General features: G+C 47.2%; 27 protein-coding genes across 27 annotated transcripts; 13 read left to right on the top strand and 14 right to left on the bottom strand.

Annotated features, from left to right (window-relative positions):
- Window positions 1–1,524: 1,524 nt before the first annotated feature.
- VFPPC_09665 (carbohydrate esterase family 1 protein) lies at window positions 1,525–2,652 on the bottom strand (the record flags this gene model as incomplete). Its single annotated transcript, XM_018288164.1, has 3 exons — window positions 1,525–1,649; window positions 1,722–1,861; window positions 1,925–2,652. The coding sequence occupies 3 exons, from the start codon at window positions 2,650–2,652 to the stop codon at window positions 1,525–1,527; spliced, it is 993 nt and encodes a 330-aa protein (XP_018141263.1).
- An 839-nt stretch (window positions 2,653–3,491) lies between these two features.
- Window positions 3,492–4,336, bottom strand: VFPPC_16505 (glycoside hydrolase, superfamily; the record flags this gene model as incomplete). The annotated part of the gene is made up of 2 exons (XM_018294258.1): window positions 3,492–3,695; window positions 3,752–4,336. 2 exons carry the CDS (start codon window positions 4,334–4,336, stop codon window positions 3,492–3,494), a joined length of 789 nt encoding a protein of 262 aa, XP_018141264.1.
- Window positions 4,337–5,030: 694 nt separating this feature from the next.
- Window positions 5,031–7,549, bottom strand: VFPPC_16506 (sugar transporter; the record flags this gene model as incomplete). The annotated part of the gene is made up of 16 exons (XM_018294259.1): window positions 5,031–5,208; window positions 5,274–5,342; window positions 5,392–5,438; window positions 5,518–5,606; window positions 5,664–5,766; window positions 5,825–5,970; window positions 6,019–6,100; window positions 6,173–6,394; window positions 6,458–6,573; window positions 6,637–6,701; window positions 6,753–6,824; window positions 6,884–6,954; window positions 7,017–7,092; window positions 7,167–7,176; window positions 7,231–7,340; window positions 7,416–7,549. 16 exons carry the CDS (start codon window positions 7,547–7,549, stop codon window positions 5,031–5,033), a joined length of 1,590 nt encoding a protein of 529 aa, XP_018141265.1.
- Window positions 7,550–8,108: 559 nt separating this feature from the next.
- On the top strand, window positions 8,109–9,400 carry VFPPC_09663 (dichlorophenoxyacetate alpha-ketoglutarate dioxygenase protein; the record flags this gene model as incomplete). Its single annotated transcript, XM_018288163.1, has 5 exons — window positions 8,109–8,318; window positions 8,385–8,597; window positions 8,654–8,761; window positions 8,830–9,024; window positions 9,101–9,400. 5 exons carry the CDS (start codon window positions 8,109–8,111, stop codon window positions 9,398–9,400), a joined length of 1,026 nt encoding a protein of 341 aa, XP_018141266.1.
- Window positions 9,401–10,537: 1,137 nt separating this feature from the next.
- VFPPC_09662 (hypothetical protein) lies at window positions 10,538–12,616 on the top strand (the record flags this gene model as incomplete). Its single annotated transcript, XM_018288162.1, has 4 exons — window positions 10,538–10,640; window positions 10,702–11,225; window positions 11,638–11,916; window positions 11,975–12,616. 4 exons carry the CDS (start codon window positions 10,538–10,540, stop codon window positions 12,614–12,616), a joined length of 1,548 nt encoding a protein of 515 aa, XP_018141267.1.
- A 75-nt stretch (window positions 12,617–12,691) lies between these two features.
- On the bottom strand, window positions 12,692–14,156 carry VFPPC_09661 (dihydrodipicolinate synthetase; the record flags this gene model as incomplete). The annotated part of the gene is made up of 8 exons (XM_018288161.1): window positions 12,692–12,844; window positions 12,908–12,971; window positions 13,026–13,103; window positions 13,166–13,336; window positions 13,420–13,437; window positions 13,507–13,562; window positions 13,628–13,742; window positions 13,816–14,156. The coding sequence occupies 8 exons, from the start codon at window positions 14,154–14,156 to the stop codon at window positions 12,692–12,694; spliced, it is 996 nt and encodes a 331-aa protein (XP_018141268.1).
- A 436-nt stretch (window positions 14,157–14,592) lies between these two features.
- On the top strand, window positions 14,593–16,146 carry VFPPC_09660 (L-galactonate dehydratase; the record flags this gene model as incomplete). The annotated part of the gene is made up of 4 exons (XM_018288160.1): window positions 14,593–14,780; window positions 14,837–15,257; window positions 15,334–15,542; window positions 15,597–16,146. The coding sequence occupies 4 exons, from the start codon at window positions 14,593–14,595 to the stop codon at window positions 16,144–16,146; spliced, it is 1,368 nt and encodes a 455-aa protein (XP_018141269.1).
- A 940-nt stretch (window positions 16,147–17,086) lies between these two features.
- Window positions 17,087–18,624, top strand: VFPPC_09659 (amino acid transporter; the record flags this gene model as incomplete). Its single annotated transcript, XM_018288159.1, has 3 exons — window positions 17,087–17,802; window positions 17,875–18,309; window positions 18,423–18,624. 3 exons carry the CDS (start codon window positions 17,087–17,089, stop codon window positions 18,622–18,624), a joined length of 1,353 nt encoding a protein of 450 aa, XP_018141270.1.
- Window positions 18,625–21,231: 2,607 nt separating this feature from the next.
- VFPPC_09658 (hypothetical protein) lies at window positions 21,232–22,905 on the bottom strand (the record flags this gene model as incomplete). Its single annotated transcript, XM_018288158.1, has 3 exons — window positions 21,232–21,995; window positions 22,060–22,169; window positions 22,229–22,905. The coding sequence occupies 3 exons, from the start codon at window positions 22,903–22,905 to the stop codon at window positions 21,232–21,234; spliced, it is 1,551 nt and encodes a 516-aa protein (XP_018141271.1).
- A 3,584-nt stretch (window positions 22,906–26,489) lies between these two features.
- Window positions 26,490–27,878, top strand: VFPPC_09656 (MFS transporter; the record flags this gene model as incomplete). The annotated part of the gene is made up of 1 exon (XM_018288156.1): window positions 26,490–27,878. The coding sequence occupies one exon, from the start codon at window positions 26,490–26,492 to the stop codon at window positions 27,876–27,878; it is 1,389 nt and encodes a 462-aa protein (XP_018141273.1).
- A 215-nt stretch (window positions 27,879–28,093) lies between these two features.
- VFPPC_09655 (fungal specific transcription factor domain-containing protein) lies at window positions 28,094–29,965 on the bottom strand (the record flags this gene model as incomplete). The annotated part of the gene is made up of 3 exons (XM_018288155.1): window positions 28,094–28,385; window positions 28,475–29,223; window positions 29,312–29,965. 3 exons carry the CDS (start codon window positions 29,963–29,965, stop codon window positions 28,094–28,096), a joined length of 1,695 nt encoding a protein of 564 aa, XP_018141274.1.
- Window positions 29,966–32,002: 2,037 nt separating this feature from the next.
- On the top strand, window positions 32,003–36,359 carry VFPPC_09654 (ABC transporter; the record flags this gene model as incomplete). The annotated part of the gene is made up of 3 exons (XM_018288154.1): window positions 32,003–32,784; window positions 32,844–33,741; window positions 33,795–36,359. The coding sequence occupies 3 exons, from the start codon at window positions 32,003–32,005 to the stop codon at window positions 36,357–36,359; spliced, it is 4,245 nt and encodes a 1,414-aa protein (XP_018141275.1).
- Window positions 36,360–37,111: 752 nt separating this feature from the next.
- On the bottom strand, window positions 37,112–38,227 carry VFPPC_09653 (protein kinase-like domain; the record flags this gene model as incomplete). The annotated part of the gene is made up of 1 exon (XM_018288153.1): window positions 37,112–38,227. One exon carries the CDS (start codon window positions 38,225–38,227, stop codon window positions 37,112–37,114), a length of 1,116 nt encoding a protein of 371 aa, XP_018141276.1.
- A 1,186-nt stretch (window positions 38,228–39,413) lies between these two features.
- VFPPC_09652 (aryl-alcohol dehydrogenase) lies at window positions 39,414–40,562 on the top strand (the record flags this gene model as incomplete). The annotated part of the gene is made up of 1 exon (XM_018288152.1): window positions 39,414–40,562. The coding sequence occupies one exon, from the start codon at window positions 39,414–39,416 to the stop codon at window positions 40,560–40,562; it is 1,149 nt and encodes a 382-aa protein (XP_018141277.1).
- An 835-nt stretch (window positions 40,563–41,397) lies between these two features.
- VFPPC_09651 (catalase domain-containing protein) lies at window positions 41,398–42,453 on the top strand (the record flags this gene model as incomplete). The annotated part of the gene is made up of 3 exons (XM_018288151.1): window positions 41,398–41,494; window positions 41,555–41,800; window positions 41,855–42,453. The coding sequence occupies 3 exons, from the start codon at window positions 41,398–41,400 to the stop codon at window positions 42,451–42,453; spliced, it is 942 nt and encodes a 313-aa protein (XP_018141278.1).
- A 446-nt stretch (window positions 42,454–42,899) lies between these two features.
- Window positions 42,900–45,448, bottom strand: VFPPC_09650 (Zn(II)2Cys6 transcription factor; the record flags this gene model as incomplete). Its single annotated transcript, XM_018288150.1, has 4 exons — window positions 42,900–44,474; window positions 44,532–45,082; window positions 45,137–45,209; window positions 45,311–45,448. The coding sequence occupies 4 exons, from the start codon at window positions 45,446–45,448 to the stop codon at window positions 42,900–42,902; spliced, it is 2,337 nt and encodes a 778-aa protein (XP_018141279.1).
- Window positions 45,449–47,170: 1,722 nt separating this feature from the next.
- On the top strand, window positions 47,171–48,331 carry VFPPC_09648 (oxidoreductase family, NAD-binding rossmann fold domain-containing protein; the record flags this gene model as incomplete). Its single annotated transcript, XM_018288149.1, has 1 exon — window positions 47,171–48,331. The coding sequence occupies one exon, from the start codon at window positions 47,171–47,173 to the stop codon at window positions 48,329–48,331; it is 1,161 nt and encodes a 386-aa protein (XP_018141280.1).
- A 325-nt stretch (window positions 48,332–48,656) lies between these two features.
- Window positions 48,657–49,602, bottom strand: VFPPC_09647 (NAD P-binding protein; the record flags this gene model as incomplete). Its single annotated transcript, XM_018288148.1, has 3 exons — window positions 48,657–48,834; window positions 48,913–49,160; window positions 49,228–49,602. The coding sequence occupies 3 exons, from the start codon at window positions 49,600–49,602 to the stop codon at window positions 48,657–48,659; spliced, it is 801 nt and encodes a 266-aa protein (XP_018141281.1).
- A 706-nt stretch (window positions 49,603–50,308) lies between these two features.
- On the top strand, window positions 50,309–51,874 carry VFPPC_09646 (MFS transporter; the record flags this gene model as incomplete). The annotated part of the gene is made up of 3 exons (XM_018288147.1): window positions 50,309–50,473; window positions 50,527–51,198; window positions 51,248–51,874. 3 exons carry the CDS (start codon window positions 50,309–50,311, stop codon window positions 51,872–51,874), a joined length of 1,464 nt encoding a protein of 487 aa, XP_018141282.1.
- Window positions 51,875–52,494: 620 nt separating this feature from the next.
- VFPPC_09645 (glycoside hydrolase family 76) lies at window positions 52,495–54,142 on the bottom strand (the record flags this gene model as incomplete). Its single annotated transcript, XM_018288146.1, has 4 exons — window positions 52,495–53,073; window positions 53,156–53,400; window positions 53,475–53,960; window positions 54,043–54,142. 4 exons carry the CDS (start codon window positions 54,140–54,142, stop codon window positions 52,495–52,497), a joined length of 1,410 nt encoding a protein of 469 aa, XP_018141283.1.
- Window positions 54,143–55,202: 1,060 nt separating this feature from the next.
- On the top strand, window positions 55,203–57,158 carry VFPPC_09644 (hypothetical protein; the record flags this gene model as incomplete). Its single annotated transcript, XM_018288145.1, has 1 exon — window positions 55,203–57,158. One exon carries the CDS (start codon window positions 55,203–55,205, stop codon window positions 57,156–57,158), a length of 1,956 nt encoding a protein of 651 aa, XP_018141284.1.
- A 4,811-nt stretch (window positions 57,159–61,969) lies between these two features.
- Window positions 61,970–63,085, bottom strand: VFPPC_09641 (trypsin; the record flags this gene model as incomplete). Its single annotated transcript, XM_018288144.1, has 1 exon — window positions 61,970–63,085. One exon carries the CDS (start codon window positions 63,083–63,085, stop codon window positions 61,970–61,972), a length of 1,116 nt encoding a protein of 371 aa, XP_018141285.1.
- Window positions 63,086–66,650: 3,565 nt separating this feature from the next.
- Window positions 66,651–74,554, bottom strand: VFPPC_17995 (hybrid NRPS/PKS enzyme; the record flags this gene model as incomplete). The annotated part of the gene is made up of 5 exons (XM_022429660.1): window positions 66,651–67,048; window positions 67,111–67,811; window positions 67,877–70,342; window positions 70,428–73,770; window positions 73,831–74,554. The coding sequence occupies 5 exons, from the start codon at window positions 74,552–74,554 to the stop codon at window positions 66,651–66,653; spliced, it is 7,632 nt and encodes a 2,543-aa protein (XP_022285220.1).
- A 1,207-nt stretch (window positions 74,555–75,761) lies between these two features.
- Window positions 75,762–79,019, bottom strand: VFPPC_17994 (exo-beta-1,3-glucanase; the record flags this gene model as incomplete). Its single annotated transcript, XM_022429659.1, has 8 exons — window positions 75,762–75,777; window positions 75,830–75,977; window positions 76,061–76,525; window positions 76,581–76,771; window positions 76,827–76,919; window positions 76,975–78,187; window positions 78,242–78,694; window positions 78,746–79,019. The coding sequence occupies 8 exons, from the start codon at window positions 79,017–79,019 to the stop codon at window positions 75,762–75,764; spliced, it is 2,853 nt and encodes a 950-aa protein (XP_022285219.1).
- A 1,369-nt stretch (window positions 79,020–80,388) lies between these two features.
- VFPPC_09637 (glycosyl hydrolase catalytic core domain-containing protein) lies at window positions 80,389–81,719 on the top strand (the record flags this gene model as incomplete). The annotated part of the gene is made up of 3 exons (XM_018288142.2): window positions 80,389–80,653; window positions 80,707–81,013; window positions 81,110–81,719. 3 exons carry the CDS (start codon window positions 80,389–80,391, stop codon window positions 81,717–81,719), a joined length of 1,182 nt encoding a protein of 393 aa, XP_018141287.2.
- Window positions 81,720–84,975: 3,256 nt separating this feature from the next.
- On the bottom strand, window positions 84,976–86,076 carry VFPPC_09636 (hypothetical protein; the record flags this gene model as incomplete). Its single annotated transcript, XM_018288141.1, has 1 exon — window positions 84,976–86,076. The coding sequence occupies one exon, from the start codon at window positions 86,074–86,076 to the stop codon at window positions 84,976–84,978; it is 1,101 nt and encodes a 366-aa protein (XP_018141288.1).
- Window positions 86,077–94,239: 8,163 nt separating this feature from the next.
- VFPPC_09633 (hypothetical protein) lies at window positions 94,240–95,753 on the top strand (the record flags this gene model as incomplete). The annotated part of the gene is made up of 2 exons (XM_018288138.1): window positions 94,240–95,154; window positions 95,292–95,753. The coding sequence occupies 2 exons, from the start codon at window positions 94,240–94,242 to the stop codon at window positions 95,751–95,753; spliced, it is 1,377 nt and encodes a 458-aa protein (XP_018141291.1).
- Window positions 95,754–102,094: the final 6,341 nt, after the last annotated feature.

The following is a 102,094-nucleotide window of genomic DNA, read 5'->3' as shown; positions in this document are numbered from 1 at the left end:
CATCCTGTATATTCTAGTGTTCAGCGCTATAGAACTTTGCCTTGTTCTCGATGGCGTGTCGCAATTCATGAAAGCGGATGGTTATGACCAGACTTATACGAACATGCAGAAGGCCGCAGGGGCATTTGGCTTCGTTGCCAGTTTGCTCGGGTACTACTGCACAGCCCATTATCTTTGTGAAGATGCATTGGGATTTGAGCTACCAGTCGGCGACTTGTCAGCAAAATCACTGTGGAAGAAGTCGAACTCTCTCAAAGACTGCGAAGCATAACAAGATGACAGCGGCAAGATGTGTTGCTACCGCAAGATCTTCAACAGAACGTGGTCGCACGGGAGCAGCCTAGTGTTAAAAGCAATTGCAAATGACATACTGGAGTTTATTTCCATAATACATAGACGAAAAAATAGAAGTGTGGCTAATTTATATCTTATCCTTCAAGGCATCTGAAGCCTCATTTATTTGCCCCGTGTGATTGCGTCATGTTACTTGAGACACCTCGACGTGGTGGTCATTGTCTATCGTTTCGCTGCAAGACTACCTGCAACAGTTTTACCCGGTTGTACCGAACCTATACTCTGCTACAGGCTTTTTTCATAAGTTGCTTTGCTTTATGCCTCTCAAGATAGTAATACAAATTTCGGCTCAACCCTGACCATACACGAACCCAACACCCCAAATACGTGCTCCATCCCCGTTTTGTCACCGTGCTGGCATGTGTGAATCATTCACTAGAAAACGAAGAAACCAAGCGACCCAGCCACAAGCAGGTTTAGGGTTGATAGCACGAGTCGACTTGGTTTATTTTACGTTAAAACTACTCCGCTGCTACGATATCGGGATGCCATCGGATTCTGACCCGATCCCTGTAAACTGATGACCCACACGGCCCTCGCCGAAAAGACACATGAGCACGTAAGGGAATCCGGGTGAGAGGCGTTCAGACTTCGATTGCCAAGAACAACTGCCGGAGTAATGTAACATTGTGTTGCTGGTTGGTAGTTTATGCAGTGTTACCTGTTGTAACAGTGGCTTGCCTTTGGGAATATTGCCATCTTCTGGCCGCAGGAGGCTCGTTGGACGAAACAAAGCAAGAGTGTATCGGGCATATTTCTTGGAAATAGTCGAAGTGAATATGCTTGCAAGAATGAAGGAAGAGCATCAACAAAATAAATTGGGCTCCAGGAACTGAGTAATGATGAACGCTGACATGTTTTGGCAAGCAGAGATCCCCGACAGCTTCAGTCACTTGACTCTTGCAGGACAGCAGAGGCGGGAGTTGGGTCCTGAAGCAAGAAGACTTGATCCGTTCTTGATTCGTGAGGCAAGTGGCTGTGGTATTATGTATTTCTTGTTTTACTATTGAGGCTGAGAAATAGTTCTGTTACTGCTGGGCTAACTACGCGAAAATCCTGTGATATCCCCCCCTCTTCAAGACCACATCATGCATGTTAGATGCAATGAGCCCGCCACTTAATATTTAAGATGTTAATTGCATATGAGCGCCTTACTTTCGACCTCATTTTTCAGCTTCCAGGGCGCGTGAATCGCATAAAAAAGTCCTGAATAATCGCGCTGGCGTCAATGTGCGTGGGTTTATCGCCAGCAGCCAACTGTGAGAAGTTGGGCTCGGTTGACGGCCAGTCGTGCTCTGAAATTGCCGATTGTTAGCATTGTAGTTGTATCATAAGCTTATATCTCTGAATAAAATACTGTGACATACTTTGATCATCAGTTTTGTAATGTTGAACTACTCCGTCCTGCCCTTGGCATGTCCAGCTAAGATGGTGCACATCACCGCCAAACAAATCCTCTTGGTTGTTTGGCGTGTCGCAAGAGTTCCGTGTCGCCCACCTACTAAGCCTACACGGGTTTCTTTGTCAGTGTTAATTTTCACGGAAATGTGAAGGCATTGGTGAAACGTACCAGTTCACGATGGATGGCTCACCACCACCCTCGCCTTGGCCACCCTCGTATTTAACATCCGTGTCCGCTCCACCATGAAACTCCAGTATAGGTGTTGGAACCCGCGCAGGTTTGCAGAGATCATGGTTGGCGTCGTTATTGGTGTAAAAGGATCCAGATGCTGGCGCAAACGCGGCAAACTCGCCTCCCACAGTGCTGTTACATGCTATTGTGTCCACGAACCCGCCGCCAATGGACAAACCCGTGGCGTATATTCGTGCACTATCAACACAGAAATTCCGTCGCAAGTCGGTGAGGAGATCCCAAACGAATTGCAAGTCCTGGCTCACGGTGGCCTTGGAGTAGTTGGCACCGGCCCAAGCACCTCCCAAGCCATTGGGGTACACCATGATTTTGTCTCCTGTGAACCGTGCCTCATCGAGCTTGGTATCCGCCTGAAAGAAAAGCCCAACGCTGCTAGAGCCATGAAAGCCGAGAATAGTGGGATATTGATGGTTTTTGTCGTAATTGGAGGGTAGATGCACACTGTAACTGCGATCGATATTGCTAGACTTAACCCCACGATAGATTGGGAGGCCAATGCCTTGGAAGATATGAGTCTTTCCGCATCCTGATGTGTCCCCGCCCGTGTATGGGCTCAAGCTTCTTGTTACCCCTGGAGCAGCGGCAACAGTGGAGAAAATGGCGGAGAGGACAGCCAGGGAGCGAACCGCCAATACATACGCCATGGTGGTGCGGACGAGGATGAGGTTGACAGAACGTAGATGGTGCCGTTGAGGCTTCTGGCAACCTGCGATCCGGGTGTTGAGGAAGAGGAGTTTACAGTTTTGGTCTGCAGGAAGATCGCATGGGTTGTGTTATTAGTATTCATGCAACCAGACTCGAATAATATCAATCCCTCACGCTACTCGCAAATGAAAGTACACAGAGCATCCCATGTCCCTCCATCTACACCATTCCTGGCTAGTGTCACCCGACCGATCAAAAGTCTCGCATGCCCCTGAGCATCTGACGCTGTCATTTGTTACCCCACGACGCCAACAGCTACAAAGGCTTTAGCAGAGCCAGTCACCATCAAGTACTAAATCGTCACAGCAAGATCCCTGCCTAGAGAAGGCACGCACTCTTCTTCGACGCATGGGTTTATATTACATATTGCCCGTCTGCTGGTAGGTGATAACGCCCTGCGACAACTGCCAAAGAGATGGTCTACCACAACACACGGACAGTAAGCTAGCATGGCCGCTTCGCTTGCGAAGGCACACCCATGGCGGAACGGAGCCCTACAGCACAAAATTTCATGCATATATTTAGAGGACCTCAAGGCGCCCTGAGCTCTGGGGACAACTTGGGCGCTATCAGGCTTGACTTTCAAGATTTCTTCCCAAAATGATGCATCTTCCAGTGAATGAAACGAAAACTTTCCTCTAACATTTTATGACGTACAGGATACCGCATCCTTGCCTGCAAGGATTATACACATCAAGCAAAAGAACTCTATCATGCAACTTCTTCTTCTTTTGTGGCCCAAAGGTGATGGTCCATACGGTTCAAGTGAAGGCGACATCTAAACGCTTCCCGATCCAAATGGGCTGAAAGCAAACTGAGTGCCCAGCGCAGAAAGATTTGGTCCGCCATTTTGAAGGAGAACTTTGCTGGGGTTGGCAGTACCAAAGTAGGCATATCGGTCTACACAGCCGTTCTTGTCAAGGAAGGGCATCGCCTTCTTGAGGAACGCACTCTGATCAGCGGGGGAACCAAAGCCTTGAAACTGCGATGCTGTTAGACTCATTTGTATGAACTTTGTTACCAATATATCCCACTCACCTCGGTAATCCACACTTTGCGACCTTTGACCAATTTGCAAACTTTGTTAACCCAGTTTTCCAAATCCTTTTCCAAGCTATGGTCATTGTACCAGTGGACCGGGACAAAGTCAATATGGCAGCCTTTGCACTGGTCAAGGAATTTGCTGAGCCAGTCAAAACCACCGTTAGAGACCGCAGGTGCACCAAGTTTCACCTGACCAGCAAAAGGCTCCATGTACTTTTTCCATGCAGCCACAGCAGCAGCAGGAGACATGTTAGCCTGATCTGGGCGGTCGGGCTCGTTGAATCCGAGAATATGCTTGGTTCCCTTCTTCGTCCAGCTTACGACGTTGTTATGCCACTGGTTGGTGTGGTAGCTCTGAGTGCCCCAGAGCATGGGGACGAACTCAGTAAAACCCATCTTATTCTTGGTGGTGCTGTCCCAGTTATACTGCCAGTTAACTTGGGACTTTTTGCCCTTGAAAGAGCCGCCGAAGTTTGTGATGGGAATACCGTCATTGGCAGCCAGGCCACGTTTTGGGTTGTTACCAGCAACAGCCGTTGTTGCCAACACTGCCAAAGCCAAAGAGCTGATGTTAACCATGTTGATTGGCGTGTTGGTCTAATTAATACTTGATTGAAAAGGAGTGAAGAGCGAAGCGATGTATCCTGTCTTGCGTCTGAATTGAAGAGTGTAGTACGAAATTCGAAATTTCTTCTACTGATAATTCACGTTCCCTATGCTGATATTTATACAAGAGTATTGCCAACATTTTCTTGTCGCCTTTACAGGCGTTACACATAGGATCACAAGGCATGCAGGTACAGTACGCTGAATCTGGTAGGTGGCACATATTGTTATCTAATTTACCGAGTACTGTGGTCCAATAAAACGCCTGTTCTTCTTAAAAGTCGTTTTAGGATTGGATAACAATGGAACCATAATCATGTGTCAGAGGAGTTAACCTAGTGTCGGGAACAAAGGATTCAGGAACAGGATCTAATGGCGCCGATGACTCAGCGTTAGTTTACCAGGAGGATCGATCCTATCCAGCATTTTTGGTGTTATTCACCGACTTCATTTAATCCTACAATACGCTAGCAACGTTCAATTTCTGTCGCGATTAGAGCTTGCGGCCAGTTTCAGTGCACTTTCCGTTCGGCTGGATTTGATGCCTTTGTACCAGGAACCCAATGTAACTTTGTTATGCCAACATCCAGCCAGTAGCGGAGTACCCGTGCCGTTAACATTTCAACTATGTGGAGTATACTAGATCTAGGTACTTGCGCCGGCGTGATTAGATTCTCTTGTGCTCGACATGGTCCCGGGTTACCTCGATAGGCTGGCGCTGACTGTTCTTATCTTCCATGTCCATCACAACCTTGGATCCACCACTGAGCTCTGCTGTCACAGCAGCAGAATCACCCAGCCGACCAGTGTCAAAAATCAAGGACACTTCTTCGATGGTAAGTTTCCTAAAGTTAGGTGTTAGTATGATTCAAGGTCGCTTGACTATGGTGTGCTGGGGGTAGCAACGTACCGGGTTTCGGGAAAGAAGAAGTAAATAATAACTAGATAAACACAGAGAAGACAAATATAGACAATGTAACTGCTTGCATGTAAGTAAAGTACCTTGAAGACTTCTATTCCTTACTTACTATTTCCACGAAATGGAAGACAGGGCAACAGGGTTGACCCATTGGTTCTGTGGCATTGTAATCACAGGAGTCAGTTTTTGAATCCAGAGCTAACAACTTGACAGTAATTGCAGGAACTTGTCTTACAAATGCTTGCGCTACACTCTGCACTGAGAGCATTATACTGAGACCTTTCAGGCGCATGTGATATGGTAGAATCTCTGCACCATACGCGACTGTGCGACGTAAAGTTAGCACATCGAGTTGAACATTCAGAGACCTGGTAAACTCACAAGGCAGAGGCGTCCATCCAATATCGTAGAATCCGTAATAGATGAAAAGCATAGGCACAATGGCAATCCCCACAGATCGGTTATGATCCGATGCAAACGAGCCCTATCACCCGCCGTTAGACGCGTGCACTCACACCACTCCAATAACAAAGGCGACGTACTGATAGACCAGTCATAACAACATATGAAAGCAACATTCCAATTGTAGAGGCCATCCACAATTTTCGACGGCCAACTCGTTCGGCATTGAAAGCGCCGAAATACGAAAGAAACAAGTTCCACACTGCCAAACCACCATTTATTCCAGCTGAACATTGTTAGGAATGGGCAAGTATTCTGAGATACTGCAGCTTACAAATTTGTGTGCTATCCGTGATTCCAGCAATCTTCAAGACGGGGGCAAGATAGTAAGTTATTATGCCGTTTCCAACCCAGTTCTGTCCCAAAAAACGTTAGTGGAACACTACCGACAAAGCAGATTTGCAATTATGGCTCAGTGTCAAACTTACAGTACCGGTTGCCATAGTTAAAAGCACAAGAAGACGTCTCCTATTTCCAGGCGTTTTAACAAAATCCCGGAAGCTCGTTTTAGAGTTTTCCTCTTCAAGTTGAATTGCGTAGCAAATCTCGTTGTATTCATGCAGCACAAGCTCATCATTCGCGTCACCGTTGGCGTGATATTTGGCAAGAATACGAATGGCTTTATCCTTTTGCCCATGATGAACGAGCCACTGTGGGAAAATGTTAGTTGCATCCCGAGCATGTGGCCAGATCGACAAGGGTTGCGGTCTTACCCTAGGACTTTCTGGTATGAAGATGAGAAAAACTAAGACGACGAGAGGAGCCATAATTTGGAACAAGCATGGTGCACGCCAAGACCAGGACGTGTCTCCCCAACGAAGCGACCCAACTAAATACACCCATGAGCATGGGACCTCCTTGACAACTCTGACCGCATTGAGAGTCTACTTACAGCAAAACCACGCTGCAGCGATGGACCCAAAATAGTAATTCGGGTAGAACGATGTGGAAAGCAGGCTGATCATGAGTTAGGTCCCAGAAACAAGAAGGGGGAACAGAAGCACGAACGGTCGAAGTCGTGGGTGAGCAATTTCCTGCAGTAGTGCAACGGCAGTGATCTTCCCGAACGGGCCCGCCGCACTTTTCGGAAATCTATCAGTTTTCATCTCGTGGAGTTAGATGCGTCCTTATAAACGTACCCAACGAGAACCCTGCCGGCGATAAAAGTACCAATGTTCTTGGCGAAGGCGTTGATAAAGGCCCCGAGGATCTGAAAACGGGATGGTTAGGACATGCTTCAAGCTATCCAAACGCTAAGAGGGAGCGTCATACTAAAAGTAACGATCCGATTAAGATGGCAACTTTACGGCCCCATCTGGAATTGATGATGGAACTAATATATGGGGTTCTGTAGAAGAGTGTGCACAGCTTCCGTCAGCTTCGCTTCCTTTCCTCTAGCCGGTGCCCATAATGGTGACTTACATGATCGCAGCTATGAAATGCAGGTAAGAATGATTGCCATGTACTGTAGAGAGCTAGGACTTACGCAGAAACATGCTAGCAGATATAAGACCCAAGAGGTTGCTATCGGGATGATGAAAGTATGTCTGCCATTGGGGAATGGTCTGAAGACCATTTAGCAGCGAGGCATCATAGCTAAGCAGAGTTCTAGTTAGCAGGCTGTCCTTTGTTGCAGTTCAAGACATGAGGCATGAGAAATGAGTTTCGCACCCAAGATAGAAGACACAAAAGTACAAGCCAGCGCAATGCAGCACGTTGACTCTCAAGCCTGCATCTTTCCACCACCGTGGATTGGTGTTATTGCGATATCGTGTGAAAGCTGGTTCGGTCGTTGGACCTGCCATCGTCAAGGCAATGTATGATACAGATCCTTGCAAAGTGAAGCATTGATGGTGAAACCGAGGATTTACGATGCCCACTTAACTATGGATATACTGAATCCAGCGATGTTGATTCCGAATGCGGGACATGCATATTCGGAACTTGGGGCCAAAACCCATTTCAGAGGTGCAAGGATCCCATCCATGTTGGGGTTCGGCAACAGCTTCCCCGCGTTGTAGTGTAACTAGTGTGTGTGGCTTACAGGTGTAAAAACAATACGTTTCCGAGCTCGGCGATCATCCCTCGGAAGGGGATTGCTTCGTAGTGCTGCCCTGGTGGATTGGGCTTGAGCATCTCTTGAAGTGGCGCGCACAGGTAGTGTGATGTAGGCTAACAAAGAAGAAGCCATTTGCATTTACTTCCGAAGCGTGGAATAGAGCTGTTGTCACGGGTCTTGATATTCGCCAAATCTTCAACTATCATATTAACTAGTACTCTTGCTGTAGCTCAGAATAACTTACAAGCCACCACTGGCAACATCTCCACCTACAATACGCGTCTGAATTATCCAAAACTTGTACCATGTCTACAGAAACCATTACGGTTACGCCTACTGCCACTTGGGTGCCGTTGAAGATTGAGGGCGTGATCCCAGAACCATACTACAGCCCCAAATTCAACCTGAAAATCATTCCACTACATCCCACGTTTGCCTGTGAACTTCTGGGAGTCGATTGGAGCAAGGATATCTCTCCAGAACTATACCAAGAGATTCGAGATATTGTTGACAAGGTAAGATGTTCCCTCAACTGACACGGACCTCAGGACCAATTGGCACTAACAGCGTGAGATAATTAGTTCGGAGTTGTGGTATGTCGAGATACAGGGCTAACTGACGAAGGACACATCAAATTTTCTGCCAACTTTGGTGACTTGGATGATGTCAGGCCGTATCAGAAGGCCGGCCGCAAGCATCGTCTCGCCCACCCAGAGCTTTTTGATGCAGGCAATATTGACCCAAATACTGGCGATGTCGCACCGCTAACGGCCGCCCAAGTTATTGGGAACAAGGTGGGAAATGGGAGCCCTGTCAATCATTAATTGAATAACCTGCTGAGCTCGAATAGGCTAACGAGCTCTTTCATGTCGACTCATCTTTTAATGGACGCCGTGCGGGACATTCACTTCTCCTCGCTCATGTTTTGCCTCCTCCCGGTACGGGAGGTTCGACAGAGGTAGGGATGCATAGAATACCAAAGTGGACTTGGTCGTAACCGATACTAACTCAATGGCGTTCATACAGTATGCAGATTCGCGGACTGCTTACGACGATCTTACCGCTGCAAAGAAGGAGCAGATCAAAGAGTTGGTGGCGAACCACTCGCTTTTCCACTCACGCAAGACGGTCATGCCGGATTATTTCAAGGATACCGATCCTAGCAAGCTGCCATTGAGCAAGCATAAGTTATCCCAGGTTCACGAGTGGTCTGGTCGGAAGGTATTGTCTATTCCGAATTTGACTGCATCTTCACGGGTTTAACAAGCCAGCTAATGGGAGCCGGCCGAACTCATAGAACCTCTACATTGCATCCTACGTTTATAGCATAGATGGCTTAGATGTGGATGAAAGCAAGGCATTGATCGCGGAGCTGTTGGACCATGTTCAAAAGCCTCAGTATCGGGTCACCATCGACTGGCATCAGCCTGGAGATATGATCATTTGGGACAATACTTCGGTCATGCACAGGGCAACCGGGGGTTCATACGAGGGCAACTTCAGGCGAGATATGAGGCGCACGACAGTCAAGGACATGAGCAGGGACAAATACGGTCTCAATGGCTATGGGGCGGACTGGCGAGTTGGTCTCCCATGAGTGTGTGGTTCCAGCATGCTTCATGCACAGTTCCTGCATGTTACTACAAAGGATAAGACGCACCGGGGCAAGTAGTCACATCATAAATTTATTAGGAGTTTTTATGTACAGTTGGGGGTCAGAATTATTTGAACGAGGAAAAGTATCACATATCGCGGTGTGTGCTGGGGCATATTGAGCTGTGCTAGCATATACTTGGAAATGTTCAAATACCTTTGACCACAGACTGCACAGTGAGAATATGAAATGTAGTAAAAGTTCACTATCACGGCGATCATGGGTGTTAGTGTCAACTGAAGACTTACCACTGCAAGCTATGGCACTTCAAACACATTAGAGTGTCTTAATAGCGCAAACAGCCAGTATTGAAAACTCGTGCTATGAACACTCATGAATGGGCCATCACGAATTTGTGAAGCATTCCCAAGATCAGGTCTGGTCTGGTTAGCAGATCTCTGTAAGCCAAGTTCCCCACGGGGCTTGGGTTGATGACCCCCGACGATTTATACGAACTTGACCAGACACTGACGCCACCAGACTCAGGCGGAAAGAACCCCGCTGCCACTGTAATGCATGTTGGAACTGGCTTGGAGCCCGGTTTGCTCTGGTCAGGTTGATTCCATCGATATAGCTCTTCATTCAATACCTACGATACACACCTTCTCAGCCGGACGCAAACGTGCATAACAGCAACTCCATCATGACACCGCGAAATGATACCTCCAACGATGACCAAGCATCGACCACGCCAAGACGCAGTAAGAAAATGCGGGGAAAGTATTCGTCTAAAGCTTGGTAATAGCCTAGTTGACCTCTGTAGTTCTGCAGCAAATTCACTAACGTCGGTCGCCGTTCTCAGTGTGCAGTGTCGGTCACGAAAGTTAAAGGTTTGGGAACACCTTTTGCAACTTTTGCCTCTGAAGCACGACAACTTGGCTAACAGTTTCTCAGTGTTCAGGGAGCGAACCTTGCCAAAGGTGCTCTGGAAATGGGCAACCATGCGTGTACTCAGACGATCCAGCGGTCGCGGTGGAGTTTCTTCATCGTCACAATCTCTCCAGACAAGATCGGATCTCATGTTCTAGGTCAAAGGGACATTCCATTCCCTCATCTCAGTTGGAAGAGAGAATGAAGAGAATGGAGTCAACCCTCGAGATACTCGTCAGCCGCTTGCCGCCGGGCACCGAAAGCAGGAATAGTATGGAACCGCAGCCTCCAGATGAGAATGATGGGTTCCAAGGTCATTACCCTTAGAGGTCTACTCCGTACGTTTAGTTATATTGCTAACTGTAGGATTTTAGGAGACACGACCTTCCAGGCTCCCCTCAATGCCTTCAATGCTAACCTCGCATCCATTCGAGAGAAACTCGGCTACCAAGAATCTGAATCGCCTCCAACTCATGATGAAACGGCGCATGCGGCGTCTAATTCATCGCCAACAGAATCTAGCAGCTCCAAGCCTCTAGAGACCATCCGCTGCGGCGCACAACATCTTCCCTTCCCGAACAAATCCGACTATAGTCGATACCTCGACTTTATTTTCGACGACATCAACCCTTGCCACCCATGTGTGAATGAAGCTGACTTCCGGTCAAGGTGTCAGAGCCTCCTCACAAGTCGCACCATTGATCCATCCGATGTTTGCGTTCTTGCACTTAACTACATCCTGTTTGCATGTACAGATATTTTGACTCACTTCGGTCCCGCCCAAGAGAAGAGCCGACTTCCTGGGTGGCGGTGGTATCGTGTCGCAGATGACCTCATGCAGAAGCGAAAGATCAGTGGTCGTGGCGACCTGAGCTTGGCACAGTTTCTAGTTTACGAAGTAGGTCCTTACCGCGTATAGCCCTTCAAGACTCTCTCTCGCTCTAACCTAGTCTTTCTCTCATTCTCCAGGCCTTGTACCTTACGCACGCAGACAAGGCAAATGCGGCTTACAACGTAGCTGGCCTTGCTTGTCGGCTGTGCTTCCAGTTTGGCCTTCATCAGCAGAGGCTCTGGGGGGCGGATTGCACACAGTTTTCGAGACATATGCGCCAACGGCTTTTTTGGACAATCTACTTCATCGACAGACGCATATCATTGAGTTGTGGCAGGCCATATGGGATAAGGGACTCAGATATTGATGTGGATCTGCCAGCAATGGTCGATGACAAGGCATGTACACATCTTTTTAATTCGCAGGCTCATCAGAGCTGCCAGGCAATACACCTGAGATGATTAACGATGTAATACAGACTTTGGTCCCGAGTCAGCCCTTTCCCTCAACAGATTCTGAGACGACTTATAGTGTGTATCTGTCATGCATGGTTGCGTTTGCAAGGTTTGCAGGGGAGATCTGGGATCAAGTCTTTGCATTATTAGGCCCAGACAGGCCCAATGTAGGGGAGAAAATCACTGTTCTCGACGCTCGGATTCAGTACTGGCTGACCACTACGTTTCCCTCTATGCCGGGCACCTCCCGAGAAAGCGCCGCAACTACACGCCAACTCTGGCAGCAATCCCTGGCTCGCACGGTTCGTCTCAGTGGCATGATGGTGTACATGCAAATGTTTCCAAGCTGACAATTTTCAGAGAATGAACCATCTACGTCTCTTACTTCGTCGACGCAGAATGGTAAGCCTGAATTATGGCACCATGGATGGGTTTGTTTGTGGTGGTGTAGCCATGGACATTGTCCAAGACATACAAACCTACGCCATGGAAGCGGACAAACCCAGCTCATACAGGTTCCATATGGCTTTTTCGCTTGGCGGAGCGATTGTTGTTCTCGCAACTCTCCTTTGTCGAGACCTCAGTACTGTCGACCTCGATAGACATCGACCATCATACACAGAATCATACCATCTCGGGATGTCCATGTTGCGTGACCTTGCAGCCACTCTGCCTTCCGCTAGGCGCATTTTAGACGATCTCCGGAAAATAGTGGAAGTTGTGGATTTGGTTCTCCAAGACCGAACCTCTGGGTTGTTACATCACGAGGACTTCACAAATCTTGTACCTTCAAACATGGACGATCTCTTGCCGTATAGCTTGCTGGCCTCTGGTACCGACATGGATATTAATCAACCGGATCAAACATGCGTAACTGGAAATATGGGAATGCCCGAGGTGGAATTCATAAGTCATAGACATTCGACTCCGAAAGCATGGGATTCTTGGGACTCGTTTGAGTTCATGATGACCCCAGGCGGACAGGGCGTCCCATGGGTGTAGTTAAATTTGAAGGGACTAGGCTAGTAAACCTGCGCTATGAAAACACCACGTTTATGTCATCCAACAATACCACGATCATAGAGTATTCTCGTATTCGAAAATCTTTCGCAGTCCATCCTTCAGCTCCTCCTTTGCGGATGGGCCAAGACCCGTCAGCGGTTTGCGAAATGATTCACCTATCGCATCATCGACGTGAATGTGCATGGCAGTCTTGATGCCAAGAAATCCCTAGACGTTTCAATTAGCATTCCAGGGCGGGGGGATGTTTACGGATGAAGTCTGATGACTTACCACTTTGTTGATCACTGAATCCGCTTCGGTGACGAGATCCTGCAACGCCTGTGCCTGTCGAAGCCTGTCAAACAAGGTCAGAAGCCTACTCATAATTTATTTGCAGCGTCGGACAAACATCTCAAAATTTCCCGTCTCCAGTGCCTCAACCGCGGTTTGGTAAAGCTTCATACAGGTCTTTGGATATAAATTTGCTCTGTTTGCCGCTCGAAATTCGGTCAGCGGTCACCTTCTGTGATTTGAGTGGGCATTGCTTACGGTCCGCCAATACAACCATGTTGCCTCGCGACCAATGCAGGAAGAAGGTAATCCGTAGAGCCCGGTAGCACTAGAAAGGGAAGTCGATGTCGTGCCTGATACTCGGGCGCGTTGACATGTAGTGCTAAACGATGGCCCTTTGCAATGTTGCAGCACGTAAGCTTAACACCGCTATGGTTTTAATCAGCAAACTACGTTTCATAAGACACGCAGAATATTAATAAATCAACTAAACCTGAGCGGGCTATTCGTACGTTATGTTTTGGTGCTCTCTATGAACAAGACTAGTTAGCATGTCAAAGCTATACCAAGCAATGATTGTTCACTTCGTTACTACTTACGAGAGAACCATCAAGGCTTGCGCATCCAGATCAACTCCTCCAGCAGCGAATGGTATCTGAAAGATCAACGTGTTAGTCCAATACGACGCTGGGCAAACAAATCACAATGTCTGGCACTCACGTTGTATATGATCAAGGGCAAGGGGCTTTTGTCGGCAACGGAGGTGAAGAAGCCAGACACTGCAGCTCTATCGCTGCCATAAACAAAGGCAAAATATGCCGGAAGAGCAACAATGCTGATTGTCAATTTCTGATTAGCAAAGCTACAGCATGATCGAAGAATCCCCAAAGCTGCATCATGCCACTCACACTGCATCTGCTCCGGACGAGGCTGCCTCTTCGGCTTGCGAAATGCACTCGCGCACACTCGCTCCGACTATGCCTGTAATTACCGGAATTTCGTCACAGAGACCAGCGTGACGAAGTGCCTTTTTGGCAGACTTGATCAAAGTCGCACGCTCATCGCGGCTGAGCAAATGACCCTCGCCCAACGTGCCCCCGATCAAAACCCCGACGCCAGCTTTGGCAATGCGATAGACAGTAGACTCAAAGACTGTGATGTCAATTTCTTCAATTCCATCGCTTTTAAAAGGAGTTGGAACCGGCGCGTATACCCCAGGTTGGAGACGAAGAAATCGTGCGCCAGACATGATAAACAAGTCAATCAAGAAGGTCTACACTAGTTGGGGAAGAGCCTGAAAGCAATTTTGGGACCACACGATACTAGCATCATTCAGTCACTCAAATATTTACGAGATACGCGTCAAGAATTGAAATGGCTTCGGACCGCCGCCTGAATAGATCTCCCAATGTGCTTTTCCGTCGACTGGTAGTGTAAGTGAAGCCTCGTTCCACTTCACCAACTGCTAGGTTCCGAGCAAGAGTTCCGAGCTCGGAATGCCGACGCCTCATTTCAGACAGAACATTGCCGGAACAATAGGCAGATATGCCGGATTTAGTTGCGCAATGGCAACTCGGGCATGGTAAATACTCAGAAGTGTTCGTCATGGCCGCTCGGTTTCCATGCCTAGCGTTGTGCGATTAGCCTCTTCAGAAGGGTTGTGTCTTTGTAAACCAGTTCCCAACATGCCTGTCGAAGGTATCATGATTACGGGCTTCACAGTCCGCGACCTGCGATGGCCGACTTCTCTAGACAACATTGGAACCGATCCTATGAACTTGGCTGGAGAAAACTCATTTGGTTACCTGCAATATCAGACAAACACAGGTTTGGTCGGTACCGGTTGGTCTTTTGCCAACGGCCAAGGCAATGAGTACGTCCATTAAGTGTCTGCAAATGCCCATATACCATTGCTAACTGCCCTCGAAGCGTTCTCTGTACTGCAATTCGATCTCTTGCACCTCGCTTTGTTGGGCGATCTCTCCCATCCATCACGTCAAACATGGGAGAGACTCAACGGAAGATCTCGTCAGGTCAGATCCGATTCATGTCTCCAGAGCGCGGCGTCTTGCAACTAGCGACTAATGCAGTGCTTAACGCTATCTGGGATCTCTGGGCCAAAGCCGAAGGCAAGCCGCTCTGGAGACTCGTTGTAGACTTTACTCCTGAAGAATTTGTGAGAACAATGGACTTTCGCTACGTCACCGATGCCTTGACGCCCGAACAAGCGCTAGAAATGCTGAAGAAGATGGCTGCTACCAAGGCAGAACGAATGCAACTTGCTCTCCAGAACAAAGCCATCCCTGCATACAACACCTCAGCCGGGTGGTTGGGTCACTCCGACAGCAAGGTAAGTCTCCAAGGTCAACAAATTGTTGGTGGTCCGAGCATACCATTCAAGTATTCTTATGAGAACCAAAAATTAGGTGCGCGAGCTGCTGCAAAGTGCAATGGCGCAAGGATTCCGTCATTTCAAGCTCAAAGCGGGCCTAGGCATCGAGGCTGACAGGAAGCGACTGGGATTTGTTCGTGAAGTAGTCGGTGATGATGGCATACTTATGGTGGATGTCAATCAGCTCTGGGACGTCGACGAAGCAATTGAGTATATGAAGAAATTGGCTGATCTTAACTTGTGGTGTGTATCTCATTTCTTGATGCCATGTCGCAGGCACACTAAATGGAAATATAGGTTTATCGAAGAGCCCACATCTCCTGATGACATTCTTGGCCACGCCAAGATCCGGTCAGCTCTGAAGCCGTATGGCATTGGTGTAGCGACTGGCGAACACATCAACAATCGGGTCATGTTTAAACAACTCCTTCAAGCTGAGGCTCTCGACGCGGTGCAACTGGATGCGTGTCGGCTGGCTTCTGTCAATGAAATCTTGACTGTTCTTCTCATGAGTGCCAAGTTTGGCGTTGCTGTAGTTCCGCACTCTGGGGGTGCGGGAATGGTTGAGCTCTGCTCCCATATAAGCACAATTGACTTTATCGTGGTATCTGGTAAGGGGAGCATACTAGAATACACTGACCATCTACATGAGGCTTTTGAGGCACCGGCGACAATTACTCCTGGGGGTTATCATGTCACACCAACTGTTCCTGGGTACTCGTGCGATGTGAAGGAAGCCCAGTTCAAGGACTTTGAGTGTCCTAATGGTGCATTTTGGTCATCAAGTGTTGGACAAAAGATGCTTGGTGACCCATGGAGAGGAGTACCGGGAGAGCAGACGTCATGATCACAGTAGAGTATGGGCGTGTCCATGTTAGTTTAGGTGGCAGGAATTCTGTTTGGCAAGCTCTAGGCATGCTGGATTACTTGCACCGAAGAACTCGCCTGTATGTAGGGTAACTGGTACATTGCATCTTATTTGGACATTAAGAATTCGTCGACAAATGTGCCCGTACTCATTGTTTAACTATTACACTCCCGTATTTCATGGAAAGGCGTGCAGTTCAGCAAAAACCCATGAGAGGACGCGTATTCGAAGAATATTCGAAGCCAAAGTAAGCTCATCTTCTGGTCTTGGTGCTGGGAGCTCGTGGTTTCGTAAATGAATTAATGCTGTCCTTGCAGAAGCCGGGAGACTCCTGTCCGACATCTTTCCAGAGATCATGTCTCTGCCAAATGCCTGACTCTGCTGGAGGACTTTGTGGGGCACAATAAGAGGTTGTTACTCTCAGTTAGCCATTTAAGGAAGGTCCCGAACATACCGCCACCCACTCAAAAAGGCTCAGGGGAACCAGACCATACCAGACACGACACCAGTTGACCATCTATCATCGACCAGGGCACCAAATTGGGTTTACGTTTCCCCTGTAAAAGTTGTGGACACTGCTGAGCGGCTGATGGCTTAGTTCACGCCCGGACCTGGCCCAAGCAGGTAGAAGCCTCAAGGTATAATCCTAGCACACGGGAGAGGCGCCATGGTACAAACCAGTAAGCGTCTGGTGGCCTCATTCCCAAGCGAGCGCAGAGTTGTGGTAGCATTGTGAATGGGTCCTGCAAAGTGTTTGGTGACAAGGTTGTTCCAGTCTTACGCGCAACTTTTATTTTTCATTTCTGAGACCATAGAAGAGGATGTCTCGACACCTTTCATTTAGCCAATTCATCTTGAATAGTCCAGCGACACTCACTGCGGTTGCATGTTCATCGGAGTTGTCTCATTCCAAGTCAACATGACTGCCTCTAGGGTCGAAGAGAAACAAGCGCCTATCAGGGCCGATTGGGCTGACAGAACTCCGACAGATCACGACAAAGTCGACGTGTTTGGGCCAGAAGACCAGCATGACATCAAGTACAAAGTGCTGTCATGGCCATTGGTGGCAGTTCTCATGATCGCTGAGATTGTATCCAATGGCATGCTATCGCTACCGTCGTCTCTCGCACAGGTGGGCATGGTGCCTGGACTCATCATTATTGTGTTTCTTGGTGTCTTTGCGACATACACCTCATGGCTGCTGGTCAGGTTCAAGCTTCGACACCCCGAAGTTCATACCATGGGAGACGCGGGCTTCATCATGTTCGGGCCAATTGGGCGTGAAATCATGGCCTTTGGAACTCTCTGCTTCTCAATATTCGCCTGTGGTGGACAGCTACTCGCTGGTCAGATTGCGCTGGCCGCCTTGACCGACAATCGGCTTTGCCTCATGTTATACACGGGCATTTTTGCTATCCCAACGCTGCTGTGCTCGCTTCCAAGAACATTCCATGGTTTGAGCTGGATCTCTATTGCCAGTGTTCTCAGCATATTTGTTGCGGGAGTTGTGGGCATGGCAGCGGCTGGTATTGCGCCTGATCCGAACAGATCTGTCGAGGTGGCCGTGGCATCGGACTTCTACACAGCTTTCGTGTCCATCACCAATCCAGTCTTTTCGTTTGCTGGACATTTCATGTAAGACAAAGACAAATGGACGCCTCTTCTCATGTTGCGTCTCTTCCGGCTATTGACGTTTGCTCGCCACAGGTTTTTTGTGCTCGTTTCCGAGATGAAGGAACCGAGACATGCCATGCGCGCAGCGTATACATTGCAGTCTTTTGCCACAGTTTTCTACGCCATTTTTGCCGGTGTTACCTATGGATATATTGGGAGTACGGTCAAATCGCCATCATTTTCTTCGCTGCCCCCATACTGGCAGAAGGTCTCGTATGGAATAGCACTACCGAACCTTTTGCTGGCTGGAGCCTTGTATGCGCACACGGCGAGCAAGGTAATCTTTGTTAGAATATTTCGACATTCGAAGCATCTTCACAGTCACACAATCATAGGTTGGAGTGTATGGATTGGATTAGTCCTCCTCGCGAATGGTCTGTCCTTCCTTCTCGCTGTTGGTGTTCCAATTTTTAACTACTTGATTGGAATTGCCGCTTCACTCTTCGCGGCCTGGTTTACGTACGGAATGTAAGTTGCTTATCCTTCAGGCTTCACTGTTGTGTCTTACTCCCTATTTCACGAGCAGTTTATGTTTCGCAGCGAAATGCGGCAATATGTGCTGACAAGTTTATTTTCCACAGTGCTGGCATGTTTTGGCTTCACGATGCATATCATGACGGCCCGGGTTTCTATGCTTGGCGTCGACAATGGGCGCAAACAGCTCTAGCCATTGCGACAATCCTTTCTGGTGCCTTTATTTGCGTCGCTGGTCTTTATGTTACGATTCGAGGAATTATTGATGCTTATGCCAGTGGTCAACTTCCTCCCCCGTTTACTTGCTAGATGGAACACAAAGAGAAGATAGACATTTCAGCGCATGTACGACACGTATCAAATATATTGACCAGACCATCTGCTTGTTGCGTTGTGTGGGGGTATTATACATACTCCCGGTTATACTTTGCATCACACACCAACTTCGCCTATTTGACCGACTAGCAATGGGCATGTGCTCTACTTAGTTGACTGTATCGGATCTAATAGTTCGCCATCTCAAACACCGTAATGAAGAAGGCTATGCTAAACTACCCTAATCCGGCGCTACAATTATCCGCCATCTGTCTGGGCTGTGCCCCTGACTGATGCCCACAGATTCTGATGGCTGAGTTTGATGATGAGGATTCCATTTGGCGGTATGAAGTCTTAAGGCACATTATGAACCGACCATTGTACCAGGACACAGTGAAGACTTTGATCATCAACTTATGCAAGAAGACGAGTAGAGGGCGGGTCCGGCATCGGAATTGGTTTGTCTTAGCACTCACAGCTTACAGCGGAAGAGCAACTGCCATGTCTACTCATACCAAATATTTTGTCTTTCGTGAATCCATGGCTCTTAACTTTCCAAACTCCTAGCTTGGCAATTCATAGTCCAAAATATTGACGCTCCAACTATTGGAGCAGGGGGGCCAGTAGCACAAGCTCCCCATTTCAGAATTATGTAAGTTGAATCCATTCGTGTGACTCAACAATACATGGAATTCTACTCATCAATTCAGATGTGCACAAACATGGCTGTTATGAAGAATTCTAGTCCATTAGCAGAGACTAGTGTCGAATTCTGGGTGCCAGGAACTGTTGTCCTGGAAAATTGTAAGTGTACCGCCAGCACCACCATATTGTAGCGCCTCTGGAGATTAGAAAGACCAAGGCTGATCGTCAAAGTGAATCGCCTGTTGGCAAGACGGTCTGGAACCCAGCGCCAAGTCGTGATTCTAATGATCCCCTAAATTGGTCTAAATGGCGCAAGACCCTAAACTTCACCTTGGTCAACTTCTATGCCTTGATGACATTCGTCCAGCTTAACGGCGACTTTATTGGAAGCAATTTATTTTCAGCTCTGGGTGGCGCTATTTGCAAGACTATTGCGCAAATCACTATCGCCGACATATTTTGTGTGCATAGCCACGCCGCTATGAATGGATGGTTCATGTTTTCCCAAATGAAAGGCGGGACACTAGGGCCGGTGGCTTCTGCCTATGTTGATAGCCAAGGATGGAGATGGATGTGGTGGTCATGCGTTTTATTTTCGCGAACTTTGTGTTTGCGTTCCTTTCATTTGGAGCGTCCAAGCACGTCGCCCTTTCCGATGGCAAAATGGATCATGGCCACGTTGATCAGCCGTCTGTTCTGGGTCAAGAGGAATCAGACGACATAACGAGCCACATTGACGAGGAACATATATCCGCTGGGAAGGAAATGGGACACACTCCCACAGAGATCAAATTGGATAACACCATTCTAAAAAGAACAATCTACAACGGCCTACCTTCATAGGTCCATTATATGGTTGTCAAATCGCAATAATGGTGTTTTTGAGCGCGAGATGCGCCTTTGGATGTCGTCCCCCATGGCACCGGTCATGGCTGGAAGTGTCCTAATGGTCAGCCTGTCTCTTAGCTACGTTCGTGATCAATGGGCTACGCACATACTCCATGCCAACACACTGCTATTCTTCTTTAGGGTGCTCCTTGGCCATTAATCGCCGTGGGACTGGGAATCTTCGGCTTCGGCACCAATGCCATCAAATCAATCGCTCTCTCCTACGCCATGGATTGCTACCACGACGTAAGCACGTATTACCTCAAAACGACCTGAGTATCCTGTGCCATATCTGTTGTCAACGGAATATAACCTGTACTCTCTCTCTTCATCAGCGGAGCGTTCCCTCTTGCTATAATGCCATGGTGGGTCATTTTCTTTGATATCTGTTTTACCAAGGTTAGCTAACAAGGCTTGTGTAGTTTATTGGTGCTACCATGGTTAGTAATGGCTGTGGGCATCCTTTTCTCTCTCACACCTTGGATTAAGGCCATGATATTACGAAATATTGGTCTTTTGATTTGCTGCTACGTCGTTACAAATCTTGCTGATACCTCTTCTTCTTGTTATCTGGGGCAAGAGGGCCGGCATTGCTATACCGGAGTCGTATAAGTGAATGGCACTTCGACAACCTGCCCATCGCACAATCTGAGTGGTGTAGATATGATCATGGAAGAATTGCAATTTTCTTCCCCATCCACTGCACCGTACAATGGGTGGAGGGCGGTAAGTGCTTTGTCTTGTTTTCAGTTCCAGTTAGAACACGAACCCTCCGTGATGATGCTGTGATCATATTACGACTTGTCCTTATTTAGTACCTACATTTGAGCCTTCCATGCGCATTTTGGTCACGACAAAGGCGGGAATTTGAACCGCTGTTTGCAAAGAGTAGTGCACTTGAAAGCACCGACATGACCAAACCATCTGTTTTCGATCATGTAGATGATGGGGAAAGCTTACTTCATGCAGAATCAGATGCATTTCACAACGAATGGTGAGATGTCGCCCAGGCTGGTTGTGAGTTGGATCATCATTTCTAATACTCTAATAGAACTATCGGCTAGTCTGCTACTGCACAAAAACCATCACAGCTTCGCTATCGGGTATATCCACAGAAGCAACACCATTGGTAACCTTGACAGTGCTTTCTTCCACCTTGCCAGTTGTGTAATGACCTTTTCCTTGATCGAGAGAGTGACTCCATTGTTCACCAGCCCAAGACACGTTGCTGTTTGGTCCTCCAAAGTCGTATCCCATGGCTCCTACCCCCCTCTCGGCGTGGAGTCGTTGAACCTTGACACTCTGTATTCCTTTTCCAACCTGAACTTTGAAGGTTTCTTTGCCTCTTTTATCCGCCTTTGTTCCATTGTACAATCTCATGTTAACGAGAGCGACCCGTTGAAGCTTCTTTGACCCGCTGTCGTAAGCAGCATATGCGCTCAAAAGATCACGTTTTGTATCAATCTCTGTGACAGCGACGTTGCCTTTGCCAATGAAATCGGCAACAAAAATGGCTGCCGGATAGGGAGCGCGAACTTGAGGACCAGGACTGTTCGGTCCACCAGAGTTATCTGGGCACCAGAAAGCGCGATCTGCACTCGGTCTGGCCGCGAGATTTGATACGCGAGCCACTCCTCTGGACATGGCCACCAAGTTGAAGTCTACTGACCAAAGAGTGAAGCCAAAACCTCCAGCGAACGTAATTGGTGCGCCACCAAGAACAGCGGCATCCTCATCGATGGCGTATGGAATGTTCTTACTTTGAGATGCCTTCAAGTTGGGAGCATACACCTTGAATCTCTCAGTAATGGCCGAGTGGTTTGTCATAAGGCCTACAGCAATCAATTTGTTAGCACTCGTGTAGTAAATGGACCAATCGCGTACATTGGAACATACGTTGCATTGTGTCATCTGTCCATGGATGTGTCCCCGATACCTGATACCAATGCTCAGCTGTGACTGAGATGAGCCCGTTTTTATTAATTCCGGCCTTCAAAACGTCGTCGCTATCAATGGCGTAAGCACAATGTTGTCGACCAAGCCGTTCAAAAGATATTACACCTACATTTGGTAGCCTTTGTTGCCTGTGATACTTCCGCTTGCAATGTTTCCGGCTTCAAATATTTTTGACGACTCATGCGTTAAGCTCAGGTTCTTAATGATGCTGCCCTGAAGCTTCAGCGCAGCATCTACGTAGGACTTTGCACCATCCTTGTAGATAAATTCTACTTCGTTGCCGAGAGCAATTGCGGCGGCTCGTTTTCCATTGTCAAGCTTGCTCCACGCTCGGGAAACAAACTCGAGAGTGTTTGTTGTATTAATTGGGTTCTCGAGAGGTGCCTGAATCGCGATCTTGGCATCTTTGAAACGTCCGTATACGTTGAAAAAACTTGGGCCAAGGACAAAAGTACCTTTGCTGCTGTTGCAAGGCCCTTTCTTGCATGTTCGAGCTTCTTTCTGGTTGGGGTTAAATGTGAAATAGTCTCCACTGGTACCTCCAAAGCGAAGAATGGGCGCAGCTCCCATTCGATGGGCTAAAGCAGAAACGAGGTTCGACGAGAAATCATTGTCAAAGTTATTGACGAATGCTGACTCCATACCAAAGCCCACGAAGTCTTTGGGAACGCCCACCGCGGCATTGGGCTTTGTCTCCGGCGGAGATACTGTGACAGGGCTGCTGGTGTCAATCTTCTGCGCGAAGATTGCCTGACTCAGGCAAGCCAAAGAAAAAATAACCTTCATACTGGCAGCAGGTTGACTTGAGGGACAAGAAAGAAGTCAAAAGCTCTTTAGAGACATATCCTCAAACAAAATGTTAAATCTGAATGCGGTTTCTTATTTATCTTGGCTGTGGGTTTTGTATATTGGACTTGCATCATAGGATCTTAATGCCGTCTTGGCGTTGGTGGATGCCGATCTACATGGCAGTGCTGCCAATCCCTTCTTTATTCACACAACGCCTAACGACAATATACCAAAAAAAGATTCGGCTTATCTTACCAGCATGCTCATGTCAGCAGCAGTGGAGGAAGAGTCTTAGTTGAGTGCCTGGCACTTTTTGCGACTTCCGAGAGCCTGATCGGAAGTCGCAACACTCTTTGTGAACAAAACTAAGCCATCTTATTGATGCTCACGAGAAGTCGCTTAGCCGACACATGAATAGAAAAAAAAAGGGTATTAACCCACGTATGTGAAAACCACCCCTGAGCATTACATCACCGTTTGCCCGACTGGAGTCTTGATCATCAACCAACTCTTACCTCAGCTGAATGTCTGGCTCATCGTTCTCAGCCGTTTGACGTGTAATTGGCTGAATGTAAAATTTGTGCTCATGCAGGTGAATCGATCGAACTCGCCTGGGCTGGTAAATGGTGTGTACCTGTGGAAAGATGTTGTCGTGCACCACGGGATCCCGCCCGTGAGTTGTGTAATCGGCATCCAGATTTCGATCGGTGTCCAGTCCCAGGTGTAAAATTTCGCCAATGTCTGTTGAGTTTGCATTGTCTTTTCCTTCATCTTTGAGGCTTCGGGAGATCCCTGAACCAGTTTCCCAGGCAAGTTTGTTGCCTATTTCATCCATCTGCGAGGATTGATGAACATTGTGCAACGTCGACGAAGTCGAACTCAAACGACCACCAGGGAGAGGCTTCCTTTGCGGAACATTGCGTGAGGTTGAATCAGGAGTCGTGAAACAAGACGCAGATTGACCACTCGCCTCGGTCTTCTCTATATTGCTGGTAAGGTCTTGGGTGCACCGGTTGTCTAGTCGCTTCGCTCCTTGTTTGCCTCGAGAGCTCTGATCATGTCTGTTACTCGTCCCTGGCGAGCTGTGTCCAGTGAATATGGTTTTCGCGACATCATAGCGACTGTTGATGTTGCCATCATGGCCAATGGCTCGGGCAGTGCGGCTTTTATTGTTTCTGGCGGGTTCCTTGTATTTCCCGTCTCGTCCATTATTCGGCCATTCACTCCTCCGTTTATGACCGTCCAGCAAATGGCGCAAATACTGAAGCCGATCAACCAATCTGGTCCAAATTCTCATCTTGATGTAAATTCTGTAGTTTTCGAATGCATATTGGAGTACGGTTTATGGTCAAGTGAAGTTCGTACCCTGAATGAGTAAACGTTATCTGATATCTGTTTCCAGACACAAGACGAGTAGTCGTAGCTGTCGCCGCCCATTGTACGCAAGAGGAGCTGCATCATATCGCAATAGGTGCAAACAGAATGTCGTCATTTCATGCAGATCTTTAATTCAATTCTGATTCTTGAGATCCTGATGCCGCCGCTCCGGACAGTAGAAATCAGACTTTATTAGCTTACCTTGGAGACTCAGTGAGTATGTCTGTTGAAGCTAGGAGTCTCTACCGCTGGCGATCGATGACACCAAAGCTGGTGCCCTTCAGTTGCATCTTCTTGATATGGAAAGTCTTCTCCGATCGTTAACATTCCAGCCGTTCCGCTCATCAACCCGTTTCCTACTTAAGAATTGTGGCTGCGCTGGAGACGCGATGGCGTGAAGCTTATTTGGAATGTTAGCTGAAGTGGCCCAAGTCGATTAGTCGAAATCACGGAAGGCCCAAAAGAGTTCTCCAGCTCCGCATCCAGTAAAACAAAGTTCAAAATGACGTCCTTTTGCACTGAGACTTGATGTCACTTATCACACTGTGGGTGAGCAGAGCGTAGCATCAGGTCGAGATAGTTTCACCACTAGGACCACGGGTTCTTTTCGATTTTGGCAATGATGATACCTATGACATAGATTATTACATCAGTCGTTAATTTCTCCAGCAATTTAAACTTCCTCATTGATCGCCTCTGACGTTGGGGTTGAGAAGTTAGTGAGATGTTGGAAGTTGGCTCTCACTTGTAGGGGTCGTAGAGACATGAGTCTGATGTATTTAATCTTGGCGATCTCCCAGAAAAACAATGTAAAATTCGTCATCGACAAATCTATTCACTGTAGAAACCACAGAATTACGTTATATTGAATCATCCGAACAATGGAGAAAGCAAAGAAGGCCGTGTCCAATTTCCTTTCCCAGGATGGAAAGCACAACACCACCGTTGACGAAGACGTTCGAAAGGCTGTGACAGAGGAACATGTGTATCCTCAGCAGCATGAAGAGGTAGTCACGGCAGTCGATCGAGAGATTCATCAAGACCATCATCAAACCGTTGTGCAGCCTGTTAAAACCAAAGAAACATTGTTAGCACCCACTCCACCAATACCAACCTTAGATTGCATCCAAAATCTAACATTAGTCCTAATTTAGGCCAGAAAAGCATACATTCAATGCTGTTCCCGTGGAACACAAAACAGTTGAGCACGGAAATAGTCAGGATCTTGAGGCTGCTCTCCAGCGCGACGCGGCAGGCTACACGAACACATCCACTACACATGACACCAAGCACACAACCTCAACCGCCCCAGTGATTGAAGGAGAACATACGCATCACCATGTTCATCACCACATTCAACCAGTCATCCAGAAAGAGACTGTTGAGCCTGAGTACATACACACGACGGTTCCGGTTCATGAAACTCATCACGCCAACGCTATCCACCACGAAGCCACCGTCCTGCCCACCAAAACCCTTGATGAATACACCGCAAGCCGTGGTGACTTGCAGTCTCACTCGACCAAGAAGTTGAACGAATATTCTGGTTGCCCAACCATCAAAGATAAATCCCTGCGATCAGATTCCAGGGGCCAGCAGGCTATCCATGGACATTGAGTGCATTTCAACAATCGTGATACGACATATGAGAAGACTGACCATGTGGAACTGCTGGGCTTTGTAAATCATTCACTCTTTTGATAGGAAATCTATATCTGTACTCAATAAACCGCGCGCATCGTGCTTGGTGAGGTTGTGATGTGAGATGAGCGTGGTTGGCTCAATGAAGATTTTTAGTATTGATACCACACACACTCCTCCGGGCTATTTCCGTCCCATCCCAGGTTCGTTCCGCCATTCCTTCGGCCATGGCGTGCGGTGTGGCAACCCGTTCGGTAGCTCCAAGACCGTGATCGGCGCCAACCGCCACATCGCGAAAATAGCAGCCGCCTCCGCTCGGTCGTCCGAACTCTCACCGAAAATAAATCTATAGCCCAAGGCCGAGCCAGTCACGGTCGCAATATTTGCAACTCGGTATAGACTTTACCTTTGTTTCACTCAGCATGCGACCAGTCCGTGACTCTGTGCTGTGGCTTTATCATGAGTTTGGCTTGGCCTCCGTATACCAAACAGGATCCGACACATGGCTCCTCATTCTGGGGCGGACATGTCGGATGTTCGCATTCGGCGCTATTTCTCTCATTATGGCTCTGTTCATGTCGTCCTTGAATATCTCTGATTTCAGAATCGGCCTTTTCATGACGCTGACACTTGTAGGTGATGTCATCCTCTCCCTGCTTGTCGCGTTAGTAGCGGACAAAATTGGACGAAGGCTTGTTCTGTTTTCCGGCGGCTGTCTTATGATCTTTTCCGGGGTAATATTTTGGCTCTTTGAGAATTATTGGATTTTACTATTCGCGGCTGTCGTCGGCGTCGTGAGTGCCACAGGAGGAGATTTGGGTCCGTTTAGGTCGGTGGAGGAATCTACCTTGTCTCATTTAACTACTCCAAAGACAAGGTCGGATGTCATGTCGTGGTATGTCACAACATCAACTCTGGGTTCCGCTATTGGTACGGCGATGTCTGGCCAGATAGTGAAGATTCTACGGAGTAATGATGGAAAGTCGGCTACAAATGCATACCACACCATGTTTTGGTCGTATATCATAATGGGTAGCATGACCATGCTTTGCACCGGTTTGATGAGCCGAAAGTGCGAAGCAAATCCTGATACTAGTCAAGGAAGGGTTGGTGAATCAGCAGTCCCACTGTTAGACGAAGAAGCACCGCTCGACTTGCAACACGAAGCATCAGATTCACCAAGTAACTTAAGAGATGAGGTAGCCGCAGATCGCTGCAGCTCGACTAACAACAACGTATCCACCAATACAACGACACCGGCATATTCGCCTCCAACTCCAGGGTCCTTTTTACAAAAACTGTGGACATTCCGTCGCTTTGCTCAGATATCGCCGACGTCGCGATCCATCGTGTACCAGCTGTGGATTCTGCTCACAATTGATTCCCTGGCAGACGGTATGGTGTCCTATGCATTGACAAACTATTATCTCGCACGAAAATTCGACTTGACTGAAGCATACCTGGGCGGTATCATGTCGACAAGTTATCTCCTGATGGCCGCATCGACAATATTTGCAGGGCCACTGGCGAAACGCCTTGGTTTGGTGAAAACCATGGTCTTTACTCATATTCCGTCTTCAGCCGCCGTGTTGCTGTTTCCTATACCAAAAAGCATAGCATTGTCAATTATTTTGTTGTACATCAGAACCGGGCTGAATAACATGGATCAGGGGCCACGGGCGGCTCTCATCGCGGCGGTTGTCAAGCCCAACGAAAGGACTGCTATCATGGGCATCACTGGAACTCTAAGAACGTTAGGCTCTACCGTTGGTCCAAGTCTGACTGGCTTTCTTGCAGGCAGCGACAGGTTCTGGATCGCTTTTGTCATCGCGGGCGCGTTGAGGCTTGGATACGACTTGGGCTTGTTCTACCTCTTTGTTGGTCTGGATCTTGAAGCTCTAGAAGCAGCAAATGCCAAGGATTCTCAGCTTGAAAGCGAGCCAGAGACATAGAGGCTTGGGATGTTACGAGATTACATATGCGCTCGGATCATTTAAGATGGAAAATGTGCCGAAATGAGCACAGATCTATGACTAGTATACAAGCAGACTTCCAATCAAACAAACAAAATAAACCCAACGCTCCTCTATACTTAGTTTTTCAAGAACAACCTCGGCGCCATTTTCAATTCATATCATCGTCAAATAGGACCCGTAAGCATTTCGCATCACATCAAATCGTGCATCGAGGAGTTGTTATTGCTTTGGTACATTGACGCCATTGCTTGGTGCTTCTCAATTGCACACTTGCTGAGCCTACTCAGCTCGGCAACAAGCTTGTCCATTCTCATCAAGTATTCTGTTTCATGTGAAGTGACTCTGCGAATTGGCATGCTCCGAATGATCTGGGACGTCTTGCCAAGGAGCTCCATGTCGTGAACAGCAAGCCTGTGGCCAGGATTTTGGAGAATGTTGAAGAATAGGTTCATCAATGCCGACAATGGGTAAAATATAAAAAACCTGCACAATGTTAGAGCCCAGTTCGGTTTATGACGCTTGTCTCTGTCGTAAACTTCCCGACGTGGCAAGGGTGTTTGCTGCCAACCTACCAGAACGCTTCCCCCGCAAGTCTATTCGCTGAGACACTCAAGTAGACTATAGTTGATCTACTCGCCTCGACAGAAAGATCAAAGCTGGACTGCACACCAAACAAAAACTGCTGTGGACCACCGCTTTCTGCCGTAATGCATCGGCCACTCGCACAGTGGATTGTATTCAGTAAGAAGTGATAGTCCAGATGCAACTCGATTAAAAGCATGTTTTTCGAAAGGTTTGTTACTACGTCGAGCCTGGAGTCTTTTCTGACAGAGAGGTTGGGAGAAAAGCCTTCTGGGATGGACGTGCGCCACGTTTCCAGTTCCTCATCTAACTCCCGAATTGTTTTCAGCAGCTCGGCGTCTGAATTCCGCAGCGAGGCATTGGAATAGAGAGACTGCACGGCTTTTGACTTGAGAAGGCTTAACCTCAGGTCGCCGGGCAACCAAGGGGTCTGAAGTTGTCCGGGCTGTCGGGGTAGAAAGCGCGTGCGTTCATATCCCTCTGGGAGCGTCAGATCACAAAATTGATCAGCGATGACTGGTGGCTGCCCAGTCCGCAGTGAGATGTCTTTATCCAGGACGTAGCATAGCCAAAAGAGCATGCGGAGGTGGCGATCCTCGTGCTCCTCAACCGTGAGATCTCGGTCCTTCGGTGTCGGCTCGACGACTGTATGGCCCCCGAGTGCAAAGACAGTTCGACAGGCAAGCGCATGGTACATAGAAGACGCCTGTAAGCGACCGCATAGCGTCTCATACAATAACTGTTATTACGATTAGCAAAGTTCGCAATCTCCAAGCTCCAAGAAGGCAGTGTACTATCAGCCTGTAGTCCGAGTGAATGTCACCTACCAACATAAGAATAGTTTGCAATGTGGTTATGCTTGCGTCCTCTATAATATCACCTAGAAGTATTTGTGCATCCCTGGCACAGGCATCACTGTCAACCTGTGAGGCTCCGGTTGAAGTTGGGAAATGGCCGCACGCAAGAGACGCAAAGGCCAAGACACAAGCTTTCGCGGTTATCCGTTCAAGGGGGTGTTCCGCTTCATCTTGGCTGTAAGCTAATCGAACAGTTTCTTCAAAAAGAACTGGATTCATCAGTGGAAAGACAAGACTGAAGTCTGACTTGATAAAGTCGGTGGCAAGGCTGTTCAGAATCCATCGTTCGGGAAGCCCAGGCTGTTTCATTTGGGCTCTGGCAGAAACAAATGTCGGAATAATGTCAGACTCCGAGAAATGCGAACGGGGTGAGTCTCCAGAGTAAAGATCACGGAATCCGGGCTCCTGTCCTGTCCTTTCACGTATCCATTGCTCGCAGTGGGGTGTTAGATGAGGAATGCCATTTCGAGGGCACACGGCACCAAACTTTTGCCCGCCAAAATAAATCTGTCCAAGAGGTGCAATGCCAAGACGTCGTTGAGGGTTGCTTGTTGTAGATTCTGATCGGCAGACGGGGCAGGCCGGGTATGCTTTAAACTGAGCTGCCGGACCAGCAATAGTCATAAATTGTGACTCCGATGGAGAGGAGGATGACTGATGATGCTCTGAGGCCCGGGCATCGTCTGCCAAAGCTTGACGATGGGACTGGTCACGGCGGATCGGCAGGCTAGGCTGACGTTCCACGGCATCTCCATTCCTACAAAGAGGTCAATGAGCATTCAAGGCAGACAGCTACTAGTATATAGCGGAATGGGGAGTATCAAGTATGGGAGCTCACAGCTCCAACACTGCCAACACATGGAAACCGAGCAGGCTTACAATCTCTTTTTGCGTCCATGAACTCGATGGTATGTACAAGGAAGGTTGTGATGCAGACACCAGTCACACTGGCTGGCCGATTCCGACACGTCACACTGGATCTGTAGCCATTACAAGCATGCATGTTAGTTATGTTATGGTTTCCCATTTGAGTAGCTGGAATATGCCAATTGCGCCGAATCGGGACAGCCACTTGGCATTGAAGCCGACTGGAACAATTTGGTTCATGTTATCTTGCTGGTGCCATGACATGGATCAACCCACCTTTCTTTTGTGGCACGAATCACAAGCTCTTCTTCGTTTGTTTGCCATGCCGACTAGAAGGGCTGGCTTGTCTGTTGGAACGCTTGCAATGTAATAATTGGGTGGCCGCTTGTTGCCTCTTGGCTTTAGTCAATTGAATATCGAATTTTTAATCGGCAAACGTGCATGGCATCAGCGGGAACAATAAAGCAAATCAACCTGGAGCTACCACGCAATGCCGCTTACGTATCACCAGGGCTTTGACTTTTTGCAATCGGGCTCAAAAGGTATCCGAACGCCGCAGTACATACCCACGGTGACGACTCTTTTTCTCGAAAATAAGTACGTGATGACTCAGTCTCAAGATAATCTGACGCAAGGACAAGGTTGTCATGGTAGGTGACAAGAGCCGAATCTGCCGTGGGTTGAAGTTGGTTGAAATCTCACAGCCAAACCTGGCTGGTGGTGACCAAGCGATGGTGACATCTCATTGGTTGGGCGCAAACTGGTATCCCGCTTATTAAGCGGCATGGGTGGACCCTAGTCTGGAGCCCATTGGCCATAGGAACTGCCCAGCCTCCACCTCTCGCATGTCTCTGCAGCAGCTCCGCTTTTATCATCCCCAGATGTTGTCCATAACCTTGTTTATTTCGAACCAGACACAACTGTCAGTCACAGCATTATTTGTGCTACAAATCTTGATACAAAAATTACCTGAAAACCCAAATTTCCTCAGTGGAACTGCACGGTCAGCGGGACCGGATCCCTGCAAGGCGGGAGAAGTCGTGCCATGGTTGCACCGCGCCTATTGTCTTTCAGGCCAGGAGGTTCTCGGTTGACTGTTGACTCGTAATTGTCCGTTCTCTGGAACAATCACCGAGTTCCTGAAGGCTTGGGACCAAGCAACTTTCAATAGTTGGTATCATAGCGCATCACAGTGTGCAATTACTGTCAAATGGTTACACTTCTCTTCCGATGTTATCGCCATGATGGCTTTCCCCCAAACCACGCCGATCTTACAAACATATCCTGCTCTCGTGCCTTTGGAGAGCGTCTTTGCATGCATGAAAATGTGACTAAGCGGCAACATTCAGCCTCCCCCCGAGTTTTCCGAGTCCGACATCCAAACACTAGGAAAAGGGTCCACATGGTGGCCGTTAACGCCGCTGGTGCGCGGCATGTGAGACAAGGGAGAACGCCGATAAGGCAATGCCTGGTTCAAAACCAAGCCCAGACTACGGTTTTACGTTTATTTCGTACCCATTTGCCTTCGTTCTATACTGTTTCCATGTGGATATTTGCAGCATCTCCGTTCCATTGATTGCAAATCTCGGACGAACCCGATTTACCGAATCTAGGGTGCCGAGTCCGAGTCAATGATACCCACGACATATAAATACACAAATTCACCATGCATCCTCTCCATTGCTGTGCTCAGGCCACGGAGATCTTTGTCTCATATATCCCTTTGCGTCAGGGCTCCACGTGGTGTCTCGTTTGTCCATTCGTGGCTGAAAATTCGCATACAATATAGCAATCATGTTGTCCGACGAGACAGAGACACTTGGCAACGATGACTCTCCATCTAGGGACGAGTCCATTGAGACTTCAAACGAATGGACAATGAAGCCCGACGTGGTCAAATTCCACGAAAGGGACCAGGCATCTGGCTTTCCACGCCGGGAACTTGGTGTTACGTGGTCCGACTTGACTGTCAAAGCTAGAAGTGCGGAATCAGCTATTCACGAGAACGCCTTATCACAATTCAACATTCCCAAAATTATACGGGAGTCACGAAGCGAGACGCCTCTCAAAACCATCTTGGACAGCTCTCATGGCTGCGTAAAGCCAGGGGAAATGCTCCTTGTCCTTGGTCGCCCGGGATCCGGATGCACGACACTACTCAATCTCCTCACCAATAAAAGACGCGGCTACGAGCAAATATCTGGCGACGTGTTCTATGGCTCCATGAAGGCTGAAGAAGCAAAGAGATATCGTGGCCAAATTGTCATGAACACGGAAGAAGAAGTCTTCTTCCCCACGCTCACTGTTGGACAAACAATGGACTTTGCAACTCGGCTCAAAACACCCTTCCAGTTACCCAATGGGGTGAACAGCAAGGAAGAGTACCGTACGGAAACTAAAGACTTCTTGCTAAAGTCTATGGGTATTGAGCACACTTTTGACACCAAGGTCGGCGACGCCTTCGTCCGCGGTGTTTCCGGCGGTGAACGAAAGCGAGTCTCCATCATCGAGTGTTTGGCATCCCAAGGAAGCGTGTTTTGCTGGGACAATTCGACTAGGGGCCTTGATGCCAGCACGTAAGTCCTAGATACTACCAGCACTGTGTGCTTGAATGCTGACCGTGTCATCTCTTTAGTGCATTGGAGTATTCCAAAGCCATCCGTGCTTTGACTGATGTGCTCGGTTTAGCGTCGATTGTGACTCTCTATCAAGCTGGCAATGGCATTTACAACCTCTTTGACAAGGTGTTGGTGTTAGACGAAGGCAAACAAATTTACTACGGTCCAATGAAAGAGGCACGCCCATTCATGGAGAACTTGGGCTTCATCTGTGACGATGGCGCCAATGTTGCAGACTACTTGACGGGAGTTACCGTGCCCACAGAGCGCAAAATTCGACAAGAAATGCGTCACAAATTTCCTCGAACCGCAGCGGATATTCGCAGCCAATACGAACAGTCGCCCATTTACAACAGTATGAAGGCAGAGCACGATTTTCCAACCACCGAAGAGGCCAAAGAAAAGACGGCGCAATTCCAGCAGGCGGTTCAGCTAGCCAAGGAAAAGGGATTGCCGAAAAACAGCCCCTTGACTGTTAGCTTTATGCAGCAAGTAAAGGCTTGTGTGATCCGACAGTATCAAATTCTCTGGGGAGATAAAGCAACATTCTTCATCAAGCAAATCTCAACTATTGTGCAAGCTCTCATCGCCGGTTCCCTATTTTACAACGCTTCCCCAACGTCGGGAGGCTTATTCGTCAAATCGGGTGCTTGTTTCTTTGCCTTGCTCTTCAACAGTTTGCTTTCCATGTCAGAAGTGACGGATTCGTTCAGTGGTAGACCTGTGCTATTGAAGCACAAATCATTCGCATATTTTCACCCTGCCGCATTTTGCATTGCGCAGATTGCTGCAGATATACCAGTCATTTTGGTGCAAGTCTCCGTCTTCAGCCTCATTCTATACTTTATGGTTGGCTTGACAATGGACGCGGGCATTTTCTTTACCTTTTGGATAATCGTGGTCGCAACTACGTTTGTACGTGTATTTTTAAAGCATCCATGTCGAGTACCCTCACTAACTATTCACAGTGCATGACAGCGTTATTCAGATCAATCGGATCTTCATTCAGCACATTCGATGCAGCCTCCAAGGTTTCAGGCTTCATGATTAGTGCTTGTATCATGTACACTGGCTACATGATCCAAAAGCCACAGATGCACCCTTGGTTCGTGTGGATATTTTGGATCGATCCCCTGGCCTACGCATTCGACGCGCTTTTGTCCAATGAATTCCATGGAAAAAGAATTGACTGCATCGCCAACAATCTCATACCCAGTGGTCCCAACTTCAATAACCGAGACCATCAAGCATGTGCTGGCGTTGGTGGTGCGGTTCCCGGCCAGTCTTACGTTGATGGCGACGCCTATCTCGCCTCATTGTCCTACAGCCATGCTCATCTGTGGCGAAACTTTGGCATCGTCTGGGCGTGGTGGGCTCTTTTCGTCTTCATCACAATTGTGACCACATCACGCTGGCGGTCTAGTTCCGAGGCCGGCCCTAGTCTTTTCATCCCGAGAGACACTGCCCAGGCATACAAAGCTGGTAAGCTGAAGAGAGAGAGAGACGAGGAGGGACAAAGCGAAGGCAAGGATCAAGTCGTATCCAGCTCATCTTCCGGAAATTTTATGAGTGAGGAAGCCAGACCAGCAGCTGAGGAATCAGCAAACGGAAATCTCGTTCGCAACACATCAATATTCACTTGGAAAAAACTCTCATATACCGTCAAGACACCCTCTGGCGATCGACAACTCCTGGACAATGTGCAAGGATGGGTCAAACCTGGAAATCTGACAGCACTTATGGGATCTTCGGGTGCTGGAAAAACGACTCTTTTGGACGTTTTGGCTCAAAGAAAGACGGAAGGGACTATTCACGGATCAATCTTAGTCGACGGCAGGGCCCTTCCAGTTTCTTTCCAACGATCGGCCGGGTATTGCGAACAACTCGACGTTCACGAGTCGTATGCAACAGTTCGCGAGGCTCTTGAGTTCTCCGCTCTTCTAAGACAAAGCCGTGACACCCCACGAGAGGAGAAACTGGCTTATGTGGATACGATCATTGACCTTCTGGAACTTCATGACCTAGCCGATACTCTCATTGGGGAAGTTGGCGCAGGACTGAGCGTCGAGCAGCGGAAACGTGTCACGATCGGCGTTGAACTAGTGGCCAAGCCAAGTATTCTACTCTTCCTCGATGAGCCTACTTCTGGTCTCGACGGACAATCCGCGTACACCACTGTTCGGTTTTTGCGAAAACTCGCTGCAGCCGGCCAAGCTGTTCTGGTCACAATTCATCAGCCTTCTGCCCAACTGTTCGCCCAATTTGACTCGCTCCTACTTCTTGCCAAGGGAGGCCAAACCGTGTACTTTGGAGACATTGGAGAACAAGCTTGTGTCGTGAAAGACTACTTTGGCCGAGAAGGTGCCCCCTGTCCACCAGGCGTCAATCCAGCTGAACATATGATTGATGTTGTTTCTGGTGTGCTTTCGCAGGGCAAAAATTGGAGCGACGTCTGGCTATCTTCGCCGGAGTACGAAAAGATGACGGCCCAATTGGACGAGATCATTGCACAGGCTGCCTCCTCTCCTCCTGGGACTGTTGATGACGGACACGAGTTCGCGGTGCCCATGTGGGAGCAGATCAAGCTCGTAACACACCGAATGAACGTTTCGTTGTACCGCAATACTGACTATGTGAACAACAAGTTTGCATTGCATATTTTCTCCGCTCTCTTCAACGGATTTTCTTTCTGGATGATTGGTGACTCAGTAGGTGACTTGCAGCTCAAGCTTTTCACCATCTTCAACTTTATTTTCGTCGCACCCGGTGTCTTGGCGCAGCTTCAGCCTCTTTTTATTCACCGCCGTAATATTTTTGAGGCACGCGAAAAGAAATCCAAGATGTACTCCTGGGTTGCATTCGTCACTGGTTTGATTGTTTCGGAGATTCCATACCTCATCATCTGCGGAGTCTTGTACTTTGTTTGTTGGTATTATACCGTGGGCTTCCCATCCAGTTCTGAACGGGCCGGCGCGACATTCTTCGTCATGTTGATGTACGAGTTCCTGTACACAGGAATGGGTCAGTTCATTGCGGCGTACGCGCCAAACGAGGTTTTCGCAAGCCTGGTCAACCCTTTGCTTCTGGGAACACTGGTGTCGTTCTGTGGTGTTCTTGTGCCATACTCGCAAATTCAGCCATTCTGGAGATACTGGATGTATTATCTCAACCCATTCAATTACTTGATGGGGAGTATGCTGGTGTTTGATTTATGGGGCAACAAGGTAACTTGCTCGTCAAGAGAGTTTGCCACGTTTGATCCACCAAACGGAACGACCTGCGGAGAATACCTAAAGGACTACCTGACGCAAGGACCGGGAAGCATGGCGAACCTGATCAATCCGGACGCGACGGCGTCGTGCAAAGTATGCTCATATACCGAGGCACAGGATTATCTTAGGACTCTTAACCTGCAAGAATACTACTATGGTTGGCGAGACGCGGGTATTGTGGTCCTAATGGTGTTTAGCTCATACGCCCTGGTATATGGGCTGATGAAGTTGAGGACGAAAACTTCAAAGAAGGCTGAGTAGGGCAGATATATCACGGCTTTTGAAATACTTTTTTTAAATCATGTTTGGGCAAAAAGGTACATTAGACTTTTAGAAACTTATGTTATATTATTATTCTTGCTATAAATAGAAACCTAGGCATTTACGTTTAATTTAAAGAATGCAATATCTCTCGTTAACAACCTCGAGGCTAAAACATCGTATTCGACAAACAAGCCAGTCTTCTCCTACTCATAATGAGACAAAAAGCATATTCAAGAAAGGGAACACATAATAAACACATACAGTGGGTATTAAGAGCATTTTAGCGCGAGAAATTCGTTGCATATCGCTTTATATGCTAAGGCACATTGAGATGTATCAGGTTATACATTGATATATGCAAATACTTTTTACCACAGGCTGCAAATCTAAACAGTAAGCTCTTAGCTGCTGCACCACGCGATACAGACTTTTCCGCAGATCGTAACAGTCTATCCCTAATAAAGACATAACTATAGTGAGTGAGCTGACTCAAAAAAGGTCATTATTACCAGAATGCATGTTCATGTACAAGGTGTCCAGAAGGCAGGCATCCTAGCAAAGACGAGCAGACACCAACCACTTGCCAAATTACTAGGGGAAAACACGCTAATACTTCTTCAAAGGAGATTTTGCTTCCCATAATCTATTTTGAAGTGAGAAGAATCAATAGCCCAGAGTCTAGCCGCTTTTAAAACTGATAGTTTTGGCAAATTGGAAACAAGTCGCCCCAATCCATCAAAACTCATGGGCTACGACCCGTGATCGGAGTTTCGCGGTGCTTCTGTCTCTTTTAGCTGTTCAACTATAATCCCATCCCCCTCTTTGTCCTTGTTTGCCTTGTACTCTTGCCACAAGGGGTGCTTTGATCGAAGTTCATAAGTGACCAGAGGCCCATCTCCAACGCAAGCGACAACTATCTTGGGAACATGCGCCCACCCCTCGGTTTGATTGGTAGCTCGATCAATCGGTACCAAAGCCCATTGCGAGTGGTTAGACAGGGCAGAGATCAGCTCTTCAACCTCCCACATCAAGTCCCATTTGGCGGATTTGAGTCGTGGCTCCAAAAGTCCAAACCATGGATGGCGGTCTGATAGCCTCTTGACGGCAATCCATTCGCAGTACGGTGGCAAAAAGCCACTGCACTCTAGATCAATAATTCCGCAGACGTTTTTATCGGCAATTAGTATATTGCTCCAGTCGAGGTCGCCATGGGTGAAAACGTTCTGTTGGTCATCGAGCATCTGGCTCCTATCCCGAACGAAACGTGTGATGACCTCCATCCCTGAATAGTTTTTTATCCTTTGTAAACTAAAGCTTGTGGAGTTATTCAATCCAGATGAGAGTTCTTGTCGTACGAAAACCTGAGCATCGATGGTGTCATTCTTCAATTGGTGAAGCTGGGTAACAAAGTCCGCCACCTGATCGGCGATGGACTCTCTCTCCTTGGTTGATAAATGGCCCCAGACACTCTCTAACGTTTTTCCTGGGAGCCGTTCCATAACTAAATGCTCAAATTCTCCTGAGGAAGAACATTGTACGGCTTGGGGCACAGGGATGGTTGTTCTACCTCCAATTAGCTCTAGGCGGCGCTTCTCCGCCTCTAGGTCACATTTGCCGCTCCTCACGGATTTCCGAATCAAGCCATTTCTCTGGATGGTGACTTGGCGGTCGACAATGTCGCTCAGAGAAAAGGGATCACGGTGTTCATAAATTATCGTCTCGCCGCCTTGATTATGGAGTGGTTGCTTTTCATTGATGGTAGAGGACAGCGGATAGCTAGTGGATGCCTCCCTCCGAGTGCGACAATTGGGTGCGTTAACAAACACAAGATCGTCTGGTATTGGAGTATCCCAAAACTTGTCCATGGTCTTGAATCAAGTGTGTAAAAATAGGGTGTGCTTGGAAAAGAGTGGTATAAAGGAGAATGAAATTGCACTGGATCTACTCCGATTCAACACATGGCAGCTCTGACAAAAGCCTACTTGATCTTTGCAGTGCCTGTCGGTCGGCTGTGAAAGACGAGTGTGGATATCGGCGTACTATCCCAACATGGAATTCCGGGTTATTTTTAAACGTAGGAGAAAAAGTCGTTAGGAAGTACTTGAGCATTTGCCGAGATTGATACCTTAGTCATCCTGCCTACCTAGTAACTTTGGCTTCTGCATTGACAGTCCGCTCGGCTAACCAGCCGGACCCACTCCATGTGGACTGTTGACCCCATAGTCATCTACTTTGGGATGTCGTTGAGTGGTGACACCAGCTGACTTCAAATGGGCTTCCACAAGTCATCACTGTCTGGCTTTCCGCAGCTTCTACTTGGCTTCCGTTTGCTGCGATTCTTTGTGTCTATGAGATACTAAGATGAGCATGTAGCAACTTAAATCACATACACCTGTTAGCCCTGTGAAGGTTTACCAGCACCATGCTAATTTTGTGATAACTGTAGGGTAGTAATACCGTTACCAAACCAAAAAACAGAACAGAGGAGCCTCAAGTTCCTTCAAAGTATCAATCCGGCAATGGGTTCGACGGGCTAGGTCTGGTGCCAATTCTCTCCATCAAGTAGGACGCTGAAATGCCTTTAGCACAAAACTGTGCTACCTAGTGCCTATACTAAGCTGAACCGATCCAACTTCTCTTATTGGGGTTACACTTTGCCCACTTGGCCCACTTGGCCCACTTTGCCCTCCCGTCTACCCTCTGTCATGTTCCAAATCTTCTTAGCCTGTGTTGGATCGCGAAGTGGCCATCCGTGCATTTACTGGACGGAGAAATTTGAGGATTTTATTGCAGTTAGTCGGAGCTTCGCTTTATCTCTGGGCTAGAATTATTCCGCTGATGGCAGGGTCAAATGCATGGGAGCATGTTTGTCGTGACGGCTTGACCCCCACTTTGTTCCGTCTGCTGTAAACCTCCCCGGAATCAAACGAGCTTAAGTCCTATATCCATTGTATGTGCCTCAAATTGCAAGTATATAATGCTATGGACTTCCCATTGTCGTTATGATAACAAATTTAAACTCCCTACCACGGCGCCCAAAAACTCATCAAGATGAGCAACTTTTTCAAGATTGCACCAGAACCAGCTACAGAGCTTGGTAGGCACCGCGTTCTGTCACCATCTGCAGCCATTCGAGTCTCCCCTCTGGCCCTTGGAGCAATGTCTATTGGTGATGCTTGGACATCTGCGATGGGGTCCATGGATAAGAAGTCTGCATTCAAGCTGCTTGATGCATTCTTTGAAGCAGGTGGCAATTTCATTGATACCGCGAACAATTACCAAGACGAACAATCAGTGACATGGATTGGAGAGTGGGCAAGCCAGAGGGGCATCAGGGATCGGCTTGTCATTGCGACCAAATACACTACTGACTTCCAAAGCCACCTGCTCGGGCTTGGGACAATGCCCAATTGTTCTGGCAATCATCGGAAAAGCTTGCATATTAGTGTGCGAGACTCACTAAGAAAACTCCAGACTGACTACATCGACATCTTATACGTCCACTGGTGGGACTATACTACGAGCATTAAAGAGTTGATGGATAGCCTCCACGCGCTAGTCCACCAAGGCAAGGTCTTATATCTGGGGGCGTCAGACATGCCTGCCTGGGTGGTTAGTGCAGCCAACACGTACGCTATGCAAGAGGGCAAGACGCCATTCAGTGTGTATCAGGGACGATGGAATGTGATGCTGCGAGATTTTGAAAGAGATATTATTCCAATGGCACGCATGTTTGGCATGGCCCTAGTGCCTTGGGGCGTATTAGGTGGAGGAAAGTTCCAGAGCAGAAAAGCTCTTCAAAAACGGCACGAGGATGGAGAGGCTCTGCGCTCATTTACAAGCTCTAGTGCACAGAGCACAGAAGAAGAAAACGTCAGTGAAGCACTAAGCAACGTTGCACAACAACACAGCATCGAGTCAGTTACGGCCATTGCACTCGCGTATGTGCTTCACAAAGCAGCCAACGTTATCCCTTTGGTCGGCGGGAGAAAGGTGGAACAGCTGGAGGATAATATTCAAGCTCTGAGCATCAGACTCACTGAGGAGCAAATCAAATATCTTGAGAGTGTCACCTCTTTTGATATTGGATTCCCGCATAACTTCCTCGGACCCGATCCAAACATAACTGGGCGGTCGCATCGCTTGGAGCGTTGCTCCATACTTGGGTTCCCAAACGCCCACAAAGAAACAAGCATTTAGACAATGACGCTTCAGGGTGTTAAAATAAAATCTGGACTGCTGGCAGCTCCATGTCTGGTGCAAGTATGGCTTCACTTGGGGTTACTTTCTAGTAGACGATAGATTCGAGTAGTTTCATGAATGCGAATGAGGTAACTCGCAGTATCTTTTACACGCTGGATGGAGCAATGTGATGTCATGCTACGCTGTTGATAGTAAGTTCCCCTCTTTTCTCGTGTTTAGCGGTATGAAGACCAGGTCAGCCACTACGGATTCGCAGAGTTCTCACAATGCTCATGTTAAATATTCTTCAGTCGAGACGGCAAGAATAACCTATAACCTATTCTTTCAGCCATTGGCTATTAGTTCTCCCAACTTACCATACAGAGCAACATGGGGATCAAGATTTCTGTCACATTGGAGTCAATTCATTATTGGGAATATCGCTATTGTCATCTTAAGTGACATTTAGAACACACCCGAGAACGGGCCCCGAAGGCTGTCGAACTACTGCTTGACATGCCCCAGGTTCGCTGTGGGTAAACCCCGAGCTCCGAGGGCGAGGTATTCTAAGCAAGCGACTGACAAACTGTATCCCATTAATCATGGTAATTGATATGCCACGAGTTGGAAATTTGACATAGCATTCGTAATCTCTTTGTCAGGCTGTCGCCGAAGTGCTGTGTATTTTTCATCAAATGAGTGCATGAAAGGAGATAGATAAATAGTGTTGGACGGAACGAAACATGTCAATTAAACCATTGATCTGGGCTTGAGAGCATACACAGTGGCAAAGGCAACTCCTTCACACAATCACCACCGTAACATAGCAAACTCCGCCTAAAAGTAGAGCAAGATGCCTATGCCGGCCAACCCGGAGATCCAAGCGACCGGTGAAGCTCTTGCTGCGACACTCCAGTCGCTATCGGGCCCACGCCCCGGCTTTCGTCCCGGTGAGTGGTTGGGGGCCGGTCTGCTACTCTGAAACACCCTTCATTGATAGTTGCTAACAGTTGTCGATACGGAAGGTCATGCAAAGGGGATTCTTCTACAGGGCACCTTTGAGCCAACCCCTCAAGCAAAAGCGCTCTCTAAAGCCCACCACTTCAATGAATCGTCGACGCCGGTTATAGCCCGTTTTTCATCATCAACTGGTAACCCTGACATCCCGGACTCAGATCCGCGGGGCAACCCCCGCGGATTTGCACTTCGCTTTCAGTTAGCTGAGACGCCACGGCGTGTACACACCGACATTATAGGTAGGGAAGAAGCTCTGTAACTGTAAGCAAGTGTAAGCTAACTTCTGGATTCAGCCCACAGCATTGATGGCACACCTGGGAGCGACGGCAAAGAGGTGTTGCGCTTTTTCACTGGGCTGAAGAACGAAACCGTTGGTGAATACCTCACTGGCCACCCCAAGGCAGCAGAGTTTATGAACATACCGCGACCATTTCCTGCTAGTTTTGCTCACCAGCGACATTACGCCGTTAATACCCTCAAGCTCGTTGCATCGTCCGGGGCGGAAACCTTCATTCGGTATCGTTTCGAGCCTGTTGCTGGTGTGAGAAACATAAGTGCCGAGGAGGCCGCCGCTAACGGACCAAACTACCTTTTCGGTGAGATTCCCAAGACACTGGCCGAGGGCCCAATTCAGTTCCGCCTTATGGCACAGGTAGCTGAGGAGGGAGATGTAACCGACGACTGCTTGGTGAAGTGGCCTGAGACCAGGACCATGGTAGAATTAGGGATGGTCAGCCTCCGCGCTGTCATGCAGCATAATGAAGCCGTACAGAAGTACATCATTTTCGACCCAGTGCCCAGGGTCGACGGCGTTGAGGCTTCTGATGATCGACTCTTGCAGTATAGAGCTGCTGCATATCTGGCCAGTGGACTAGAGCATAGAAAGGGCTGAAAAGTCATGTCAGACTTGTGATAGCACAGTAAATAGGAACATTGTAAAGGAGCGACATCCCAGGACTCAAAATTGATTGTCAAATAGTGGCTCTTGATAAATCTAGTTTTGCTTCAATTACAGCGGGAGGTACAAAATAATTGGCCAAAGGTATCGCATGTCGTAGTGTATGCATAACATATCGAAATATATTGGCGTATGCTTGAATGTGGGCAAATACGTTCGCCACAGACTGTAAATTCTCATACACATGTTGTGGTTTAATGGAAACTGGCTTCAGATTGACAGCCGCCGTTAACCTTTGTTGAGACATGTAGTACACAAATGGTATTTAATGAGCATATATTATTCTAACAACGCTATCTCTAAGAGATAGGGGAGGTATTATTACATGCCTTGGCCATGGTAGCAGCTGGTTATTGTCCTCAATATGACGCTGTATCGTTTCAGGACCAAGTGATTCCACCACCACCCAACTCAAACATATTGTCTTCTAGACTGATAATTCGATCACCGTTAATATATTGCGAATCAAGAAACAGTTGCTCGATGCTATCCATGCCAGAGGGCAATGTCTCGCTAGCCTGATAGGATGGAGGCATCATACGTTCCTGATCGGCTTGAGGTTGGCGCTGGTTACGATGGTATGCCAAGGAACTACTCTCCATCATCGTTGTTCCATATCCCAGAGTCGTGGTTTGCTCTGCCGACGGATCTGATTGTTGTGGGAGGCGTTCATCGGATGTAGCACCCGCTATTTCCTCGACGTCGTCACCATCGGCGGTGTAGTTTGATGGATCAATTCGGAAATCTTTGTCCTCTACACATCGTTGTTTAAGTTTGCGGAGTCGTGTCGCGTATAATCCAGCTAGTGGGCAACTAGCGGTCTCGCCTTGTGGTGACCCATGACCACGCCACTGTGCACATATCCTATCTAAACTGTCGACGAGGGAATCGAACTCGGGTGCAAGTTGTGGTGTACAGTAGTACCTCCAGTGGATGATTAGGGTACGGGCGCATACGAATATACAAAAGGCGAAGAGGGGCGTTACGGGGATATACGGCAAGACCTCGAGATAATTGTTGGCGATAGCCGCAACGACCAGGGCTGCATCGTGGCATGTCTCTGCCGACGACAGAGAAGGAAGCCGAGTCCTAAAAGCCCATTCAAAACGCGGAAAAGCGATGGCCTGGTGTAGCAAGACGATTGATGCATTGTGACTGACGTGCGCTAGTGTTAGGTTCGGGTCCATCCTCCCAGATGGGCGATGTCCCATGTTAGGCTTCAGCTTTTGTGGTAGAAGCATCTTCCAGTGAATGAGACGCAAGTCGAGCTCTTTGAAACGAGTGAGCCACGACTCAACTTCTCGCTCGTTGCGCATATCCACGCGCTGCTGAAGGAAGTAAGTTGTAATTTGGCACAAAGACTCGGTCGCCTCTACGGAGCAGGCAAAGGCGCCTATTGTCGACTTGTCAATCAACGGATCTGGCTGTTGGTCACTAAAAGCAGGACTGCTTCCGACGTTACAAATCTCAATAGACTGGCGCCTTGGAACACCAGAGTTCGAGCCGCTACTCGTTTTGGTGTGATTGCTATTCTCCATGTCGTCTGGAGGCTTAGGCTTGTAGTGCGACGGTAGAAAGGCAATTGGGTTGCCAATGCGTCCGGCTGACTTGTCCCATATGTTAAAATACGGCGTTACTACATGCTCGTCTTGCCACCAAAGAGTGATATCACAAGGTAAGCGGCGACAAACATCATCCGACGTGAGGCTGGTATTCCAGCCCATGGTGACGGAGCAAAAGCGGTCCAGATTGAAGATGACCCAGAATACACGACGTTGCTCTTCGAGCTCAATCCAAGAGATGTTGTCCCGTCGCAGAGAGTTGGCTAAGTACGGTTGCGAGAGAGGCTGCGGTTGGCTCAAATGTTCACGCTCCACGGTGAGCTGCAGATATTCAATGGTGCGAGTAAGCGACCCCACGATAGGCCACATTCTCATGGCACGGCCGTTTCCTATCTGATAAGTCTATTAGCTTGGCTCGGAATCTGCGCTTTCAGGGGTTTAGTCGCCTACATTACTGAATGCGATGATGGTGAGCGCTTGGAGGCTCTCAACAACTAGCGAGCTCATGGCGTGGACGACGACCCAGTTTTGGCGAGCCTCGAGCTCTTGCACTGGCATGGCTCTCAAATCCGGGGAGTCGATGTATCGAATGGTTGACACGATCATAGCCTGCAGTATAATGAACAGTTTTGGCTTCACGACGGGGTCGTTGAGGCGCTTCTTGAATCTGTTCTCCTGCAACATTGGGATCCATGGATGCAGGCGGGAGAAGTAGCAGTCGAGCACCTGATTAAGGACTGGTGTAGGTGGCAATGGTGGCATATCGCCGAATTGAGTTGTTGTATCAGTTGCATCCAGTCGTCGGCGCTTTCGTTGACCTTCTTGGACCGGTTCACGGACATGCTGGACAGGGTCAGTTGAAGATGCCGGTTGACCATCATTCAATCGGCAGATTTCGCGGGCCAAAATAGCCATGACGCTCTGCACCGTGCTTTCATTGCTTTCTTGTGATATCCTATTGCCAGTAGTTTTCAATTCTTCCATGAACTCTTCGACCTTGCCTATTGTGCTTGTAAGAATGTATTGCAGAAATCAGTGTAACAGCCTGTGCTTACCAACTCGCTGATGTAGCGATTCTATCGCCCCAGGCCTTATGCCAGGCTTCATCTTTTCCCGTCTGTACTCGCACTGACTGCCTGAAATTTTGCGAATTATAAATCAGCCACCAAGATCATAATCGAGTTATCAAGGGATGTCACTAGTAGACCCAACAACTCCGTCCAGCTTACCAACTTTCCGGCATTGTTGACATGTCGGCAACTCTCGCGAACACCGGAGCTTTCGTAATCGGCAACAGTTGCATGAAATGACAGCTTCCTCGGTACTTTGCGGTCTGCCGCCCATGGGCGGCCGTTGTTGTTGGTCATAGTACGGATCTGCCATGATGCGTTGTGGTTTATGTGGACATGTCAAGCAACAGCTGAGACTTCAATGTTGCATGCAGATGACAGACGGCAAGAAGCGGGGAGTCCCAGATAATGATGGGACCTGGGACTTGGAGACTTGGGGTACATGTAGCGCTTGTGGGTATCGTCAATCATCATCACTGAATCGATGGCGCACAGTCTTGGCAGGGTCTTATTATGGGTGGATCAACTCGATAAAGCAACATTTGAACAATTGAACACTGAACATTGAATATTCCAATCCGCGGACTGGAAACTGAGTATCGGCCAATTCCTGGGCAAAAGGACCTACAGACATCAACTGAAGCTATATGTATCTACTTGATCTCTAAATTGAGGATACACCGACACCACATCTGTTTCTCAAAGCCTTCAGTGCTGACATTCACTGTTGGGTCCATAAAATATCATCTCTCTAAACTACATGTTCCCACCCAGTTACAATTACTGACAAGTACACCTACTGGCTAGGTGACGGCTTCTCTGGAAACTTCTTGGCTATATGATCAATAGCGTAGCCGTATCCCGCTACGCCCATTCCCACCTGGTGAGAGGAATTGTTAGCTCCGTTTTGGTTACCAAGTCGTACAGCTAGGGGCTGAGGGGTACTACCAGTATGGCCTTGGCTTTGTCGGCAAAATATGAGTGGTGGCGCCACTCTTCTCTCGCATGAATATTGGCAACATGCAGCTCGATGAACGGAATGCACACTCCGAGCAGGGCATCTCGAATAGCAACTGAGGTATGTGTGAAACCACCTGGGTTAATCACAATACCATCTGTGCCGTTGGTCCGCGCCTCTTGAATCTTGTCGACTATGGCGCCCTCCCAGTTGCTGTTGACGGTAAATCTTCGTGTTAGTCTTAGATACCAGGCACCCCGACACCACTAGGCAAATATTTGGCAAGGAAAGGTCAACAATACCTTTGGAAGAATTCTACGTTTATGCCCAGCTCTTTACCCTGCTTGAGCCCTGCTGCTTCTACGTCGGACAAGGTCTCGTGGCCATAGAGGTGTGGCTCTCGAGTACCCAAAAGATTCAGATTCGGTCCATTCAGAACCAAAACCGTCTTCTTTCCGTCGCGCATCGTGTGCGAGAAGATGAATGGCAGTAGGAGTGGCTGTAATGTAGCGAAAAATGCGATGGAGATGTCTGCTATTCCAAAAGTAATTTGATCAAGAATAGTCACCAGGTAGACTGGCAGTAGTAATAAATAGCAGTCGGCGATTCTCCTCCCATGCTCGTCGTGCACCTAATACACCCTTGGAAGCTTGCTGGAGACAGCCGTGGGGGACATGCATGAACCCAATTGCCCGCTACCAGCATTTTGAGCCCCTTGTTCTGTCATGGGTGGCCAAGGATGTCTTCCCCGGACAAAGTCTCGGGTCAAGTCATGGATAAATGTCACGGACAAAGTCTCGGGCAATGTGGCGGGCAAGAGCTGTTCCGCATCCCCGCATCCTGGATTGAGACAGTTTGGGAAATGGTGTACCATGTACTACCTGATGCTTGAAGGACAAAGGTCAAAGCTGCAGAATTGAAACTTAAAAGCTTGTTTAGTCGTTGGTCAACGAAGTCTTTAGAGAAGTCGCCATTGTTCGGAAGCTGTTGCATGTCTTTGCACGACTTACATAAATATTACACCTTACTTCCTCTGAGCGTCAACTCTCTGCAGACTCAAGATGGTCGAGCGCAAGGTTCACAATGTCGGCATCATTATGAATGGCGTCACCGGACGAATGGGTACCAATCAACATCTCATAAGGTCAATTTGCGCCATTCGCACGGAGGGCGGCATCAAGCTGCCCAACGGCGACGTCATCATGCCAGATCCAGTTCTTGTCGGCCGCAATGCAGTTAAGCTTGACGATCTCTGCATTGCGCACGGCATCACCCGCTCAACTACAGACTTGGACTCATGTCTTGATGACCCTTACAACTCCATATATTTCGATGCACAAACTACTGGAAGGCGCGCCGAGGCATTGAAAAAGGCAATCGCGAAGGGGAAGCACGTTTATTGCGAAAAACCCATCGCTGTGTCCTCCGCCGAAGCTTACGAGCTATATAGGCTGGCCCAGGAGGCTGGTGTCAAGAACGGCGTTGTTCAAGACAAGTTGTGGCTACCTGGTCTCATCAAGCTCAAGACTCTACTCGACAGCGGCTTTTTTGGTGAGGTCTTGTCAGTTCGAGGTGAATTTGGATACTGGGTTTTTGATGGAACGAGCGGCGTGCTTCCTCAGCGACCCAGTTGGAACTACCGCAAGGAAGACGATGGCGGCATCATCAGTGACATGATCTGCCACTGGCAGTATGTCATCCAGAACTTGTTTGGCGACATAGATTCATTGACCTGTAAAGGCGCAACTCACATTAAAGAGCGGGTGGACGAAAACGGCAACTTATACAAATGTACCGCCGACGATGCGGCATACGCTACGTTTGAGCTTTCGAATGGCGTTGTTGCTCATTTCAACTCTTCCTGGGCTGTTCGCGTTCGGCGCGACGATCTTCTCACAATTCAGGTAGACGGCACAAAGGGCAGCGCAGTGGCTGGTCTACGAGACTGCGTGGCCCAGCATGAGAGTCAGACAGTGCGGTCGACCTGGAACCCTGATGTGGACACAAATATCAAATACATGGATCACTGGTCGCGTGTACCTGACTACCAAGTGTTCGATAATGCCTTCAAGGTACAATGGGAGATGTTCCTGCGCCACGTAATCAACAATGAGCCATGGAAGTATGACTTGTTGCAAGGTGCAAAAGGTGTACAGCTTACGGAGCTTGCTCAAGAAAGCTGGGCGAAGAGGATGTGGGTAGATGTTCCCAGTTTAGAGTAGGCTCAATTCACTGGCCTTCTAATATAGACACACAACTAAAGACTGGAACACTGATGTTTGTTGAATCAGCTTGTCAAGACCGTAGCACGGGAACTGACTAAACATGACCAAACAATACTTGGCTGCCACCAGACAGTGCTTAAAACCCTCTCTGACGTGAATGAATTAGAATCTAAAGCATGTCAGTTTCTACAGTCACCTATGGACATGTACTGGGGCGAATTGCTTTCTGGGTTGAGGTAATGTAGAATCAACACTAAAAATGTATCGTGTATATATCTATACTCTATTCTACTGGCGCTATATTTAGCTTCCTCGCCGCTATCTATCGTCCCATGTGACCACCGTCCACAACCAAAATGCTACCCGTCACATACTGGCTAGCCTCGCTGCATAGAAACAACGTTGGGCCTGCAAAGTCTTCTGGTGTGCCCCATCGTCCAGCAGGACACCTTGCTATGCGCGAAGCATAGAGCTGAGGATCGGATCGCAGGTCGCGGTTACTACGTGATGGTCTCATTAGCCGGCGCCTTGATACATCGCCAATGCAAACAAGTTGACGTGGTGAGCAATGTGCTTACATGTCGGTCGCAATAGATCCAGGGGCAATGCAGTTAACTTGGATATTGTATTGAGCCCATTCGTTGCTCAACGCCTTGGTTAACTGTGAGACGCCGCCTTTAGAAGCCGCATAAGAGGCAACAGTCTCGCCCCCTATAAAACTGTTCAAGGATGCGACGTTGACAATTTTGCCCGTTCTGCGAGGAACCATGTGACGACCTGCGGCCTGACATATGAAAAATAGCGCCTTGAGGTTCACGTCCACAACCTAGTTGATGGAACTCGATCAGAGATTCTGCTCACTAGCAGCATTCGATAAAAGTCTCCGTACTTACACTATCCCAATCGTCTTCACTGACTTCAGTGGAAGGCTTCCGCTTTAGGAGCCCTCCGCAATTTACCACGATGTCAATGCGGCCGTTCATAAGCTCCACAGCTTTGGGCACAACCTCCTTTGCATCTTGCATGCAAGTAAGATCGCACTGAACTAGCTCAACTCGGATACCCTTGGCTCGAAGGGCCGCTGCGGTTGTAGTGTTGGTAAGATCTCTCTGAGCCAGGCAGATGGAAGCTCCAGCGTCGGCCAGGGCATGAGCCATTGCTTGGCCGATCCCTCTTGATCCTCCCGTGATGAGGGCATGCTTTCCCTTGACGGAAAAAAGGGCTGGTGCTGGTACCAGAGGCGTGTGTGCCGCTTGTGGTGTCGACATAATGGTGTCAGTAGATGAATCTCCGCAAATCGTGAACAACACTCTGTCAAGTACGATGGAGGTCGCTGGTAGAGCCTCTTTAAACAGGATGTTAGCCAACACACCGGGTGTCTCCTTCGATTTGTCGCTGAGTTCGTGCCTCGGGACATTCCTAATCCGATGTATAATGAAGTTCACGCGGGATATCCCCAGAAAGGTTGTCTCTACGGCCGGGGGTCAAAGTCTGTATCGCATATCGTGTTGTGTGTCAGACATATTGAGATGTGTTAGTGTATACGTGGACATGGACACATGCTTTTAGCACAGGCTGTAGTCCCAACCAAGCCAACTATTGATGGAAATTATGCGCCACGAATGCACATCCATCCGCACAGCTGTACCTGGACATCGGATCAAGGCTCGGTAGCTTGCGACGTCAAATTATGACCCCCGCGTTATCGGACGAGTGACTCCGATGTACTACACCGATACCCCACTATGGCTTCTCCAGACTCTGCCAAATGGGACTAACCGTAGTTGAGGGTGTAGTTGAGTCCCTGGCTTGGTATTGGAAGCTCCTTTGTGTGGTAAATGGTGGCTGTAATGATACTAATACCGTACGCAGCAGTCTGGTAGCATATAATGAGCCATGACGTTCCCACTCGGCAAAAACTGCGCGATCAACAAGGCATGGTAACTGCATGATAACTGCTTGTTGCTTCACAATATGTCTGTACAAGAAGAAGCTGCCATCGATAGGGCCAAACCAACCATGAGCGTCGGCCGGTATTTGGCAACACGCTTGCCAACCCTCAAGCCGCCCATGGACCACACCATTGCTCCATGGACTGCCTTTCGGATGCTCAACAAGAGGCAGTGGAATTCCTTTCTTGTGAGTCCGGTTGAGTTGAAAACTTACATACACGAAGCTAAATGAGCCCCAAGTGCGCGTGGTCCGCCTGGGTCTTGGACGCCCTCGATTTCTTCACTGCGAGCCTTACTGTTACTCAGCTCGCAAAAGAGTTCCACAAGACGAACTCGGACATCAGTCTTGGAATTACCCTGGTCCTGATGCTCAGATCTGTCGGCTCCGTCCTGTTTGGCGTATGGTCCGATCGGTTCGGACGACGCTGGCCCTTCCTCTTCAATCTCTTTCTGTTCGCAGTTATAGAGCTGGGTACTGGCTTCGTCACGACCTATTCTCAGTTCTTGGCTTGCAGGGCGTTATTTGGTATTGCCATGGGTGGCATCTATGGGAATGCAGCTGCGTTCGCTCTAGAAGACGTCCCAAAAAGCGCTCGTGGTTTAATGTCAGGCTTGTTCCAAGCCGGATATCCTATAGGATACTTGCTCACGACGGTATTTTCGCGGCTTTTTTTATTTGAAACGCCCCAGACTTGGCGATCGCTGTTCTGGTTCACTGCCGGTTTGCCTATTCCCATTATGATATGGAGATGGTTCCTCCCTGAGACGCAAGCCTATCAAGAACGCGAGGCTCTCGCCAAGTCCAAGGCGGCAAAAGCGTCGGCATTCTATAGAGAAGGCGCCATGGCAATAGCAAACCACAAGTTGATTCTCGTATATCTCATTGTGCTTATGGCAGGATGCAACTTTATGGTTTGTCCATGCCCCCGTGTACACTGTTTACTTTACTAACACGGCCCAGACTCATGGCGCCCAGGACTTTTATCCTACCCTTCTTATATCGCAGTACGGCTTTACAGCTGACCAGGTGACTATTACGCAAGTCGTAGCCAACATTGGTTGTGCTTCTGGCGCAATAGCTGGTGGCTATCTATCTGAAATCTTTGGACGGAGATTTACTGTCATCTGCTTCTGTGTTTTGGCTGGTACACTTTGCTATCCATATGCTTACACCAGCACTCTAGCCGTCGCGGCGCCGGCCTTCTTCCTGCAATTCGGAATCCAAGGGGCTTTCGGCATCATGCCGACACACCTTATGGAGATGGCTCCCCCGGTCATTCGCACGTTTGTAGTTGGTACAACTTACCAGCTCGGTAATCTTGCCTCCAGCCCTGCTGCCCAGCTGCAAGCCAAAATTGCCGAAGAGTATTTCCCTCTACCCCCTTCAAAAGCAGGTGTGGCTCGGTATGACTACGGAAAGGTGATTTGCGCTGTAGTCGCAGCCTCGGCCGTTTTCGTTATAGCCGTTGCTTTCCTGGGTACAGAGAACAAAGGACGGTCGTTTGATGTCTCGGGCGAAGCTAGTGACAACCAAAGTATCATGATCAAGCACGAGACGCCTTCTGGGTATCATAAAGAGATTGCTTAGTCCCCGTACAGAGTCAAACTCTCAAAGTCTATGTAGCTGCTGAACTTCCGGGTGTACGTCTGATACTTCTAGTACGAAATGTTCTCTACTTAACCAAATTTGCCTACCAGTAGCTCATAATGACAGCAGTTGTAACATCACAAGAACAGAGTAGCCTCCCATGCTCCATCCCAAGCCTTTGCAACAAGTGGTATCTCTATGTTCTATTTATTAGACTTGTCAAAACTCAAGATCAAGAAATGAAATGCCCGTGTTATGACCCTTGCAAGACGTTAATAAATGCCAGGGGCTGTGGCTATGAGGTCTGCGGTAGGAGGCAGGAACCGTACGGTTACTAGCTCCGAGACAAATTCTGGTGGAAGGACAGGAGAGTTGTTACAACAGCACACAAAGTACAACATTTGCGTATGGCCGTGATCCGTTTTCTACAAAGGCTGCTTTCCTGGTTGATTCCTTACCTAATGAATATGCTGCGGACTGGAACAGACAAAGCTTTGGTATGGGGCCGAGAAGACACATATCTGGTACATTTAGTACAAAACGCAGCACGCTAAATATGACGTAGCCAAAGTCATATACAACTTCATTTCAATAGCGTAAAACTGCGATACCGGTGGCTGCTATTCAGTCATAGACACCCATACAAATCCAGGTATAAAGACTCCGAAGCACACGACAGTCAGTATCCATGCCCCTGCTCGGTCACCTGTGGTTATCTCCGCAGGCTTCTTCTCGCCATTATTGGCATGCCCACTGCCGTCATTGCCCTTGGAGGTGCCGCCGCTCGAATTGGTCACGGGGGTTGTGGCGGCATCTATCAACAGGCTCGAAACTGCTCCCAGCACATCCATGGCTTCTCCAGCGCCACTCGTGTGATCTACTGCTACATCGACATACTTGCCCGACGACCAGTAAAACCCACATTGCCTTCCGCTGCTTCCACCAGTACATTGTGCAACTGCCGCCTCGGTCGACGTTTTTAGAACGGGCAAAATTGTATCTCGCGTGAAAGGAGCAACCTGGGTGACCACGGACAGCCAGCGGTGGACGTAGCCTTTAAAAGAGAGCATGTCTGGAGTGCACTGGCCGTGTCGCATTTCGCAATTCGGCTCGTACGCTATGCCTTTGGGGAAGAAGTTTTTCAAGGAGGCGGGCAGCATCTTATCGATGCGCGATTTCCATTTTTCAGATCCATTGGTCTATCGTCCTCCGCAATGAGTGATTCAAAGTTAGCAATGATCTCGCGGTTGTACCGGCTAGTCGCAAGGGATTCAAACTTACATAATTATACATATACGCCGCCCCTTGTAATAGAACAGCAGCGTTGTAAGAATATGTCGTTTTTGTAAGGATCGTGCAGTTGTCTTTTCCATACCCACCATCATAAACGAGCCACGAATTATGGTCAATGTAATTGACTCCCCAGATCCAGTCCCAGGTATCTTCGGCATATTTGGCATATGTATCGTTGTTGGTATAACGGGCAAGTCGAGCACCCATGTTAAAAAAACAGCCGTTTGAGATAGCTACGAAGTAAAAGGTACATGGTTAGAGAGAGAATGTTGATGGAAAGAATAAAGAGAACTCGGGTTTAGCATACTGTTTTTGTAGTCATATCCCTTGTTTGTTGGAGGAATCTGCCAGTGCAAACCACCTCCACACAGCTTGTCATGTCGACTTGGATCCGCCTGAGTTGCCCAGACGGACTGGGCCAAAGCAAGCCATTGCGGTTTATCAGCCGGGGGATTTGGGAAACGAGTCTCAGCCGCAAGAAGGGCGCTCATTCCCCAAAAAGCCTGGTCATCGTTTCCCAATGAGAGGGAGTAGTTCTCCGTCATGTAGTCGGCCGAGCCTCCAACTTGGTGAAGCATGCCTTGCATGACGATGTCATTATATGTCGTGTCGCCAGTCAGGTGCCAATAGTCGATGAAGGTGCCCATCAAGGCACCGCCCTGCCACCAGTAATACGGCCCTTTGTTCTCTGAAGGAGGTCCGGGCAGGATGCCGGGGACTTGACCGTATTCATCGCCATGGTACAGTTTTCTCAGGTCACCGGCTATAGAACGCGCCGTCTCTTTGATGTTTTCTGATGTTTTTAGCCTGCGTCAGTTACGGCGACGATGGTGAGAGCCTGCGAGCTACGGGATGAAGGACGGGATTTGTCTTACCCACAGAATCAATATTGTATGCAGCATTTACATGCGAAACTAGTTGCGCAACGATCCAAAACACCACGGTCGCCCAACCGAAGAATCTGCAATTGCCCATGATGATTCTGGCAGAGTAGCTCAACGATACAGACCGAGCCAACTGCCGCGGCTTATGGGAGAACTAGGCTGCGCTCAACTCAGTTGTCGCGTTGCCTGGCTCATTAGCGTCTCCAAGTCCCTGGTTATGCTTAATCATCATCCAGTTTCAGTTGCCCCAGTTAACTCTGTTGCAAATGAAGCAAGCCATGATGTAAAAGACTGAGCACTTCCACAAATGCTTTCAGAAAGAGCTTCACAACCACACCTCCGGATGATTAGATTTTTAGATTGTTCAGTTTGTCTCCATCTCCGGTGAGTCGACCAATCCGCATCAAGATTGCCCCTTACACTAGCCCTGTGATACGAGATGCTGAGTGTGGCGGAGCAGTCATGGTTCCCTAACGACATTCCAGGATTCCCACTTCAGCCGCTTGCGTCACGTCCGGATAAAAACCCTATTTGTGTTCTGGTTTGTCTACCACAGTACGCTCCGAACGTCCCGACCAAGTCGAAGCTTCAATGATTTCCCCTCCAAGCATCGAGCTCGAATGATTCATTATGAACATCAAGATCGGCGTGATTGCGCACTCCTCTTCTTGGCATGCATATTTTCCAGCCCGTGTCAGCAAGCTACTGTTTTAGTCTCCTGCCCGGCCCTAAAGCAACCCAATACGAACTTGCCCACTATTTACTCAAACGGTGTTCCATAGCCACATCCGTTAAATTTGACGTCCGGTTGATGCTGACGGTGGGTCTGGGCAGTTGAAATCGTTCCGGCGGGTGGTCACTGGCTTTGTCTTGTCTTTCCACTTGTGAACTTGCCATTTCTGTTGGCTGTTTCATTACCGATTTGTCTTCTTCTTCTTGTACAATATCGTTAGCTATGGTCCGTCTTGACATCTCACACATGTTTCGGGGCCATTGAGACAAAGTCAAGTTATCCACGGGTTGGACCCTTGTTCTCCGGCTGTTTCCCCCCAAACTCCGCAGAGATTATCCATGGGCTCAACACCATTTATCGTTTGATGCAGTGCGTACAATTTATCATCACTGGGCAACACAGGCACTGAACTGCCAAGATGCGCTTCTTCCGTTGGCATTTCCTGTTCGTGTCCCTTGTTGGTCTACTTTTCTCGCCTGGTCACTGTATACAAAAATTGGAATCCACGGCTCTCGCTACCTGCCAAGACGACTCACGTTTCTCGGCGAGCCTTTTCAAGGTAGTCTTCACGCCAAACAACAATTCAGCAAGTTTCCAGATAGTCGCCACCTCCACCGTCGAAAACTATGTCACCTTCGATGTTCGAATCTTCGCATACGGATACCAAATCATGCGCAAAGTTTTGGATCCATGCAAACTGGACATTGGACTCTGCCCAATGCAAGCCAGTAGATTAACCAACAAGTTTAATCAGAACATCGATCCGTCTGTGCTTAAAGATCTACCGGGTCTCGCCTATAGTGTTCCCGACTTGGATGCCTCCGTCAGAGTCTTCATCAATGTGACAAACACCGATAACTCAATCGCCTGCCTTGAAGCAAAAATCTCCAACGGGAAGTCCGTCGACCAACTTGGTGTGAAATGGGCCACCGCCATCATTGCCGGCCTGGCGCTGATGTCGTCGGCCGTTATAAACTTTTTGGGGTACTTTAATGCCGCCGCTCATCTCGCTGCAAATGCCCTCTCCCTCTTTGGCTATTTCCAGAGCCAGGCTGTGCTCGGGCTGATGGCTGTTCACCTTCCGCCTATAGTTCAGTCCTGGACGCAGAATTTTCAATGGTCTATGGGCATCATTCGCGTCGGCTTCTTGCAGACTATTGCTACATGGTATCAGCGGGCAACAGGTGGTGCCGCATCTACGGTGTTGGACTCCCTTGCGACTATCTCGGTTTCGGTTCAGAAACGCGGCATTTTTTCCAAGCGCGAAAGCGACGAAGCGAGCTTGCACATCGTCCGTGGCATTGAGCGAGTGGCCTTTCTATCTGGCATCGAGTCAACAAACCTGTTCTTGACCGGTGTCATCTTCTTCATCATCTTTGTCTTTGGTAGTATTCTGGCTGTCGCCGGCTTCACGGGCATTTGCCAGCTCCTTGCCAAGAAAGAGACTATGAAGTCCTATCACTTCGCCGACTTCCGCAGGGACTGGCGTGTGGTCCTCAAGGGAATACTTTACCGTGTGGCACTGATTGGCTTTCCACAAATGACCATTCTCCCTCTGTGGGAGTTTACAAGAGTTGATTCACCAGCTGAAGTTGCTCTGGCAGTTTTATTCCTTTTTGGCCTTACTGGGATGTTGGCCTGGGGAGCCAGCATGGTAATTCGAATCGCACAGCGCTCAGTTGTCCTTCACAAAAACCCAGCCTACATCTTATTCGCCGATTCACAGGTCCTGAGCAAGTGGGGGTTCTTATACATTCAGTTCCGTGCTTCAGCTTATTACTTTATTGGCATTTCTCTCTGCTACATCATGGTACGGTCACTGTTCATCTCACTTTCGCAGAAAAGTGGTGTGGTGCAAGCCGTGGCGTTGCTGGTGATAGAAGCTGGCATGCTAATCACGGCGTCAGTGATGCGGCCTTGGATGGATAAGCCGACAAATTCCTTCAATATTGCCATTTGCGTAATTAACTTCCTAAACGCGATATGTATGTTTATATTCACGAATGTCATCGGGGTGCCCGGTGTTGTTGTTGGTGTTTTTGGAGTTGTCTTGTTTGTTCTCAACGCCGTCTTCGCTTGCGTCTTATTGATCATGGTCGTGGTTTCGACGACCTTTATAATTCTACGAAAGAATCCTGATGCACGCTATCGAAACATGGGTGATGACCGGGCGTCTTTCATAAAATCGGATATAAACATTGGTAACGTCAAGGAGCTGGATGCATTAGCGGCCACGGCAAGGGGAGACGAATTTCCACCGATGTTTCAGGTCAAAAATGGTCCTTCGGAGCAGTCTTTGACGCAATCAAGGGGTAGTCGATCACCGGCGTCTTCTCAATCTGTGTTATCAATCCATCGGGGCCGGAAGGCATAATAACTGCGACTGGGAGCAGGCTTCGAGCAGGGTGCATTGATGAGAGGGCTGACAATTCGCTGCAATGCGCCTGGTAGGGCATGACTTGGTCAGCCAGCTGCCACCTTCATCGTCTGAATTAACCCGTATACGAGAAAGTAGGATATTCTGAGTGAAATTCCAAATCGAATGTATTTAGGATTCTATTAGTTCACAACATTTATCGCTACGGTATATAAACGAACATGTTACATACTTTTTATTTATCTCATTAATGCCTGCTATTAAAGTTTTCCTATTAGTACATAGCCCAAAAGGCGCAAGGCGTATATATAGCAATACAAACATACTGTATTCCATGATATGGGATTCTGTGATCTAAGGACGGAGAATGGGTCTTTGGGAATCAATCAGGCCATCGTTTGCGTTTTACCGCAACCTTGATAAATCCAGAATTGAACGTAGCCGTCGGGCGTGATGCTCTGATCGACCAAATAGAATTGGGACCAGGCTGACTCTCCTGGCTTTGCCTAAAATAATGCCGTTACTAGTGTGTTTACCTTGTATGCCCACAAGAGCTCTCAAACTTTCGGGTCTTCTTCTCTTTTGCTCCTCTACTTCATTATTAACCTATAAGTTAGATTTTAGAGTTCCACATTACTAATCCGCTTTATTGTTCCACCAGTAAAGCATTTTCCGAGTGGTACAATACAGCCAAAACGGATACCGCGGACTGCTTTACACTACAGTCGCCGCGGGATAACAAACAGAGTCTGTGCCAAGCTTTCATTTGATGTCTAGGGTTGTTTGTGATCCTCCGGCGAATGTCGGCGAAGGAGGGGCCGGCTCTACTTGTCATTGGCCCAAGGACAGTGTCTTCCTTCAGGTAACGAGGTGTGGCGCTGTTGACAAATGTAAGCTTAAACTGGTGAGTAGTTTTGCGTATGCGACGTGTTCAGGAATGGTGCTACCACACTTCTGTTCTTTTGGCGTTTGCAGGAGGTTGGTGTTATCATAACAGAAGTAGCACTGTGAATGTTTTAGACTTTAGGAAGTTAGCTGGTGCGGGCTTAGCGAGCTCAGAATAATGTTTCTTTATACCCATATGCGATTCTCTTTGGTAACTGTTCGAGTCTTAGCTACAATACTCCGTGAGGATGGCGTTCGTGTTGTCTAACGTGGCTTATAGAAGTAGTATGGTTATCCGGGCTTCCCATGTTATTCATATACGACATGCCTTTTACTTTCCGCCACGTCTTGGCATCCATGTCTAAGTCTATTGCTCGATGAGCTAGAAATTTCTGATGCTTATCTTCGTATTATTCGTAAAGCATAACGAACTAAATACGTAGGTAACAAGGTCGCCCTCGAGTGGTTTTGCCCTGCGCTTTAACCACCGTAATAAAGGAAACACAAAGTTTCTCTGCAGAGTCCTAAAACATATTCTTTTGGATACAGGCACTTCTTCAATCCTACTATTAACGACCCCATGGAATCACCTTGGTAAACAGCCGCAATTTTCAGTTAGCAGTGCAGACACTTGTATATATCTTGCTGTAATACCGGAAATCTAAAACACAACAGAAGGAGTTATTATCGTATCTGCATAAAGCTTCACGAGGAGGGCTATGGAAAACGCAGTGGCTAAGTCGAACCGCCGAAATCCGGCGAAACAAGCAGATTTGTGTATCTGCCATAAGCCCTAGTGCCATAAAACCCGGTGTAGCTATTTACCATCAAATACCAATTCTCGAGTCGGCTATGTGTTTCTCGACAATCCAGATTGGCTGTCTAGACTCCTCGTATATCGGTTTCAAGTAAACTTAGAAAGGTAAAGCACAAAAAAAAGTATATAATGAGAAGCTATGTCTGCTATTAAGCTAAAACCAGACAAGCAAGTCACACTGAGAACTTGAGGACGATTCTATAACCTTCACATTACCTTCCAACATGCGCTCTAACATGCTTCTCGTCATTTCCCTGGCACTTGGTGCTATGGGAGGTCTTGCAGTCGAGCCAAGAGACAACAATGGCCTCGACAAGCGTGGCGGCTTTCGCAGTGACATACATTGCGGTCAACATGACTACTGGAGGTGCCCAGAATACTGCCAGAAGAAATATGGCGGTTCTTGTGGCCCCGGGTCCGCGGTATGCAACGTCAAGTATCTCATATACCGCCCTCTGTGTTTGCTGCTAACTAGACTTCTCTATAGTGCAATGGTGGCTATTGTTGGTGTGTCTGCCCCTGAATAAGGCAATAGCTACAGGCTACGTTAAACTGCTATATTTCTGCAAGGGTTCAGGGCTCTGGCAGTCGTGGTTTCAGAGCCCTTTGCAAATTTGGACATTGTCCGGCTCTGTACTAAGTCAGCAAGACAAATATACAAATTTACTTCACAAACCCAGAGATTCTAGTTTTATAATAGTTCAAAAGAATACGTGCTCTCCTTATTAAAGCTCTAACATATGTATTGCACGTGCACGAGAGCTACGTTGAGGCAGAAAGTGCTAATGGCTTTCACCTACCACGCGAAGTAATGCCGCCGTTGCTGGAAAAGACTGACTCAGCATTCTCAACCATGCTGTCCCGGACTAGACTTCGGTGATGCTGAATCAATGCACCCGGAATGCAAGTAACTACAGTGGGGGGTTAGAAGTATTTAAGCAGGAAGGTATCGCATATCGCGTCGTCTGTTAAGGCATATATTAAGCTGTGTTAGTGTGTACCCAGATATGTCCAAATACCTTTGACTACAGACTGTATGCTCTATTGAAAATATTCTCTCAATACATTACTTGTAAGCCCAGCAACCTCATTGCCAAATTTGTTCCATCCCACAGAGCAAAACCTTCCCAACACTGAACAATGCTCCGCTATCTCCGGATGTGTAATATGTTTTGTCGGCTCTAATCTCGTTATTCTGAGTCCCTAAAGTTTGCACCATTGGAAAATCGGCTTCTTTAGGTAACATAGCATAGAGATTATATTGCCTAATGCTCGTACCTATGATACTGGTGTTGGCTGAGCTGCCTAGATGACAATCACCCTGGTCGATCTCGGCACCGCTTGCACCACCTGCGAGTCCATTTTTACCAATCACTTTATCACAGTAAGTGCCTTGAAACATCCAGGCCATATCTGGGCTATTGCCAGCCTATGTTCGCCAATATGGTACTCCAAGACCCTGCCGATCCAATAGAAGCCATTGCTACAAGAATACATAACATTGCCGCCGCCGCGCTTGATATGCTGCTTATAGGGCTGCAGAGTTTCCACTGTATGGTACACGGGATTGAAACCAGTTCCGGTGGTGCCGTAGCGTCGGACTGCATGGCCACCAAAGGTGTACGAGTCGTGATCACAAGCCACGTCGTAAGGAACACCGCTTCTTTCTCGAAACTCGAGTCCAATCAAGTCTGCGTCTAAGGGCATGGGTTTGTCCAACAGCCAATGAATATAGGTAGTCAGGGCGCATATTCATAATCGGCTGCTTGGCTGTTGGATAGATCACTCCAGACTGGTCATTTGAACATGTCAACACGAAAGTCCTGTATCTTGCCATTGTTGAATGATAGCATTATGACTGTCCTTTCGAGTTTCCCAATTTGGAAGCTGCAGTGTAGCAAACTCATTTGCGCCGTATGCAAGACACTGTGATGTTTAGGTCGTGGGTAAGCTTCACTTGTGGTTGTTTGTTTCTTTTTATTTGGGGTTTCTTTAGGACATTAATCATCTTGGAGGCGCTCACAGTAACTGTGGATATTATGTACGTTGTTCTTGCTCCAGCTGCGCTGCTTGTTGTGGCCGTTTATGGTGATATCGGTGTCCCAGTTTGCATCGTGGAGATCACATTCGTGAAAGCGGGTTGAATCGCAACCATAGCGAGCTTTAGTCCAGTCAGACTTCGTGCTATCCCCGTCACTGGCAGTGACTGCCATAGTCAGAGCATTGATTAGTTGACCATGACCGCTACCGTCGAATACATTGACGATTCTGTCACCCACGAATTCGCGTGAGAAATCCCATTTAGCAAGCAGTGACTTGTTCAGTCCTGCGCGTAGCATTGCAAGGTCCTTAAGACGTGAGTTTGTCTGCCCTAAACGCCAATAGTCAATATTATGCAGAAATTGGGACTTAGAAGCACTTGCGAAGCTTGCAATGCCGCCAAATTAAAATGCAGCCGCGAGAAGCCTATATCTTCTCGTTGCAGCAGGCAAAGGCCTCGTCGCATCTATATCGCCACGAAACGTCCAAGTCCCCGAAAAGCGTTGCCTGCTCTCACAAGTCCCTGAGAGGAAGTAGAAGATTCAGATCCACCATGTTAAATCAGGACACGGTGAACATGACGATAACAGGCGGATCGGCGTTGTCTATCGAGAACAGTTCCTCGATTCACTTGATGACGCAGCAACTTTCACAGACATGTTGCCCTGTGTCTTCATTCTAGAGTAACTAAGCTTTACCTACGCATGCATTTAAGGGAAACATGAAGAGGATTGAAATTAGACCTATACTTACATCTTGACTACCTAGTTTGGCTGAAATCCAACAGCTTTAAGGAAGTATTAGCTTGTTGCTAGTTATGTCCCAAGACATTCTTAGGCAGGGCAAGTTACTTCCAACTAGCACGAGCCGTGCCACGTACCAAATGGATGCATAAGACCCGCCAGCCATAATCAATCAGAGGTAAGTTTAACCACAACAACCTCTAGCATAAGATAAGCGAGTATGATAAGACCGACAAGTGTAGAATTAGTGATATACGAAGCAGTATATATACGGGACGGTTACGGTTGTCCTTCTTCTACGTAATACTCAAGGCTAGCTAAACTCAAGCCGTAGTAGCGAGAGTCAATCTCCAAGTGCTTAGGATCTCGTTAAGTGGCTGGAAGTATGTGGTACCGCCGGATTTGCAATTGCCGCTACCTCCAGAGGTAACTCCCTGAGCCTGATCACCAGCGTACCAAGAGCCGCCCGAGTCGCCACCTTCAGCGCAGGCATTAGTTCGGGTCAAGCCTGTAACAGATCCTTGAGGGTAGTTCACAGTCGAATCGAAGCTTTGAACTGTACCACAGCGAACACCAGTGGTTGAACCGGACCGGCAGATGGCCGATCCAACGCTAGCAACCCTGTTGCCCCTAACGGGTAGGTCAGCGCGCCCGTAGCCGTTGATGAAGGCCCGGAGGGTTGTTCCACTAGGAGAAGTGACGAAGGCCATGTCCCCGTTACCTGGAAAGACTGAGCCACCAACGTTGCCTAGGGACTCGCCGTTGCTGGTAGTCGTGGACGAACGTACGCCACCACAATGACCAGCTGTAACGAAGCCAGTTCTAGTTGCAAAGCCGATAGAGCACCTCGCACTGTTGTTGATGTAGTAGGCATCGCCGCCCCTGACGGTGGCAAATGTCGTGGGCATTTCATTCACTATCCGGACCTCAAACTCAGACTCCGCAAGCCCAACCTGTGCCGCTAGTTTCTTTGCGGAGGCGATGCTGCCAGACAATGTTTCGAGCACGAGTTTGTTAGCAATAACATCGACGAAGTAGGCAGCGATACCTGAGTTAGCTGTGTCTGCCTGAGAAGACAAGGTGTCGGCGATGTTTAGTTTGTCAAGCGCCGACTTCGCATCGCGGAGCCTGAGGAGGCTGTTGGCCATAATCTTTGGCTTGGCTCCAGCAGCAGTTACCTCATCAGCCAAGGCCTTATCGGTAACGCCGATATTAATTGTCATTCCATTATCAGAGACCCAGCCTCCAGCGAACGACTTGCCAGTCGAGCTTTGCAGCTTCTTAATGACCTCAGAAGCGCCCATCTCCCTCGCAACACGAGAAGAGGCCTGCTCAGCATCAAGCCCCAAGTCACGCTTCATAGCAGATAGAATGTCCGGGTGGAGGTCTCTTGTAGCCTGAGCCGGGGCGCCATACACAACAGGCAGGACGACGGCCATAACGCTAAGAAGTCGGGTGAGCTCCATATCTAGCTAGACAAAAGGAGTTGATTCTTGTGAAATAAAATTCAGATTGCGAAGCTAAGGTGTGAAATTGGATAGTTAAATAAGATGACTCTAGGATGCTCCGTATCAATTGTCAGATAGAATGGAAACAAGCCTACTTATTTATACTTGTCTAAGTTGAGGGAACATAACCACCGTAATCTTATGGCAGGTTACATTAGAATTACCCAACGTATTTCTCCTTCTTAGGCTAATTGTTACGAAATTCGCCTTCCCGATAAGTTCTAATCTGACCTGTGATTTCGCCACATATTAGTAAGGTAATAGGGTTGGGGAACCTTTTTACCAGTGCATATGGTCTTGGCAGGACGCAAAGACAGGCTAATAGGCAGGTAGCAATAAAAATTAGTGCAGGTGGGATGGGCTGGAGCTTTTGGTGGTGAGCTCTTGGCAATATTCAGAGATACCTTTAGAGTTAATCGACGGGCATTTATTTGGCGCTTGATAGAGAACGTCACAATCCTAGATAAGTTAAGCCTATAGTTATCTACCAACTGCTTTGCTTACTAGGCAAGATTTGGAAAGTTGGAATAGTGGTTAGACTAATTTATACTCCGGTGTTTAAATGCTAAGTAGCTAGACAAGTGTTGTTCTCTGTAAGCCTGTCTTTGTCGGGACTACTTAAGACTGTTATCGCTGCCGCTATTGCCTCACTCATATTGGCATTACCCTTGCGTATCATTTCATCTGAAAGCCCTTTCCGTTATTGTTACATAAATATTGTCGTATTTCTTCTCATATAGTACGGCGATAATAGACTTGAGTGAGGATCACCCGACTGGCTGTTAGTGAGCCGTTGATGTGTGAGAATTACCAGATGACAATACTTAGCTACCACCTCTTCTACTAGCTCCCGTGGCTTTAACTTGTTTGGCGAAGACACTCGCGGAGGGCTAGCATGAGAGGCCACTGATGGTTAGTTTAGTGATACCTTCCACTTCAGATATATATCTGCTAGCCACGTGCAGTTCATATACATTTAGCGCTAAAATTAACCGTGTGGCTATGCTAATTATAGTCTATACCTTCTTTTTTAGGTTATAGTTGATATGTTATCACGTTGCAGATAACAGAGATTCTAGACAGCGAACACTTAGACTAAAACAGCAAGTGGTATGCAGTAGCTTTCAAGTTCCCTAGCACACTGACCTTTCTTGAATCCCAAAACCGCAGCCGCCTCTTCGCTGTCGTTACTGTTCCTCTTTCATTCTTGCGCAGATTTGGGTAACTCTCGCTCTATGTACCTTTTATTACTCTGACTCTTTGCTAATAGCCCCAACTATTTCCTTGAGCTGCCCCCCCTCCTTCTGTCAACTTGCATAGCTTAATCCTGTAAATTCTTCGCTGCTACCTACTTTAGATGCAACCCTTATTCGCAGTGGAAACGCCAAGAACCTCGAAACACTAAAACCCCGCAAAAAAGCTCCCATTGAGAGCTTGCGGCATGGCATCCGTCGCTTAAGGCGCCTCAGCAAATAACATGGTAAATGAACAGTATAATGAGCGGAAGCAATCTTGGCGCAGCAGAAGTAGCGACCCCAACTTGCAATTGAGTGGAATCTCTTTCTTAAATAGACGAAACTAGTGGCATTCGATGGAAAAGACGTTAGCCCAATCCGTTAAATGCCTCCACTTAATAAGGTTGGCAAGGGAGCGTTTGTTATAGTACATTCTAGAATTGCTAAGTACAATACCGGCCTGTCACAATTTCAAAGCGGAAACGAGTATAGCTGATAATCTTATCTTCGAAAGCAGCGGATGTAGACCACCCCACAGTTGCATTTAACGCAGGCGTTTTGCCAACCGGTAACCCACATAACTAGCATTTACCATTCTGTGAGATTTATGGCTGGATAGGATGCTTTGGTCGCTCTTAGCTGGTTGCCAGATTTACATGTTTGAATTCCGCACACAACCTCCAAGTTCAAAACTAGAGGCCTGGAATGTCACCAGCCAAGAGGGATCGCGTTGTCAGCGTATATATTGGGATGACGAGGAGACTCCTGCAATCCCCAAATTCTAATACAGGCAACACACCATCCTCCACAAAAAAACTTTACATTCGCTTTGCTAGTCAACATTGAAAGCGCCTCCGACGCTCAGCCCGCTATTTATACTATGTATGGCATACACAAAACTGCTTTTTCCAAATACAAAAAGTCCACTCCCTAGCGGGTATGGTAACAATCGGGTTAGTGACGAAAGCACGCTCGAGAAGTACAAGCCTCTGGCTTTGCGTAAGTGCGGAGAGATGGGTTGTAAAGTCTCCCACCAGCAGGAAGATTTGCCGACTTTTGGAGTAACTGCTGAAGGGTGCGATCACGGTGGACTCTAGCCGCCCGTATACGACGTTCTTCAAATAACACTAGCGACAGCCCACATAACAACCCTTCTACCTCACTGGCACGTTTCTGGAAGTCTGTATCATGGGACAGCAAAATGCAAGCGTCATCATCTCTATACCAGTAGAGACAACGGAAGCAGCGTCATAGCCACTGCTATCGGCGTAGGAGCTCCCATCGCTGTTATCGCCACACATCTCGTCGTAGCTACTATTGCTTATTTTATCGCTGTTGTCTTCACTATTGTCATCAATTCCATCATCATACTGGTGTCATTCTCATCGTTACTTTCAGGCTCCCCGGCATCGTCAATCCAATCAACTACTTCCACGCGGAGACTCGGGTCTATCAAGTCGCAAGTGACGGCACTCCTACTAGTATTACCAGCCTTACATTTATTAGGATTTCAGTATTAGTTCTGCCACAAACTGCAAGCGGAGATCTTTCGTGCTGAACCGCATTCCTGTAAACCTCTGCCGCACAACAGGGTCAAGCCAGTAGGTGCGCAAACGAATGCCAATCATGTTTTGCGCCAGATTCTGGTATTCCCCTGTGGTCCTTAGCCGGCGAACGAGCTAGAATGGTTCGGCTGAGGATGAGAGCGGTTTGATGCTGCGGACCTAGCACAGGATGTTACGGCTTGTGCTTCTCACGGTCCACTTACATAGGTCCATTATTGGGTCAACCAAATTCATTACAACCACAATTCTTCTCTCGTCCAATATGCTTGCCACATTGTTTTCTGGGCAATTGATATTGACGCGTAAAAGTACATGCTGTTGGCCCGCCTGTAGGCGAGGCATCTCAATCATGTCTGGAGAAGCTCTCGATCTCCGGTCCTTAGCATTGCTTCCCAGCCAGCCAGCTCTTTCCAACCGTGGACTTTGTTCTGCGAAGGAAAGCATCCGTGTATTCGGGTCAGCCTCATTCTTTGACGCACAAACTCCTCGTTCCCAGACGGATTCCAGGTGGTTCTTGGCGGGTTTCCTGCCCGCCGATCTGACAATTGTGCCATTACGTTGAATAAAGAAAAGGAGCAAAAAGGAAACAAAACGCTGACTTATTATTTAATTTATATTAGCTGTATAGAAAGTATTTTACTACTTGAAGAATTGAGCTACTGTAAACCGTAGTAATAGGTAAGAGTTAACTATATCCTACATCTTATTTCCTGACTTCGACGGGGTCCGTCCTGTGGTTGTCACAGAAGATTGTGGAGAGTCGCCAGAGGCGGTACTATCTAGCTCTGTCGATGGATCAGATTTCATGTCGAGTAGGTCGGAAATGTCATTCGGCATTGTTGTACTATTAGGGACTTCAGGAATCATTGCAGCTGGGATATTCTCTGCTGCAAGTTGGGCTAGCCTGGACATTTGGACGTCGCTGCTCATAATCGTAAGCACCGGGATGTTAACCTGGAAATTCTTCAGAATCCATGACCGAATATCTACAGAGATTAGAGAGTCTAGTCCCAAAGACGTGCTATCCTTCTGCAGCAGCTCCTCGTCGGGCGTAGGCTGTTGCAGTATTCGGCGAAGTTGAGTACAAAATGCATCTATCTTCTGGTTACCAAACTGCCATTACAACACCTTAGAACTGAACCAGAACTATACTTACGGTTTACGACTGCAATAACGGCTTCGTTGCTCTTGCAAGCTCGTAGCTGTTCCGATAGAGGAGCGCCGCTGCCTTGATCCGATCGCTCTTCGACCTCGGCAGCCCTCTTTACGACAAAGTGAGAGAATTTTGGGTTTGGAGCCCACTTCGGAAGATTGACCGCGTCACTCCAAATTTCCTTGAGGCCAAGAGTGAGCTCAGGCCCGTTTGGTGAGTCTGGATAACCAGCCTCGATGGCTTCGACGAAACTTTGATGGAAGTCGGTCTCTGACAAATGCACCGCAGCCAGCCGCTCCATGGCATCATCCAGATTCCGGTCGGATTGCGTGATATAGCCGACACCGTTTATCATGCCGACGTTGATGCACGAGGAGTTCAGGCCGCGATTCCTGCGCTGGGCAGCCAAGCTACAGATGCCTGCGTTTGCTGCTGCATAGTTTGCCTGACCTACCGTCCCGATAACGCCGCTCATTGAGGACATCAGGACGAAAAAGTCAAGATTCACATCGTAAAAAATGCGGTCCAGGTGGATGCTTCCGAGTATCTTGGGGCGGATCGCAATCTCTGCATCCTCGAGCGACATGTTCCCCACCGAGACGTCCTTCAAGACCATTGCGCCGTTGACAGCACCGGCGATGGGAGGCATTGTCTTGACAATGTGGTTGTGAACAGCGCGAAGAGCATCCTGGTTCGTTACGTCGCTATAGTCAAATCGTCAGCAAAGTCGTCGAAGGCAACGTTACCCCGAAGGGGTTGCTGAACTTACCAAGAGAGAATTTCGATGGTGACATTGTTCTTTTTGTGGGCGTCTAGCCATGCAACTTCTATGTTGGGGTTTCTGCTCGTGAGAGCCAGGTATTTCACACCATTTTCGATCATCCAATCGCAAAGACTCAGTCCCAAGCCCCCTGACATTCCGCACAGCCAGTAGGTTCTATCGTCTTTGAGAATCGGCTTCGGGTCCAATCTGACCACACGCATGGGGAGCGAGGGGGCTCCAACAGCCCAGTCGACAACAGTGAATATATTTTCTGGCCGCATGCCACTTGCCACATCGCCTATATTTACTGGCTCAATAGGGTAGGAGCGGCTCTTTATCATGGATGCGATCTGGCTGACGTCCCGAACCAGAGCCGTCAAGGTCTCACTTAGAAAGGTACTAGAAAAGGAGCTGCCAGCAGAGGATCTCGAAAACAAGCTATTTGCAGTCTCAACGCGCGTCAACGGTGACAGGGTGGACAGTATGATCGGCACGTTAGTGGATGTCTCAGTGGACAGGTCGACGAAGCAAGACACCTCCCGAGGCAGGACATCATGCATATCGGACGAAGCAACGAATGGGGGAAGGCAGATCCAGGAAGCCGTAGAGGCTGGCGGCCCCTCAAAGTCGGTGGTGAAAGTGATATTGGCTCCCTTGACGGAGGCATAAGCGCTGAGCACGCAGGCAGCGTATTCGGACGGGTTGTGTACCAGGACTCCTTGCCCCCCGAGCAACGGATCGACGATGGCTTTGGTCCCAGAAACAGCGAGAAATAAAGCCACGAGCGCAGCTGAGGGCAGGCTCGAGTCAATCATGTCGCAACCGACTGCGAGCTCACTGCGCACCTGCATCCTAGACTTTGGAGCAGCCGTGAACGTAACATAGGAGCGTTCGGCGGAGTCCACTCCCAGAGCCACAAATTGGTAACCGGCAAGTGTTTTTACGGCCGAAAGACTCGTGTGTGTAATCTTCAGCTCGAGCACATCGGAACGGCCTGTGGTCTGCTGCTCCAGCTCAAATCTCGACAGGGGTCGACAGTAACTGCCGCTCTCCTGCTGGCGGAGTTCGAATACTGTATGACTTGCATCAATATCGCGAACGATGGGGCGCTGGATAGAATTATAGCGGTCATTCAGCACAGGCATCTGTCGAAGTCTTGGAACTAGCTGGCGGCCCGTCTCATCGACAATGACCTCGGGCTCGGCGGTGAACAGGATATCGTCGCCTGGAAGGTTGGTGTTATAGAGAACGTAGAGACTCTCGGCAATCGTGCGAGCATCAACCTTGCTCAAGTCTGGGAAATCTAGGAATTGGACACGCAGGTCTTCATTTTCATTTGCGGCAGTGCGCCCGAATCCGACAACCATGTTGCTGTATGGTTCGTTGTCATTCCGACCAGTCGTGACCCAGAGAACCGTTCGCTGCCCAACGAACAGCTCTCTGAAATGGTGCCACTTCTCGGGGTTCAAGCTGTTGAAAATGGGATAGTCGAGCTCTGAAAGCACAAGGACGGTGGCGCATTCGTCGCAAATCGCAAAGTCAATTTGCTCGAGGGTTTTATAGGCGAAGATGTCTTCAGAAATATTCCCTAGGACACTGAGAAGCTCGTCAACCAAACTTCCAACAGGCCCAGTCTCTCCACCGACTAAGACCAGCTTGCTAATCTTGGACCGTCCCAGCGATCCGGCCAGGGGTTCTCTTATAAACTCGACTCGATCATCAACAGCTTGACTTATACCTAGGACGACACCCAAGACCCTGAAAAAGTCCGGCGGCGCGGTAGTATCAAGACCTGAAAACCCAGTCCGTCGAAGGATGGCATCCCACTGCGAAGCGCTCGCAAGCGGTGACAAGCTGCGGCCTTCTTCGGCACCGAGCCACCAGCCAGATAGCGTCCCGAAGATGAGGCCATAGCCGGCCTGGAAGGGACCGTCGTCGGTGGCTTCTCCAATCACCAAATAGCCCCCCGGCCTTACGAGCTTACGAATGTTACGGACCGTCCTATCCAGGTTGGCCGTGGCATGGAGGATGAAGGAGGCAACCACCACGTCATACTCGCCCGCGGCAAAGCCTTGGGTCAGAGGGTCCTTCTCGACATCGCAAACCTTGAAAACCATTTTGTCCTTCCATGGCGCGAAAGTATCGGCAGCGTTCTCGAAAAAACTGGAGGATACGTCACTGAAGGTATACGAGTGGAAGTTGCTACCGACTCCAGCTAGTATGCGCTTCGTAGCACCACCAGTTCCCGCTCCGACCTCAAGTATCTTGAGGTGAGGGTTATGGTCAGTCAGCTGTCGAACAGCGCCTCCTAACCATGCGGCCGTCTCCAAAGTGCCAATGCCGTTGGCGTAGTACTCGTCTAAAAGACCTGATATGCGGAGATGCTCTAGCATGGTGGTCTCTCCATTGAAAACCCGCGGCATTGTCTCTCCCACAAGCGTTGCCATCTTGACGGCGACATTGTTTTCGATCCTATTTCGGACATGGTCAGCAAGCGCATCGCCTTTTCCACAACATACTCAAGTCCATTAGACAGAGGGGAGTGGTTAAAACCTACTTTCTCTCTTTGATCTCCTTTTGGACATCCTCAAGGCTGTCATTTAACCATTCCGGGTCCGCATACTTGTATTTGCCAGCTTTGACTAGTTGCATCATGTGGCGTGCGTATGCTAGATAGAAACTCAACGGTCCCTCGGACCGTAATGGAGCTGACAAAGGAACCTGCTCGTTAAATATCCGCAGATAGTACGTTCCCAGACGGCTAAGAGTTCTCAAACGAAGCACATCGTCCTCGGCGATAAGAATACCTTCGCCAGCGGCAAGACCATCTGGTACACGAGGGACCAAATGCATATTGTGAAAGATTTTTCGATGGTCGCTCCCACCTGACCCTACTGGTTTGAAGCTGAGGCGGTCAAGCTGAATTGCCGCATGAGCACAGCCGGTCCTGTACACTTTGACGGAGCCCGAAAATCCTGAAGGGTTCGCGCGGTCTGCTCGAGTGCAAGTCGAGTCAATAGTCAGATGCTCTCCTTCGCTAGGCTTGGTTACGAACAAAGCCGGGTTAATTCGCACCTGGAACACACTAGACGGGAGTTGCAGAGTCCGGATCTCGTCGTCGCCAGGATAGCTGTATGCGAGTATCACCGACTGAAACGCAGCGTCTAGATCCACGGGATGGATCATAACGGAGTTGCTGTCATGCGTGACGATCCTCTTGGCACGGCAAGTCGCATTGCCTAACTTTCTTTCGAGGGAATCAAGTGAGCGAAAGTGGTCAGCGAAATCGTACTCCAAATTCTCCATGAAGCCGTACAAGCGGCTCTTTTGGCAGGGAATAAGGTAAGGTGGCGAAGGAGCACGCTCTGGTAGCACAGTTGAGGAGACATCCCCTAGGTACACCTTTAGGTCACCCGTGGCGGCCAGTGAGAAGTCCGTCGCCTGCGATCCTAACACTGCGGAATAGGAGAACTTGGCCGTGACTTCCGTGGACCGAGGCTGGGCCACTTGAGCCAGTTCAATCGAGATCTCAACGCTGGTGTCTTCAGAGTCGAACGAAACCGCTTGATGGATGTGAAACTCATTGACTTCGATCAGTCGGATGGCGCCCCTGCCGTCGCCAAGAACCCTCGCTGCCTCAAACGCCGTAGATAGGTAGCCAGAAGCAGGGAACACAATCTGTTTCTGAACTTGATGTCCCGTGAGCCATGGCAATTCTGAGGGCTTGAGGATGTTGGTCCAGCGTAGTTGGTGCGATACGCTATCAGGCGAAAGATGGCCGAGCAGCGGATGGAACGGCCCTCGGTGGAGTCGCATCTTCTTTGACCTTCTCGATTCATGCCAGTACCTGGTTTGGTGGTTCCATTGGTAGGTAGGAAGGCCACGACTGAGGGACATGTGTGGTTGATTCTGGGCTGACAGAGACAACTGGCAGTGGTTGAGGTTCACGGACAACACATCTAGGTGCGACCACATAACGCCCAGCGAGGTGGACAGCGCCTCAATGGCTCCCTTCTTGCGGTCCAGGATGCCATGATAAGGCAGAGGCTTCTGGATCGCTTCCTGGATTGTTTGGGTTGCAGGGCCCTGGAGCGTTGAGTGAGGTCCGAGTTCAAGTGCCAGATCCAGTCGGGATCCTGCAGAGACGGCAGCGGTTATTGCCTCGGAGAACAAAACCGGTTGGACCATGTTTTCGGCCCAATATCGATCGCCAAGAAGAAATTCCGAGACCACTGGCCTGCCTCCGTAGACACTGGAGAACCAAGTACAGCAAGAGGTGGTAGGTTCCAGCGCCTTCACCCCTGCGCGTCGGAGAGAGACAATGTAAGGCTCAGCGCAGGGGACCATGTGCGTCGAGTGATACGCCTTGTCCACCTTGAGCATGCGATGGAACTTCTTTTCATCGTCTAAAACGAGTTGCAGCTCGTGTATGGCATCGACATCGCCGGACACGGTGACGCTGGAGGAAGAGTTGCTCGCTGCCAGAGCAAGGCGGCCGGCGAACTCTGGGTCTTCACACAGTTCCAAGATTTCTTCAACAGAAGTACCGACGGCCAACATGGCTCCCTGGACATTACCATTTGGGCTCTTGGCGGCTGTGCTGTGCAAGCCTCGGTAGTAGGCGACGAGGAGGGCGTCACGAGCGGTTAGCCAACCGGCCGCATAAGCTGCGGCAATCTCTCCAGAGGAGTGCCCGACTACGGCACTGAACGAGATGCCAGCTTCCGCAAGGATATCAACTAGCAGTATTTGCAACGCTGTGCAAAGCGGCTGGGCTATCACCGCTTCACCAAGACGGGATGTCTCGCTGTCACGCAGCAGTTCGGCTTTAAGCGACCAGTCCGGGCGGTCCTCTTCAGGCAGATTCGCCAAATACACTTCCAGCTTGCTGATGATATCTTGCGCTAGAGGCGAGCTTTCCAGGAGCTCGGCGCCCATGCGAGCGTACTGGGCACCCTGGCCGGTAAACACACCGAGGATGCGGGACGACTGGCTGCCTTTTGCGGAGGTTCTGATCCCAACTGGGTTTTCTGTATTGCCAAGCTTTGCCAGGATGTTTGCCCTTAGGGACTCGGCCGAACTGGCCGGAAACGCGGCTCGGTAGGGAAAGACAGACCTACGCTGACGCAGGGTGTAAGATATGTTGTGAACGGCCATTGCTGGGTGGCGTTCAATGTAGGCGGCATATTCTCGCAAGTTGGCCCGAAGACTGTATTCCGAGGCCGCAGAAAATACAAAAGGCACAAATAACAGTTCCCTCTCTGTCACTGCAGACGTGGTCCTGGGGCTTTCATAGCTCTCCAAAATAGCATGTGCATTGGTGCCTCCGAAACCAAAGCTGTTCACACTTGCCCTCCTCGGCTGCGAATTGGGCGGTTCCGGCCAAGGGATAGCCTCGCGACATATTTCCAAGCCCTTGTAGTGTGGTGCAACCGAAGTGCTAAGTTCGTCAAACAACAGGTTTGGAGGTATGGTCGAGTTCTTCATCGCCAATGCCGCTTTGAGAATGCCCGCGATGCCTGCAGTGCCTTCAGTATGGCCAAGCACGGTCTTGATGGAGCCAACATATAAAGGATAGCTACCAGCCGGCGAGGATCCTTCGCCAAAGAATGCGTTGCGAATGGCTTCGCTCTCTATGGGGTCTCCTGCTGGTGTTCCCGTCCCATGTGCCTCGAAGTATTGCGGGCGATCTGCTGCCAAATAAGGGTCCAGTCCGGCCTTTCTGAAAGTGCTCTGGATCAGTTCTTTCTGAGCCGTAGCACTAGGCATTGTGATGCCACTTGTAGCGCCATCCTGACTTATTCCTGTCTCGCGTATCAGGCAATGGACATCATCCCCATCTTTGAGGGCCTGGGTTAGTGGCTTGAGGATGAGTGCAGCGATTCCGTCACCTCTCGCATCTATGTGAATCATGTATCAGCAAGTCACTAGGCGTGATCATGCGTTTCACCTTGACTTACAGCCATTTGCATCCTTATCCCACATTCGGCTTCGGCCGTCCGGCGACAACATCTTGACTTTGCTCTCAACGATGAAAGCCTCTGGTCCAAGAATGAGATTGGCACCACAGGCAACTGCCATTCTGGACTCTCCTAATCGGAGCGCTTGCACTGCCTGGTGCACTGCTACCAAGCTCGACGAGCATGCCGTATCAATCGTCATCGAGGCTCCGTGCCAGTCGAATAGATAAGAGATTCTGTTGGAGAGGATCGCTCGCGACACACCCGAAGCGAAGTACGTAGGCACAGTATTGAGGTCCCTCAGGAGGAGAGATTCGTACTCTGCACACATTATACCTACAAACACCGCCGTATCGCTGCCTCGCAAGGCCTCCGTGCTCATTCCGGCATCTTCTAGAGCCTCGTGAACAATCTCGAGGAGCATACGCTGTTGTGGGTCTATGGCCTTGGTTTCCATGGCGCTGATGCCAAAGAATTCAGCATCGAATGTAGCAGGGTCCTGATTAAGAAGATAGGCATTTTGAACGTTGGTATGACCATGGTGTGCGTAGTTCTGGTGATAGTAGCCGTCGATGTTAAAGCGTGTGTCTGGAATCCTGGTCTGAATGTCCCGTGGTTCCTTTAAGAGCTCCCATAGTTTGGACGGGGATGTAGCATCGCCAGCAAAACGGCATGAGCTGCCAACAATAGCAATAGGCTCCTGTGATGTTTTTTTTGGACACATACTATTCGAAGCAATAAACTGTCCAAATAAAGAGAAATCTCAATAACTTTTCAGGCTTATTTCACATTATACTTATGTATAATACTGTTTGTAGTGTTAAGGTTATCTTATTATCTATTACACTTGCAGAGATGGCCCGATCTTGCGTGGCTTGCTTGGCTTTATTTCGCTCGGTCCTTTGGGTTGATATAAAACCTAGAAACTAGCTCTCGGTCTAGTTTGCTATTTTTTTCCTGTTTAGATTAATACCGCACAACAGATTGTTCTCCCTTATTGCCTCCATTATACGCAGTAACTGCGCGGAGTTATGAGGCCAATATTAGGACCGTGCTGCCGCACCTTGCCAACACATTGCTATTGTTATACTAAAATCTCACACAATAGTGCACAATACAGCCTTAGATCTAAAACAAATAGAACCAACAACCAAGCAGTTCGGGGTTTTTTTTTAGCCCATTAGAACTGCCATTTAGAGTTTCTGTGAGGGTACCAGTTGGTTCAACTAAAGACCAGACCTTGTTTACTCCTCTTTTGGCTACCCTAACAGCTACACAGGTCTCAGAAAAGCACCCGCATTACCGGAAAACTTTCTAGCGGTGAGTGGCACAATCATACAAGGTGATAGATTGCAACGTATCAGGTTTTCGAGCGATTAGTACTAACTTGAAAAAGGCCCCGTTTGACAAACTTGTTACATGCATAATTAGAACTAGTTTCTAGATAACAGAATATTAAGGAAACTTACAGATCTTTATGTATTAATAGCATTAATCCTGTTAGTTCTATGCCTCTAGTTACCCACTTCTATCCTGTAAGCACCTTTGCGTAGACGCTCTAATTTCTACATAGTGCGCTTATTGAGACTTGGTATAAACGCATCTCTCACTATAATATCTGTTACTATCGCGAACCACCCGATAATCTTATTATGTTTGGTGCACTAGAATGTTTGGTATTCTGGTCACAACTAGCCTAGACAAATAAGCCTAGAACTTTTAAAAATCTAGATTCTATTACCGCAATTTATTAATACCGTCTACATTAATAGTTGCACGTCTTGCTGCTCTAGAAAATTTATGATGCAATTGTTTATAGAAACTCTTAGTCTGCATAGATAACTGTAAATATTAATAGTAGGTTTAATAACATGTAAGGTTAAGATAAATTACAGTATTATTTTACTAAGAGTATATATAGCTAGCTCTAACTATGCTACTGGGATGCTATGACAATTTTAGTGTACGTAATATGTGCCTTGGTAGGTTTATAACTTACCTCGTTCCATTCCCGTATCCATAGCTGTAGAGGCTTAGCCTGTTAGGGCCACCGCATTTCTCACCCGAGTTCCCATTGCAGTTCATATTACACTGAGCATCTCCGTCTTGCGCAGCAGCACCTCCATTCCTAAGAGCATTATCACAAACTGTTTGATACATTGTTATTAGTAGCTAGAAGCTAGAATGCACTACAGGGTGGTAAGATTCGGGCACACGATAGGATACTTACAGCACTCCTGGGAATACTCAAGTCCGGCCAAAGTATAGCCGAGCCCCTTGCACACAGCCTGGCAAGTCTCAACCGTCATAGATGAGGCTCCTCCGGGAACTTGCTGTCCAAATGTCAAGGCTCTGCCGCCAACGTTATCTGTGTAGCAGCCGCGGTACTGCCATCCACCTGTTGGGGCAACGGTGTTGGTGGCGGTGGTAGTTCTAGTGGCCAGAGTTGTAGGTGTAGCAGTCATGGTTGGAGTAGATCCATCGTCGCCACTTCCAGAGGCAAGCTGGAAGAGAGCAATAACGTCGGGGAACACGTTTTTGTTATCAGTAGATATGGCAAGGCTCTTCCCAGCCTGTGAGATCATGTTGTTTGTTCCGACAGTGGCCAAATTATAGATGTTGATGTTCTTTAACGTTCCCTCAAGATCAACCATGCTCACCTGACAGGTTTGTGCGCCATCAACTGTGTTGCACGCTGTAGAGTGTTGGCCTTGCAGTTTTCTTTGAGAAGACAAGGGAGATTAACTCACCTCCATTATTGTTGTTAAAGAAGGAATAGAGGCCAGCGCCGTAGATGAGAATGTTCCGCGAGTTTACGATGCGAAGACCCCAGGAGTCATAGCAGTTAGGAGCTTGGCCCACGCAGCTCCCAAACGTGGGATCGTTTAAAGCCGGAACAACTTTAAATGGTGCGGGTGCAGGAGGGTTTGGCTGGTAGTATCTGTTGTAGCGTTGGTTAGTGAACTGCAAAGAGCTGGGAATGGCCTCGAACTTACGGTGTTTCCGTCTGGATAACGCCCATAAAGACATTTTGAGTATTAGCGAACTGGTATTGATATAGCACGTGGTGTTCCACGCCTGTGCCGACCCTGTGAAGTTGTTTAGATAGCTTGTTTTATGATTCTTAAATAGCAGTCATCTTACAGCCAGAATGTCCCAGTAGTACTTTCGATAAGCAAACCCCGTCCAGCAAACACTGTAATTTGCGTGTTACCTTGATCATCAATGTCGTGGTCCGCGGTCCAGAACCAGTTATTCTCCATGTAAAGGCCAGTTGCTGATGGGGTGATGTGCATCGACATGTACGCCGCGATGCAGTTCTTGTTAATTGTGGTACTGCTTGGGGTCTTGGGACATTGAGCAAGTTGAAGATCAGAACCAGCAAATCCCCCAATTCGGGTATGCACATCCCACAAACCAGACGGTGTTCCCGAAGTCGCCAAGTTCCACTCAATAAGAGTCGCGCCGGCCTGAGCACCCTTGGTGCTGAGAATCATATCAGACCATTCTACTTGACCCGTAGATCCAGCGTTGCCGACCTTAACTACTGGCTGTGGGCTGTCCATGTTGTTGAAGAAGCTACCACTTGACATGATGACAGAAGCTAATCCCTCGCCAACAATCTTTGCTCCAGGAGGAATGACGACTGTTTTGGTGACGATGTATGTTCCGGCATCAAAGAAGACAATTTTGCCGGCAGCAGTAGCGCTGTCGATGACATTCTGAATGGCCGTTGTGTCGTCAGTCACACCGTTACCTGTAGCGCCAGCGCTGCGTACACTGGAGAAGGATGAGACCGGGAGAGTGTTGTATTGAGGCTTTGTTCGAGTATAGTATTTGCCACCACTAATAAGAGATCCCGGTCTGGTGTTCGGTGTGAACGCGCCCTGGAAGCTTTTTGGTCCAGTGGGTGAGTACTGATGGCCCTGACCCCAGGCCCCGATGGTTGTAGAGCCTGAAGTACCAGCGAGCAGAGTAGAGCCGCCTGACCGCTGGATGGCGGTAGGTACGTTATTCAAGGCAAGATTCTCGATGATTAAACTTCCTGCTGTTGGGGGAGTTGTCGAGGGTGGATTATAGGAGGTCACAATGCCAACCGGAGTGTTCGTAATAGAACTGTCGAGTACAGTAATAGACCCAACAGCCTGAACAGCACTGCCGACGGTGGACATGTCAATGCCGACCAGGCAGTTGTTGATGCTGATGCCTTGGTAAACCCACGTCCAGCTGAAAACTTGAGAGATGGCCGTGACACAATTATTAAAGACGAGGTTTCGCATGGTGAATTGCTGATTGCCAATCTGTGCGCCGATACGACCACCGTTAAAGGTAAGGTCCGTGATAAAGCCAGCAGAACCTAAAAGGCGCCGTTAGTGGTTTTCTCCCAACAGCACAACGACGCCAAACATACCCTCTTCACAAAACAACCCGACGTGCTGAGTTCCAGCTGCAGCACTCATCTTAAAGACGATATTTTGAAGACTTGTTGCTTGGGCGGTTGGCCAATGTATACCCGTTACTGCAGAGCCAGCTGGCACATTTGTTGTGTCGATGATGAAGTTCTTAACCTGTCTAAAGAACACGGTTGTGGACGCCCAATTCAGGTATTGACCGTAGTACTTGTCTCCATCGATAAGTCCGAAGCCTGAAAATGAGGGCGTTGCTTTCAAAACCGGGAGGTCATTTGGATTTCCAATAAGAAAAGTGTTGTATTGATCAATAATGGAAGAGGAGAGAAGATAGGTCCCTGAAGGGAAGTATATAACCGCAGGGGTAGTTGTGCTTGATGCACATCCCTGCCCACAACGACCACCATCGTTCATTGCAGCATTAATGGCAGCCGTATCATCGGTCAACCCATCGCCTATTGTATCTAATTAGCATGTTAACCAATTATATAGGTAAGAGACATTACCCTTTGCTCCGTAATCCTTAACATTGCGGTACACTTTATACCCGCTGGGCCCAAAGGCAGATATTCCTTGGTGTTGGATATTTTCGTACCAGTAAGAGGACGCCTGTCGTTCTGAGAGTGCTTTGGAAACAGATTGATTTCCGCTAAAGTGGACGTAGGCGTCTTCCTTATGGAGTAAACTCTTGACTACTGCGTCAACCGGAGGGATGTGCAGTTGTGAACATGATGCTCCAAGCAAGAAGACAGCAGCAATTGTACTATAGATAGACTTCATTGTAAAGAGTGCGTATCTAATTCAGTTAACAATGGGCATAAGACAGTTTCACACCAAAAGCATGAGAACCTTATGATACTTATAGAAAGACATCTCGACCTTTACCAGCGTAAATTGAATAGCCTGTACTTGTGACTAAGTTTGGTAGCAACTCTGGGCCAGAAGCCCGTTTGGAAGTAGCCCAAAGGCTGGAGATTGTGAAATGATAGTGGATTGGTATTGCCTCAATCGGGGAGTCTCGGCAAGCTTCTTTAGCTGTCAAGTGTATTTAGCAAAAAGTAGGCCCTTATGTGTTTCTTATGAAATTTTAATATAACATTAGAGCTCATCAGTTAAAACCGGGATCTAGAGACAGTGAGGAACCGTACTCTGACAGCAGGGCAAAATGGCGCGGGAGTTTTAACTGCATATGGTTAAGGGCCTCGGTAGGCTGATTGAATTTAGCCGCTCGTTCTTGCTCACTTGATAGCCAGACTTGAAAATAGAGCAACAGTTGGCGTGCTTCTTTATCTGTAACACCAAACAACCTGTAGTAACGTGCAGTTAAGGCCGGTCCGATATGTACGTGCAGTTCAGCAATAATGTTCAACTAAAGTAGAGTATTACCAACTGGCATGCGCAAGACAAACTATCAGACTTCTAGGAAAGTTAGTGGAAGAAGTTTCGGACTCACAACTCGAACCGTGCTACGTAAGCACTGTGCGGCAGCTAAGATTTCACCGAATTCTGCTGTATAGAAACGTATAACTGTTAAATCTGCTGCAAACTATTAGATCTAGAACGTGAACACCCTTAATAGCCGGCATATTATGGAGCGATACTACCTGCCGCGTGCCAATAAGGTAGAACATATCGGGCCGATCATTAGATTCAAGGGCATAACTGATGTTAATGCGCGGGGAAGCCCTGCAACATGCCCCGAGTCCTGGACTATCTAGTGGCGTACACTGAAGAGCCGCTAGGCTCCTCAAGGAACAGGAATGGTTGGAGAGATGCTTCTGCTAAAGGAGGCATGAAACTTCGGGGAGAACTTACGTCAAGTAGCGATCAGGCACCTGCAGGGGTATGAGACGCCCGTCCGTACGAATAGCAGCCACAAATCGAGAGTTATTAATGCTGGGAACCTGGACTTGCCTACTAATTAATCGTCTAGAACACGGTCTAGGCAGGGAAATAGCCTTGGCAGAATATGTAACCTCTAGAGCTTGAGGTTTGGGCATATTGGCAACGGGCGACATTCCACGAGCCATAACTAGAATTAGCTATGAGTATTTACAGAGCTATATTTACCTGCCGTTTTCTTTTATTGTGTCTTGTTTAATCGTGTATACAGCCCCGAAACCTTTATGCTTTATCGACATTGCCCAATATGAAGGTTTCCCACGCCGTAATCATTACTGCTCTTTCCCTCACATCCCACAGTTTAACAATTACTAGAGAATCACATCTCCAGATCGAAGCAAGAGCTGGTTGGATCGCCCTGGGATGCTACACTGATAATGTTTCTGGCCGCGCATTGCCAAGTGGCACAGCAGTGCCTGGAGGTCCTGGTGCGATGACAAACCAAGCTTGCCAGCAAGCTTGCCAATTAGCCGGCTTCTCGATTGCTGGTACCGAGTATGCCGGCGAGTGTTGTAAGCAGTCCATCAAGCTCAGAAATAAACACAAGATTACTAACCATTAATAGGGTGCGGTAACGCTGTTGTGAACGGTGCTGGCCCAGCGCCTGATGGCAATACCCAGTGCAACATGGCGTGTAATGGCAACACGGCTGAGATGTGTGGAGGACCCAATCGCTTAACAGTGTACAAGTATTCGTCTTCTGGGGGGACAAATCCGCCTGCTTCGGGGACAGGAAAGAGAGGACTTCCTTACAACAATAATAATCCTAGCAAGAATTCCGTATACGCAAATTTGTTCAAGGGCTACCAGAAGGTCTCCTGGGCTTACGACTGGGGATACCCCTCTTGGGGGTTAGATACATTCTTTGAGTTGTGAGTTTTGTCGAATTTCCGATATCTATCTCTATAACTACTTTGTCTTCTCTGAAACCGTTTTGTACTGTATAGCTGACTGCTGCATTAATCTAGCGTCCCCATGTTGTGGGGGAAGCCGAGCGGCGCTGCACCAGACTGGACCACTGCAGTGCAGACTCCTGGGACGAAAAACATGCTCGGTTTTAACGAGCCAGACCTAACGTACTCGGCCTCTTCTAACATTCTTCCTGCTGATGCCGCTGCCGGGCACAAGACATACATGGAGCCGTTTCGGGGTCAGGTTAAGATAGGCATGCCTAACGTCCTTTGGAACAACAACGTCGGTTCATCATCCGGAGGCAACTACAACTCGCGAGTTTGGACGCAGTACTTCCTCGGCAACTGCACTTCGTGCCACTTTGACTTTGCTGCCATCCACTACTATCAGGACTGCGTTCCACCTAATGGCCAGGATGGAGCGGCTTGGTTCCAGAGCAATGTGACGGACGCCTACGACACACTTGGCTTGCCAATCTGGATAACCGAGTTTGAGTGTTATGGGACAGAGGCTCAGCAGATCACTTTCTTGCAGAAGGTTTTGCCGTGGATGGATGCACAAAGCTATGTGGCGAGATACGCCTACTTTGGAGCGTTCCCTGACTATCTCATCAACCATGACGGAACTGGTCTGTCAGCTCTTGGAACCGCGTATGCAACAGTATAGATATATAGTGATTCTTTGGTACCACTTTTGTTTAATTGAGTCATATGTCCAAGACCATTACATAAAGCGGTTAGTAGGCAGGAATACACATGGATTAATTAGAAAGGCCAGTTGTAAGGGAGAGAACCACAACGCGTTGCGTCTTGCACTATACAACGTTGAACTATTATCTGAAGAAATAGAGAATATAGCCGTTAAGTACCTCTAACTCGCACTCTTTAAATCTTATAAACTGGTAAAATTTTGCAAGGTTAATGCACTAAACTAAGCGAAATTAACGTAACGCGAAAAAGCATTGTACGAGTCACAAGTAAATAATCTATACTCCGTACTATTCTCTCATCGTTACTTACCTTTAAGACTTTATCTCTGCGGTTAACATTTCTGTGCAGTGTCTACCTTTAGACTGCTGCTTGTGTTCCTGGAATTGTAACTTTATTCGTATGTATCGGTGCCAGGTTGGGTGAAAAAGGCGCTATAGCTCCGTCTGTCTTTACCACTACCGGTGTGAACAGCAAACCTTCCCAGCAGTGTTAAGAGAAACATTCGTGGAATCTTGCTATTAAGGAGGTAAGAACATAGAAAGCTTGAGAGGTCTTAGGTGATTAGGAACCTCCTCTATTGGAGGATAGACTAACTTGGCGGTAATGCCATGTCGGCCTGTTATTTTTTCTCCAGACACAGTTGCAAATTAAATTCTTGTGAGCAAGCTCAGAAACCACCGTCGGCAAAATTATACCCAAGACCCCTGCCTTCTAGTGTACTAGTGTAACCAAGACCATCAGGGCTGGTAGCTCCGCATGATGTCGCACCAGGTTCTCCGCATCCCCAGTGCAAAAATCACCATTTATGTGACACAACCCCTGTTGTTCGGGGAGCCTCGCCCTCCGCATTTCTGGTTAACAAGCTAGTGCCTTCTTCTGTCACATCCTCTATGCCCCCAGTTGTTTAACGTTGTTTGTACATCAAGCTACGGGGATGGCGAAGGCGGGGAGACATAAGAGCCCGAAGGACCCAGGGCAACTTTTATACTACCAAACATGATATAAACCTCGATTTCTTGTTTTGCATTTATTCCGCCAAGTGCGTCTATTTTAGGTGAGTGGTAGCATTTTCCTGGCGGAGAATTAAGAGCCTTTAATAACGGTTACACAGGATTAACGCAAAGAGAGATTAGCTAAGAAGTGTATTATAGTTAGTTCTTAAATATGTTTATCTGCTTAAACTCTAAGTAACTAGTTAGGATGCAACATTATGAACTACCTAGTGTATAGACGCAGCTTGTTAACATGAGGAAATCTTAAATGTACCGCTACTAGTGCACTGTTACATAAGCTTTATTTGCACTACTGGCGGTGCACCAATTAGCCCCCGTCCAGCGGAATTTTAGGCGAGCCCTGTCTCCTAGCCCTCCCTGTCCATCCAATCCCCAGTCCATATCGCAAAATAACTATGGACACCAGTCCTAGAGAGAAAGGTGAATGAATTGTCCGACTATGTAGAGGGAAGGAAGGAAAATAGGACATTTTTATAGAGCTGCTAAGAGCTCCCTTCTAATTGTGATGACATTTAGTAACATCCTCTGTGTCATAGCGAGGGCCATAACGATGTTCAGGAGGAAGGTCAGAGCTACTCTCGTTAACAGTCCTGCTTATGCTGTCGAGCGTTATTACCACGTAATGGGAACGTTTATATTAATTATCGCTTTTTATTGAAACAAATTAGCCATCCGCACGAGTCTGGTTAGCCAAGACTAACTCCCGAACACCCTTGTTTCTTCACTCAAACAGCCTACTTTTGGCTTGCTTAGCAATACAGTGCCAGCGGAAGGAGGAAGACATAGTGGCTGAGGCAAGAACGCTTGTGGAAGCGAAGGATTAAAAGGCATTTAATACAGTTAAATGAGTGATGTTTCAAGCAGCTAAAGCCTGTAAATAGAGGATATCTAGAAGGTTAAAGCCAGTTATAATATATAAGTCTGGCTTCTTCCCTAGAGCGTTAAAGCGATTCTAACGCAGAGAAGGCTTAGTTTGTTGCGCACCCTAAATAATCTCTTCTATCCCGCGTAACTAATATTTGAATTACAGTTATTCTAATCTATTCATCATGATTATCGCTCAGTTATCGGCACCCTTAGCTGCGTCCTGAAGACGGCAATTGATAGCCTTGTGGCATGGCAGTTTAATTATGCGGAGAGTGGGATTGAGGAGGCGAAGCAGTGGCTTCTTAACCAGCAAGAGAACATGGGAGCCCCTTAGCGGTAATACCTAATTATGATACCAATAAGTTAATGGAGATTTTTTAAGATATAAGCTTACTACTTGGGCAACCTGGTTGGTGAGAGTCCTGTAATCTAGATTGGCTGATGGCACAGAAAGAAATCCAGCTCTAACTCAGCGTTTCTTTTACTCCGACAATAAAACCGCGTAACGACTGCAGTCCTCCAGAAACCATTGGGTCCAGGAAGTTTATCTACGGACTGTAAATTTGCGGACTGTAAACTTGCGGACTGTAAACTTGCGGACTGTCAGATCATGCTGATCCCTTTGGAGTCGGCCGTGCCGTCGCCAAGCAGCTAAGACAGACAGGGACCAGCTCAATTTACCGCGTCGGCAGACGCATTTATATCCTTAAAACCTCCTTTGTCCAAAAAATAGATGCCGACGATAACGTCGACGAGTTTGCAGCTGGTAAAACGGACATGCTATCTGTTTTCTGTCACACAAAGAATGGTAAGATCTACAAGCTTCTAGGACACCAAGAGGCTGGCTAAAATGGGGTAAGTTTAAACCTCTCCTGTTAATGGAAGCTTCCAATCAGCATCTCTATATTGTGGCAGTCAAAAGTTAAAAGCCTATAAGCTTTAGAGTATGTATATTTACTAATCTGGCATTAGGAGACACCCTGCTAGAGCCCTCCATCACACACTAATATTCGTTTCCCTGAAGCCAGATATAAACAGGACTGGTATCGCAGGATGGTTATGGAAGATGATGAAAATGACTGATTGAATTGAACTACCTGACTGACTATCTGCCTGACTGTCTGTCTGACTGATGGAAAGAAGGGGAAAGTGACCTTCTTTTATGGACCAATTTGAGGGATTTTTCTGACATTGGAAGGGAAAGCTGAAGGAAGGAAGGTTTGACAAAAGCATTGAATATTGAACCTTATTTCTGTTGGAAAGGAAGGTCCTTTGGAAGGAAGGTTGGGAAAAGCAAGCAATATTGAACCTTCTCTCGTTGACAACTGGTGATTAAGAAGCATGCCATCGCACAAGGTTACCATCGAATGTCGATGTAATCCAGCTCCCGTCACCCAACAGCTCGAAGTCGCTTCCCTCAGGGCAATTCGGCTCAAACCGCCCCATTGGCTGGCCCGTGAGCAGGTCCACTCGATGGAAATGTCGCCACTCCTGCCCATCGGTCTCGCCTACGACCGCAATAACAGCTACCTGCGGGCTGAGGAAGCCACCGCTCCAGTTTGTCGCCGCATCGTCCCGGTATCCAAAGTCTACTACCGGAAGGCGCAGTACGACGTCGCCATCTGGGAATCGGTGACAAGCGACATCGCGCCAGCCGTGGTGAATCGTTATAAACAGTCGCCCGTCAGACGCCAAGTCGACGAGGCAGCGATCCGTCCATTCGTACAAGTGCAGCTCTATGCCGTCGTTAGTAAGTGCCGCTCGGAAGATTTTTGCACCGTCCTGCCCTTCACCGATGCCTATTAGGAGGTGTTGTCCGTCGGGGTGCTGCATGAGATTGGCGCCATGCCCGACAGTGTCTAGGTCTGCCTTAGCTACAACGTCGCCGGTATTAGCGTCTAGCACCTCCAATGTGTCGAGGCAATGACGACCGGCCATTGCGTCAGGGCGGTAGACCCATAGCTTAGTCCCGTCGAGAAAGAGTGCGCAGCCTGGACGATGTCCATAGAACCGCGTGGAGAGAGGCTCCAAGTCACGGCTCCATAGTACAGTGCTCTCCTCGCCGATGCATACTACCTTGGTGCGGGTGGCGTAGACTGCTCGACGTAGGTTTAGACCGACTGTGCAGTCTGCAATCTCGTCATTCGACTGGATGTTAAAGGTTGATACTGGTTCTAGCGGCTCCTCCACGTTGATGTTGCTGGAAACCTGATAGACGCGCAAGTCCGCGTCTTGATAGCGCGTAATTGTCAGTTTTGGGTTAGGACGCTGAGGTTGCGCAAATAACGACCCCGGCGATGCCAATGTTGTTGAGCCAGCTATCTGTTTCTTTAACACCACACGGCGTCTCTGTTCTGTTTTATAGATCTGTTGCAAGATTCTATTCGTGGCTGCAATCGATTCAGCCGAACGCATTAGGACCTCCTCATCCATCTCAGAATATAGTAACGAACAACCAGTGCCGCTGCGCGCTTGTAAAAATTAAGAAACCTCCCAGAGATTAAACGTCCTAATTTTGGCACAATTTATAAGCTGTGGAGGCAACTAGAACGGCATGGAAATGGACCTTCTCTCGAGCATCATGTGACTCGTATTCTATCGTGTTACTAGCCATATTCTTGCGGCATCCAGTGCTTCACCCTAACTGCAGCAATAAGCGGTCACAAAAAAAGTCTCTAGCTTTCCCTGTTGCTAATGGTAAACATAGAGATGCCGCGCATTACCAAAAACAACTTTCTTTTCTAGCGCAATACACGGTATGGCTAACAACAAAAGCTGCCAAGTGTTTAACGATCCAGGCTTATAACCTAGTAGGTTATAATAGTAGTGGTAACGACGGGCTCGTCGGCTTGGAGACTGCAAAATCTCATAACGAGTTCTATCCAGATGTAAAACAAGCTGTCGAGGAGAAGGCAGCTAAGGTTCGTGCTAGAGAGCTAAAGAAAATACTATAGAGAGCAGGTAGCAGCATTCTCAAACGTACAAGTAAATGCCCATATTATATAGACGCATAGTAAGAGGACGAATTGCGTTAAAAGAGGGAATAATTAACTAGCTAAAACACTTTATCTTAAATTGCTGCTAATTCCGTATAAATAAATTTATTTTATGAGATAACCACCTAAGTGCCCGCGTTATTGGCAAATTATTCTACTAAGTCTAGAAGGGAACAAACTCGGCAACTAAAGAATTAAGAGAATTAAAAGGAGAATACGCGTCTCTCTACTTTATGAGACTGTGGCGGCTCAAAAGCGAGTCAACCATATTATGGGGAACTTTACAACAGCTTGGGTCTCAGCAACAGAGGTATGCGAAAAGCTAGCTCAAGTTTATCAAGACCTCTTCTCTTTAAATACTATTATGCAATTAACCTCGCCAAAGATAGCGACCGTATAAGGTATTCTCTGCCTCTGTAGGGGCCGCTCCTAGGCGTTTATTTTAAAACGACAGCTATCTGTCAGCTAATAGTAACTCTTTTTGTTAAGAGATATCAGATGAGCGTTAAGGGTGCGGGTAAGAGCAAAACTCAGCGAAAACTAGCAATAATTGGTAGAAAATCGTAGTAAGGGTACAAAGGATATTTCTTCACATAGCATAACACTTTAGGTAATACACTAAAGTTTAGTAAAATAGCAGACTTAATTATATATAATAAACTATTATAACTGCGTTTTTAATATTTTTAGTTATTTTTAGAATGTATATCTCTTGTAAAAGATGCAAAATTAACTCAAAAATACATAGAAGTGGTTTATGCACAGAGCTAATTGCTAGCTAAGAGCATTAGAGGAAAAATGCAGAATATCCCTACATGTAACGGGCGAAGCCCAATAGTAGCTCGGCTTGCGCTCTTGCCTTTGTCTTTAGCCTTATCACTAGTAGCCCCTAGCAACAAGCAAGATTAGCAAAAGCAAGCTCACAAGCCTACAAGAGCTCTATAAGCTCTTTCTTTCTTATTCTCCTTTCCTTTTCTTCTTAGCTTTAGATACTTATTTTTAGTCACCTAGCTAGTTGTTAATATACTCGCTTAGACCGTTACATTTGTATTACTCCTACTACTAAATTATACTGCCTAGGGTACCTTAACTATTACCTATAGTCTGTATTACCTTTTTAAACTTTTTCACTATGTTTTAAATCTTATAGGGGTTTTATTTTTAATGTAAATTTCCCTATCTAATCTATGCTAGAAATCTTTGTATTACCCGTCTAATAATTTTATTAAATAGAAAGAGCGTATAAAGATACAGAGTTTAGTTAAGGGCTGCTCTTATATGTTAACTGCCACTTACAATATAGCAGCTTGTATTATTAAAACAGTTAATAACCTTCTTGCTATTTTGCACTGTAGCCACATATTAGCCTTAAAACGCGTGTTATTAACGTTACCCGTCGCTATGGTGGTAGTTATATTATTGTGTACCAACGTCGCAATGTTATAACCAGATAGGAGGGGACGCGTTGGCCCATGCATAATAATATTTTAGAGTCGCCAAATGTCTTATAACCAATTCAGACTGTAAATCGCGCCAAATTGTCTAGGTCGTTTATACTGCCTGTACCCTAACAAGTAGCAGTTTTACTCGTAGTCTAGCGAAAAGCCGCTACGCTATCTTATCAACGTATAATGCAGGCTATCTTTTCTTATACAATCTTATTTGTGACACTTTGTTCGCGTTTACTTGAATCTATTGCCTTTGTAAAAGATAGTTAATAATATGCACTTTATTGTGACTTGACACGCACTGACCAACAAGCTAGCCGGTAGATAACGTGATCGTATTCTTAAAAATTCCTCCCATCTTTCCCGTTGCCTGGTACCCTTTAAGCCCAGATGCTCTGATCCTAGTCGGTATTTCTGGATCGTGAGGCTACGAAAAGCCTCAATTTGGCGGCGTGGCGGCATTGCCCTCTTGCAGTTGGAGTGCTCATATCCCACCGTAACCTGCCGCTCAGACCGCCCAGACTAGAACCTAATAGTTGGTTCTAGACCGAGCCTCCTTCCATTTTCCTTGTACTCCGTATTTAGGTCCTAGTATCCCTGCCGTACTCTGTACCTCCTGGTCATCCAATTGCGACAATGTGCCGGATAGTTCCAACTACATGTTAGATACACTCTATATACCATTAATCCTTTCCGTCTTGGCAGCGCGCCTCTGCGATCCTCGCGGTTTAACATAGGGTACTAATAAGCCACTCTTCTTCACCTTAAATTAATTGAACCCGCATTTTTCATTCTCGACTCCAGGTCTTGTTTCTCATGCCGCTGTTGCCCTTTTTGGAGCTTCTCCCCCGGGCGTAATAAAGAAATTGAATTGAATTGAATTGAATTGTACAGCAAATGGCTGTGCGATTTCCATCCGAAGTTTGGACCGAGTATGGCCTCGGTGTCCTTGTTCTATTCCTCCGGTACTTTACGAGATGGAAAGCCGTAGGATTCAAGGGTTGGGAAGGAGATGATTATCTTGCTATCTTATCTCTCGTCTGTTGGACAGTATGTAGAAAAGTTTCTAAGCGCAAGGTACTCCCACTGACGAAGGCCCTGGCAACTTCAAGCTTATGCTCAGTTTTATACCTGTAATTGGTAGGTGGTTTTATAATCGCAATGTTGCTCGTTACTAATCTTCCCCCTCCCTAACACAGAGAAAAACGGAACAATTGCTGGCCTCACCGAAGAAACCAGCTTGACCTTAACTACAGAACAGATTGCGAGGTATGAGTTGGGGTCGAAATGCCTCCAAACTGGACGGGTCTTTTACGTTACCTTAGTCTGGACACTAAAGGGCTGCCTGCTCTTCTTTTATAACCGCATTGTGTATGTTCAAGCGTAGCCTTTAAGAAGGCATTTAGAACGAGCTAATTAAGTATTATTATTTAGTCGCGGTTTAGAGCAGCAGGTGCTTGTTAAATGGAGTGCAGTAGCTTGTATTTGTACGTATATCGCAGCTATAGGGACTATCTGGGGCCACTGCTGGCCAGCTAGCAAGAACTGGCAAGCTGCGCCGTTTCCTGGGGGTAAGTTATCAGCTTGGAATTACCTTGGCTGCTTTTACATTTTACATATTTTCTAACAGCAAGCAGATGAATGTGCAAATTCAAGGGTTTACTATATAATTATTATGGCCCTAAACGTATCGTAAGGCTACTATATACAGTTTCTAATCTTCACTCTATTCTTACTATTTTCAGAACCAACCTCCTTATTCTAACCATACCGTTCACATGGTTCCCGATGCTACGAATTAACCTCTGGCACAAGATAGCGATTAGCGTTCTTCTTTGCTCTGGCGTCTTTATTATTATTGCCGCGACCTTGCGCTGTGTTCTAACACTGCGTAATATTCAGAGTATTACTAATACCGTGATGTGGGCGATTCGAGAAATGGTAATTAATTATTCTGTCTACATAGATCACTACTTATAGAAGGGATAAATAACCTATTTATCTCTATAGTTTTTCGGAATTATCGTCGTTAATGCCGCAGTCATTAAACCGCTGTTCTCGAAGAGGCTTTGGATTAGCTTGTCCGAAGGGAAAAGCCCCCAACCCGCCGCACAGAGCCAGGACAACTGCGCTCTGAGTAGCGTGTGAGAGCCCTGTACGATTTCCTTGACGGCAAAGTCCGTTTGCAACAAGTCCATCAACTAACAGGTAGCGTGGGAGCGGAAGAGGCAACCGAGAGCCAGGTAAGATCTGGGCAAGGTGGGTTACTAAAAGCAGCTAAGCACTTGGTTGTCGGGCGGGAAACACGGGGAAACATCACTTTGCTGCGATTATTGCGGCAGCGACAAGGTTAACACGGAAAAATAAAGATATAGTGCTTATCTTGTAGCACCCTGGTTCAACTATTATGACTGCCAACAGGAGGATGTTTGTCAGAGATAGCTTAAAGTAGATCCCTAGGTTGGTGCAAGGCCTAGGTAAGAACAACTTATATCCGGAGCACAAATAGCAATATGTGTAACGGTCTAAGCGAGTATATTAATAACTAGCTAGGTAACTATAAACAAGTATCTAAAGCTAAGGAGATGTAAGGGACTAGCCTAGGGGCTCCTGCAAACTAGCATTACTAATAGTAACTTTTCTTATAAGAAGAAGAAAAGAAAAAGAAAGAGATTAGTATAGTTTCTAGTAGCACTCTTATAGGGTCTAGTTAAGCTCTAGTTAAGACCTATAGTAGGTTCTTAGGTAGCTTTTCTTATATGCCTATCTTCTTCTTTTCTAAGATCTAAGTATTATGCTTAAATCTATAATATACTCTCTTACTACTTACGATTATACTTACTTCTTTCTACCTATAAGTAGGTCTTAGTAGTTATTCTTATTACTTTTGCCTTAGGTTTTACTCTCTATTATATATATATATATAGTTATTAGTATAATAGGTTTATTATATAGAATAATTAGCCTAATATAAGGCTATATTATTATAATTTTACTCCTACTAATATTACCTATAAAAATAATCTACTTACTTTTTTCTTTCTCTTATTTCTTTTTTTTCTAATATTATAATCTAAGTATTCTCTCTTTAAGTAAACTTTATAAATCTCCTATTTTTACTACTAGTAATTCCTAGCCTCTCTCTTATAATAATATCCTATCTTACTGCTATCTTAGCTGTTATAAGATAGAGAGTAACTCTAGTAATAAGAAACTCTCTAATAGTAAGAAGAGTAAGTGGCTTTATAAGCTATATTAGAATAACCTATATAAGAAAAGCTATACCTTTTATATTCTAGGGTAGGGTAATACCTATAAAGCTTATAAGGCAGTATATTATTACTATAATTAGAACATATAAGACCTTATATTAAACTCTTACTTATGCTATATAATCTGCTTAATATAGTAAGTTACTACTAAAAAGAAAGCTATTCTTATTGCTACTATTAAGGCTACTCTTAGATAGAAGGCGCGCTATATTAAGCTTACAGCTAAGTTTCTTACCCTTAGCTGCTATTATAATGCTGCTAAGTCTGCTACTTAGGCTAATTATAGGTCTATGCTATGGATTTAAGCGTAACGCTTAAATCTTAAGAAAGAAGGAGGCAAGTAGGTAGGAAGAGCTACCTAAGAACCTACTATAGATCTTTTCTAAAGCTTAACTAGACCCTATAAGAGTGCTACTAGGAATTATACTAACCTTTTTCTTTTTCTTCTCTTCTCCTTATAAGAAAAGTTACTACTAGTAATACTAGTTTGCAAAAGCCCCTAAGCTAGTCCCTTATATTAGCCCCTATTTAGTTAGGTCTAGTATCTAGAGAGTAGAATTTAATAACTCTTAGAGATTAGAATTTAGATATATTTATATTTCTTTATCTTTTAACTCTACTATAAGACATTAAGATACCTACTATATATTATGCGTGTTAGTAGTATTAGTAATACTACTGCTATTATGTGGGCGGAACTGCTTACACTTAGGGGCCTAATAAGGGGTTAGAAAAAGGGGACTTAGTGTTTTTATTTTGGGCTAATAAATTACTACTAAATTTTTTGATAATAAATAGCTTACTTAAGTGCAAAATGCACTCTAAAACATGCTACTAGCTAGCAATACTACTAGTTGCTATTAAATGATTTCTAGCTACGTGAACGATCTAGAAGCGCTAGTTAACCGCATGCGAGTTTAATACTATTTAGCAATAGGGAATAAGAATTAAAGATATATTAGCAGTTATTAGTAAATAAATAACGCACTAGTCTAGATGCTAGAGATTTATGTTAGATTAGGAACATAGTATCTGGTTGGCAGGTATTTTATGCATAGGGAGAACACAGTAAAGTTAAGGCTATTATTAAACGTCTTAACGCAGTCTTAGTAGCTAGGTGAATCTTTTAGAGGCCTAAGTAGTACGCTTAATAAATATAAAACCTAACTTACCGCTAAAATCTTCTACTTTAATGCCACGCAGAAAATTAATTAGATAGACGTGCAACTACTAAATAATAAATCTTTAACTAGAATAGATGCTTTTGGGATTTATTTTGCTATAAGAATAATAGAATTAGGCATATTATAAAGGCTTAGTATGGCAGTAAATCCTAGCAAGAGACTTCCCGTGGGTAGTCTAAATTCGCCTGGTTATCGTCGGTTTAACGGGTTAAGCCCGAATGTGGCTCGGCTTGCCGGACTATAGCCTACAATAAGTGGGATTAATAGTGCTAGGCTTAGTTGCTTAGGATATTCTTAAGCTCTCCCTCTTCTTCTTCCCTTTCTTATCCTTATTAGCCTTTAGACGGTTATATTTATCGCCTAGCTAGTTCCTAATATAGTTACCTAGACCGTTATAGTAGGGATATACATCTAATAGTCTTATAATAAGTGCACTAGATATGCGATGTGGTTTACATGGATGCTCTCCTAAGTGTTTAAGTAGTCTTACACCTAATAATAACTTTATTATAGATATAAAGTAGAAGGCAAAGAGGTAGTAACTTGGCATTTTAGCTAAAGCCTCTAAGATAGTTAATAAGCGGGAAGCTATACTTGCCAGAGCAATAAAGCTAGCTATTACCTATATTTAAACCAGATGTAATAATTTATAATTTTGCACTTTATAATATAAAATACTTCTTAAACTTCTTATAGCAAAGATCAAGTTATTGGCTTAGAAGGGCATAAAGTTATTTATTTAGTCGCAAAAACGGTTTATATCCTGTGTGCCTATTGCGTGGGTATATATGCTATTAGCCTTAGATAAGCGACATTATTGTATACTAAAGGACTCTGCTATAATAAATACAAGTGCTTATACTGGTATTAAGCAGAGAGTCCTAGCATTAGTACATATATATTATAGGCTAAGCCTAATAGTAGCTTGGCTTAAACTCTCGCCTTTATCTTCGACCTCGTTACTAGTAACCCCTAGCAACAAGCGAGATTAGCAGAAGCAAGTTTACAAGCCTAGAAGAGCTTATAGAGCTATTCTTTTCTTGCTCTCCTTTTTCTTTTCTCCGTAGCTTTAGATACTTGTTTATAGTTACCTAGCTAGTTATTAATATACTCGCTTAGACCGTTATATTAACCACTCTAGCAGAACTTCTATACCTATAATGTTATTCTATAAAGAGAGTTAGTTTTAGGTAGTGTATAGATATTAACCTAGAGTTTTATCGCTTGTTTCCATAAGCGTTTGTGCACTGTCAGTATGTAGCTATATGTACTTGCATTGGTAACTAGCTAGGTGCTGAGGCAAGCAAATGGTACTTCTATCATAGTACATTTTGATATGGGTGAGAATGTACCCCACTGATGGCTGCATCACTATTGGCCGTATCCCTTGCTGAAGGCCACGGTATTCATTTGGGGCTTATTCAAGAGACCATAATGCGTTATGGAGGAGTACTCGCTGCGCTTTTAATGTAACACCTGGCCACAGCCAGCCCCAGTCCATATGTGGCCGCATGGCACTTGAATTCTCCGTACACATTAATGCCGGCTGGTGGCACATTCCCAGACATTCGAGAGAAATGAGCCTCGGACTTGGTGGAACAGCGTTGCAAACAAGCGAGCCCTGAGATCCTAACAAGGCGACCTTAACCCGTCAACTCAAACAGCTTCGCGTGCGTCCGCTTTTGTTTACCACAGGATGCGCCGCCTCTCTAATATCGGCGCCTGTTGCCGCTTTATTCTCTACGTTGCCTTCTCGGGCATATCGGCCTTCCTGGCACTCCTCATACTGGCTCGCCTCGCAGCGCGTTCCCCAAGCATCCCCACATTCGTCCGAGATGTCAACCACCCATGGGTTGAAGAAAATTCCAGGATACTCGAGAAACTAGGTGCCAAGGAGACTCTGTGCAGCAAAGACTCACCCCTACGCTCCCAGCTGCCCGGATTCCCCGAAGACTTGTTCAAGACCCTTATCGTGAGCAACGATCGCGCTACTGAATCGCGCCTAGCTTGGGTCAATACGTACGAGAGGCTAACAGAGATCCTTGGGTGCCTTGAGGCCCTGCGGAGCTGCGAAACCCTACATGTCGGGTTATATAGACGCGAAATAGATAGTTACAATTACCTCTGGGAGCCGGAAATGCCGCCAACCAATGTGACGCACGTTTTCGCTGCCGCCGTGTCGCAGATGCCGTCGCTGCGCAGGATAGAATGGATGCGCCTCCGGCCGAGCGCCAACAGCTTGACAGACTTTGGAGACGCATTCGACAGCGCTAATGTCCAGCTAAATACTGTCAAGGAGCTTCAAGTAAGCCCAGACGCCAATTTTCTCGTTTCGGTAGCGCCAAACTTGGAGACGCTGCATGTGACCAAAGGGCGGCCGTACCTTGTGTCGGCTGCATCCAAGAGCCTTCAGGTGATGCTCAACTCGACAAAGGCACGCACAGGTCTGAAATCTCTCTCCATTTATGCGACGTGGGATGTGGAGCTTGTTCATTCCGTTATAGACAACATGCCCAATATTAAGACGCTCAGTCTCGATGGTTTGATCCGGACTGTTCCTAAGATAACCGCTCATGGGAGTGAAGATTATCGAGATACTAATACCCTAGAAGTAAGTTGATAATATAATTACTCTTAACGCATCCATTTCTTTCACCCCCGTTTCACCTCGTTCTTGTACCGTCGAGGCCTGGCCGGTCGTTCATGTATGCCATTCACATTAATAACGAACGATTGGTGCCGCTACAGAATATCTTACATGCCATTGGGCATTTGGAGAAAGTCTCGGCTCTCTATCTTCCCAATGTAGACGACCTTGGCTGTGGGTTCCAGAAAGAAATTGTCTGGGGCAAGGCATACCGTGGCGTTAATGGCAGAAAGTACGGCCGCACCAGGACACGACAGACCATGCGTGATATTGAAAGGGTGGCAGAGATAGTCGTCGGCCTGCTTCTTCACTTGAAGACTCTTAAAATAGGCGCAACCGCGATTAGTCTCAAGGATAGGAGCGAAGATGGAAAGCTTATATTCCCGTGGACGGGGAGAATGGCGGAATATCTCTTGGATTCTCACCCCAGGTACAAGGCTACTAATATCGATGGCGACGACGAAGACGAAGATCCGAACGGGCCAGTGTTTAGCACATGGGAACAAGATGAATCTATGCTAAGTGAGGCTTGGGGAAAGAACCAAGACGGCGGCAGTAAATAGGTCCTAGGGACAGGGTTAGATAGCGATTAAGAAAAACTTGACAGACAAAGAAAATATGCTTCGGTGTTTGCCAAAAGGTGCGGTAGTTGCATTGGGCTCTGGCGATGTTAACACGTCTTCCTGTTGCTGAACTTCATTTTTCTTGAAACTTTGGGGACTATCTTTGATTGGCAATTGCTATGCGGGCCGAACCACTTTGCTACGCGGGGGCCGTGTGGCCAAGTTGGAATCAGCCACAATGAAGGTAGTTTGCAAAGTGCCTTCTACCTAGACACTAAACTTGCGCTCCTCCTACAGTACGGCGACTATTAAGTTGGAAATGAGTCTCAATGGATACTGTATATATGATGTGCGTTTAAAAATTTGTGAAAAAGCTACCCAAAAAAACCCTAACCCATTTTTTAACAATTGTAAAATATAGAAACGTTAAAGAAATCCAGGATTACGCTCACACAGATTAAACTGCAGTTATACGCACACGTTGATACAATCCTCACACCCTGTTTTATTACCCAAGCTTGCTCTAGCCGATGGTACTGAAATAATTGGCTTTATTGCGCCGTGCGGACTCTAACGTTTACGTTTTGGGGGAGGTTCCGGGTCCTCATCGTCACTGATAACTTCCCATTAACGTCGATGCCTCCGAACACTTGGCTGCCTTCTATGGCCAGTTTGCCTTACTCCGGTTTGCTTGCCAGGTCCAAGAACTGCTTTCCTTCGTGCAACCTTGCAACTTATGCTAGCTCTGCCTACTGCAATCTGATTAATCGCCACGTTCTCTGGGATAGGCTGGGAAGTGTTCTTTGGCCGTCCTCGAAGGTTTCTCGCGATCTTTACTTAGTGTAATTAATGCTTATTTACTAAATCTCTTATTAACTAAGAGTACCTTTCTTTATTAATAGCTATACCTTACAGAGGTATACTACTAAATAATATTGCTAAGGTCTTTTAGAAAGACTAAAGCAATTAAAGATTAAATACTATTTAATCTAGGCAATTAGAAGGATTCTAACTAATTAGACTAAAGGGAAGTAATAATTTAGACTAAATTGCTAATAAGCTGCGTGTAAGTGCGGTATTACACGGGCTACTCTGAGCTCTTAGGTGTGTTCGTTTTGGGCCAACAAAATATAGCGCGGTAAGTATGTCGCTTATTTTCCGGCCGTCCTGCGGCCAGTGCAAAGCAGATAGTAGGGTCCGGTGCATGCTCTATGGTTAACCAGAGACTTGGGGCACACTATGATATTGTGAACAGGGATTTCCTGCCCATCTCAGACAAGAGTGGCCTTATCACGAAATCTGTTAAGGGTATGTCAGACTCGATTTGCGTTTCTTAATGTCGACTATCTTACTCTGAAATCTGCAACTTAGCCTCGCAAGGCTCGTCGTGTCTAGCCATGTTCAACTATCGTCAACTATCGAAGGCCAGGTCCGAATCTCAAAAGTTAGGCATAAAAGTCTGATCCAGTTCCATTATATGCTGAAATAGAATCTAGAAAGCCCTAGTCTATTGAGAAGCAGCAATAGGGCAGTGCTATAAACCGGATACTAGTTACTCGATTCCAAACGTGAGCCAGCTTACCAAGCTGTTCTATGACAGTTGCCTCTAACACTTCGAAATCATTTGCTCAAGGATACTTATATTCCTACTGTACTTGCATCTGTGCTAAGTGATAGCGCACTATAGAATCCACCTCTATCGTGCTGCGATGATAACATTGATATGGTTATCGCTGGGGCAATATTCATTGCCTGATACGAGGTTGCCGCGGGTGCAAGCATCCATGACCCATCCAGCAGCTCGGGCAATGTCATTGCTTTAGAAATAATTAGCAAAGAAATTGTGTCTCCCCACTAGCTACGCTATATAGGGTAGGACTCTCTCTATAGCAAGCTCGATAATAAACCTGCAAATATATGCTAGTTTTTGCAGGGTAGATGTTAACCATTAACAAGACTAAATCCCTTTAGATCTCTCCCACCGCGAGAATCCCATTAGTACCCATTTTGGTATGACTGGACGAGTATTTTAAACTTAGCATCTTGTAAACTATCCTTATCTTGAATTAACCCTTACGGTCTCAGGCCTCACTCCTATGTTGTATGCAAGATCTTCGTGAACTACCGTTTAGACCTAAATCCATGGAAAATTACGTTACTCCCTGAGCCTATAGGATTAAAGTAGAGCAAATAGGGTAATTATTATCCGATGTTTATCCACCTCTTTGTAACATGCATATGCGCTGGAACCTACCTGCCCCTCCCAATAGATATACCAGTAACTTTATCGATCTTTTGTGGCTTATGTATAACATGGGGGGCGATGCGCCTCCTGGGATATGCGACGCGCTCACTTAAGCTAATGGGAGCTCTTGAGCGATAGCCCTTAATTGACTGGTTGCCACCAGCAATCGTGTTATATTGCGTGAAACACCAGTAGAATGTTTGAGCACCAATAGTTGGATAGCTAGAGCGTAGTCACTCGCGCTACCAAGCGATGCTTCTTTCACTCGTACAGGACTTAGCTAGTTAAATGGAGCTAGCGACCTTATGTTTTCTTTCTTTTCGCGTTAAACGCTAAACCGCGTGTAAACACGCGTGCGGCTGTACTTTCCTTTGCAACTATGGATGAGTAATACGTTGCGCCTTAGCAAAGCTTAGATGAGTTCCAATATTCTGGCCAAGCTCGCTCGATCTATAGAACCGATTTGCTTGACTAGCTAACATCGCTATGATGTCCTCCGAAATATTCTCTGCGATCCTTTCCCCGTTGAATCAGCCAGGCTTAATAGAGCGAGTTAAGCTCTCGTCTTCGCCACTCGCTTTGTCTTTAGGAACCTTATTGCTAACAACGCTACCGCCCCATCCTCGCGGGACAGCCACCGACTTTGTCAAGGCTAATTGGACACTCTAGGGCCGTTAGGAGTGGGCGAAATGGCCGGGATTTAAGCGTTATATTAGCGGCCAGAACACAAAGGCGTGGTGGCAGCAATTTGGGTATCGTGTTCAGGCGGCTGTTCTACCTCGCGCTAGGGCAATAAGCTAAAGTGGATCTATGCGGACTGCTTCGCCTAAGGCTTTAAGAAGAAGTCAGATTTCTGCTTTATCTGCTTAACTAGGGCCGCTATTAAGAAGCACCTTCGCTAAGCCCACGGGATTCTAGTAAGTATAGGCAATACTTATGCCTCTTAAGCACTGCTTAACAATATAAGTTCTTATTTAGCAGGCCCTAAATAAAGTTACTCCTAGCATAGAGGCTTTATCTCTAGATTACCAGAAAATCACCCACTTTATTAACGCTAACTTTAATAACCCTTATAACTAATTCTTTCTCAGCAAGTTGCGTGGAAGATTTAGCAGCAAAAGGCTTTAGATTCTCCTCCTCGACTAGATTACCTACCATAATTTGCCGTTTAACATCGTTAATACCGAGCGGTTCCAGCGAATCCTTCTCTACGGTAATCCGCTCCTTAATGCGGCCTATATTCCCTCTGTAAAGACCCTTCTTCGCATGCTTAAATCTAAGTATAGGGGCGCCGTGGGGCTGGTAACTAAAGTGTTACGTAGCGCTTAATCCTAAATCTATTTCTCCTTTAACGGTTAGACATCTAAGTTATATACTTTATTTCTTAGGATTAACGCTTAATTTATCAATTATATCTTCGTTTAACACTAAATTCCCCTTGGGCTTTAATCTCTCTCAAGCAGACACAATAGCGCATCACTTGCTAATAAGGTTGCTAATACGCTCGCATTCTGGCAGATTAATAACCCTGACAAGCTTGGGTACTTCACACTTAATAATGCTGCCAACAGCAACACCTACATGGAAGATCTTGCCTTTAAATACGACTTCTCTCCCGAAGAGCAACGGATTTGCTGTGCTGCGCACATCTTTAACCTCTACGTGCAAGCTTTACTCTACAGGTTAAAGCGAGAGAATTTTATTGCAATTATCGCGGCAGATAGCAACAACTAGGATGTAGATAAGCAGCAGATTAACCACGCTATTAATAAGGCCCTAGATAGAGAGATAGACAACAAGGACGAGAAGATGCAAGCTAATGCTATTATACACCTAGATAAAGACTTTATGTTATCCTACCTAGCTCTAGAGAAGATAAATGCGGCTAGTTTCAGGGAGTATAGCCAGTATAGCGCGCTGGGAATACTTCATAACATTAGGCTTTAGCTGCAAGTAAGTTCGTAACTCTATAAGCAGTTTTATCGGTCTTAACGTAAGGTATCTAGCGAGAAATCCACGCTCTACTAGGTCTTTAATAACGCTACCTAGTGGGACTTAGACATGCATATAATAGAGAGAGCTCTTCTCCTCCAGCTAGCGCTTAATACCTTTTTTAATAACATTTAGAACTAGTAGGAGACAGAGAGCGCTAGCAAGAATATAAGGCTAGTAGTTCTATAGTACCGCCTAAGTGCGTATAACTAGAAGGTTATTAAGATGCTTATTAAGCTTCTAAAACCGTTTAAAATCGCCACAAAATAACTTTAGGAAAATAGTATTCCCAGAGTAAGGTCTACTTGTGGAAGTTTTAATAAATACTTCCCTGTCTTTAAGATTCTCCTTAATTACCTTAAAAGTGCTATTAAAGGTATAATATTAGAAGAGGTTAAGAATCTAGTAAGCAAGGAGAAGAGGGATGTCAAAGTTGCTATCTTTAACAGACTTAACAATAAAACTCAGAAATTACTCAAGGTCTTTATTAAGCTTGGATGGAAGAAGTTGCATAAATACTATAGCTGTCTAACTAGCGCTACCTATATAGGCGCTATTATTTTTAACCCGGCGAAGAAATAGCGTCTTCTAGATTAACTTTAGTCCTAGGTACCATCCCGTAAGACTAAGACTTAGCGATCGGAGTATAAAGAAAAACTGCTGGAGATCTGGGAAAGGTATAAGGAGCGTAAAGTTAGCTATAAGGTGACCGCTTTGACTAACGGGGCCTCAATGGATTACATCGAGCGGAGGCTTGCAAGAAGTGTAGCTGGACTATAAGGTACCCAGACTTCGCCCTTTGCAGCGCCCTCGCGCGAAGGCAAGAGCACCCGAAAGACAAAACAGTCGGCAGCAGGAGTGATGGCTGACGATGAATATGCTTGGTACTGCGCTGAGGATGTTATAAACAGTCACCACTATAGGAGCAGGCCAATTAACTGGTGGAAAAATAACGGTTATTGGTACCCGTAACTGTCTCTAATAGCAGTTGATATGCTAACTATTCCATCGTCTTTCGCGGAGAGCGAGAGGACGTTTAGCAGCTCTAGACGTATAATAGTGCCATTGCAGGGCCGACTGAGGAGGGAGATAGTGGCGATAGCTTAATGCATTCGATCATAGAGTAAAGCTGGGATCTACACACCCTTACTGCCGCTTCTTAGCCTCAGTAAAGATGCCTAGACTAACATTATTGTGTCGCTCAAGAGGACGGGTGACATTTAATCTGCTTAGTACCTAATTGACTTGTGTTCCGCGACGTCTCGTTTAAAGTGACCATAACCTGGTAACGTTTTTCTGCCTTTATTTGGACCAGTCTTTAACGTTTCCCACGTTAAACGGAATTACACGACCGTTCGATCGAATTTAAATCGAATTCGATTAAGTCTTAGCATTCGATTAATATCGAATCTACTAACGACACATTCGATTCGATCCGAATCTACAGGAGACACGTTCGATTCGAAACGAATCTACGAGACGAGAAAATTCATGCATTCGATTCGATGCAAATCTGCGGATGGTGTGTTCGATTCGATTCGAATCTACAGGGGTTACATTCGACTCGAACGCCAAGGCTTGGCGTTCGATTCGATAGATTCGTAAGATGTCCATCCCTGGTTCTAATGGCCGCCTGGCTACCCGTGTAGATAAGTACCATGTTGCCACTTGCCCAATCCCTGCAGCTCTCCCGCGTAGACAGTTGAGTTATTATCGTCTTCCATTTACGTAGTTTTCTCTGTTGTGTTGTTGTGCAGACAGCGGCCACTCCGACGTACATCATTCGGGGAACGGCAATTCCTCTCTATGTGTTTCGCATTTCTCTCCAGTCCTGACTGTAAGTGCCGTAATTGTTTTGGAGACTTTGCACTGTGTTTCATCTATATGAAGTCTTCAAGACTGTCTACCCAGTATCCAGTTGTATTGGACTGCTCTTAAAAAAAAAAAAAAACAACCCCATCATGCCTTCCGTGGCTGACGTAGCTCATTTGACCACCCTCACGGGTACTCTATATCTGTACCACTATACAGTAAACGCCAGCGCTCTTACTTCTTCGAAATCCTTAACTTTACATCGCGTTCCGCCGCGCACTATACCTTCGCC

Source organism: Pochonia chlamydosporia, chromosome 6, assembly GCF_001653235.2.
Source record: "Pochonia chlamydosporia 170 chromosome 6, whole genome shotgun sequence".
NCBI classification, from domain to species: domain Eukaryota; kingdom Fungi; phylum Ascomycota; class Sordariomycetes; order Hypocreales; family Clavicipitaceae; genus Pochonia; species Pochonia chlamydosporia.
This window is presented reverse-complemented; position numbering and strand designations above follow the sequence as displayed.